General features: G+C 43.2%; 1 protein-coding gene, 1 long non-coding RNA gene, 1 other non-coding gene and 1 pseudogene across 6 annotated transcripts; all 4 read left to right on the forward strand.

Moving 5' to 3' along the window:
• The first annotated feature begins 22,131 nt into the window (after nucleotides 1-22,131).
• LOC136641229 (uncharacterized) lies at nucleotides 22,132-28,393 on the forward strand. Of its 3 annotated transcripts, XR_010793854.1 has the most exons (5): nucleotides 22,132-22,208; nucleotides 23,091-23,216; nucleotides 24,610-24,667; nucleotides 25,920-25,989; nucleotides 28,264-28,393. It is a non-coding gene; the product is annotated as an uncharacterized lncRNA (long non-coding RNA). The 3 variants fall into 3 exon arrangements; XR_010793852.1 differs by having other exon boundaries at nucleotides 24,610-25,989; XR_010793853.1 differs by lacking the exon at nucleotides 25,920-25,989.
• Nucleotides 23,291-23,471, forward strand: LOC136643415 (small Cajal body-specific RNA 16). The gene has a single exon (XR_010794017.1). It is a non-coding gene; the product is annotated as a small Cajal body-specific RNA 16 (non-coding RNA).
• Nucleotides 28,394-54,561: 26,168 nt separating the features above from the next.
• Nucleotides 54,562-112,095, forward strand: SEC14L1 (SEC14 like lipid binding 1). Of its 2 annotated transcripts, none has more exons than XM_066613563.1 (17): nucleotides 54,562-54,650; nucleotides 68,351-68,441; nucleotides 86,231-86,380; nucleotides 86,466-86,597; nucleotides 89,734-89,862; nucleotides 90,703-90,934; nucleotides 91,712-91,821; nucleotides 96,056-96,245; nucleotides 99,875-99,963; nucleotides 101,344-101,414; nucleotides 102,393-102,564; nucleotides 102,835-102,969; nucleotides 104,339-104,473; nucleotides 106,696-106,947; nucleotides 108,500-108,678; nucleotides 109,537-109,638; nucleotides 111,543-112,095. In XM_066613563.1, the coding sequence occupies exons 2-17, from the start codon at nucleotides 68,379-68,381 to the stop codon at nucleotides 111,556-111,558; spliced, it is 2,157 nt and encodes a 718-aa protein (XP_066469660.1). In that variant the 5' UTR covers nucleotides 54,562-54,650; nucleotides 68,351-68,378; the 3' UTR covers nucleotides 111,559-112,095. The 2 variants fall into 2 exon arrangements, with proteins under 2 accessions (XP_066469660.1, XP_066469659.1); XM_066613562.1 differs by lacking the exon at nucleotides 54,562-54,650 and adding an exon at nucleotides 64,274-64,478.
• LOC136642975 (5S ribosomal RNA) lies at nucleotides 107,162-107,278 on the forward strand (annotated as a pseudogene).
• Nucleotides 112,096-130,554: the final 18,459 nt, after the last annotated feature.

Consider the following 130,554-nt stretch of genomic DNA (forward strand, 5'->3'; position numbering starts at 1 on the left):
CCACAGAGAGTTTAGTTACTGGTTGTAAGCAATTTTTTCATAGTTTATCTAACAAATCATTAACCAGTATTAACTGGTAATAAAAAGTCATTGTCCTAGATCAGTAATGGCAGACCTATGACACACATCTCAAAGGTGACAGCCATGAGGTTTTGGGTGGCAAACCAGCATTCACCAACACCTGACAACTGAGTTTGTTTTACTTGTATTTCATTTTTGTAATTATTTGATGTTTCTTTATAGTACAACACATGATTGGACTGCATTTTTTTTAAATAAATGAATATGTAAAGAATTGTTTCTCTTTTGTTTAGATGGGTGACACAGCAGCAGTGTCATGGCATTTTCTGAATTTTTGACATGCCAAGCAGACCAGGAGCAGGTTTTGCCATCACCGTTCTAGATATTATTTATTTCTATCTGTAACTGATCTCTTAAATGATTTATAGGTGTCAACAGCTACTCAGCAGCTTCTGTTGGGCAGCCTAATCCTAAACTCTGCTGGTTTAGCCAGGCTTCATGGACTGCACAGTATCCAATGCAGCTTAGGAGCAGGCTGCAGGACTCCTTGAGGTAAAGGGATATATTTCCTTGGGGTAAAGAGGCATAAGCACCAGCCATCTCCATGGGGTTTCTTGGATCCACACTACCTATATAGCTGGCAGAAATCCAGAAGGCCAGTGTAATGTTGGGCGGGCCAAGAGGGAAGTTAGGATATGGTGTGTGCCGCCACCACTGATCCCATCCCTGTACTTGGCCTGATTCTCCCCTTGTTCTGCCCTCTCCCCACACCGAAACACCCCCTCCCCACTTCCAAAATGCCCTCCCACCACCCTGGCCTGACCAGCGCAGGATTTGGATGCAGCACCATGAATCGGCATGGGCCTTTGCCTAAGGCAAACACACCTTACAGCTGCACCAGCTCAAGTGCAGCTTAGGACTGTGCTGTGAATTAACTACTGCGAAACTGTTGGCTCAAAACCATCCAAAGTGTGGAAGAATGAGAACACCACTGTTCTTGGTGGAACACCACTGTTCCTGGTGGCAAGAGAAGGTCAGAGTTTTACACCAGATTAAGGATCACGTAGAATGCATTGCCCACTTCTTGTGTAGGTATGCAAGAGGTCAGTGGAGGGTATAGGCAGGAACAAATGGTCAGCAGAACTAAAATGTGCATCAAATGCAAATTTGACCCCCATGTCCCAACTCTTCATAGTACTGCACAGAAGGGTAAACGCCAGCCCTCCCCCCCCACCCCTGAGAAAACTGAGCTAGAGCAGAATGTATCAACATAACTGGAATCCTTTGAAAGGCAAGATGTCAAAGGAGCTTTTGAGCTGAGCTCATTCACACATTTTAAAGATAATAAGGCACCCTCCCACAGCCATGAGTGTTCAGATTCAATTCACTCCCCCCCCCCCCCGAGAGCTCACTAAAGTGGATTTTTCAGAATCATAGATTCTACAGAGTCCACCAGGAAGGCTTGCTAAATCTCATAGCAAAAACATCTGTCATAAAAGAGACAATCTTGACAAAAGCAGCTACTATTCCATTAGTCTGTGTTTTGACTTAAATAGAAAACCCTGAAGAAAATGCAAAATAAAACCAAAAGGAGCAGGAAGATTGTTTTGTGGTATCAGAAACCTTCTTAGGAAACAACCCAGAACACAATCCAACTCAACTACAGTTTTTGGAATTTGAGCCAGTTTGGTTCCTCTATGGATCATAACAACTTCAGTTGATGCTTTCATTCAGAGGCTCCTTGCAAATGTGTGATGCCTGAAGGTACATGGAATTACAGCATGCATTGAGGCTTCCTTTGTCTCTATAATGTCAAGGGCAGTTCCATGTCTAACTGCTGGAGCTCCCCTAATGTTGCAATGAGTAGGAAAGCCTATCTTCGAGCTCCATGCCATGCTAGATAATAAATGGGAAGTGCCCATAAGGAGTTCACTCCTTGCCTATATCTCTGGTTCTGGGTGCCACAGCCTGGGGCTGAGACTAGAACCGTCTGCTGCTATTCTATATTCTCCTGTTTCTTCCTCTTTGTTTCCCTCATCTTCACCCATTCTTCACTCTCCTCCCACTACCATTAAACATTCAGTTCTTCAGCCTCTGTTCCTCCTGGGAAACCCTCCTGATTTCCCTACATTCTGGTCCCCCTCCCTTCTCTTGTCCTTCACTTGCAGCACCACTGCAAGTCCAATTTCTCCCTATAAAGATTTCCTTCTTCTGTCTTCTTAGAAGCTATTTATGTTTAGGCCAGTTTAGTGGTGTAATTGCTGAGTCAACAAATTGCATTCCCATGTGCACATGTTACAAACGCCTTAAAGGCATGCCTGGTAACAGTGCTCTCCCCTGGCTTTGATGCAATGCTGTAATGGTACATCATACTAATTATACTTTTGAGGTGTGCTATTAAGGACAAAGATCAGAAGTAGTGGGTAAGAAATAAGGCAGAGAGACTATATGGTGGAGTGCACAAAATCTATTGCTTTTGGGAGCTCTTTACAAAAGCACAGCAAATAGTTGTAAACTCCACTCACTGTTCTTTGCAGTTCCTTACTATAGAATCCTGCACCAGCAAATATCAGGCTGTAGGTATACAAAATTCTTTATCATCTGTATGTGAGTGAGTATGAACTAATCCTGAAAGATCAGCTCAGGAAGTGAGAGGAAAAAAAGAAATCTTGACCCAGTCTTCTTTTCTAAACTACGTATTCATGACTTTACATTATTATTATTATTATTTTATTAATTTATACCCCGCCTTTTTGCCCAACGGGCACACAAGGCGGCTTACAACACTTTAAAAAAATACAACATTAAGTACAAAATACAACATTAAAAAACAATTAACAATTTACAATAATTAAAAAATCTAAAAACAAACAAACCCCGTGGATTTTCATATAAAAGCAAGAACACCAGCCAGCCTGTCAACAATTAAAAACGTTTTGAAATAAAAAGGTCTTCAGTCCATGCTGAAACGTTAGCAACGAGGGAGCAGTTCTCAGTTCTAAGGGGAGGGTATTCTACAGTTCGGGGGCCACCACTTGCCACTTACATGCCTTTCCCATTGCCATTTCCTCTCTGAGTGGAAGAGTTCTAAACCTTTAATGGCTCCCTGCTATGGAAAGGTATTCCATATTCCTGATCATTTTTTGTTTAAATTTTACTGTACTCTTCTAAGAGCACAATCCTAATTGCATGATCAACTGGCACAAGCCCCTTGATCACCTCCTGGAGAGTCAGCTGGGCTAGCATGAGGATATAAACTAACTCACAGAGACTAAATCCGTGCCAACAGAACAAGGTAAGTTTGCACTGGACCGAAGAGGCCAGTGTGGGGTTTGAGGAGGGCAAGGGAGGGTGTAACAGGGGCATTTTGAGCAGAAAAAGGGCAAGTGGCATACCCAGAAGGGGGGAGTGTGACTGGCCTCTGGCACTTAGACCAGATCCTAACCCCTCTCCTGAGTTATACCGGAATTATACACCAGCCCAGCGTTATACCGGGCTGCTCATAACTGCATCAGCGATTTAGCTGGCACAGATCCAAGTAGTCGCATTGAGGTAACTGGGGCATTGCTCAGGGTAAGGGGAAAAATATCCCCTTACCCCAGTTGTGCCACAGCCACCTCCTAACCTGCACTAGATGTTGGGCAGGCCAGTTGGCCTGCCAATTCCAACACAGGTTAGGACTAGGCTGCCAGGCTGTAATCCTCTACAGACGTACCTGACAGTATGTCCCATTTAACACAATGCACCTTACATCTGAGTAGACATGGATAGGATTTTGCTGCAAATTGGTATGGTCAGAATTACTTATACAGGCTTATGTAATGCCTGTATACACATATGTAATCTTATGTGAAAGGTTACATTCCAGAATCTGCCCATGAAGCTAAAATCATGTACAAGTATACTCAATATCACCTTGAAAATCCCTTACATCTGGAAAATATACACTGTCTCTATAAAAATTACAAGAGACAGGGATGAACTGAGGGAACAGCAGCTTCATTTCCAATTTCATGCTCACTCTCAGGCATGCATTTAGTAAGTGGAATGTCAGGCGGAATCTGGGCTATTTAAACCTTTGTTTTTCTCTGTTTCGTTCTTCGTTTGCTGAGTGTGTGTAGTTGAATTCTCATGAGTAAAGTGTGCCTAAGATGCAGGTCAACTTTAGTAATATACTGTTTGTAACAGGCATATATTGAACCTTGGTGATACATGTTATGTTTATCCCTTTCACAGTGCTAATAGCCACTAGCACTGGTTCTTCTTTGCTGGTTACAGCCATTTAGATTACAACAGCAATGATAAACTGCAGTGATTCAGATCTGACTTTATCTGGATTGGGTCCACCAATAAAGGAAATCATGATCAGCCTATTGACTTTTTCTTCCTTGCTGGATTCAACTCTTAGTTTATTTCATAATTGTGGTTTCCATCTTGCCTGTGTGTAATTAACCCCATTGGTTCAGCATCTTACCAGGACTAAATACTTCCCTCTGTACATTGGGTGATCCTAAAAGAGCAGGCACTGCCACTTACATAGATCATACCCTCTCATATATTTGTAACCTTTCACACAGGATTAGATTACAATAAACAAAACACCTTACAGACAGTACAAGTGAGAAAAAGCACCATAAGCTAACCAGTTTGGTCAACTTGCGCCTCTCTGCATTAGACAAAAATTTGCAAACATCAAATGCTTTCAAGGCACTTTATTTTCAAATAAATCCCATTATTGGTTATGTTGATTTAAAGAATCCTGATGTAGAAAGCAAATTTTCAAGCAAATTAAATAAAACTACAAGAGTGTAGCTAAGTGGCTCTGAAAAAAAAGATATTTAGGACTCACAAAAGAAGAAACATTTGGACAAGAATGCTGAAAATGGCAGTAATCGTGAACACATTCATATCCCTTATTGCAGTAGAATTGCAGCATTATAAACCATGCAAGTGTTTAAAGCTTGAAGTTAAATGCTTTTTAACGAGTTGGTCTATCCATGGTATGCATTTGAGCCTCTTATGTACCAGTCATATTCCCTTTTATTCCAACTCTCTCTTTTTCCAATTATTTGTGCTTGCTCACTTCATCAACATCTCCAGTTTTCAGAGGGATGTTTACAAGATTCACAGCCCAATCCTATCCACACTTTCCTGGGAGTAAGCCCCATTGACTTTAATGAGACTTACGTCTGAGTAGACATGCATAGGATTGGGCTGTAAGATGACATCCTAACCTCGTGCAGAAAATTTTAAGGTTATCTTCATGTTAAAAATGCATTCCTTTATCATTTGAAGGGAAACTATGTGAGGTTTTGCAAGTTTTCTGCATGTATCTCTCTTCTCTCGTGGGCACCATGTCTGAAGATATATTGTGGTTCCCATAAAAATGCAAATGACAAAGTGTTTTGGGGTGATAAACCCACTTCCAACTTGTGGTTCAAATGTATTGGCTCCTCTTCCTCACATACACAAACATCTCTCTGACAAATATTTGAACACACTGGTTCAAAATAAATGTTTTGACCACAAGCGTTTGCACAGTACTTTGGGCAAGCTCTTTGCATAAAGGCATCGGTTATTATTTGCCTGCGCTGAGGAGCTGTTCGTGGTGCTGAATTTCTAGCAGGCAAGCGTTGAGTAAATATCAAGAAAGGCTACAAGTTCTTGCTGTATTTTTGTTGTTTTTGTTGTTGTTACCATCATCATCATCATTCAGGGAAAAGATTCTCCATCTCCACAGATACAGAGATGCACTGTTGACTGTACATTTATTTTGATTTATCCATTACAGATAAGCTTGACTATCTTAATCTGCTTCCCCTTTTTTCCTTTGAACACTTTCATAAGAGAAATTTGTGGGAGCCCAAGGCAATCACTTTAACTTTCTTTGAACTGGCTTGTCCTTTTTCATCCAAAAAAGAAAATATTTTAACAATGTTTTACTTGGAGATTACCCCCTCTATTAAGATGGGAGTACGAGCAGCTTCTTTTTTTTTTTTTTTACTTTTTCCTTTCTCTTATCTAGAATGATTAGAGGTCTTCTCATCCTTAAAAATCCTTCTTTCTTAACTGTACTGAGAAATCAAAGAACAGTTGACAAGCAGATCTAATTGTGTCTTTACTTTGGGACTCAATAATTCCAAGTAATTACTCGTACAATGAAATTGTTGTGTGGCAAGCAAAGAAATGGGTACTTGGTAAGATGTAGTGTCCGCTGAAAAAAGACAGTTTCTGCTTATGATAGTACAATTGCGATATGTTTCTGGATATTGCTGTGGAGTTCCATCCCCCCAAAAGTTGCATTTGCACTTGGCAACACGCAACTGGTTCACTGGTAGAGCTCCACATACACATATCTGTGTAAAGGAATCAGTGGGTGTCTCAAACTGCAAGCAGGGTGTGACTGAGGAGGAAACATAATCAGAAAATGATGCTCCAGCAGTCACCTGCTGCCACAGTCATTCTTAAGGTGAACCAAAAGGGCACAGAGTCAAATCTGAGACATTCAGATTATTGAGAGACAGTCTGAATGTTTCTTTTCCCCAGGAACAGGATGATGATGTTGGATTTTGACAGGAACAGAGCTAGGCTGTGTCTAGGGGAATGTTCAAGTGTACTTTTAAAATTGTGGTGGAATACTACCACACACCCGCAAAATCTATCCAAGCTGGAGGTGTCAAGATCTAAATCAGAATGCAGACCAAGGGTCAAAAGCAGACTGAAAAGTGGTATGTTTCCACAAAAGAAACAAAGAAGCAAGGAAGTTGTTGACAAGCTGGGCAAGCCAATCCTCAAGGAGGTGCTGCCAACAAGTGCAGCGGTGCCAAAGTGGCTACCGCTGCACCCTGCAGCCCCCATGGCAGCCACAAGAGGTCTCCTTGGGGGACTCTTCCCCCAAGCCCCACGACAGGGCTTCTCAAGTCTGCACCGGCTATTTTGCCAGCCTTCTGGTCCTAACACAGAGTTCACCCCCTCCCACCCCAATTCTTCACCCCACCCTGCCCTCCCCCATCCCAGAATGCCTCCCCCTGTCTGTGAGGCCCAGGTCAGCACTGGGCCCTAACACAGCTATTTTCTACACAATGAGTCAGAACAAGAAGATGCACAAGAAGAAATGTAAGTCATGCCCTCTAACCAGCTAGAAATGCAGACTTGGCACTAAGCTAGTGTAGCACAAAATTGGTCTCTGTAACACTGAGTGCATTTCATTTCCTTAACCTCAGATTTCCTGATGAGAAATGGGAGTATCAGCCCCAGCCAGCATGCCAAGCACACAGGGTAGAGCCCAGTGACAAAGCCAGAAAGTGGCTGCCATAGCACTCAGCAGTGATGTCACTGGTGAGCATCAATCTCTGAGGTGAGGGGTGGCATCAGTGGAGTGGCTGGTGAGGTACCAGCTGCTGGCACTCTTCCTAATGAGGGATTGGGCTGGTGCTTGCCAGTAAATTGAGGCAGGAAGGCTGTGGGGGAGAGAGATGTGGAGACAGAGGAAGACCTGAAGGAGGGTGCAGAGAACAAAATGCAGGAGGGGTCAGAGAGAGTGATGGAGGCGAAGCCAGGAGGGAAACACAGAGAGGTGTGGTAGGAGTCATGGGGATTACTTTCTATTATTTTTCTCTCACATATTTGGGGCCTGACTGTGAATTAGGAAATGGTTGTGTGAACTTATTATGTGGGTCTTTCTCAAAGACCTGTGCAATCAGCAATCTTCTGCTGTTTTTACCTTCCCCATTGTTCCTTACAAGGTTACCCCTACCAATACCAGCTCTGTTGTTGGCCCAGAGTTTTTCTGGAGTTGGTGGTATGTCTGTTTTCAAAAGAGGGGTTAGGATATGGTGCACGTTAACTCCTCTTCATCCCTCCCTCATCCCTCCTACTTCATGGCCCAATCTGCTTTGGTCTCTCTGCTGGTAGATTGCACTGGCATCTGAAGAAGGTGTTTTTCTGATGTTGCACCACTGTCTATGGTGCATTTTAGGGCGGGCGGGCGGGCTTCTACACTCTCAGGGCTGTCATGGCAGGGCTGTCATTGCACCAGTGTAAGTGGAGATACACAGGTGTATCTCAAGGATAGGACTGGGCCTTAACTTATTGCCCATTTGCCATATCTGGGTACTTTCACTGCTGTACAGGTTGATACAGCAGGTGGAGCTGTTGAAAATCAGGGTCATCTGCTTTAAATTTATGGCAAAATAATAATAAAAGGCACTGGTAAATAATCAGCCAATTACCAATCAATTGACAATTATCAATTGTTAATAATCAATTAACAACGCCCCAATTAATCAAGCATTGGACTTCTTAATGCTTAATGGAAGACCCCCTCTGGGAGATGTACACAAAATGACAATTGTTCCCTCTAAGCTTTGACTTTCAACAGTGTTAGGCAGTCATGGGACTTGCCCATTAACTGTGCAGCTTTGCTTTGCTACTTTCTATGAGCCTTCCATATTTCCAGAAATCACATTCCATGTACTCCTTTATGTTTATATCATTGGGTTTGCAGTCACCTACACTATTGTTGTAATCACTATTGTTCAATTGTGGGTGTGGGCTGATCCACACATGATTGTTCCCAACACAATTTTCACTCCTGTTTAAGAAAACTGGCACCCATTATTGGTTGTGATGAGCCTGCATGTGCTTATTACACCACGTGTGCATGCAGTGGATGTGTTTTGGGAAGCTGCTATCAATCCCATATAATGCCCTAGTAGAGAAATCTGAGCCTGTGCCTTAGTGATAGCTGCCCATTTGGTTCAGATTGGAAAAAAAAAAGTGTTGGATTATCATTTACTGACATTGCTATTCAACTCTTTCCTCCCATGCAGCTTCGGGGAGGTGGAGGTGATGCATTCCCTCGGTACAAGTCTTGGCTACTTTGGAAATCTGAGGGAGTGTCAAGATGAGGCAATTAAAGTTTCAAGGGGAAATAAAATATAGATGCGGCTGCAACTGTCAATTGAAAAGGGTGTTAGCTATGTAAATTGGCTGTGACCTGAGGAGCAAAAGGAATACTCAAGGAGACTGGAAAGGGCACTGGTTGTGCAAGTCCTTTTAAAAAAAAAATGTACAGGAAATGTGTGTGATGGTGTGATATCTGTTGATAGATGGTCTTGGGAAGATGCAATTGATCAAGTTATGTTTCAATTTGAAATGCAATACCAGCAGACAATAAGCAGAAAGCAAAATTTCACAGGCTGTTGGGGGGGAGGGCGGTACATGTTGCAGCACTTTGTTTCTGCATGTCTCAGCATCTCTTCCCAGGCTAGTGGGTCTTCATTCAAGGACTGTACACATCCCAGAGAGGGCACTGAGCAGCCCAGTGTTGTCCAGATCAGTCCACTTCAGTTAATTTTTTTTTAACAAACCATCTTTCTAGTCTGCAAAATTGGAATTAAAAAAAAGAAAGAAACCATTCCTCTATCTAATGGGGAGGGTAAGAAGTGAAGTTGAGGAGCATCACTAGGGACCCAATGCCCAATGTCAAATATTTTCAGGTGACTATGTAATTAATCTGTGGAACTCTTTGTCACAGGATGTGGTAATGGCACCTGGCCCAGATGCCTTTAAAGGGGATTGGACAGATTTAGGGAGGGAAAGTCCATCACAGGTTACAAGCCACGATAGGAATAGGCAACGTCCTGGTTCTAGAAGTAGGCTATCTCTGAATGCCAGATGCAAGGAAGTACTACAGGTATATTGTCTTATGTGCTCTCCAAGACATCTGGTGGGCCACTGTTAGATACAGGAAGCTGAACTAGATGGCCCTTTGGCCTGATCCAGCGTGGCTCTTCTTATGTTCCTATGACTGACAGTGAGGATGCATAGTCTCTTCTCCACACACTCACAGACAACCAAGCCTCTGTATTTCCCACATAGGAGAGACCGGGCCTGATCTTCCCAAACCAAGCAAAGATGAACAGGCCCCAGGGGAATGGAAAGAGCTCTACACCCCAAAATATGAGAGTCAAACTCACAGGCAATGAAGCTAGTCTATTTCAAAGTGCAGTAGCAATAGGATTATATAACAGAAATCTAGCTTGCACATGACTCAACAACAATGTCATCCGGAGAGGATTCTGCCCCATTTTTTTTTATCACAGTGAATATCACTTGTAAATGTGCTTCCATATGGTGACATCAGGTTTCAGAGCAAACAATCCCCCTGATGCGATAAATATTTAAGCAATCAGCATGTGAAATTGACAAGGTGGGGTGATTACTACATGATAACTTGAAGCAGCAAACTGGCCTCACATGGAATGCTGCTACTGGGGCATTGAAAACCATTCTCTGCTTGATTGCAGCCACACACATCTATAGGATCAGTGTGCTAGGAAATTGTTCAAATCTATGGACATTCCAATTATTCTGAATCACTGGGGTACAAAATGGGTCCCTTTAGGGGATGGTTTGTATTGAAAATTGCCCATGGCAGAAAACCATTTAGCTAGATCTTGGCATCTAGATCTCACTGATGGGAGAATAGAAGGAAAAAACCCCCAACAAACTGCAGCAGTAAAAAATGTGAGGTTCCATTATCGGGGGAAGCAAGAATTGGCTTCCGAATCCATGTTGAAGACTGTGACAGCCACCGTATAATAGCCTTTAAATGTCAATGGGGATAAACATGGTCTAATAGCAACAAATAAGATGCCAAGCTGGGAAGCGTGCAACAAAACGGATGGAGGGATAGCTCTACCTATGATCTGCTCCCCGCAAAAGGAGAAGATAATGCAGGTTTATGCTCAATCTAGTGTGTAAATCTCAGGCAGCCGATGTTTTCTTTTATCCAAAAATAAAATGATGGGGGGGGAGGGGAAGAAGAGAGGAGATGATAAAATATAAGTTTGTTTTCAGAAACATTTCTTGCTTTCAGCCAGGCAGACTGAGGTGAGCTGTACAAATGAGATACATAACATTTTTAGGCATGCTTCAGGCAAGGAGAAATTGGGGCAGAAGCAAGGGAAGGAGGAAAATAACTGACTAGGGTCTTTTTTTTCATTTAAATCAATTCAGTTCTAACATTTGCAGCAGCAGACATCCTCTGTGCTGTCAGAAGAGCCAAGAGTAAGTTGCCTGTATGCACAGGCATGTCCATAAAGGAGATTCTATGAATAGCTGCCACCCCCCCCCCCACAAAGGTATCTGGCAATAAGAACATAAGAACAACCCCACTGGATCAGGCCATAGGCCCATCTAGTCCAACTTCCTGTATCGCACAGTGGCCCACCAAATGCCCCAGACCAAGGGTACCCAAACCCTGGCTCAGGGGCCACTTACAGCACTCGGGGACTCCCAATCCGGCCCGCAGGGAGCCCCCAGTCTCCAATTAGCCTCTGGCCCTCCAGAGACTTGCTGGAGCCTGCACTGGACCGATGCAAGTGTTCTCAGCATGAGGGTGACTGTTCGACCTCTTACATGAGCTGTGGGACAAGGGCTGCTTGCTGTTTGACATCTGTGATGCAGCAGTGGCAGCGAAGGAAACACCAGGCTTGCTTTGTGCAAGGCCTTTTATAGGCCTTGAGCTATTGCAAGACTTTCATTCATATAAGTTCCATCTCTAATATATTCATTTATGTAAATTTATTCAAATTTTATTTCCGGCCCCCGACACAGTGTCAGAGAGATGATGTGGCTCTCCTGCCAAAAAGTTTGGACACCCCTGCCCCAGAACAAATGCCCCGGACCAAATGTGGAGGTTTGTGTATCCTTCTTCCAGCCAACTTTTCGGGAGGACTCTTGATAAAATGTATGTTTAGCAGTATGGTTTTTTTTCCAGATGGTGAGCAACTTGGGGACACAAATAGTTGTTTGGGTGCCTAAAAAGGCACCATATACATGAGCAACCTCTCTGAGTTTAATGCATTCCAATAGCCATTCAGAAATTCAGTGCATTTCTGTTAAAATTTAGAAGGAAGGAATGCATTCTAATGGCTCTTTTAGCAGTTTTGATAGTTTTTCTTTTCTTTTCCAAATTGCCCTAGGAATGCAATGAGTGTCCAAACAGCTACTGAAATGCATTAGACCCAGAGGGATTGGCTGCTTACCCGGTAGGTTTAGGGACTGCCCTCTCTCTGACACCCACATTGGCCATAGGAATCTCCTCACCTGCTGCATGAACTACAGCAAGTTGTCTACTGTGGCTATGACTTTCCAGACTGGAATGATTGAAATAGCACTTCCGACATGCCATTCCCAATCCCTAAAGAGAGGTTCTTAATGCAAAGAAGAGGCCATCTATCTCCAGTAGCCTGTGCAGCCAGCTAGTATCCTGCAGGGAGTGTCTGTTTACACAGCAAAGGCAATAGATTGGACTGAATGCTCACTTAATGACCTAATCGCATAATAACGGGCATAGGAGAAAGTATCCCCATTGTTAAGTGGCGCACACCTGTACATGTTTAAACTAAGCAAGTTGGGGCACTCTGGATATTCCACACACACACACACACACACCCAATCCCAGGTAACTATACGGAATGGAACAGCAGGCCAGGGCAAGCAGGACCTGCACGCCATTGTTTTCAGAGCCAGCAGATCGCATCATCCGAACCAAGCCAGTCATACACTGGAGGTTGAAGTGCCAAGACTAAAACTGGGAAGATCCTGCCGCTGTCCTGCAGTCTCTGCACCCTGCTCTCATGCCAGTTGGACTGCAGAAGGGAAGATACTCTGGCATCTGCCTTTGGCCAGAGAAACACTGTGAGGTTGCACCCCTCCCTCTCAGGAAGACCACCATAACAGAGGAAAGGCCAATCTGACCCCACCCAACAACCAGAGAAGGAGCAGCTGCACTATCCTGTAGTCTCTACACCCTGCTCTTTCCTGTTGCCTGCAACTCAGACTGCCAGTTGCCCAGAAAGGCCACTAGCAAAGGGAAGGACACTCTAAGTAGGGGGTCTTTTTGTTTCATCCTGTTGCAAACCTCCTTGGAGGTCATTTGATCCAACTGCAGGGTATACCTCTTCAAAATAATCCCACGACTACCCATTCCTATTTCTCATCCCGCATTGTTCTTTCTCCTCCAAAGAAGGAAATGAGGCTGTGGCTGGCACAATTGGTAGATTCCTTTTTGATGGCTATAATCTGGTTATCCCTTCCTGCCAGCAGTTGAGATGGTCCTTCATAAGAAAAACTGCAAAATGGCTGCCTGTGTTTTATGTCCCAAATTGCCATTACTTTCTGAAACAGCCACCTAGAACACCAATGTCTCAAGGGAAGAAAAAAATCAAGGCTTTTTAGAATCTTCCCTGCAGCTGTTTTGTGGGCCCTGATCTATTGTCAAGGTTAAGGCAGTGGCAAAGCACATCTGCAAGCCTCAGATTTCTTTTCATATCTCTTTCCCACACTTTTAATAGAATGAGCACATTTTTCTCTGGGGCAAACGAGTGACAACATGTACAGAGTGAATCCCTATTGCACTGTGCGGAGATAGAATGTATTTGAGCACATCTTTCCAACTGTGCAGGGAATATTATTTGCATAAATCATGAGCAGAGCTATTACCGTACTTGTCTGAAACAACCTATATTATTTGTTCATTGTTTTAAAAAATCATTTCCCAGGATGCGCTCTCACTTCCCCTCTTGTGAAATCTGAGTGAAATTCTCAGTATGTAGTCTGCGCATATGAGATGTAATAGCACTTTGCTAAGCAACTGGGCTATTATCAAAGTAAATCAATTCCAAACTAGTATATCATGCTTAGGCACCATGGCAATTGCAGATTAATGGGCACACACAAAATAGCTAATTATGCATAATTTATATGTGGGATGCACTGATTTGTTTGTTTTTGATAAACCATTTATTGAAAAACCTCGGGTGGATTTATTTACTTGTTCTTAGACAGTAGCAAAATGCCAGAAATTCTGATGTCAGAGTGCCTAGGTTCAAAGAGAGAACTGTCTGTATTTCAGGGAAACTGGAGTGATGCACATTGCACCTTGCCACATTATACCTTTCCCAAAGTGTCAGTGAAAAGAGGGTCACCCAATATTACAGGAAAAATTAGATGAGTTTCAAGCTTCCAAAAAATTGGTGCTTGATCGTCCAACTTCCCTCAATCACATTTATTTTTTTAATGGGATTGTCCCACATACTCAGAAGCACTTCACAAATCCTTCAAACATTTTTGGGTTGTGTTTGGAGCATGAACCAAACAGTTGGTCAGCCACTGATTTTGCACATGTTCTAATGACGTAGTGGAGAGAGGACTGGTTTTCCCAGTTATGAACAGCCATTCACCTGACCTTCTAGGAGTACCATCAGGTCAGGTACCGCTTTGTAAGAAGGCCCATCTCACCCACTGAGTAATTGACGGTGACCTGGCCAGATGTCTGCAGGTCACATCATCTGTCCACACTCTTATGACTCATCAAAGTCCTCAAGGAAAGGACCCAAACTGGTTTTTCTGCTGGGCATTCACACGGTGCAGTGCTCAATTAAAGGAAGTGATCACTTCCTGGAAACAGGCATGCTTGCAAGGAAGCTGGGAAATGTAGAATAGTTGCACAAAAAGCTCAAAGGCTCATAGGCTACCATCTCCAACAGATATGCACAAGACGGAGGGAGACCTGCAAGGCACAGAGATGGAATGTGAAGGCAAAGATCCCAGATTCATTAAAGCTTTTGTGGGGTGTAGAAAAGCTCCTTGTATATTAGGTCTGCCTGGAGTGTCAGGTGGAACAAATTTCCACTATAGGGAATCAAATACTGCTCATGCCTGAAATATCAGTTATAGTACTTTCTAAGCAACTTCTCTTTGAGACCTTTTAGGAAACTCTGAAGGTCCATTTGGCACACATGTCCCTTTGTTTTCTAGAACTGGTACAATGTCTGGTGAGAAAATAACTAATCGGTTGTCCCCAGCGGCACTCTAAGCTGACTACCACACTACCACCGGAACCCACCCACCCACCCCATATTCCATCACCCGTTCCTTAAATTCTGCCACCCCCACTAGTGCACGTGCACGCACTCTCTCCATGTGTAGGATCAGTGCTTTTTTTGTGGAAAAAAAGGTGCAGGAACTCACAACTTGTTAATCTTTTATTTATTTATTTATTTATTTTTAAACCATTTTTTATTGGAGAAATAAAATATTTTTATGTGCTTCCCCCTAAAGATGAACTTACTTCTGAGTAGACATGCATAGGATTGGGCTGTCAATCTCCACATCCCCTTCCCTCTAGCTATTTTTTCTACACATGGGGAAAAACACTGTACAGGTGCACTTGTAGCGTGTAGTATGTAGTGTGGCACTACTTCGAGGAGAGGAAACAGTGAATGGATTCCAAAAAATGGCTTACATGAGTTCCATGTAGTAAAATTACTCTAAGTAACTGTGGGAGTAAGAACAAAAAAGAAATTCTTACACGAGAGGGGTCCTTAGGTGCACACAGAAACAGTTACGTTTGCAAACAAGCGATTAAATATGGTTTAATTCAGGTATCAGAATACTCTGTGTCTTTGGGAAGGCGCTTGGCATGCAATTGTATGTTCTCTGCTGCCCTGAGCAGCTGCTGTGCGTTGCTGGAGAGGAGCTGCAAACGCTGGCTGGCGGAGGGCATGCTTGTGGGGGAAGGACGAGGAAGATCTCTGGCAAGTCTGGACAGCATGTTGTATACACGTAGAATCCCTTTTCACCTGCCCTTAGCATGTGAAAACGGGTGCAGATATATATCTCTGCCAGGATTAAGAGCCCAATCCTAGGTATGTCTACTCTGAAGTAAGTCTCGTTCTAGTCAATGGAGCTTACTCTCAGGAAAGTGCCTAGGATTGCAGCCTAAGAGCCCAATCCTATGCATGTCTACTCAGAAGTCCACTTTAGTGAATGGGGCTTACTGTGGATAGGATGGCAGCCTTAGAGTCCAATCCTGTGCCTGTCTACTCTGCCTCTGTTTTCCTCCCCCACCTCCTGGAATGCCTCCAAAGGGGAGGGGCCCCTGCAAAAAGGTGCCGGAACTCCGTCTCCCCGCGTTCCATTAAAAAAAAAGCCCTGTGTAGGATTATGTTGTGAGGGGGAAGAAAACTTGTTTGCTGCTCCAGACACCGGTGACTCTGATGCTTTTGGAGGGAAGGCAGACATCATACATGAGTGGGGCAGATCCACCACATTCTAGGCTGAGCCCTGTTTGTCACATAGAACTCAATGAGAGAATTTAAAAACCAAGCCAGCCTTCAATTACATAGCCCCACCCCTCCATCTGCACAGAATGTACCTGGCTTAGGCATGCTAAAATGTGTTTAAGAGGAAAACCCAGGACTACTTTTGTTTTTCGATTTATCATTTCTATACGGTTTTTAATTATAGAGCAGAGCACTTAACCGCAGCTTATTCAAAATGTCTTCCATTCCCAGACAGAGACTTAATCATTACAGAGACTTAACAACCGAGGCTTCATGTCAGGAAAATGGGATAGTACTGCAACTACAACAGGCATTACTGAAAGGCTTGGTATGGTTCATTCTCATGAACTCTCAAAAAATGGATTATAATTATAGCAACCAATGTAAGTTCCCAGTGTCTCAACTATGGTTCGCATTTCCTGTAGCTGAGGTTCAAAGTCACCCCCCCCCCCCCAGGTAATACTTCTGTTATTCCAGTGGTTCTCAAACTTTTAGAGCCAGGACCCACTTTTTAGAATGACCATCTGTTAGGACCAACCAGAAGAGATGACATTAACCTGGAAGTGATGTCATGGCTGGAAATGATATCACCAAATACATAAATTTTTAACACTCCCATATAACAAAATTAAATTAAAGTAAATTAAAAGTTTACAAAGGTATAAGTTTTAAAATTTATTTAAAAAAAGAAACCTTCTAACCCTTTCAAGCAGTTGCTGATCTGCTTAAAAAACAATTACCCCAATATCCCAAAAGCTTCAATCTTATCCACACTTACCTGGGAGTAAGTCCCACTGACTATCAATCCTATCAAACTTTCCTGCACTGGTGTAGCCACAGTGCAGCCCTGAGGTCAGGGAAAAAATGTTTCCATACCTTGGGGAGGCCTCAGTGACTGCCTCCCCACTGCAGGATGCAGCGCATGCCCCATTGGCATGGCTGCACTGGCACTGGAAAATTGGTTAGGATTGGGCCCTATCATTGCTAAAAGGATATCCATAGTAGCCTATTAAAAGTACAAATCTGAAACATTTCCCTAAATGCAGTCACATACCATGGTAGCATCAAGTATATTAAAAATAAAATACACATTGAAATGAATGGGGACCCATCTGAAATTGGCTTGTGGCACACCTAGTGGGTCCCGACCCACAGTTTGGGAAACACTGTATTATCCCTTAAGGAACATCTGCAAGTGGTCAGTTGTGTTCTTGGACTGGGAAGATGAAAGTAAGAGGACTGCACTCATGAATATTCATAGAGGAAACACTGAACATCTGCAAAGAATATCACATCTGGAAACAATCAAGAGAATCAGGGAAACCCAATGCAGTTAGCACAGAGGTTAAAATATGTAGCCAAATGTGGATTTTTTGGAGAAAGCTGTGCTGTGAAATACTAATTAGTTGAAGCCTGTTGAAATCAAATGTAAGGTGATCTGAGCATGTCCATTGCCATTAATTTTTTAAATTGTTGAATAAAGGCATGTTTACAATCAACTGGCTCAGGAACAGGTTTTATTCTAGCACATAGACAATAGCACTACTTAAGCTGCTATCTACAGTTTTCCCGATGTGACCTACTTACATTTAAATTGGGTAACAGCCTATCCACAAATTACTTGTCAGCTTTTTCCAGAGCGCTGAGGGCAGCTAGTATGTCAGCTCTAGGGCTGGAATTGAATCCAAATCAATCAGACTAAACCCAGTTATGTCGAAGTTAATTAAATCCATTCGCTCATAGGTGGATTGTGGCCTTGCAGTCCAGTCTCAACATATTTATCCAATATCACATTATCACTAACTTCAGTGGCACTTACTTCCAAGTAATTGTGCTTAGGGTTGCAGTTCTCTTAAAATAAATAGCCACAGCATCACTGAGGACCACTTCCAAGGATACTGTTTTCTACTTACAGGAAGATATGTGGTTAGAAAATGACTGCAGATGCACCATCATAATAATGCAGGAACTAACAGATATTAATCCAAGGGCCAAATTGTACAACTGTGGAAGACTCATTTCTTTAAGCACTGATCTGCCCCATTCACAGGTAAATTGGAAGGGGGGGTTAAGATTTCTGAAAGTGCAAAAGGGTGAGAGGTTGGTAGGAGCTGAACCCTCCCTAGTCAGTCCCACCAGCTCATCTATCCTTCAGCTATGCTAATTTACCAGAACCAAACCTAGATGGAGAAAAGCAACTAAGGATGTGGACTTATCCAGAAAAACCCGAGATGGGTTTGTCAGCCCTTGCTTGTCCCTTCTCCACTTTAAATTGCACCCCACCCCCTATTTTACAGACCTATATTTAAAGACACAGCTGCTATCATGTATACCTAATTCATGTCCATCTTATATTTTAATCTTTTATTTTCTATTATAAACCATGCAGACATCTTAGAGTGGCATTAAAATGTAAAAACTAAACAAACAAACAAACCTAGTATTGACTATTTCTAAGTTACAGAGAAATGAACCTGTAACCATCTTCTGTCCCCTTCACCATATGAGTTTTCATAACATCAGAAAGAGGCCTTCACTTCTAACAGGCCATTTTTGCTTATGGCTTGCACTTTCCATGCTTAGTGAGCTACACCTCAAATATCCTTTGCAGATTCCTCTGAGCACCTCAAGTTCTTTATAGTCTTCCATGGTGAAGGACTACTGAACACCAACTGAGCCTGCTGGACTCCAATGGAATTATGAGCACGGGAGATCAGAACTCCTTCAGTGAACTACATAACATAGTAGGGGAGTAAGTAATTTGCTGGAAATTATAGAAGTGTTATCTACTTGAAGTACTATGCAGGGTTTCAGGCACCAACTCTCATTAGCTGTTAATGAACTGGCTAGAGTAGCACTTACCATTTTGAAAAGATAGTTCATAATTCCTGACTTCTAATGGGAACATTTCTTGGCAGGCAACTATATAATTGGGCCATATTAATGCATAATGAAGATCTTTAGGAATAGGTCACCCACCACATGGGGAATTACAGTTGTAGCGCTTTTTGAAACAATATAGTGGTTATATGTTGCAGAATGCCAAAACAATACAGTAGACTCTTTTTTAAAATATTTTTTTCCTTATTATGTTTGTTACTAACATCTTGAACAAATTGCTCTACTTGCACTAAACTTAGGCTTGTGCTTGGGAGGCTGCGTTCCTCTGTTGCTTAGTGAACAAATACCTTTTAGTTCATTGGTGCTTACTTTTGAGTAAATGTGCTTGTCAATGTGCTGCTACTTCTTTGGGCCTTTTGACCATCCTCCCCTCACCCCCATCTGCTGGAAGGTAAAACTGCTTCTCAGAGAAGCAGTTGTGGGGTGGGGGAGGGGGAATGTAGATAAGGGACGTAATGAAGCTTCTACCAAGAAGGGAAGACCTCCAAGATGCAATCTGACAAGCCTTTCTCTGAAAGGGGTAAGTGCTTAAGTTAGGGAGTTCAACTAAGATGCCTCTTCACGTATCCTTTGCTGCATGGGTGGCACCACCAAGAGTCCATTTTCACATTTCTATAAAAGTCTGAATGGGAAAGAGGGAAGGAGTCTGAAAGGCACACAAAGCTGTGCTACATATCTCATGGACATTACTAATGATTACTCCCATTCCTGCTACCATATAATCATAGGGGAACTGCAATCAGCCTCCACATACTTGAGCTGCTTCTCACGAAGCACTGGGCGGTGGTCAGCCAGCTTCCAACTGGTGCTGTCCCAGTGTGGATTCCGCTGGGCCAGCTCTGGGGCTGAGCTGGTGGTAATGGTCGCAGACATGCCTTATGGCACATTTGAGACAGTGTGTGCCAGTGGTGAGCCAGTGCGCATCATCAGGATTGGGCTCCAAACCAGAAATTTAACTTTCACTGAAGCGAAGACAAACCTCCCCAAATGCTACACTGCTTCAGCCTCATGAAAACATGTTCCCCCACAGCACCTTCTCATCTCAACCAAAATTAATGCTGACAGGTGGATGCTTTGAAGGAGTATTTTGCGGGAAAGCAGGGAAAGGGTGTGCATGTTTAGGGGAAACTGAGGAGACCCATTCAGGAAATCAAATCCCCAAAATCAATTCATCAACTATATCCACTCAGCAATTTATTATGAATGCAATAACTATTGTATTTGCTCCTATAAGGAGAGCAGATCAACCAGCAATTCATCAACCAGACACTCATCTAGCTAATTAAAGATGTGGGAAGGACCAAACAAAAAAGCACAGCAGAACCATTATTCAGCCAAGCAGTAAAGGAATAAATTCCAAAAGCAATAGGCACTGCAGTGCAGCCAGAACATGCTTTATGCTCTTCTGCTCCCGGCACTCAATCAAGGGAAGTCCTTCTAACCAAAATAGATGGGGGGTGTTGTCTAAGGCAGTGTTCTTCATCCTGAGGGTTGAGACCCCAACGAGGTCGAGAAGTCTCATTTGGAGGGGGGGGTGTCACGGGCCTGTGCAAGAGAGGGCTTGAATCCAATCTATTAATATCACTATCTTATCAAAACTGAGTTCTTGATTATCATCCTGCACAGCCTCTTGCTGTTTTGCCTTGCTGCTCCTAAAGCCAGGTCTACTCAGGCTGCTACCTCACAGGACTGTTGTGAAGAGGCAAGGCAGGGGCAAGGCAGTAATGGGGGCAGATCCAGACCTGGGAAGGGGGTGGGATTGGCAGTGGGTCCCAAATACTCTTTTTCTTTATTTGGGGGGGCTGTGGCATTAAAAAGGTCTCCATTCATTTCAATGTGCACTTTATTTTTAATACATTAGACCAGTGATTTTCAACCTTCTTCATCTCATGGCACACAGGCAAGGCACTAAAATGATCCTGGTATGCCATTGGTTTTTTTACAATTGACAAGGCACACTGTGTTGTCAGTGGGGGGGCTCACATCCCCCAATGATCCTCTTGATAAATGACCCTCTCACAAATTGGGGACCATTCGTTGCATACCAGTGTGCCATGGCACAGTGGTTGAAAATGGCTGCGTGAGATGATGCTACATGGCACATGGCTGTTTGGAGAAACGTCACAGATCTTAACAGGATACCATGTACAGTATATGCTTTTAACAAGGATAGTCAGTGGGGCTTACTCCCAGGTAAGTGTGGGCAGGATTGCAGCCTTTGGGATGTTTGGTGGGGAGGTGGTTCTTTAAATAACTTTTTAACGTAGACATATTGCATACTTTTAATTTACTTAATTGATTCACTTGATTCATTTTTGTAGTGCATGCAGGGGTGTTAAAAATGTTCCTGCTTTATGACGTCACATCCAGCCATGACATCACTTCCAGGTTAATGATGTCACTTCTGGTAGGTGAATGACAGATGGTCATTCTAAGAAGTGGGTCTGGGCCTGAGCTCTGAGCTCGCTGCCAGAAGCAGGAGAACTGCACAGTGTGAGGAAAGGCCCCTCCCCTCTTGTGGTCACTGACTGAGGCTGCCCTGAGCAGAGGCTCCGCCCCCTCAGTCTCCAAATTCGAAATGGCCGCCGCAGGAGTGACTGACAGGCAGTCGGGCCACGCCCACCCATTCGCAGCGACGTCTCAACTCTCGCGGGATTTGGGAGCGTGACTGAATTCCATCCCCTTGGAATTGGGAGAGCGGCTGTTCGTTCCACGGGCTCGTGCGCCTGCGCGCCGGAAGGGCGTGAGGCCGTGGGGGCGGGTTTTACGGGAGGCCGGACCCACAGTCAAGATGGCGGCTGCCTGCAGAGTGACGAGCTGGAAGATGAGTCGGGGGGTCACGCGGAGGCCTCGCGAGGGGAGGAGGGCGCTCTGTGGAGCCTCCCGTGCGGGGGCAGTCTACCTGCGGGAGGGTGGACCATCCGCGCCCTGCATTGGCAGAGGCAGGGTGACAGAGGAAGCCTCCCCCGGAATGCTCCCCCGGGTGGCTGCTGTACCCCCTGCCTGGAGAGAGGCTGCTGGGCCAAGCGCACCCCTGGCCTGATCCCGCCAGGAGACCGCTCCTGACGGCTGGGGGGGGGGAGCGAGAGGAAGCTGCTGTGAGGCTGCTCTGCTTGGCTGCTGCAGGGGCGAGACACTTCTAGGCTGAAGGTGAGATGTCTAGTGCCACCGTCGCGGAGGCCCAGTCCGTGGCAGTCACTTGGAGTGGCTCAACGTCAGTGGGGCCGGAGCTGCCCATGACACTGTCGAAGGCCTTCAGGGACTCCTACGCACCCTGCCCTGCCTTGAGCAGAGGCACCACCACAGATGGTCAGTGTCTGCAATCTGTAATGATGGCACAAGGCAAGGCTCAGTCCCCTCCCCCAGTCAAAGTGTCTGGATGATGCAGTGGCAGCAGTTGTGAGCTTTGGAGTGCTTCCTGCTTGCCAGGGTTTGCTCCTAGAGTTGCAGGAGAGACTTGAGTGTAGTTTGATTTTGGAATGGAGTTGCACTTTTGTGCAATGAGGTGTTTCTTCAGACAAAAGGTCCCTTCAGTTCCCCAGCTTGACCTCCACCATTGATTTACATGCACACGAAGCCACACAGCCACATTGGAGTCTGCTTTTCAGGAAGCTCTGTTCTGCTCGGTCCAAGGCTCCCTTCAAGACTCTCGGCTTGTTAGCGTGCCCTTGATTATGATATGTATTTGGATGGGGCTGAGACAAGACAGGCAAATTAATTGGTCCATACAAATTGAGTGGTAACTAGTGAAGACTCTCAATTAAGCATTCAGGAGTGAGGAGAACACATGCTGTCTCCCCATCAGGGCTGAGCTGTGTGTTTTATTATGAATATCAAAAATGACCTAAGTACTTTTCTCCCACAGGTATATTCTGAAGTGCAAGTAGGTCTAAGGTATACTTCGGAAAACAGATGGGTTCGTGGGGCCCTTCTATTGGCAGTGGATGGAGAGAGAATCTATTCTGTCAAAAGGAAGGATGGGTGTGTTGTGCTTTTATTTCTGGCATGTAAATGTTTCTGCTTCCTTGACAGCTGTTGCTTTGCTGGTCCTGGAGTTCTATTTTTCTCTCCTGCTGTGCTTTACCCTAGTGATGACTCCCACTTAAATGTGAAGAAGCCAACCTCCTGTCTGGAGACAGGACAGTTTTTTTCTTTGAGGTAATGCATTTGAATGGCTAGAGCGGTAGGTCAGATTTTAAGAAGTAACTGCTAGCAAAATAGATTATGTTCCTCTGGGCTGGGGAGTGGCTGCTGAGTAATTGGGCCTTTCTGGGTCCAGCTTTATACCAGTTAGCCTGTCCTTGCCCTAGATAAATGAACCGGCACTCTCCTTTCTGGGGTCTGTCCTATGCAGTAGCAGGTGTGAGCATTCTAACAGCAGCTTGATGGTCATGTATGATACTGCATACAGATTCACTGTGACTTCAATATGGTTTTAACTCTCTGTTGTCTAATCTGGGTATCCTGATAGCCCCCTAGTTTAAATAGCAAAGAATAAAGAGAGGTACTAGGCTAGGTGTTTAACACTTATTCTAGATCAGGGGTCTCCACACTTTTCGACCAGAGCGCCACATCTGGCCACATCAATCAGGTACCAGATTGATTGATTGAGGGCCAGAAAAAAATAATTTTTAATATAAAATTTAAATACATTTGGGATGGAACTTCGATGAATGAGTGAATGGGATCAAATTGCCAGGGTTTCTACAAGCACCAACACACACCACAGATATAAAGCGCAAGCTCAAATTGAGCCCCATTTTCCCACCTCCTAAGCAGCTTAAATGTACGATAGAAAATACCTTAGAACCAGCACAGCACAAGAACACCTGAAGTGTGTTCTGAAGGCTGGGGTGACTTTCCCAACCCTCAGAAAGCCATCTAAAACCTGCAGAGGGCACAAAAAGTTACTTCTGGTTTTTCAGGAAAACCAGTAAATGTTGTTTTTTTACCTTTAAAAGGTGTTCTGAGGGCCAGGCAGGCTGCACACAGCCTCTTTGGCCCTAACAACACCTTCCATATGCAACCAGAGCGCAGCTCCAGACATGTTCAATTGAGTGGACCAGAGATTCTCAGGGGACCAGGGGCTGGCTGTGGGCCAGATAGAGACTTGCCATGGGCTGTACCTGTCTCCGTGGCCAGGGTTTGGAGACCCCTGCTCTAGATGGTCACTGTAGAACCACAAATGTATCAACTCACTTCCTTTCTCTAACTTCTAAATGTTTACTCAGAAATGCTGTTGATTTCAATTGGACCTGATCTGTAGTAAGTGTGTATTGGAGTGCTGCCTTGACCATATGTACCTCAAACTTTGTCGCTGTTTCAAATTTGCCTTGAGGCGGACTATCTCCGTGGCATGCCTGAGAGGTGGAAACAGGGAGTCTCTGTTGATACCTAGTTAACAACCTGGTGAAGCAAAGTTCTTTTATCATGTGAATCCCATGATTTCAGAAAGCTTTCCATGGTGTGTGTAAAACATGTTCTAATGTGCAATGAACAATGATTGCTTTGAAATGAGATTTCATTGGTGATGACATAGTATTCCTTGTAGGCGCAGATTGTAGAAAAACAGGACAGAAAATAGCTACTTATTCTGCACCATCTCCTAGGTAAGTATCAGGTTTCATTTGAATATTTTCTAGATACATTTGTAGGAATTCAAAAGCATGTATTTATATGCTTAAACTATAAGTTGTGCAGCATCTTGCGGGGGGGGGTGTTTAGGTACACTGCAGTTCATCTGTGTGTTGCCATGTGACTTACAGATTCTTCTTTCTTTAACCAAATGATTTTTAAACTAAAAATGATTTGGAATGTCTTATTTTCATACATGCCAAGATGACCTTCTAAGTATGTCTTGGAGGAAATCAAATACTAGGGTTGAAGAGACCATGAATGTCCAAAGACTGAATTTGCTAGTACCACCTTCATTCAGGATTGCTGCTTTACTCCCCTAACAGACATGCTACTCCCTTAAACAGCTGCATGATGATCAGGTATTCACTAGACAGGGGTGGGCAAATCCAGCTTGGCTTGAGTTGAGTCACAAGTCTTCCCCCCCCCCCCAACGACTTGAAAATGAGTCATAACAGGGGCACTTTCCGAGTTGCCCTTTCGCAACTTGATAGGAGTTGAGTTGAGTTGCCCCCTTTAAAAACCCAGCCATGGGGAAAAAACTGGGCTGCTGCCGGGAGTTGTGTGTGTTGGAGTTCTTTAACTACTCCCCTGATGTTCCCATCCCATCCGTAAACAGGGTAGGAGGGACTGCATGACAGCTGAGACAGAAGCAGCAAGAGGGAGGAGGATCATGAGCAGCAGCTGTGAGGCTTACCAGGACAACCGAATCCTTGGCAGCTCTACTCAGAAGTAGTCCCACTGTAGCAAGTCATTCAATGAGGGTTCCTCCCCTCAAGTAACAATAAAGATCACAGCAGCCCTGTGGTGGAAAGCATGATCGCTGTGAACTACCTTCCCCCAGGATTCCGTGCCTTCTACCCCTCCCTGGGCTTCTCCAGCCAATCATAAGGCAAGAACCCCCTTGCACTCCTCCTCCTGCCCTACCTCAGCCAAAGAAAATATCAGAACACCCACCCTTCATTCAGTGATCATCAGCTCTTTCAGATATGGGCAAGAAAACCAGCTCCTGCCTCCCTCCCCCTCCTGGGCTTTTCCAGCCAATTGAAAGGCAAGAACCCCTTGGGCTCCTCCTTCTGTCCTACCTCAGCCAAAGAAAATATCAAACCTCCCATCCTTTGTCCAATGATCATCAGTTCTTTCCTTCCTATCAGAGATGGGCAAAAGAGCCTGCTGACCCTCTGGCTCAGATGCAAAAGCAAACATTAACTCTTCCTTGCCTCCCAGCTGGAACTTCCTGCTGCTCACCTGATCTGAATGATGGTCTTTCCATGAGGTCTTTCACATCATGTAAAACGTAAGCAAGCAAGCACGCACACCCAGACATAGAAAGACTTGAGTCTGCATGCGTGGGAATGAGTGCCGAGTCAAGGGACCCTTGATTTGAGTGTTTTTCCTAGTCTTCCTCGCATGCAAGTCAAGCATTCACGAGTCAGCAAAAGTGCATTTTCGCGACTCCGAGTTACCTGACTTGAGTTCCCATCCCTGTCACTAAGTACAGCATCTTGGGGCACAAGAACACTGACAGTGGAGAGATGAGACCATCCATCTTCCATTTCTTCAGGGTCTTGAAAAATTGGCAGTTGCAGTCACTGAACTAGGCATAAGAATCAAGTCTCAGCATGAGAAATGAAGCCAACAGTACATTCTAGGAGTCACTTCCTCTGATCAGTGTGGGGGGAAAGGTGAAGATCACTCATCCAGCTGGGCCTAACTTACTTTTATGGGCTTGAACCATTTTGAGCTGTGCACTCTAGAATTCCACAGGCAGCATATCAGTTTTGGTTGCCTTCCTTCCTAGAGTGCTAAACTAACTGGCCACCTTGGCACAGAGAGCCCTTGTGTGCAGTCTTGGAACTCTTCTGTAAAGGTCGCCAACATCTGTTCACAACTATGACGTTTTGTAGCACTCCCTAACTTTAGATGCCCAGGTGTCTCATGCAGAAGCTTTATAATATGTTGTTGGAACTGAGATCTAGGCTCACTTGACCGGTTTGGTCTTGGATCCTGGTGGAGTGGTCTCTTGTTTTGACACAATTGTGGTATGTCAAGTGGCAGTGATCTGCCTGATGCAGTAGATAATGAGTGGTTGCAGTAAATGATTTCCCAGCCACTTTCAGTGTTAAAATACATAGAGGTTTCTTTGAAGCTTCTGCTGCAACATCTGTGCTTAGCTTGTTTGGACTGCAAGGGTTTGGTTACTAGGCAAATACATTGCTGTCTGCTGAAGGCAGTAATTCTCAGACAGTCCTGGGGCTCACACGAGTGGGCTGCAAGAGATTCCAGGGAGGTATGGGCCCAAAGTATTTGCCTGCAGAGCATGCTGCTGCTGCTGCTGCACAGCTCTCTATATTCTCTGATGTTGCCTTCTTACAGCTTCACCTCCACTGGGCTGGGTAATTGTGCTGCATCCCTTCATTGCAAATAATGATTCAGGTCAAATCCAACTCGAAACATTGGCGTGGATTAGAGCGATTAAATATTGGCTTAAAATTTTCTACAATATCGTTCCCAACACTCTTCTGTATTATCTTCTTGATGACCCTTATTGTACAGACAAATTTTGGAGTACAAAAATAAAACAATTGGGAGTTGAGCCTGATTTACTTGGCCATTTGTCACAAGACGAGGCATTTAGGCTCATTAAAGAGAGTCTCTTGGACATTCATACTTCCAATATTTTATCTGCTGCTAACAAAATTTGTTCACCAATACACTTTCACTTACCGGTTAAAGTAGGGGTAATCCCCAATTATTTATATATTTTGGAATGTCCAAAAACCAGAAGGGCCTTTTCTATGGCCCGTTGTAACTCCATTCCATCTGCTGTTCTTTGGGGCAGATTCAATGGTACCCCTTTTCATGAAAGAATTTGACCCTGTTCACAGCTTGTTGTAGAAACGTTAGACCATCTTCTTTTGCATTGTCCGCTCTATAATGAGGCTAGGAGGAAATGTCCAGCTCTCCAACCTCATCTTAATTCTCTTTTTGAGGATTTTGTTATATTGCAATCCTTATTAGCGTCTACTGACCCTAACACCATTCTTCAGATAGCTACATTCATCTCACAAATTGTGGTGTCCAGTTTGAAGCGTGCCCCTATTCCTTGAAATCTCTGATTTATGGGAGTTAACTGTAGGTTGGTATGTTATTAGCAAATGAATCTTTAGATGTATGAAAGCATTTAATGACTTCTTAACTGTATACCAATAAAGGTACTGAACTGAAAATAATGATTCAGTTGCACCTGATGGAAAAATTTAGTGGAATGCTCCACTGTCAGATGAAACCGCTTCTTCTATCTCTTTAGGAGACACTGGTCTCTGTTCCCTTCCAATTGTTAGGCAAGCCCATGTCAGTGACTCATGCAAGACAATTCTTGTTAAAGCTGTTGTAAAAGTACATCTCTTGGTATATCAGGAAAGGCTGCCTCCATTATTCCTTCAGGAGAAGTAAGTCGTCTTACTACTTACAGACATTTAGGGAAAATTGGTGTAGGGTTTTAGGAGTGAAGTTTCTGACTTACCTCAGATTACTCCTCAGATTGACCATTCTTGCTTTTACTTTCCAGGTGAACATGGATGGAAGACTGTACATTACATCATGCATTACCACAAAAAGGGTCATTGCCTCAGGTTTGATTTTGTTTGATAGGAAAAAAAAAAACTGTTTAAAAATTAGATGGATAAATAAAAATGTGATGAAACCTGATGAAATTTGTGTACTTTTTGATAGACATTTGAACACATGAGAATTTTTTTTTTTTTAGTATGTATTTTGCTAAAGAGTCCACTTGTGGTGGGTGAATGACAGTCATTCTAGGAAGTGGGTCTTGGTGTGAGCTCCAAGCTCACTGCAGAAATTGTAGCTAAGAAGAATGCTTGGAAGGGTTAGGAGGGGGTTCTTTAGATTATCCAAAATACTTCTTGCAAACTTTTAATTTGCTTAATTGATTCATTTGATTTTGTTGTCTGTGTGGGGGAGACATTAATGTTCCTGCTTGAGGATATCACTTCTGGCCATGACATCACTTCCAGGTTAATGACATCACTTCCGGTGGGTGAATGACAGGTGGTCATTCTCAGAAGTGGGTCTGGCTTTGAGGTTGCAATCCTGTGGATACTTTCCTGGGAGTAAGTTCCATTGATGTAGTGGGACTTCCTTCTAAGTAGACAGGCATAGACTGAGCTCTGAGCTCACTTGCAGAAGGTACCCTCAGTCGGACATGCCAGCCAGTGGAGGGTTCAGGCCTCCAGCCAAGTGGGATCTCCCTTCCCCAACTTTGCCCAGCGGGGCCTTCAAGGGAGAGCCACTCACAGGGGAGCAGAGGTGAGCCACGCAGTGGTGTAGCTGGAGGGGGGGCGGAGCGCCCAGCTTGGAGGGGAGGCTTAGCAGGGTGGGCAAGTGGCCCCTCCCTTTGGAGCCATTCTCAGCGGGGGGGGGGGTGGGGGAGGACTGAATGGCTCATTTGTAGCACAGGCCAATTGCAAGGCGGAGGCGCGGTGGGTGGGCGGCTGTCGTGGGCCGCCGGAAGGGCATGCAGGCAAAGCGCAAGAAGTCTTGGGGGCAGGGCTTACTGGAGGCTGGACGCGCAGCTCTGATGGGGAGCACCTGCTGGCCTGGTGAGCGAAGAGCCGGGAGGTGGGCGTGGGGGGCCCTCTGTGGGCGGCAGTGGAGCCTCCCATGCGGGGCAGTCTACCTGCGGGAGCAGGGGAGCTGTGCCCTCCTGCCTGGAGCCAGGCTGCTGGGCCAGGCAGACCCCTGTCCTGATCCCGCAAGGCCGCTCCTGACGGCCTCGTGAGGCTGCTCTGCCGAAGGGCCTCGTCCTCCGCCCTCCTCGCGGCCCAGCAGCCCTGGGGCTCCCCTCGTTCAAAGGGAAGGGGCTGACTGGACCCTTCTCCTCCTCCTCCAGCACCACTTCTGCTGCTGCCGGCTTGCCTGGGGGTGTCCTGGGAATACTTCGCCTCCCTCGAGGGGCTTCCTGGGCTTTCCTCCAGGCTTCCCCGCCCTTTGCATCCAAGTGTCACTGCACTCTGGCTGGATTTATTGCATGCCATTCTGGCTGATAGAAAACAACTGATTTAAAATTAAAATGACATGGAGAAATAAAAATCTGATGCGGGACCCAGTGGTGGTTTGTGTGACTTCTGAGTTATTTTCTGTATGTAGCTTGCTAAAAAGCAAGTAAAATTTATTATTATTATTGCCCTGCCTTTCTCCCTTGAGGGACTCGAGGCTTACAACAAAGGATTAAAAACATAGAAAAAAAATAATTTAAAAACATATTTGGAACACATCTTAAAAACATTAGTCCGATAAAAGTGTAAAAGAGCATAGAGCATGCATTGGCATCCTTCAGTCTCGGAAGACTATGGTATCGAGCTATGAATGGTGGTTCTGGAGCAGAATGTCCTCTCCAGTGCGCGAAGCCTGAGTAAAGTAGATATGGAGGATAGACTGCTACCCATGCAGCAAATCCCCCCTCTCCACATTGCTGATATGGTCCAATGGAAAGGCAGAGGCCAATACGGTTGGTTCCAGCAGCGTTGCTGGAATTGCCAGAACGTGACTGTGTTCAGCCATGAACTGCCTCAGGGACTCCGGCTCCGGATTTTGCCTTGAGGTTGACTCCTGAAGCCTTTTCCATAACTGGATGCAGCCACAAGGCAGTGGAGGTTTGGGATCAGTTTTCCTTCTCTCAGATGAGCTGCCTTCCCAAGCAAACGAGTCCCATCTACCCGGTGGCTGTTTAGTCACATCTTGCGACAAGTACAGCCAAACCGAGGGCCTATTCTAATCCCCCAGCACCCAGGGGTGTGAGCCCCCAACCAATGAGCATAGAGCAGCAGTTTATAAAAGGATCTAGGCCTGTAAGCAGGTGTTAAAAAGGTATTAAAAGATGTTAAAAATGATTTTAAAATGTTAAAAATTCCTCCTCCCGTTGTCTTTCTAGTAGTAGAGATGCTTGAAAACAGTGGTGGTGTTTGACTCAGAAGCCAGGCCCTTGTTTTCATTGAGACTGCGGCTGCATTTTCTATCTTACTTACCTGAAACAAAGACCTCTCTACCTATTAGCCACTTTGGTGATGTGTACTAAACATGTTGTCTCTTCTTTCGTCCACTAGAGGGAGTAGAAGTACACAAAATGGAGGTCTGCTTTCATAAGAGGGGGGGTGCAACCCAGGGAGTAATGTGCTGTAACTGCATTCCAGAAATTATCTTATTAGATTACATAAGGGTATAAGCTATGTAGAAACAGACCATATGACCAGTAAAGATGTGCTTTTAGAAACCAGCTTTAGTGAGGTTGATGAGCATCTCTGTAGAAAGCAGCAGCAGCCTTCATACAAACTGTGCTTTCTGCACATTTAAGCAGCTCAAAAGATGCTCGGTTTGTACTCTGAATGTGCCGTCTTTAGTTGAAAGAGGGTTGCATGTGCGTCCCAAAGAGATACTAAAATGTGAGCTGTCAGTCCATATAAGATTCCCACTTACACACTTTACCATATAGTCCATTTATGGCTTATCAGCTGTGGGAACCCACCCTGCAATGCCTCGCCACACTTAACCAGGCCTGGGACATGAGATGTTGCATTACTGAAGCAAAATTTTATTGGCACATCATGCAGCATCACCCCACTGATTCTTTACACGCCACCCATAATGAATAAATATAAGTATCAAACTGCCAAATAAAGCAATTTATTTTACAAATCAGAGCACTGAGAAGTGTTCAGGAGACACCTCCCACCAGCTTGATGGCACCTGGACCATTGCAAGAACATGTGACACAGGATGACATATTTTGAAATTGCAGACCAGGTGTACACATCACTTTTACAGTGGAGTGGTGGTTGGCAACCTTCAGTCTCGAAAGACTATGGTATAAGCCTACAGCACCCGGTATTCCCAGGCGGTCTCCCATCCAAGTACTAACCAGGCCTGACCCTGCTTAGCTTCCAAGATCAGACAAGATCAGGCATGTACAGATAAATCAAAGTGCTTCACTTTTACAGTAGTAATAGAAGTAAACAGCTGGCATTGGCTTCACTGGGCTTATTTCTCTTTAGTGATTAGAACAATAAATACTGTTTTCACAGTATATTTCATTTATATTTGTTGATTAGCATGACGTACATATTTTATGATCAGTTTTATTTTTATGTCAGTGTCATTAATTTGTACTTGATAAAATACAAACAATGAAGAGGTGTGTGTGTTTTTTTAATTGAAGTAAGAAGTTCATATTTTAGTTATGATACATTAGGTTACTGTGTTGGTAATTTCTAAAGCTGTCCCATTGAATCAATTCAGAAGAGTTATTGGTTGCCTAAGTGGCCTTCTTTAATAATACTTTCAAGCATTTTGTTCTTTCTCCATTAAAGAACAAAAATTGTAAAAAAATACAAATATAATAAATGAGGCTCTGTTGTTCAAAATTGCCATGGGCATGCAAGGATTTTAAAAGAAAACTATTGCCAGTGCGGGCACACACTCTCATGGCGCAATCCTGTTTGTGATGAATGCCAGCACAGCAACCTGCTGTATCAGCCTACGGTGTCACGAACATGCTATAACATTGTGACACCTGGTTAGTAGGCAGCACAAACTGGAAGGCCTGCACCGTCCACTGGTGCTGCACCCACAAGTAGCATCTGATGAAACAGGTAAGCTCCCAGTGGGTAGTACGTAGGGAGGGTGGAGACCTGGCAGATTGGCATCAGAAGGGGGGTGGGATTGGCAGCACTGGCACACGCCAAATCCTATTTCCCCTGCCGGACTTGGAAGCCTGACATGGGGCTGCTCAGACTTGCACCAGTGATTTTGCTGCCACAGATCCAAATAGCTCAACTGTGGATGCTGGGGCTTTATTCAGGATGAAGGGGTGAATGTCTCCTGAACTTGAGATGACCTCCAGCCTGCTCCTACCCAGCAGTGTGGGCTGAAAGCCCTACTTTGCCAGCACTAGTTAGGATTGTGCTGTCAAAAACGATTTGCCAGATCTGCACTAGCGAATGTCACTGTGTTTGGCAAGTATTTTCAAGCTTTTTTCTGCATCATAGAGAGATAGAAACTTAAAGCATTTTCAGTATGCTAAAATCTGTTCATGTGTTTCAATGTATAGGAATTCTTTGAGCTCGCAACATGCCCGAATATGCTCAGATTTAACCAGTGAAACCTATGCTTTGTCAACAGGAGATAGTTTATGCTTCTAAGGGGAGAGAAGTCTTGGCTAATGATGGTATCAATAAATGTTTTTAATTAAGCAAAACAGCTGGGTTTGGGCTCTTTATCATCTCTGTTTTGTAATGGTCATTCTGGCATAACTGTTGGAAGTGGGTTGCCAGACTAATCACATTCTTTCCTGTTGATAAAACTTATTGTACAAAAGAAGCAGTTCCTTAAGACCATGTACCAATAATATTTCATCTCTGCTTGAGGGTCTTAAAAGTGAATTTCACTTGTATACATATTCTAAACTTGCTCTGCAGCTAAAGAAGTTGGTTCTTAATTCAAGGTTGATTTACAGTCAGTGCTGGTGTACTATTAACTCCAGCAAAATGTCCATGAAACAGTCTTATTGTGGCCAGCTATTGCTCCTTTCTACTCAAATGCTACTCAAATGACACCTTTATGAACTACAGGGTGCAATTCTAACCAACTTTCCAGCATCGAGGTAAAGGCAATGCAATTCCAAGATAGGGGAATAAACATTGTCTTACCTTGAGGAGGCCTCTGTGATTGCTCCCCAACTGCAGGTTGCAGCACATACCCTATTGGCACAGCTATGCCAGTGCTTGAAAGTTGGTTAGGATTGCACTCACAGTGTCATTAAAAACTGCTAGAAAGTGCAGATAACATGAACCTGCCTTTAATTGGCAAGACAAGCAGGTATATTCAATTAGTGAATAGAAGATACTCAAAGAGGAGAAAATTTGCTTTGATCTGTGTTGTCTCTGTTGAGCCTGTGAATCTTCACCTGACCTGCATCTATACTTCCTAGCTTTTCCATTCAAAGTCACGTTTTTAAATCGAAAGCAGATTGCCACAATCTATGTCGAGACTTGAACTCCAGATTTGCCTCCGTGTGATAGAACTGTATCTTCAAACCAATCCTGCCTATTTCAGAACCAGGATCCAAGAAACAAGTGCCACCTTCCCTAGTATGATATTTTGGGTGCAGTCCTAACCCCTTATGTCAGTGCTTTCCAGCGCTGGCATAGCGGTGCCAATGGGACATGTGCAGTTGGGTGTCACTCACGGAAACCTCCTCAAAGTAAGGAAATGTTTGTTCCCTTACCTCAGAGCTGCATTGCCCTTATGTCAGTGCTGGAAAGCACTGACATAAGGGGTTAGGATTGCACCCTTTGTGGAATAACTTGTGATTTGTTATTTGATAATAATTTGTGGAATAATTTGGGATTTGTAATTTGAAGATAATTTGTGGATTTTCAGTGGTTTGGTAATTGGAGGGATTCCTGCATTGTAAAAACTGACTCTTCCCAACATGCAGAAAGTAAAATGCAGTATTTTTCAGCCTGATCTAATTCCTGTAATAAAGTCATATCTTTAAACAGTGTTTCCCAAACTATTACAAGGGAGTTGGGAGCACTGTAAGTTGGACATTTTGTGCTTAGCATCACAGATCCAAGCAAAAACTGATAGACTCCTGTGTATTGGCTACATCATTCTCATGTAAAACTTCTGAAGACCCTCTTAAGTTATTAGCATGAAATGTAAGGCCAAAAAGTTTCAAGCTTGCAAACGGTAGAAATAGCAACACTTGTCAGATGTTTCATGCTTGAGCTCTCTTTTCTGGAGGAAGTGTCATTCAACACAGTGGTTTGTGCTGTATTCTCTCATCTGCCCTCCTTTTTGGAGACTAGCAATGATTTAATGCAGTGGTTCCTAAACCATGGTTCTGGAGCCCACCAGTAGATCACGACCCAGTGTTTGGTGGTTCACAAAACAGACAGGGCAGATTAGGCAATATGCATCAAGGGTTAAACAACCAGCTACTGGGGGGGGGGGGTTAAATAACCAGCTACTTCGTTTGCTGCCCCATCACCATTATAGCCATAGACGCTTGAGCAGCTGGTAAAGCGAAACTTTTTTTAAGTGGCTCCCAGTGTTAAAAAGTTAGGGAACTACTGATTACTGCACCACCACAAGTTCAAAAATGCAATACTTGCTCATACAACATGATAACAGTAATGAGAACTTTTATGAGGTTATCTGTGGCTTTGATCATGTGATGATGATAAGCCATCTGTTGATTAGAAAATGGGAGCAAAATAAGATGCACTTATTCAGAAAGGGTTTGGGGCACAGACTACAAAGAGTAATGTTTTCACTGTTTTGGGACAGTTTTAATAACTTATAGAGACCTCAGGTGTTTGTGGCTTCTTAAGATTTTGTTGTGACTCACTGAAGGTAGAAATGGGAGGACTCATTGGCTCATTTGTAGCATTGCTTTTATAAAGTAAAATACAGTAGTTTCAATGAAAAAGCCTGTTACATGGCCATCAGCTGAAAATTCATAGGACCTTTTAATCTGAGTACAGAATTCCAGGCCAAATCCATCCTGTTTCTTAAAGCTATATTAACTGTGTCACTCTACAAGAATTTGTAGCAAAAGACAATTATTGAAAGGTTGTCTAAGCACTGCCTTAACTATAATTTCCCCATGAGAGAATTACTGTTTTAAAACCTTGAGTACAAGCGTAAAAGCAATCTAACTGCCTGTGTCCAGGGATTCCCCCACTTCAGTATTTTGCATGAAGTGGTTTGATCCTGGTCTTTGAAGTGAGTGTAGTTATCAGGGTCTTAAAAGGACTCTGTTTTAGTCATTCATTCTGGCTGTGTTTGAATTAAATCTTGTAATTCGTAGTGAGACTTGTTCTGTGAAAGTGCTCTCTCCTTTCTCCATTTTTGCCAAAATGCCAATACAGAGATTTCTGCTAAAGAAATTAAAGAGGAATGGAATGTGGGCTGGAATTTGGGAATGGGGATAGTGGGGGGGGGGGGAGACAGTGATAGCTCCACTCTCTGTGAAATAGTGCAGCAGTCACCCCTAGACCAGGAAAGACCAGACAACTCCTTTGACTGCATGCCAGTTTTAACTGCCTTGGTTTTTGCTTATAAGACTGGTAAAAGAGAGAGCAGCTATTGGGAGACATTCAGGGCATTATCATAGCTATAATATGGTAGTTGTGTCTTTTTTCTTTCACCTCCCCCTTCAACTTATATTCATGCTCTTTTGCACTCTGGTGTGCAAGGAGAATATGAGACCCTTTTAAAAAAAGGTATCATAAGCTAAATATTGTGCAGCAAATGCAAATATGGTTTATTATTTTAAATATTTATATCCTTGCATTTTTCTGTAAAAGATTCAAAGTGACTTATGACCATGATTAAAGCAAATTACAAACAATAGTAAAATGGTGAAAAACAGCAGCACGGGGAACCTTTTGACTACTAAAAGAAGCCAGGAGGAACACAACAGAAACACCCATGCCCCTGCCATGCAGCAAAAGAACTGTCATAGGAGGCCAGAGAAGGTAATATTCCTGTAATGTAGTCCATTGTTATCTCCACCTTGCAGGCTAGAAGGAAAATTGCAACCAACCTGTGTTGTGAGCACCATGTTTCAGATAGGAAGGGAGGAATGCAGTTAATAGAAAGTGCCTACACCTCTCTAACAAAGGTTTGAAGCAACACTACCTGATCCTTATGGTGAAATGCTGTGTCACCATTACAGGTCTCCACCACCACATGAAACAATGTGCACATGTTATCAAGATGAAGAGACACCATGATGACCTAAAACATTCAGATTTTTTATATTAACTCATTTCACAGTATCTCTGTCTTGAAATGGTTGTACATGGTTATGTTACATTTGGACAGTGGAACAGAAAAGGTTCTTATCAAAGATCTTTGAGTTGCTTTAAAGGGAAATCTAATCAAAATTGCTGACTCTGTTGGCAGCCCCCCTCCACCAAAACTTTTTTTAATTGAAAGCAGACACCTTGTGTTTCATTCAGGCACCTGAACACATGTGGCACTTGTACCACTTTTGACAATGTAAATGAAGATCCCAATCAAGCAAAACAGGAAACTCAGTGGGTGTGTGCACTACACAAAACCTTTGATCTATATGCAGTTACCAACTTATTAACCACCAAGGATAAGGCTGTATGTTTCTCTTGGGAAACAACTATACATGCTCTGGATACCTTCTTGGTGTGCTTTCTAATGTCCTGTCGATATGTATCACAATCTCCCCGAACAGAAGCTTTGCGCTGCAGTAAGTAGGGGTAATAACTACTGCTGAGCCTTCAGCATGGCTACAGTCTACTTTTTTTAACATTGATTTTTACAGTTCTAGCCTGCTTCTTAGTAAAAATTCCAAAATAGCTTACAAAAATGTAAAACTCCATCCAAAACTAATGCTATAAAATAGCAGCCAAGTATCATACTTGGTGTATATCCAGAACAATCCAGTATCATCCCAGAGAAGACACCTCTTGCAAAGCTGTCTCTGATTGAAATGTAAACAGTTCCATGGACTATGTGCCTTGGCTCTAAAGCAGATTTATGACTGTGCCGCCAACTCACTCCACACTACTTCGGAGTAGCACTTACTGCTATTTGTAATATTTCCCTAAGCTCCTATGAGTGTATACATCTGTATTTTCCCAAAGCTGCATGTCTTAGGGCTGCATATCCATTTGTGCACACTGAACCCAGTCCTTTTTCACTGTAAACTGCTCCGTCTACCACTGGAAGGTGACTTAAAAGTCTGGGAAATAATGCAGCGGTCACCATGAATTCTGTTTGTCTTGATAAGGCAGAATATTTTGTTCCGGTTTCCAGTAGAAAGGCTTTTACAGAATGGGTAAGAATAGTTTCTGTTGCAAAGTGCGTGTCTGCAGCAATGATTGTATCTGTTGGGATTCATGCCATATGTTGACAGAACATCGAAAAGGAAATTCCTGTTCTGTTTGTGGACCACTCCTATTCTAAGAAGTTGTTTTTGTCTCATTCTGGCAGTTTCCCCTTATCCATGTTTGTTCCAACATTGTGGACTGTAACGCTTAGAGTTACTTCACAACAGATGTGCCCTAAGCCCAACTAACTGAAATAAGTTCACTTTAAATTAATAGGCCTTTGTTCTGAAGGAGAAAGCCCATTCTTTCTTGTACTGAGCTTTTTTTCACTGAAAATTCAACCTCCCCAGCTAATTTTAATCTTTCTGGGGAAAAATACATGAGCCTGACAAAGCATGAGGTTTGCACTGCTGGACCAGGATAAGGTTACACAAACCTGAGCATGCTGGGACATGTTGACAGCTCAAGCAAAGTGACCCATTTCAGGTGATTGCTACACATTCAGGGATACATGAGTAGAGTTTAACATATTGAGAACATATTGTTCAAATGAAGGTGAAAGCAACTGGGAAGGGGACAGCTTTCAGCAGGAAAACATCATGAGAAGAAAAAGTTAGGAAGATTAGTACAAAGTGGAACTTTGTGACCCTTTTCACTCATGCTGCTTTTCTTCTGAAAATTGCGGCCCCCCTGAACTTTTCCTCTTGTGAGGAAAAATACAGGTCCACACAGATTTTTCCCAGCAGGGAGAAAAGCAGTAGAAGGGACAAGCTTCAGCAGTGAAACAGAAGGGTGAGGAGGGGAAGGATTTAGAATCCACTCTCCCCTTGTGCTGTCTTCAAATTGCAGCTTCAGGGTTGCATTCTATAGGGAAGCAGGTTTTTAAAAAAATAAAACCCATAGAATGATATGTAATGTGTAGTTCTGCCCTTAGTTCTTTTTATATCCAAGAGATGATGTGAGCAGAAAGACAGCTGTGTTGTAGAAAAGGCAAAAAAGATCCTCTTCACACCCTAAAGATTAACAGGTTTCTGTGGCATACAATAACATGTGGCCCACTTGGTGTTGACAGCATGGCACGGTCTCTTTAGTCACAAAGTATACACATAGCTACAGCAAAGACTTTAGTCAGTGGAGCCACTGCAAGAGCAAGCAGCAGGTGTGTGTATTCTGCAAAGATTGTGGAAATGATTAAAAGATGCAAGCAGGGATCCTGTCCCAGCTAGAGATGACATGATAAGGCTTAAGGAGTCTGCTCCATATTTCATATGCCAAGGATGCAATCCTGATCATACTCAAAAGAAGTCCCATGGGACTGTAGAATGCCTGAATAACCATGTTCAGGATTTCACTGTAAAAAAGTTTTAAATGTGCGATCAAGTGTTATGAAATTGTTAGCTGAATTTTGTTAAATTATTTTAACAAATTAATGTCACTTCTAAGATTTCCCCAAAAGGCAATCTGTACCAGCAGCAGGAGATTTTGCCCTGGTGCCCATCTCAGCTGTAAAAACCCTTGCACCCTTGGTAGGATAATTTCTCATCCTGTGGAGAGATCCTGTGACTCATTTTGCCATTTTCCGACCAGCTCTTTTAAATGTCTTCTGGGAGGTATTGTTTGGACTTCCTCAGTGATGAGAGATGAGCCCTCTGCAAGTCACTGCCCGCTTCACTGGAACGTCTACGTTCCAGGAAAGGATACTGGCACTGAAAATAGGTGGTAGCTAATGTCATTGCCCACTGCTCTGAAGACACTGTTCCTTCCTCCTCTGAATTGAGGAATTGTAGATTGTGTCAGAGTATCTCTGTTGCATCTGGAAAGTCTGAGGTTATATCTCCATCAGATGAAGAGACCTACTGCCAGTCTGAGCAGACAGTGTTAACCTAAATGGACCAGTGTTCTTGACTCATGTAAGGCAGCTTTATATGTTCAACTATGTAGTTCAGCTTCAAACCAAAAATGGGAGCTTCCTTGCCCATACCTGAGGGGGCTTCTCAGAACTATTTTGTGCATCCTGCAGTGCGCTTCTGAGCACTTGTTAGGGATGGTCTGGAGCAGAATACCTTGCAACCCCTAACAGAAGGGCAGCCTGTTCTCCTGTCATCCTTGTATATTTAGCAAAGAGCATCAGAGCCAAAAAATAAAATAAAATTCCATTCTGCGCTGAACAAAATATTGTTTAGTTGATTGTGGCATGTCATTTCAGTTCTGTAAACTACCTTAAGTGTTTCCTTTTCTAATTGGAAAGGTGGAATTTCAAAAAAATCTGTTAAAAAAATCTCAAAAAATCTTGACTCAGTGCCCAGATGCAAACTAGGCCAATCAAGAGGCTTTTCCCCACCCCCCAAAAAAGTGTCCTCAGATACATGTCAAGATGACTTAAAATGATCACACATGCCTTTCAGTGTTATTTACAAGTCATGGTGCTATTTACTCCTCAAAACAGGAACCTGAGTTTCCATAGCAAATCCCCAAATGAACTTTGCAAGTGAGCTACTAGCTTTGCTGGTCGTCTGCAGCGGAAACAAAATGCTTTTAAAGGAACATCTATTTTACTTCCTTACGTTTTAGAATACTGGCAGCACATTCTGTTTTTGTGCGAATGAGTTTTGTACTTCCACTTTTAGGTTCTAGCTTGTGGTCACCGATGCTGTCTGGTGCATGTTTATCTTCGTCTTACACGCTTGACTGTTCAGATGCAGTTTGCTAATTAAATAACTCCATGGGTAGATTTGTCGTGTAGAATGGCAATAAGAGCTAGTGCAGTGGTTAATCTTGAGCTGTGAGCTGGAAAGTCCCTAGTTCAAACCTCACAGTTATGAACTCACTGGGTGATGTTAGGGAAATTGTTGTTTTTTCAGATTGAGCTGGAGGATGGAGGTAGGGCAGTATCTTTACCTTGTGGCATACATGCCATAAAGCTTAGCCACAGCTACCTTAACAATCTATTCCCCCCACCAGTTATGGACCTGGCCCCTGTGACGCCCCGGGGCGCAGGTCCACAATACCACCCCCCCACCCCCGCTCAGATAGTTACTTAGCTGCAAGGAGCCTGGCATCGCTTTTGGGACTGCTCCAAAAGCCTTCTGAGGTTTCCAGCATGATCTTAAACAGTACTTGCAATTTCCTGGAAGTACTACTTAAGACTGCGTTGGAAGCCTCAAAGGGCTGATGCATTCCGCCAATGGATTAGCCCAATCAGGCTGTTTTTGCCTTCACAGAACATCTTAGGCGGCAATCCTAACCACACTTTCCTGAGAGTAAGCCTCATTGAGCATAATAGGACTTATTTCTGAATAGACCTGGTTAAGATTGTGTCCATAGTCTGCTTCCCTATGGCCTAGGTGTAGAAAAATAAGCTCTAAATGGAACTAGATATTTATTATTGGAACAAAGATAGAGCTAAGAAGGCAGGAAAACAAAGTACAGTGTTTCCCAATTTCTCATCCCCCTGGGGAATGCATCCCCATTCCATACTTTGGAAACACAAAAGCAAACTTGCTAGAAAATTTTAAAAAAACCAAAAAAACTGAGATGCACACTTGGGAGCTATGACGCTGTATACTATTTTACTCTTGGGCATTGTATTTTCAGGATTTTTTTTTCCCCCCAAGACAAGACCATAAGTTCTTGTTTCATGGCCAGCTCTGGATGGCCAGAACACTTTGGCCTGAACACTTTGCGCATCTCCTTTCAAAGGGTCATTCCCCACTTGGAGAATGTGATTTTATATCACAGAGTGTTTATATCCCCCCTAATCAATAATGTCTTTGGAAATTTGGCTGGGAACAATGTTCCTTAATATTAACTACTACTAATTATTATGGTTATATAGAGAGCTGTGTTTTACACAACACACTCACCCAGAGAGAGAGAGAGAGAGAGTTCACTTTACACAGAGCAAGAGGACAGAATTACAGTCTAGACAGGCACAAGGAGAACAACAGAGAAGCAGGAGGGGAAAGTAGGCATTTCTGTAGGCAGGGGAGAAAGACTATGGAACTGTCTCAGTTGCAGGTACTTAAACTTAATTGGAGTACTGAAAGCAGATGTCCTTTTCCACAGAATTTCAGAATGCTCGATTTAGCTGACGATCGACTCTGCACAACTGCGAAAACCCAAAAACTCTTCCCTACCCCACAGTGCAAATACCAATAAGCCAGTAGCTCTATTGATGCCAAATGAGGGCAATCAGTTTTTTAAAAATATTGGTTTAAGTACCCCAAACTGTGTACTTAGAGCACAAATGAGATGGTGTGGGCTTCATTTTGTGCAGCTGAAGAGATGGCTCCTGCTTCATTTTCACTCTGTGTTCATTGAGTTAATCACCCTGGCTGGAGGCAACATTCTCAGAAATCATTAATGCACTTTGGAATACCTTCCTTTGGGATATGTAGACAAAGCACAGCAGCCTTTCCCTGCTTGCCACTTTATAGGAAAGAAGAGTCATTCACTTATTGCTTTTTTTCCGCTGTAGTGCATGCAGCCACCCATTAGCAGTTTTTCCACAGAGTTAATTTAATTCAAACAATCTCCTCTGGAATATTTCACTCTGACCCTGCCAGATCTCCCTTTGGGGTTTAGTTCAAAGGACAATGTAAAGAAAACACATGAAACTGCCTCAAATCAAAACGCTAGTTCAGCATGCCAAGGACTGAGGCAGAGGTCCTCCATATGCACCCCTTCTTGTACGAGGAATGTTTTTTAGTTAGAGGAAAATCCTTTCCTATGGACAGACGAGCAAGTACATTCCTTCCCACCTCTGTGATTTTGTAACAGATCTCACTCACAAAAATCATATAATCATCACATATAATCATCTATGGCTCCAGAAACCCTAACTCTCCCAATACATGACAATTTTTCTCCCACTCTTTCCTTCCTTCATCTCTCAGGGATCAATGAAGCCAGGTCCAGCAAAGCTTCTGAATGACAAAACTGCTGTCAGAGAGCAAGTTAGAGAAGGGCAGGAAGAACTGCCTCTATCACTGCTGGGGTTGCCAACTCTGACTGAAGCTATTCCTGGAGATGCTTTCCCCAACTTGCTATAATGTTGGAGATTCCTAGAGGCCCTCCATGATTACTTTCAGTAGTCCCCTGAAGACTAATGCCAATTTCTAGAGACTTCAGACCAGTCGTGGAGGACTGACAATCCTATTCATTGCTGCTGAGGTTGTTGCAAATGTAAGCTTGGGAGGGGGGCAATACCAGGGGAGTGGCGTACCCTGGCATAAGGGCTCCTAACAGTTCTTTGCCTGAGGAACTCCAATGCTCTGGTGCCTGACTCTGGTTACTGTGATTCTGTTATGCTACTATCAGAATGTTGCACGTGGGTACAGACTGCAGCTGCTCTTATGCAGACAATAGAAGCGTCTGTTCACGTACCCTGCTGTCTGTTTCATGTACCCAGCTGTCTGTGAATTGGTTTCAGTGATGGTAATGACCACAAGGAAAAGTTGCTGCTGCTTCTGGGGTCCCCTACACCATTTGGCTTTTCTTGCATGGAAAATGCTATTTAAAAAAAACCCCTTTGTGCTGACCAGATGCCTTAGAGCTGCACTTTATGCTAAAAAAAAAATTGTGTCATTTCAGATTATTGCCCAGGGTGCTTGTGCAGTGAAGCTGGAAGAAAGCTATTAGGTAACTCCCTGTTAAATCACTGTAAACGGATGCTTGAAGGAATAAGCAAAGTCCTTGGGCAGACTCTTATCTCTGAATATTTTTAAATAATTTTGCAAGTGACAGGAATGGTAGATTTGCAAATTCCGAGGAAGTTCCATGTAACCTGTTTCTGTAATTCTTGGATATAATTTTGTTTTTTTTTAAAACGGAGTGTTTTCATGCAATGTTACAAAACCAGAGAGACCAGTTTTGAACAGGAAAGCTATAAAATGCAGTACAGTACTGCTTCTTCTTATAACGTCAATTGCCAAAAGCATATTGGATTTAAAGCGCTCATAAAAGTTGTCACGTTACCTTACAGACTATGCAAGATAGATTAAAAACATCATGGGGGTGGGTATGGGGACTTCCGGTATGTCAAGTGGGGGGTGACCTGAGGGAGAGAGTAGGTTAGGTGGCATTGGAGGAGGAAGTCCTAAGGTGAGGCTAGAATTCTTTAGAAAATCTTGGTTAAAGAGGAATCTGGAAAATGTCTCTGGAGTAAACTGTGACTAAACACAGACATGGTCACCATGAAGTGCCTTTGTCCATTACTGCGTGGGGTATTGATCCACATCCCCATTTTGTTCATGCTTGTTGTTTAGGACCCAAGCTAGCACATGCTTCAGAAATCTTCAAGGGTAAAGATCGTGGAGCAAACTGCTTTTTAGTACAAGTTAAATCCAGACTCCCACAGCTGCCAGTATAGGCCTATATGGATATGAAGTTGTCGAAGAGGGTGCCTCTTCACAAAGAACGTGAAGTTCAGTCAAACGATATGGATTTCTACTGGTTGATTGAAATGAAACCCCTGTGGTTTTCTTTGTACTCGTAGTAGACATATGGGTGTCTAAGGCTAGGGTTTGTACTATTTTAAGGAAACATTAGTTCCTCTTCTTACGTAATCAGATTTCTATCTTGTGCTTCCTCCCAGGAGCTCAAGGCAGTGTAGATGATTTCCCCTTCATTTTATCCTCACAACAACCCAGTGAGACAGGTTAGGCTGAGGAATGGTGGCTGGCTCAGGGTCACCCAGTGAGCTTCATGACACAGTGAAGAATTGAAATGAGTCTTCCTGCACCTGTCTGATGCTCTAACCACTGCACTGCAGTGTCCCTCTTATACCTTATTACCTTTGCAGTGTAGGAACAGTGTTGCAGCACTTCCTTCCTGCACTGCTTGGGTATTATGAGAAGCCTTGGGCCATCTAGTAGGAGCCCATACAGCAGCTTTCCCTCACCAAAAAGCATGACCCAGTTTCTGGGAAAGGTTACACTGGTATGGGAGGGTGGTGCTGACACATGAGCTTCTTCCATGTGGCCTGGGGCTTCTTATCCTACTATAGCAGCATAGGGGATGTCACATTGTAGCAGTTTGAGTGCTGCAAAAGTAATATTACTGTGCCCTCCCTGTCACAGAGAGCCATCAACTGCTTCTGTGGGGAAGAGGAGATGAGGAAGGAAGGTCAGCTGTCTTCCCACGTTACAGAGAACCGCCATGCCTCTGTGGTGAGGAGGAGAAGTAGTAGATACTGTGTTTTTAAAACCAATTGTGAGTTGCCTTGAGGGATGCTGAGAGGGTGAAAAGGTGGCATACAAATGTCTAGATAAACAGAAGAGAAAATTCTGTGTTCAAAGCCACTTTGGTAGCAAAGCCCTGATTGTTTTCACACTGAATCATGTGTCTACACATGTTGCCATGATCATGTGCTGTGCAACAGAGAGGACGAAAGAGAACAAGACAGGGAACTCAAAGGAAATACCAGCAGGTATATGCTAAACTAGAAAGAACAATCAGTACTGCTGCATGGTATGACCATATCAGTCCCATCCTGGACCACAGGGCTCCTGTTTCATTCCACCGCTTAGTCCCCATGAAAGCCCTTTACATATGAAGTGTTCGCATGCAAAAGCAGCACAGGGATATATCAGATCAAGAAGGGACACACTGGAAAAGTTTGCCCTTCCTTGTCTTGGAAACAAATCAGCCAGTGTAAACACAGCCTAAACTTTGTTAACAAAAGGATCTTCCATGATGTCTCTGATTGCTCTGGGTGACAAAGTCTTGCCTGAGATGTGTGGAAACTCAAGGCAACACATTAGAAAGGCTGTGCAGACATACTGTGAGCTTTACTAGTCACTTGTTTACCGCTACAGTCACTTAACATTACAGGGCTGGAATGGGTGAGATGCCGATCAGAATTTCTTTGTCTTGTCACGATATTAGGAAACATGAAAGTGGTAAAATTGCATTCATGGAATTTTTATGAATGAATGAATGCACTGGATGGTGGGGGGGGGGGAGGATGACCAGACTTAAATTAGACTGCCATGTCTTAACTCTTCAAAGCAGTGATTTTTTTTAACCTTTTTCATCTCACAGCACACTGACAACACTCTAAAATTGTCATGGCACACCATCAGTTTTTTGACAATTGACAAAGCACGCTGCACTGACAGCAGGGGCTCCCATCCCCCAGTGGCCCTACTAACAAATGATCCTGTGGCACACCTGCAGACCATTTGCGGCACACCAGCATGCCACAGCACACTGTTTGAAAATGGCTGCTTTAAAGAGTTTTCTGGAATAAACTGCTCAGCAGACACCTAAATTCCACTTGCTGTAAATTTCATGAGAGGGTGGATTTGTTTGCCTGGTAAGAATTTGACCGAGGCTGTATGCTGTTTTTAAGAACGCCTCTGTCAGCAGAAATCAAAGAGCGTGCAACTAGCATAGAACATGGTTTCCTCTGGTCTGATTTACACAGAAGTGCATGCAGCACGCACACACACACACACAGCATGGTTTTTTTTAATGCCCAAATGTGCTAACCCATGCAGAATAAAGAGTAGCTGCAGAGTAGAACTATTTCACAGGCCGCTTACGTAGGGCACGTGGAATTGGACTTGCTTTGTTGAATATAAGCATTTGTCTTGCTATTGCCAGCAAGACAGCAAACGCTTAGCAGATTTTATCGAATATGTCTGCAATAAGAATGCGTGGCATACAGTAGATGGAATGCGCTGTTGGATACAGCAACAGATGAGATCGGATTCAAAGGCATTGGCTGTGGGCCATCATTTCCCAATCACTCGGAACATTTTTCTGCTCTCTGCTTGCAGTACCCTGAGCTAATATTTGTGCTAAAACTGCCCTCAGTGCCTCTTTGCTTTCCTTCATGAATGGGCAATGCTAATTTTAGAATTCCATTGCACCAATTTATTTTTCCAATCTGCCTTCTTTTCTGTGTGACAGTCATTCTTTGTTATATTTTGCCAAGCGTTCCTGAGCGACTAATGATCATACTTGTGGGACCAGTAAGGCTTTATTGCGTCTGGGAACAAGGGCTTATAACTCAGTCCTAAATCTCAGGGCTTATAACTAGGAGAGGTAAGGAGGGGGGGAATACAAAGCCATCATCTTTCTATGAACTCTCTGCCACTGAAAGAGAATGCGATTGCTATTCCAGCTCCACTTCTCAGCATAGAAGGAGCCCCGGGTGCTGCAAGTGTCGGCTTCCGCATTCCATTTCTCCATAGCCCTGTGAGAGCAGCTGCAAATCAAAGGCAAGAGACAAGAAGACAAGGACATCAAGCTTCCCCTTGGAGGCAGATTTGAGCTGAAGTGTATGCCCGCCCCCCCCCCCGCCACCACTTCCATACCAGCATACTGCCTTTAAATATAGGAACACAAGCTAGAAAGTCAAGTAAAATCAATGGTGGTTGTTTTTTTCCCTTCCATCAATATCATGCAAATATTCTTTGCGTGAGCCAAGGACCGTGTGGATTTTATTTATTTAGGACTGCAAACTTTTACTGGTTCTATAATCAGCCAACTAAAGCATAAACTGGGAGAGGCCAATTTTAGTCATGGCCCACAGCTTATTTGGTTCAGGGCGCAATCCTAACCTACTTTCCAGCACCGACATAAGGGCAATGCAGCTCCGAGGTAAGGGAACAAGCATTCCCTTACTTTGAGGAGGCCTCTGTGAGTGCCACCCAACTGCAGGATGCAGCACATATCCCATTGGCACTGCTATGCAAGTGCTAGAAAGTGGGTTAGTATTTGGGCCGTAAGCATATTTATCTATTCCGCCGTAGCCTCCAGGCACTGATTTAGGATTCAGATCACCAATCTGATGACAGAAAGCCAGGATAGGGTTTCATCAGCATATTGACAACTCACTCCAAACCTCTGGACAATCTTTCCCAATGGCTTTGTACTGCTGTGAAATAGTGTTGGTGGCGAGGTAGGATCTTGCAGTTTTCCACAAGACAACTACTCCTGTGGGCCAAGCAGTAGTCTCATAATACAGCACTACCATTTGGAAATCTGGGGTCAGATGACAGAAAGACTGAAAGCTGTAGGAGAGGAAGAACTGGAAGAGGGAAGACACAGACAGATAAATCAAAGCAAATGATTTCAGTTTAGGATTGAAAGAGGCAAAGTCTTGAGCAGAAAGCAAGAAGAGTAGGTAGTGGTGCAGACCTTAGGAGGGCACCAAAGAAGAGCTGCATGTCTGGAAATCTTTCAATCCAGTTTCAGGCTGGGCTACAGGATGGATATGGCTTTGGTCATCTTGACTGATGACCTGTGCCAAAGGGGAGTACAGATAAGGGGCTTGTAGGTGGTCACCTATCCAGGCACTGACCAGAGCAAGACCAGCTTAGTTTCTGCAAAGGCACTGAATGATGTGCCCACAGCCTAGATAGACATCTTGAGTTTATTCTGCTTGAATAGATGGGATATAAAATTATGTGAAAGTTAACTTGATTTATATAATAGTTATATAATAGTCATAAGTCACGGAATTCAGTTTTTACCTTGAGCAATTCTTGAGGAACTTTCCACACACCTACATAGCACAATCTCATTCTCAAGCAGAACTCAATGTACTCAAACACCTAATCATTCCTTACCAGTCATTAGACAAGACATTTATGGGTTTGTTTTTGTTTTTTGCTGCAATTTTCTCTCATTGCCACATCCTGGTCTATTTCAGACTGGCTAAAATAGTTAAGACTTGCCAGTAGTTCCTTTGAGCTCAGATGGTTCTCTGTGTGCTCATGTAAGCAGTGGAGGGGTTGGTTTTTTTTCCAGACTCCCCCCGTTTCTAAAAGCCTCAGGCATAGAAAACCTTGCATGAGTTGCTTTCAAGGTCATTGTATTCCCTTCACCAGAGCCATCACAAGAGGTGACTAGCAAAAAGTCAGATTTTATCCTCCTGCCATGGATGATTTATTAGAGGCATTCAGGTAGTGTAGGTTTATGTAACTCTGGAGAAATTGTGCATATTTAGCAGACACCGCAGAATGTTGGGCACAGCCAGTTTGTTTATTATTTATTTCTATCTAGCTTTTTAATCCAGAAGGATTTCCACAGGAGCTTCATGAAGTACTAATGCAGTTACACTAGGGTTTCTTCTACACCCTCTCCTTTTGACACATAGTATGAGGGTATTCCTTGGCTTAGCATAGGCTCTCCACATCCCAGTTCTCATTGGTCATTTTTGCTGTTCCCATCAATTTTCACCCTATCACAATCCCTCAGTTCCCCTTCTATCCCCATCTTTAGTTAGCAGCTGGGGTTGGCAGAGCAAGGACCCCTAAAAGCCTTCCCTACAACCCCCTTCCTTATGTTTTTCTCAGATGCACCAAATACTCTTCACACGCAACCACCATGAAAGCTAGGTACACTGTATTCAAGCATTAGGACCAAGAAATATATTTCTCCATGTGCATTATGTTTACCTTTGTTCTTTTGTAATAAACCATAATCTTTTATTGAAAGTTATCTTTCTCTCAGTATTCTCTTTAAGCAAAAGGGAATTTCTCTGCATTACGCCGTCTTGTTATCCAGTCTAGGATCCTAATGTCCCAATAAGGGCTGTGTAATAATTCCCCTAAACAAAACAGCCCTTTTGGTAACACACATGTCTGGAAAATGGCTTGGGTCACTTCCTACTCAGCTATAAGAAAGGATGAGGAAACAAAATAACTAAGCTATACTTGGTGTCAGTCACTAAGTTATACAATACAATACAATACAGGTATTTCTATACCGCCTTTCTATGTCCTCAAATTTCTCCTCGGACTTTATTCAAGGCGGTTTACATGGGCAGGCAATTTAAATCCCCGTAGGGATTTTTACAATTTGAAAGGTTCTATCTTTCAAGAAACCACAACAATCAGATGTTTCTGTCTTGATCTGGCCGCACATTCTGACCTCCATCCTCCCACGCTCAGAGCAGATGGAATAGCTCGGCTCAGCTTGTCAGCTGCTTCAAGGTCGCACGGTGCTGGTGGCCTCGAACTGGCAACCTTCGGATGTTATCTTCAGGCAAATGGAGGCTCAACCCTCTAGACCAGACCTCCTGCCCTGAAGTTTACATGAGAAGTGTTTGCTGACATTTTGAACTTTGTTTACTACAGTTTTTCTCCTCTTTTAATTAACATATACAGGTGCAGCCTATTTATACACAGATTTTTATCTGCAGATTTGTCTCAACGCGAATGGGGTGGGGTACTGAATGTCACACACACCTTTGCCTCCTTTGCCCACCATTTCCAGGCAGCCCAAAACACTGCAAAAAGACTCCACCTCGCCCAGACAGGGAATAGCCCTAGAGCCCTGGAAGAGGTTCCCCTTGCAAAGGAACAGTAACATTCCTGGAGCCCCTGAGCCAGCCGAGGCTGAAAAGGGGAAGCGGGGACAAGAACCTCTGTAGCCAGAATACGTGCAGCGAGGTGGGGTGGAGCGCTCTCTCTCTCTCTCTCTCTCTCTCTCGCACGCACACACACACACAGGGGCAGGTGCCATAGCAACAGAGGGGATTGCTTTAAAGAACCCAGGGAGTGTTTGCCAAATCCCCCCCCCCCAAGATGGTGCAGGCTATCACAAAGCATTCCCACCAAGCAAAGCATGCGATTTACAGCCCAATCCTCTCCACACTTTCCTGGGAGTAAGCCCCACTGACTGGAATGGGGTTTACTTCCAAGTAGAAATGCATAGGGCTGGACTCTTAAAAGATCAGCATCCCGCCTGTGAAAGAAGCTGGGCAGCTGGCAATGGGGAGGCAGGAGGGGGAGGAGAGGGAATTGCTTTAAAAAACCGAGGTAGTGTTTGCTGAATTCCCCCCCCCCCATGATGCAGGCTCTTGGGAAGCCTTGGAGAGACAGGAGACGGTGAGCAGAGAGCCGGACTACAAGTCCCAGAATGCTCCGGGGCATAGGAGTTTCCATGATAGTGGTTGGGAGGGTTGCAGGAGCAGCAGCAGGAGCAAAAAGGAGGAGGAGGAGAACCTGCAGCGCTGTTGGGAGGCCGCCTGGGACACAGAGGCTTCCCAAGCAAGCTCACCTTTCCAACTGTGAAAGAAGCAGGACAGCTGGCAACAGGAGGGCTGAGTACGGAGGGGAGGGAATTGAGAACACCTGCCTTAGTTTCCTTCCAACCGGAAGTGTCAGGCTGCAGCCTATTTGCTCTATGGACTCAGCACAACACGTTTTTTGTTAATTGTGCCAAGTCACGGAATGGAACAAACGTGGATAAATAGGCTCTACCTGTAAATACTATTAATAACATCCAAGTGAAAGAAAGAAAGAAAGAAAGAAAGAAAGAAAGAAAGAAAGAAAGAAAGAAAGAAAGAAAGAAAGAAAGAAAGAAAGAAAGATCACCAATCAATAACTACTTCCCCAAAATGTCAGCAGTCTGAAGCCACAAAGGCACTAGGGGTCTCATAGCCAGCTCTGGGATGCTATTTTGCCAAACATTAAATTGACACAAACTTGCCTTTTTGCTTTTATTTCAACAACTGGGATTTCATTAAATAATATTGAAACTCCTTCCCCTTTTCATGATGTTGGCAGATGCACTACTGGTTTATAAATCCTAAGGCTTGTGCTATACTGAGTTCTGCATCCATTCAGAAGCCCTGGCATGGAAAACTTGCTTGTTTTGTGGGATGATGATTATGGGATGGGGCTTGCCAAACTTGTTACAGATGCATCATTATCCTGATTCGTCATTTCCATGAGTCAGGACTGGCTCTCAGACATGTGCCAAAGCAGCTCTGCATAAAACCTTAGGCAATGGTGCATTGACACTGGAAGGTCAGAATGTTGTCAGCTGAACTTATTTGGCTGACATTCTGTTTTGATTCTTCCGCAATTTGTTGTGATTTTGCTGCAGCACCCTGGGGTGCTGTGGAGCACAGTTTGGGAACTGTGGACATATAGGATTGCTGTCTAAATGGATGAAGATCAAAGTGGTGCATGAAATGAAATAAAGGAAAAGGCTGAATTGTTAATTATGTATATTAGGATTGTACATTAAATATTATTTTGCCCTTCAAAGAGTTGGTTTGTACATTTTAATATAAGTAAATACAAGATACATTCAACGAAGTTATCAAGGAAACAGATTGTCAAGGAAACAGATTGAAAGCAAACAACCAGTATCATACAGCCATTATACAAGTACATGCGCAACTACATTTGGAATACTAGGTACAGTTCACGACTGATTGTCCCATCTCGAAAAAGGATGTCTTCAAAAAAGGATCTATCCTGAGACCGGTGCTTTTCAACCTCTTCATAAATGACCTGGAGACAGGGTTGAGCAGCAAAGGTGGCTATGTTTGCAGATGACACCAAACTTTTCCGAGTGGTGAAGACCAGAAGAGATTGTGAGGAGCTCTAGAAGGATCTCTCCAAACTGGCAGAATGGGCAGCAAAATGGCAGATGTGTTTCAGTGTAAGTAAGTGTAAAGTCATGCACATTGGGGCAAAAAAATCAAAACTTCATATATAGGCTAATGGGTTCTGAGCTGTCTGTGACAAATCAGGAGAGAGATCTTGGGGTGGTGGTGGACAGTTCGATGAAAGTGTCAACCCAATGTGCGGCGGCAGTGAAGAAGGCCAATTCTATGCTTGGGATAATTAAAAAAGGTATTGAGAATAAAATGGCTAATATAATGCCATTGTACAAATCAATGGTAAGGCCATACCTGGAATATTGCGTTCAGTTCTGGTCACCACATATCAAAAAGGATGTTCTTATGACATCATAGCACTGAAAATGGTATAGAGGAGGGCAACTACAGTTTCCAGAGAGGTAGACTAAGTACCCTACATGGAATGACTAAACAGGTCAGCAGCATTTTCATATGGGGTGCAGAAAAGACTCAGGGGCATGCATTATTAAAAAAATAGAAAAAAGCAGCTGTGGTGGAGGGGATATGGATTGGGTCTGTGGCACAAAGGGGTGGAATTAACTCTTTCCCTTTCCCTTCTACTTGCAGCAAATAGCTCTAGATCAGGGGTGCTCACACTTTTTTGGCTCGAGAGCTACTCTGAAACCCAGCAAGGCCCGGAGATCTACCAGAGTTTTTTTTACAATGTTTGCGCCATCGTAACATATAACATTTATGTGTACAATGTATGTTGGTGTACCTTGAGCCCCACTGAGTATAACAGGACTTACTCCTGAGTAGACATGCCTAGGATTAGGCTGTGAGGCTGCAATCCTAGCCACACTTACCTGGGAGTAAGCTCCATTGAGTACAATGGGCCTTACTCCCGGCATTTCCTCCCAGAGGCACCTGAAGGGGGGGTCGGCACTCCGCGATCTACTCATTTTGCCTCGCGATCTACCGGTAGATCACGATCCACCTATTGAGCACCCCTGCTCTAGATGGAAAGTATCTTGGTGTGCAGGGATGTCTTTTGGGGGACTGCTCACTGCTCAGGGAAGTGGGGACCACGTGACAGAGTGTTAAACCTATCTCTTAAGAGAATCACAGGCTTACTGTAGCATGTAGTTTGACCCTAGGAGAAAAATATGATAGAGGCATATAACATTATTAAATGTCTGTCATTGTGATGATGAGTGGACAAACACGCTCTGCTTGATTTGCTCTGGTTGGAAGACTGGATGAAAGGTGAAAAAAGAATGATGGACAGGAGAGAAAGGGCCCAACCCTATCCAACTTTCCAGCACTGGTGCAGCTGCAATACAGACTCAAGGTAATGGAAAAAATGTTCCCATACCTTGAGGAGGCCTCTTCAACTGCCTCCCCAGTGCAGGATGCAGTGCATGCCCCATTGGCATGGGGACACTGCATGGCTGCACGGACACTGGAAAATTGGATAGGACTTTGGGCCCAAAGTCAATAGGGTGTATTTCTTGCTCTGGACTTCTGACACAAAGAGATATACTGCCCTTGAACTTGGAAACTCAATTTAGCTATTGTGGTAATTGTGAAAATCAACATTAAGGTGGAGTGGCACATTTAAGATTCGCTACATAAAAAGTGTCATTTGCCATGTTGTGGGCTGGCTATCCCTGTTTTAGACGAATAAAACTCTTTTATGACAGCCTTGGACTAGACTTGCTTCTTCCTCAGAACCAAAAAGAATCTCTAGCCCCAGCGAAAGCCACAGGCTTTCACACACACACACACACACACACACACACACAATCTACTTCTAGGATAGCAGGGTGTCTCAGTAAGTGCTGCTGAAATGAAATGAGGTGAGGAAAGTTCTGGTTAGAGAAGCCCAACTTGTGACAAATCTCTGCTCTCTTCCTGCCTTCAGCCACATAAAGCTCCTAGGCAGACTGCTCTTTGCTGCCGAAGAAAAGGAAATGGCAGTGGCTTTCCAGAACAAGTAGCTCTGGAGCACCTGCTTCCACATCTGTGGATACGTGTTGAACACAATACTTCTACTGGCCTCATGAACATTCTAGAACAAGGAGAGAGAGATTTCTCTCTCATTTTAACATGAACTGTGGGTCACCCACAAAATGGATTTCCTTTTCCTGAACCTAGTGCCAAGCAAATGTTTCTTCATGCCACGCATCATTAGCTTATGGAATTAATCACCACACGACTAGCAATGGTGTGACGGAACTACTGTACTATTTTTGGGTCTAATGTTGATATACTGGCTTGTGCTAAAGCCTGGTGGACTTCCTGCTTCCCAGAACAGCAGGCTGACTGAACTTTGCTAAGTACTGCAGCCTGTCTTTTAGGAATGTTCCCTATTCAGTGACACTTTGGAGATGAGGCTTTGAAAGCAGTTATCTGCCAGTCATGTTGTCTGGGATATCATTTGTCTGAGGATAGGAGAAAGGAGTTTGTCAAATGTAAATGAAATGCTTGCCAAATAAGTACCCTCTGTTTATCTTAATGACCTCTTGAAGTGTATTCAGCTCTGCCAGATTGGCTTTTAATCTTATGAGGAAACAGGAGATAGGGCATGCTTTGTGTGCACTATTAAGGTATTAACAGCCCTATCCTATCAGGGCCTTAATGTAGTGGATCTCAATGTACCACTGCAAGTCTCTGAGGCTATGCACAAGTGCCACTGGCTTGCAGAACCTTCCCTGTCTTCTGTTGGAGCAGGTAAGCAGACAAGGGTGGCAGTGCAGGGAAGGATCAGGGGAAAACTGGCTGGGAAGTGGCCCAGGCTAGGGGCAAGCACGGGAGGACCTTGGCAAAAGCTGCACACTCTGAAATCCCCTCCCCTCTTCCCAACTAGACAGTTCCTTCAATGTTGCTTCAGAACTGTAGGAGTTGCCAGGTTTAACCCATTTCTGCCCAGCCTACAGGTGTACACATTTGATCCCTGTTGCGTATATGCAACATTGGGCAGAAATGGCTTAAGTGCATTTGTTAATGATGTATTTAAGGGGACATCTAATTTGACCCCATGTGTGGACTACGTCCAGCCTGTATATAGAATTTTGCTTTAGTTAGCCTTTTGATTTCTCTTCTATGTCTTTCATCCTTAGGAACCTTGAACTTTATCTCTTTTTATTTAAATGCTGGCCTTTAGAGGCTGATACTAGGGACAGAGCTTTCTTGGTGGCAGTGCTGCAGTATTGGAACACTCATATTTCTGATTTGAATGGGCCTGAAATATTCTTTTATTCAGGCAAACATTCAATGATTATTCTGGTGCTATAACTGCTCTTCTTTGGTTTACTTTCTTGCTGTTTTGTGCATGGTTTCTATTATTTACATTTGTCTTGTGCAGCACTTTGAGTGCACCTCAGTGTTGACAAGCAAAATAAACATGCCCCTTGAACATGTGCAATGTGCATTTTCCATCAACTGAGCAACTGCTAGAGCAGTGATTTTCAACCTTTTTCATCTCATGGCACACTGGCAAGGCACTAAACTGGTCAAGGCACACCATCATCTTTTGACAATTGATAAGGCACACTGAGCTGTCAATGGGGGCTCACATCCCCTAATGGTCCTATTGATAAATGGCCCTCTCCTGAATTTCTGTGGCACACCTGGGGGACCATTCACGGCACATGTGTGCGCCATGGCACAGTGGTTGAAAATGGCTGTGCTAGAGAGTCGCGGATCAGGAACAAAAGGGGGAGGGTTATACTGCCAAACAGTTTGACACATCTTTTTTCCAGACATTAAGCATCATTCAAGGGCAAGCTGACTTATCCATTTATCACAACTAAGGGACAACCCAGTGTTGCAGTGTTCATTTGTGGGTATTTTAAGAACCTGCAGTGTTTGAAAATTAGAGGCATCCATCCTTTTGTACGCAAGGATGATGACAAGAGGTGAAACAATATCATGCAATTGGGAAGCAGTAGAAAACAAACAATGGAGCTGATCCAGTACTGTGTGACACTAGTTCTAACCATAGAGGAAAATGGTGCTATCTAAAACTCATGTCTAAGGAAACCATGGGTGAATGTACACTTCAAATCAGTAGCATCTACCACCAGATGGTTTTTTAAGAAATCACTCAAACCAGTTTGTACATGGCTGTACCTTTCTTTTTCTAGAAAGTTCTTTAAAAAATGCAAGCATTTTAGTATACAAGACAATAGAAATGTTTCTGATATTCTTTTATACCTACATTCACAAATGAATTTCTACATAAAACCAAATTTAATTTCTGGAGCAATCCTGCACGTCTTGACTCAGAAGTTCCACTGTGTTCAATAAGGCTTACTCCCGGGAAAGGGTTTATAGAAGTGGTTCTCAAACTTTTTAGCACCAGGACCCCTTTTTAGAATGCCAATCCAATGCCAGTGAGTTGGGACTCACTGGAAGTGATATAATGTCCAGAAGTTACATCATTGATGTGCAGTGCAATCCTGAGCTGCACCTGGGCCAAAGCAAGTCCCTTGCACCAGCCTAGGAGGGTTGCAAATGTGCTCCTCCTCATGAGTTGGCGCAGAGGCGTGCTGGCCTGCAGAGGCTGGAATAAGCCTCTGTGCAGACAGAGGCTCCGAGTCTTGAATCGGCCAAGGATGGGAGGAGGTGGGAGGGAGGCGTTCCAGGGTGGGGGGAGGGCGGGTGGGGGTGGCCCCAGCGGCGAGACAGGGAGTGGAAGGTGGGGCTAGGACCTGGCAGTTATGCCGGATCCCAACCCCCGTTCTCAGGGAGTTCAGAGTGGCTTCAAGTCGCTCCGTTCTCCTCAGACTTGTGCCACCTCAGGAGGTGGTGCAAATTCGAGGAGACCCTTAGGTGCAAGGGTGGCTTACCTGTAGGTAAGGGGAAAAGTTTCCCCTTACCTCTGGCTGAGCTGCTTTGGGCACCTATCCTGCTCTGGATACACTGCAAGCCTCTTGGCTTGCCTGTTCCAGCGCAGGATAAGATTGCGCCCTTAGGCTTCAAACATAAGCCAAGATCAACCAAAGGTCCCATTACACAGCACACTTGTGCTGTTATTTTGCATAGCTTAGAATTCAAACATTCCACTTGGGAGTCAAAGCAGAATGCACACTTGGATCTTTCTCCAACCACACAGTGCTCCCCCCTTTCCAGCATCCCATCTTCCAACCTATTCAGGGCAAAGCACCAGGCCTCTCTCTCACTAGGAACCCACCCAGGCCTGCAGCCCTGCAACCTGTATTTTCAGCTCTGTATTTTCAGCTGAGCTAGGTGCTACGTGACCCACCTGAAATTGGCTTCCAACACATCGAGTGGCTCCCAACCCGCAATTTGAGAAACACTGGTGTACAGAATTACAGCCTTCATTTACTTTATAGTTGTTTTTGGACTAACTTATCACAAATAATATCTGTAAAGAGCAATTCATCAATGGAGACATGCAGAATTTGGAAAGGAACAAATTTTAACATAGTGTTCTACAAGTACTGCATTCATTATTGTTGTTTAGAAATCACAACAATCTTTAGGTTCCCCTCCACCTACACACACAGCAAGTGTAGAGAAACCACCACTGAATTTAACAAATGTTTTAAACTCTCTCAGCTCTTCAAACAATGCTGTTTTTGTATCTCGAGCAAAAATATTGCTTCCTTGTATTAAGCCAGGGGTGCCCAAACCCCGGCCCGGGGGCCACTTGCGGCCCTCGCGGCCTCTCAATGCGGCCCTCAGGGAGCCCCCAGTCTCCAATGAGCCTCTGGCCCTCCGGAGATTTGTTGAAGCCCGTACTGGCCCAATGCAACTTCTCTCAGCGTGAGGGCGACTGTTTGACCTCTCGTGTGAGCTGTGGGATGAGGGCTCCCTCCAATGCTTGATGTTTCACGTCTGTGATGCAGTAGCGGCAGCAAAGGAAAGGCCAGCCTTGCTTTGTGCAAGGCCTTTGATAGGCCTTGAGCTATTGCAAGACCTTCACTCATTCATATAAGTTTGTCTTTAATATATTCATTTATGAAAACTTATGTAAATTTATTCAAATTTTCAATGTAAATTAATTCTTTTTTTCCCCCGGCCCCCGACACAGTGTCAGAGAGCTGATGTGGCCCTCCTGCCTAAAACTTTGGACACCCCTGTATTAAGCAATGCTACTTTGCTTGCAACATTAGCTACAAAATGCATTAACTAGTAACTTCCTGCAAGTAAGTCACAGCTGCTGAAAATAGGTATTTTCCAAAATGAGCCGTTTTTAGACTACTGTCATACATAAGAACATAGAACATAAGAACAGCCCCACTGGATCAGGCCATAGGCCCATCTAGTCCAGCTTCCAATATCTCACAGCGGACCACCAAATGCCCCAGGGAGCACACCAGATAACAAGAGACCTCATCCTGGTGCCCTCCCTTGCATCTGGCATTCTGACATAACCCATTTCTAAAATCAGGAGGTTGCACATACACATCATGGCTTGTAACCCATAATTGATTTTTCCTCCAGAAACTTGTCCAATCCCCTTTTAAAGGCATCCAGGCCAGATGCCATCACCACATCCTGTGGCAAGGAGTTCCACAGACCAACCACACGCTGAGTAAAGAAATATTTTGTTTTGTCTGTTCTAACTCTCCCAATACTCAATTTTAGTGGATGTCCCCTGGTTCTGGTGTTATGTGAGAGTGTAAAGAGCATCTCTCTATCCACTCTGTCCATCCCCTGCATGATTCTGTATGTTTCAATTATGTCTCCCCTCAGGCGTCTCTTTTCTAGGCTGAAGAGGCCCAAACGCCGTAGCCTTTCCTCATAAGGAAGGTGCCCCGGTCTAGTAATCATCTTAGTCACTCTCTTTTGCACCTTTTCTATTTCCACTATATCCATTTTGAGATGCGGCGACCAGAACTGGACACAATACTCCAGGTGTGGCCTTACCATCGATTTGTACAACGGCATTATAATATTAGCCGTTTTGTTCTCAATACCTTTCCTAATGATCCCAAGCATAGAATTGGCCTTCTTTACTGCCGCTGCACTGTGTCATACTTCACTGAAGGGGTTGGTAACTTTCTTTGGCATAGGGGCTATGATCAGCAATGACTTCTGGATGTTCGGCGATTAAGTCATCATCACATCATTGCCATACTCTCAGGTTGCCAGGCTCCACAGAGTTTGGCTTGGGCAGTGATGTCTTCTGCTCAATTTGTCATGTGCTGGACAGCCTATGGCAGTCCTGATGCTGCTGCTTCCCAGGGGAAAGGGCCACCTGCTCCAGTGATAATCTGGATTACTTGGCATGGCAGGCCAGATCCAGCCAGTGGGCAGTAGGTTGCTGACCCCTGTGTAGCGTATAGATCTATTTAGCCAGCCAAATCAAGATTTTTGTGGGTTCTCATTGATAGATGTTTGATTAACCCATTTCTGCCCAGCCCACAGGTGTACCCATTTGATCCCTGTTGCATATATGCAACATTGGGCAGAAATGGCTTAATCGACAAGTATTCCTGCCTCCAACCTGTAAGATCATGGGAAAGCATGGCTCCAGTTTCTTTCTTGCAGCTGACATTCTCTCTAATGTAGATAATAGGAAGGGGAAATGGTTTGTTCTGGGGGGTGGGTTTAACTTGTGCCAAGACGTAGGACAACAGGCTGAGAAGTGTGTAACTATGTGCACTTCTGTAATGGTGTTTACGACACCGTAAAGCATGCTCCACCCCTGGAACACTAGTTCCATCAGCAGAGCCCAAGCGTAAGACTGGGCTGTAGAACAATAGCTAAAGGATAACACAGCACATAGCGGGAATGGAAGCTCCCATTCTTGAGGATGGAAGTAAAAAAGATTTACAAAGATTTACAAAGGCCTGATGAAATAGCCAGGTCTTCAGATGACAGCAACAATTTGCTAAGGAGGGCATTAACTGCAGGTCCAAGGGCATAGGGCAGAGGTTCTCAAATCAAGTACTGTCACACCTATTTGTTGAAAATTGGATGCTTTTGCTGTAGACTTTCTCTCTCTCCTGTTCAAGAACTGGGCTTGTGGAGCCCTTTGAGGTCCCTGATGCACACACTTCACTAAAGCAAATACTTGAAGACTCCCCTCACCCTGTCAGCATCCACCTGTGTGCTACCCACTACCTCATTCTCCTGAGTGAGAGGAAGAAATAGATTGGCACGGCCTCCAATGCCCAGTCAAATCACTTAAAGATTGTCCAGAAAAGTCCTGTTTGTCCCTCACAAAGATCAGCACGCTCCCCTAAAGCAGCAAGAAAACAGCTGCACTGATTCTTTATTCCCAACATATTTCAATATTTATCTGAAGCATTTTTTAGCCTCCATCATAAAATGATGCCCAAGACAGCTTATGATAAAAGCATTAAAAACAAGAATAAACAAGAGATAAACTTTTTTCAAGTGTGGGGGGGGGGGCACATACTTATCTGTAGCTACAAAATGACATCCCCCCAATCAAACTGAGAGAACATCCATTACAATAATCTGTATGCATTTTGCATTCAACTTTCTAAAAATATAATAGATTAAACCCACACGCACACATACACAAACAACCATCTAAACTGAAAGCTCTTAAACTATTTAGGCAATATGTCAAAATCTGTAGCAAAATAATTTTGAAAAAGAATGCTGGAGGACCCCCCCCCCCCACATGTTCTGTTTACTTATAAAAAGAACTGTACAGAAACAAATGTCATTATTTATATTTCGTTTCTGAAAAACTATCTCCAGCACAGGAAAAAACACATCATCATCTACTTATATAAAAAAAGCAGCTGAACTCCTCACCCTCTCTCTTCTCTAAACATTTTTGCCATGAAGAAAAACAAACAAGACACTAATAACTTCAGCCCTTAATATATATTCTTACTACATTCTGCTACTTGTATAAGAAAACACAAAAATTTACATTTATTCCTAAAACAGAATAAGACTGCTCACAAATCTTACATAGCTGAAGCAATCTCAGACTGACCAAAATGGAGCCATAACAAGTTGTATTTATCTGATCATCTTCTAAAACATGTGCTTATTTATTTGATTGCCTCCTTAAACACTATGTTCCCAATCTCCCCCCCCCTTTTTTTTAAAAATGATCCACTTTTAGTCCTTGATCAGCAATACAGTTAGGAGTTTGGAGGGTTCAAAACAAATGTACTTTGTTGTTTACTATGCAGTCAATTTTTTCTTTTTTGACTCCTACCAATTATACGAAGACTACAATTTACTAAATTACTTATCCAGGAGTAATCTTGGCAAAGAAACGTATACTATAGCTAGATATAACTGGATTACGTGGAGGAAAGGTCTGCTGATGTTTAAAAGGAAAAAAAGAAACCAAGATATTCTTCCCCAGGCTAGCCAAACCCACAATACTGGCAGCTTAAGGGCTGACCTTACATAACAGACTTAGCCCCCCCCCCCCCCCCCCGCTGCCACTAGTAAACTGCATACCTTTTGTCTGGAAAAAGTTCATTGTGTTATGATTTCAAACTGTGTTACCATCTAGACTTGAACTTTCCATTCCTATTCCTGGTATTTAAAAAAAGAAAACACTGGTTAGTGTTTGTTTAATCCAAAAGGCCCTAGTGAATCCACTGCTTAGTCATTTCCAGACTTCCGCTTCTGTGATGCTAACAAAAAATGACTCAATGACAGTATAAATACTTATTTTTTTCTTTCTTAAGGACATGGAAACTGCTTACATTTGTTTTCTTCAGTACGTAGTTATGCTGATATGAGCCACTGAAATAGACTTCCAAACTGTATCCCTTGGTCCCCTTGAATTCCATTGCTGCGCAGGAGGCGTTCCTTAATTAGGAGACTGGTAACAACAGACAACCAGCACGAAAGATAGCTTGTCCCATCTTTTCTTGCAACATGCACTCACAGCGAGTCACTGGAGGGGTTCTAAAGACATGCCGTCATAGCTAGCCTAAGCAGTCTGAAACCTTGTAGAAACAGTGCCCCGCATATCCCAGAATCCTACGCAACCTTCAGAGATGTTGTGGTAGACCAGGGGTGCCCAAACCCCGGCCCTGGGGCCACTTGCGGCCCTCAAGGCCTCTCAATGCAGCCCTCAGGGAGCCCCCAGTCTCCAATGAGCCTCTGGCCCTCCAGAGATTTGTTGGAGCCCACACTGGCCCGACGCAACTGCTCTCAGCGTGAGGGCAACTGTTTGACCTCTCGTGTGAGCTGTGGGTTGAGGGCTCCCTCCACTGCTTGTTTTCACATCTGTGATGCAGTAGCAGTAACAAAGGAAAGGCCAGCCTTGCTTTGCGCAAGGCCTTTTAGAGGCCTTGAGCTATTTCAAGACCTTCATTCAACCATATAAGTTCATCTTTAAAATATTCATTTATGTAAATTTATTCAAATTTTAAATGTAAATTAATTCTTTTTTTCCACGGCCCCCCAACACAGCATCAGAGAGATGATGTGGCCCTCCTGCCAAAAACTTTGGACACCCCTGTGGTAGACGCACAGGAGTACAGATCCTGATATATAATACTGTGCCACCTCAACTGTAGAGCGTGCTATTGCGGAGACGGAGTTATGCTGTGTTTGTTGTCCCAAAATGAATGAAAAGCAGCACAGCAACTCACTACATGCAGTACAATCATTGTATTTGATTTTGTGGCATATCACACTTAACTGGAAGGCACAATGTTCTATGCACTTCTTGCTTTTAGTAGCATGGCTAGAACTTGTCACATAAGGGTGGTCAGCCAGGTACATGCCCCGAAGTGATGCAGATAATGAGAATCCAGAACATTTAGGTTTCTATCCTATACCCAAATGGAACTTACTTCTAAGTAGATATGCATAGGACTGTGCTTTGGCTCCATATTGTTAATGCTGGTGGGCTGACAGCAGCTCTGTAAGATGTTGGATAGGTGCCAATTTTTCTACTGGGCTGTCCCAGGGATTGAACCCGGGATCATGGAACCCTTAGGGAGCACAGCCTAGGGCCTTTTACATGAAAAGCCTGTGCTCTACCACTGAGTGACAGCTCCTCCTCTGTTGATGGATGCACTGACAGCCTGCTAACATGTGGGCTTCTAGTTAAAACCCATTTTTGCCCAGCGCACAAGTGTACAAATTCAGTCCTGTTGTGTATATGCAATATTGGGCAGAAAGGACTTAACCCTAGCAATCAGAATTCCTAGAGATATTTGAGCATAAATAGCAGAAGGACTGAAAATTATTTCAACATGTAAACACATCTACTTTTAAGGGCGGTCACCTGATTACATAACAATGCAATTTTACACATATGTACCTGGGATTAAGCCCCACTGATTTGAAGGGTACTGACTCCTTACTATACATGTTCAGGGCTGCACTGTAAAGCAGCCATATGAGTTTTATTTATTTATTTATTTTAAAGTTGTATATTCTACCTTTCCTATGGTCAAGGTGATGTACAATAAAGATTAAAAATGATACAACAAATAAAGCATATAAAGTTTTAGCTAATTAATCCTTCATTCAATTGTTCAACTGCAATAACGTACATGTTTACCCACTATGTTGAAAGGGGCTTACTCCCAGATAAGTGCATACCTGATTAAAGGCTTACATTCAATGAAGTCAATGGGATTTCGGGCCAAATCCCTTGGATTTGGCCCATCTCAGTAGTGTCATATGCCAACATAACAGCAGGTGCCTTTGTACCTATTTTCTTTTTGACCTGTTGTGTGTTAGTTGCACTTTTGTTGTGGAGTTCTGTAAGCTACCTCGGGAATGTACATGGGCAGGGGCAAGGTGGGAGATAAGTGTCTCCAATCAATAACATAAATACACTTTCAAGACAGAACATGTGTTTTTGTTGCATATTGAAGATTCCCCCAAAAAGCACCATCTTACAGCCCAAGCCTGTGCATGTCTACTCAGAAGTAAACCCCATTAGAGTCATTTGGACTTACTCCCAGGAAAGTGTGGCCAGGACTGCAGCCCCAGAGCCCAAGCGAAGGCACGTCTCCTCAGAAGTCAGTCCTATGCTAGTCAATGGGTCTTACTCCCAGGAAAGTGGGGTCAGGACTGCAGCCTCAGAGCCCAAGCCAAGGCACGTCTCCTCAGAAGTCAGTTCCTTTACAGACAGTGGGGCTCACTCCCCGAAAAGCGTGGCCAGGACTGCAGCCCCACGCGCTTGCACAGACCCACCCGCGAACAGCTACACAAGCCCGCCCAAAACCTGCAATGCAGCCCCTTCCTTCGCGCGTGCAGCTCTTGTAGTATCTGCCGCCTGCGCGAGCCCAAAAGCGCCAACCTCCGGAGAGCACGCGCCAAGGGGCGTGTCCTACACGTCCGCTCCGTCCCCGCCCCCCGAGGAAGGGGGGAGGGGCGCGAGCCGAGCCTTCTGCTGCGCAGGCGCGCAAGTTGGCAGGCGGCCGGGCCCCTCCTCCGTCCTTTCACTGGTTAACAACGAGCCGGGCCGCCGCCTCGCTCAACCCCCCCCCCGTTCTCAGCACCAGCGGGGGGGCAGCAACATCCCCCCTCGGGTAGGGCGACGGTGGCAGAAAGAGCAGGACGGGGAGGGAGCCGACAATGAGGCGAGAGACCAGCTGGCCTTGGCGATAGAAGGTAAGAGCGGCGGTGGGGGCTCCCCCTGTCGTCTCGCCCTCCCTGGCCCCCCGCACTGAGAGTGGTCTCCTCCCTGGTCCCTCAACCCCCCCCCGGCCACCCTACTGCTCCCCTCGCCTGCTGCTCCTCCTCTCCCGCCCCCCCTTGAACATAAGAACATAAGAACAGCCCCACTGGATCAGGCCATAGGCCCATCTAGTCCAGCTTCCTGTATCTCACAGCGGCCCACCAAATGCCCCAAATTGACTGGCAGGCGCCTCCAGGGACCAGTCCTGCCCCCGCTTCCCCCCATTTTTCCTTTGGCCTCTCCAGGCTGGAGGTTGGCAGGCACCTCTCCTCGCATCTTGCAGCCTCCCCAGCCCAAAGCCAGGCCCCCTTCTCTTCCCTGCCCCCCTTTGGGAGAGGGGGGCTTATAGGACCCCCCACCTTTGGGAGAGGGGGGCTTCTACGGCCCCCGCCCACCTTTGGGAGAGGGGAGGGCTTCTAGGGACCCCAGCATGATGATTTGAGTAGCTTGCTGAAAAATTGACCACTGCTTCCTTTCCTCTCCCCCCCCCCCATATTATTTACCTGTGGTTTTCAACCTTTGTCATCTCAGGGCACACTGACAAGGTCCTAAAACTGTCAAGGCACATCACCAGTTTTTTGAGCTTTGACAAGACACACTGTGCTGCCAATGGGGGTCACGCATCTCCCAACAGCCCTGCTAATAAATGACCCTCCCCCAAACCCCCCCCCCCCCGCAGCACACCAGTGTGCCATGGCACGGTGTTTGAAATTGTCTGCTTTAGAGGCTTACAAAACTCTGGTGCGATTAAAGCATAGTTCTTGGAAGACACCATGACCTCCACTGGCATTCTGAGGAGACTCCTTGCAACCTGTCCTGGTTTCATTTACCCTCTGAGTGGGTGTTACAAGGCATTACCTTGTTGTGTGCAGAAGGTTAGCATAATAGAAGTTCTTTTGGTATTCGCTGCTCTACCAAGTCTCTTGTTCTGCACTTTGCAGACTTTCTGCCCCGCTTGCCTTTCCCCCAGGCAACGCATTACTTCTCCCTGTACCCTCATTGCTTTTGAGCATCCGCCTCCCACATCCCCTTGTATGCCCTCGCTCCCTGGCTCCTCTCCCTCTCCCTTTGGTCTCTTCCCTTCCTGTCCTGAAATGGCCTGACTTCTCTTTGTACTATGATCCCCTTCTCTTTGCTTTTTAGACATGTCTTGGTTAGCCTGAGAGAATTCCTCTATTCACTTGTGCGTTCTTTATTTTGCCTCACAATCTTCATTCTACTCTGCCTCCCTTTTTCTTGCCTTCCTCAAGCCCTGGGTGTTTTGTTTTCTACATAGGACAAGCACAAGCAGGCACAATCTCTGGGCAGTTTTTGTGTTTTGTAAATTGATCATTTTATGTAATCCACAAACCCTTTCCGCTATGCAAGTTTAGAGAAGGCTTTTATTCTCCTACCTATGCACCTTTAGGGCTTTGGGTACTGCAGGAGGCTAAAATATACAAATTAAATGGACTAAAAGCTCATTATCAAGAGGTAACTAGTCTGCAGTGTGTGGTTGCTCTGTGTGTCTGTGGTAGAAGTATATGGAAGTATATGGAACAGATAAACATACAACTTAGTTGCTATTAATAGATAATTTATGTTGGGCTATTTGCAAAATAACAAATTTCTCTTTGCAGTCTTCTGGTATGGTAGGAGAGAAAGAGTGCTGGTTTTTGAAATGTTTGTGTTTGTTTTGTTGTCTCAATCTGGACTTGCAAATGGACCACTGCTCCCCCCCCCTCCTGATATTCTTTATCTTTAGAGGCTTACAAAACTCTTGTGAAATTAAAACACAGTTCTTGGAAGAAACAGTTGTCTTTATTGACATTTTGAGAAGGAGACTTTGCTGATTGGGAGGGCCTTTTTCCTCAATTTCAGCAACGTCCTGGTTTCATTTACCCTTCGAGTGGATGTTAGAAATCATTACCCTGTTGTGTACAGAAGATTAGTGTAGGATACTAATAGAACCTCTTTTGGCATTTTGCATAGCAGGCAGTAATTCCACAGATTCCTTAAAGGAATCTAAATGTTCTGGAGGCAGTTAATTATCTCTATTCTCCAGTTCTATATATTTCACTCCCTTCTGTGATGTTCCAGGAAAGTTAAATTAACCAGACATACAAGGGAATGTATAGCTAGAAGCTGTTCCTTAGATTACTCATTGTGCTTACAATGAAGAGAATGAAATCATTCATCTTTTGTGCTTTTAACAATTTAAGTACTTGTATTATAAACAATAGAAAACAGACCTGAGCCTCTGGGAAAAGTGGTCTAGAAATTATGTTGCATTCAGATCACCAGTAATATACAGTGCTTTATCCAGTTGGAGAAGAGTGACTTAGAAAAAGTCACACTAGGTATCTGTGACAGGCTGAGTCAGAATTTGAATTGGCATAGCTTATCCTGGTTATAACAATGTTTTTAAACTCACTAGGACTTGTAACTGCTAAATACATGTATTGGTCGGTCATCATATATTAATCCTGTGTATCGATAGAGTACAGTAAATAGTAAGTAGAAGGGGGAAATTATAAGATTTTATTCAAAAAATACTCTATCTACTTTGTTTCAGTTCTGTGTTTTTAAAAAGCAAAGCCTTTGCCAGTTGTGTGTTTCAGTTAAAGCTTATGCCTGATTATTTTGGTGCTCTGAAGATTTGTTGACTTTGCTGGGATGCTGTACTAACTGTCTAGAGAAGGTATTCACTCCTTCACTTTGAACAAAAATCACAGGAACAGCTTACTTAACAGATAACTAGGGGAGGAAGATGTCTTGCTCAGAAAATCTCCCTAAGGGGCCTAGGTTTCTTTATGCCTGATACTACAGGGTTCTCCATGCTGAACAGTGAGGTGAGCAAGTCCCCCTTTCAGGGGTTAACTGAGGATCAGACTAATTGCTCTTTTCATCAGATTGTGATTCTAAGAAGCATGCTTATACCTGGAAGCATCTTTTTAAGTTTTAAAAAAAAAGCAACTGAGCAGAGCCTAACACCTTTCATGCTGTTTCCCTGCTGAAAATTGCCCCCAGAGTGACTAGTAGGAGCAAATAGCATCTTACTGGCAGGAATTTGGTGCAAGGTGGGAAAGGTATGAACCTTTGTCCTCTGTCCCAAGCAGGATTCTCCCCCGCCTCATGCACTGGCTTTCTTCTGGGTATAAGCTTCTGAAAACTTCTATTAGGATACTTGGTATTGATAGTCTCAAAAGTGTGTATGTCATAAGAAATTGAAGGATATGAGTAAAAGCATAGTAAATAGGAGCATAGTCTTTCAGAGTTTGTGAACTCAAAACTGCAACTAGAGACTCCATTTCATGATTGTAATGAAAGCAAATGTATAGTAGAAGTTATACCTTGGGAACATCATGCTCTGGTTGTATGTTATCCATTCCTAGTACAGAATTCTTGAAGCCTGTTATGCCTGCTCAATCACTTCCTGAATGTGCAGTTATAAATGGAGCCAGAAGTGTATTGCTTAAAATAGTAGATTTAGTATATGCTACTTGCAGTAGATGTTTCATATTTTAGCTCATAGAAATGTCTAATTCTAAATATAGTTCAAATCCTGTAATGAGCTTAGTTGACACATTTAAACACAGTGTGTTTGGAAAAACCTTAAATATTTTAAACACAAGTTATTGCAGAATAAATTCTTATAGTCAAACTGGTATGAATTATTGGTCCTGAAATAGAAGTCTAAGAAAGGCCTCATCTTGCATACTTCTCTGGAATATGCATTTCTGGTAAACTGAAATGGCATATAAAGTCTCCATGGTTAATGTTTTCATTTTGCATATTAATGATTTCCATCATTTTTCTTTTTCAGATCTGTATAGTGCTAATTATTCGCAACCATGGTGCAGAAATACCAATCTCCTGTGAGGGTGTATAAACACCCCTTTGAATTAATTATGGCTGTAAGTATCAATTTTCTAATATGCTCATGAATAGCATTAGAACTTTATTACTCAGTCTGGTTGGGCAACTTAACAAATCTTAACAGGATGGCGTATCCTTGCCCTAATGCATGTGCTATGCAAGGATTTTTCCAGTTATGTATTCATGCTAGCTTTGAGGTATGATGGTTATTTTAACAAGTGTCTGATCTTGTTGAAATATCTAAACAAATATCTTGAAACAGATTTAGATAATAGGGTCTGTACTCTTGCTGCCTACATGCAGGGCAGGTAGGAAATTCAATGGCTTAATTGAGACTGTGCGCATAATGATAGTTCAACTTCCTTTAATGTAGTTTGCTGTTTTGCCTGAATTGACAGATTGTAGTTAACAGCCATTGCTTCACTTGCAAAAGCCGCTATACCTACAGCATGCTGTACAAATGGAAAGCAGACAAGCAGCTCTAAAATCAGCTTTGTACAACATCAAAGTACAAATTGCTTTCTGAACTATGTTTAGAGTGTACTGCGGCTTGGTGTGTTGTCTGAATCGAGCCATGGTAGAGCATCTGGCTTTGAGACAGATTGCAGCATAGTGTACATCTCGTCTTGATGAAGTCAAAGTAGTGTGGGTGGGTGGGTGGAGGGGGGGAAGATGCATATTTCTTACATAAGAATCAATTTTGATCTTAAGCCTAGCAAAGCATAGATGACAGACATGTTGTAGGAGGTACAGTAAGTTTGGAGGCGTTGGCAATGGCCTTTTAGACAAATTGTCACAATGTGCTGTGCAAAAGAGCTGCTATTGACAATAGTGCCCAGATATATTTGAAATGCTGATAAAAAAAATCCTTGAGTTTAACATTATTACTTCTGGATTACAGAGCCATCAATGCATGTATATGGAGAAAGAAGGAGAATCACTGTAAAATAAGGAGGAAAATATTAAATAACATAATCATGCATAGATCGTATTGGAACTCTTTAAGGAATAGGTTGTTTGGTGGTGATTACATTCTAGTGCCTGTGTGCACCTCTTATTTTAGTATATTTGTTTTATTTATAATATTAAAAAAACAACATTAATACATAAAGAAAAACTACATGGATTATCTAATAGCGTTGCAAGAGCAAAGCCAAAAATTCTAATTACGCGTACTTACTGCGTTTATATTAATGATCTAAATTTCCAGCCATACAAAAGCTGTATCTCCAACAGTTTCTCTTAGGACTAATCTTCAAATCCAGAATTCATTAAATCATTACTTTCTCTTGCAAAAAGTGAATGATTGGTTTCCAGTTGTTCATAAAGGTTTCTGTTAATTTCTTTTTAAGTAAAATCGTGAGTTTATCTATTTCTGTAAAGTCCATGACTTTTGTCCACTATTCTTCTATCGATGGTATACCCATGGTTTTCCAATATTATATAAAGTATTCTAGCCACACATATATAAGAACAAAATTTCACTCTTTTCCACATATTCATCTATCATGCCCAACAAAAATACTTCGGGTTTCAATTGTACATTTGTTCTTAAAAATCAACCGTATCTGTGCATATATCTGTGATTAATATTTTTTTGCTTTAGAACATGTCCACCATACATGTTCAGTTCAGTTTTATCATGGTCACTGACCAGCATAAAAATGTCAGTACATCCATCATATAGAACTGAGCATACATACAACACATCAAAGCATCCTAACATAGGTTCTTGTCAACTGAAATACAAAGTATAGATAAGATTAAGTCTAGTGTAATTACAATAGATTAATCTAAATACAATGACTACTAATAAAAAAGAAAACTACTTCTGTTCTTCTAATGTATATAGAGATAAAAGCTCACCCCAATATCTTACCGTGTATGATATGAATGTTAACAATCCTCTATGAATAGCCTAGTGGGCCATGATCTACTCTCTTCCTCCCGATATTAACTGCAGCGGCTAAAAATTTAGCCACCCTCCACATGATATCTGGATTCATATCTGCTAAGAGTGTCTATAATCTTGAGTAGGATATTTGGCCAACCCTTCTAACAGTGGGGAGATAAGAGACAACTGTATATCCTTATAGTAATCACAGTTCAGCAAAGCGTGATCAGTGGTTTCTGGTTGGTTTGCCCCACAAGGATACAATCGCTCTAAGAATGGAACCTTCCGAAAGTGTCCTTCCACTACAGCTGAGGGCAAACTGTCACACTGTCCTAATGTAAACGCCCTTCTATGGCTTGGAATCTCCAACTGGAAAAGATAGGGTGCTGGGGCAGCTATATATCTGAACTCTTCCTTGAAACAGAACTGGCTGACATTGTTACATCTTTTAGCTTTTTACAGGCTTGATTCCTCTGTGACTTGCTCTTTTATTCTGTCTTTTAATCTGACTACTGTTTTTATGGCCTCGGTTAATGTGTTTTTAAATGTTTTTATCTGTTATGTGTTAATGTTTTTTTAAAATCTGTTTTTTTACATGTTGTTAGCCTCCCTGGGTCCCTTTAGGGAGAAGGGCGGGATATAAATAAAGTTTATTATTATTTATTATTAAGATCTTCCTGGCACTCTATGTCAGTGATCCACTGCTTGATCTTAGCTCCCACCTGATCCAGTCCCATATCAAACAAAAATGGCATAGAGAATCTCAAGGAGGGCAATTCTAGTTCAGCCCTTTAATCCACCTGGATTTGTACTCATCTCAGAGAATTAGGGGAGCAAGTCCTAATGGGCATAAATGCAGCCTTAACCAATAAGAACAACCATATCTGTGCATACATCTGTGATCAATATTTTTTTTGCTTTTGAACATGTCCACCATATATTATATGGTAAAATGTTTCCTCCTGTTTTTTTCATTTCCAGCACCTTTATGCACCTCTTGTTTTAGATAAAGCTGAGATCTTCCAAATTTGTCTTGCCAAATTGTTGCATGTATTATCTAAAGATCTTCATTGGGGGCTATGCTTCTTGAGAGCAGGGCTGAAAAAAGAGGCAAAGAAATGGGAATTTCCTTGTGAAAGAAGGAACACTTTGGAAAGGCATGCAGCAAAGAATAGCGTAGGTAGGCAGATCTTAATCATTTGTTTTGTGTTAGGAAGTTGCTAACACTGAGCACACTGAAAGTCAGCAAAGCTAACAACTAGAGAGAAAAGAGAGAAGCCTACATTACTCAGCATAATTATAGTTTTGTTAGCATTATTTCTCAAGAAATCTCAGCATGCATCCTCAGGATAGAAATCTGAATACGTGAGAGAAGTGTACTCAGTTAAGTTCTCTTGATCTAAATATGTCTGCTTACTACTTCCAACACTAGTTCAGTCAAAATCACAGCATTTTCACTTCTATTTAGTAGAAGGATGTTGGCAAAAAGTACATCAGCATATTCATTTTTCTGATGCTGAATGTTTTCAATTTGGTATAAGATCCTGTCAACATTTTAAAAAGTTTTAGTTCTTATGAGATGCATCTTGCTGGAGGTGTGTTTGACATTATTACATGCAAGTGTGACAGTCAAGATTTCAGCCACCCAGTGAGAAATTTTTTGATCTGCATTCTGCTGTTATATGTGTGAATACTTGCATAGGCCTTCACCCTCATCTGAAGGGTACTTTCAGGCAGTAGGATTTCAGCTGTCTTCTGCCAGAAGTGCTTAGTTTTTTTGGGCCTTAATGTATTGCTTGACAAATACAACCTCTGAAGTCTTTGGAAACATGTATTAGTTTTTATGTGACTATATGAAACATTGTTTGTCGAGGGAAAAATTGTGGTGGATAATGCTACATTGGGAACTAGGTTTCTGAAGTTGGGCTACCTGTAAATATAGTCCTTCTGTTTTTAACATCTAGCCACTGTATTATTAATCTAGTGATTTTGGGTAGGGAGGGATCTGTGCTGGCTTCTCCTTTCTTGGGGTATTTATGCTTTTATCTATACTTATGAGTGTCCAGAATTCAAATACAGGGGGCATCCTGTATCCACAGTTTCATTTGTTTGAGAACCCACCCCCATGTGCCTCCTCCACATGCAACTCATCTGGAGGTGAGGGGAGCTCTGCTCTGAGGGCTTCCCTGGGTCTCCTAGTATAAAGCATTAAAAAAAGTCATGTCTAGTATTTTGAAAAATCAGAAGTCACTTTTTTTTACTCTGAGTCATTCTGAGCCCAGCAAAGGCCGCAAACTGTTGTGTGTGGCTTCTGCCTGGCTCAGAAGAGCATCTGGAGGTGAGGGGAATAGATAGCTGAATCCGTGGATACAAGTGAACACCCCCCCACCCTCCAGAGGCGAGAGGAGCTCTGTTCCCCTCCTCTGTGAAGGGTGGGGGGCATTCCGTCATATCCATGGATTCAGCTATCTGGAACAGAACCCCCACAGATATGGGGGCATGCATGTATTACCTCTCCTCCCCTCTTTTGCTTGGGTCTAGCTGCTTGTACATACTCTCCTGTCTGTGGGAGGCAGAGGGGTAGTGCAACTGTGACTTAGATCAGGGTCATGCATAGAGGTATTTCTATTGAGTAAGATGAGATTACAGCCCACGTTTTACTGAGCACAATGGTCTTACTTCTGAGGAAGGTAACAATATTTTCAGACACCTCTAGCCATGCATGAAGAAATGCAAACTATTTCTCTGTAGCTTTTACACAGGCTGATAACTGATCATAAAAGTGCATGGTTGTGTATATGCATAAATTATCACTTGTCTTATTCCATCTTTTCCTTATGTGAACCCTCAGGAGACTATTTGGGGAAGCAGCTTCCTGGGATCCTGGGAAATATGACCAATACTCCCCCTTTAACTGAACTTCTGATCTCAACCTTGTAAGAATTGCAAATTCTTTCCTACTAGTGCATTTTGGGGAACAAAACTGAGGTTGGTGAACAGAAAGAAGTTGATCTCTGTCAGGGCACTATCCTGGTCAGATAAAAGCTGCATAGTTTGGGTCAGATTTTATTTTCGCCTTGTTTTGAGAGAGAAGGGCACGCATAGCTGAAACTTATCAGGTTGGGATTTAAGTAATTTCTGAACTTAAGTATGCAACATTTATTTGAACAGGTTAGTGCCCTGACACAGTGATCAAACTCTTTCTGTTCACCACTCTCCATTTTCCCCCCCAAAGTGGACTAGTTGGGAAGAATTTGCAACTCTTACAAGGTTGAGATTTGTTACTGATAGGGAGAATGTTTTAACAATTTCTACAGAAACTAGTGTTGCTAATCATTTCCAGCAAGATGCATTTTTTTAAAAAACAAAGCAAGTTTAGAAACTGCTTGATATGGAAGAAAATGGGAATTTTATATTTTTAAAGCTGAACAAGGTGTTTTCAAGCTTAGCTGTGAAGTCTAGAGAATGAAATTCGAAATAGTTGAGTTTTGAACATCACCTAGAACTTTAAAGAGATGAAGTGCAGACTACTGGCCATATGCTTATTTTAAAATATTTGCATCCTACCTTTTTTCTTGTTCCTGAGGTGGCTAATGATACTAATTAACGCAAAGCACAATGCTCAAAAAATGTAGTAATCAAAGTAACACCTGCTGCAATAAAACACAACAGATAATTGGTAAAAACAAGCAGCTAGACGGACTAAAGAGAGAAAACGTTTGCTTTGCTTTCTCAATCTGTGTTGGTCTTGCAGGGCTTAAGTTCTTAATCACAAAAGGAGGGAATTCAACATCTGTGATGCTGTCACAGAAAAGGTTATTGCTGCTAGCCTGGCCTTGGCCAATGGTGGCACACGTGAGAAGGCCCTTCTGGATGATCTTAGGAGATAGTCTGTGGCATAATGAAGGAAACAGCCCCTCATTGGTCTAGTACGAAGCTGTAAAGGTCATCACCAGCATGTGAATTGCTCCTGGAAACAGACCAGCAGCTGGTGTAGTCTCAGGAAAAGTAGCCTGTTAGAATCAAATAGCCATGTCCTCAGGACCACAAGTTTTGTACATACCTGGCTATTTAAAGCTTGTAAATATACTATACCTGAACGTTGCTCTTATCCAGGAAAAATGTTTTGTAAATTTCATGCATGTTGAAATAGAGGAAGACCAAGGTTGCAAATATCTTCAAAGACTAATAAGAATGTCTATGTACCAGACAAAGGGCAAGTATATGCCACATGTCAACATCCATAATGGCAGTATAAATTTTTAATGCTGCAAGGCTTAATTGCTTAGTGGAGGTAGTCAACCTTGAAATTTACAACCAACTGAACTCTATATAAAAGATATATTTAAATATGTTAAAATTAAGCTGACAGTGGAGTACTCTATAAATCTGTAATGGTATTGCCTATTAAAATAGTTTCCTTAATGAAAGTGGTTTCCATGAAAATACTCTGGTAAATATATAGAGTTGAATTCAGACGTGTTCTACTACATGCCAAAATGTTCCATCACTTGTAGAAGGGCTTGTTCAAGAAACTTGGGCAGGGGAGGGGGATCCAAATCCAATCTTCTTGTGTTGGCACGAGGATTAGTTTGCCATCACTAAAATTCTGATTAAAAAAATTAACACAGTCTTTGGGAGGCTCAATAGTATTGTTGGAGCTTTTTCCTTTCTTTGCAAAACCTTTTTGGACGGTGGCAACTTCAGCTGTGCTTGCTATTTTTTTTTTTCAGTGTGTCAGGAAATGACCTTGCATCACACATTCTGGGAAAGAAAAATGACAATTGGCAGGAGCCTGTTACTGAGGAAACTATCAGTATTTCAAGTGCTGCTGATTGCAAAAGAAGAGTTTAATTTTTTTTTAAACCCTGCTGCTGCCCTGTAGTGTTCTGCTGAATTCTGTAGAACTCTGCTGGCGGTAATACTTTTACGGCTAGCAGAACTTGTGTGGTGGAAATCCCGTGGGTGAGAGAAGAAAGCAAAGGGCACAGAAGGCTGCCTTAGTCATCAAGATCATCAGATCTCTTGAAAGTTTTGATGAATCCTGTGAGGTTACCCAAAACAGCGGTGCTGGTTTATTTTTAGTAAAGGAATAGTGTCTTCAGTGAAATTGGGCTGCAGGAAGGGAAAACAATGCATATGCATTCTGAAGCATTTCTTACTTCATTTCCTACAATACTAAGCATTCTTACCTTCATTACTGCGATGTGTGGCCTAAACAGAAACCAGTGGAGCAAGATTGATTTAGATTTTAATTGTTCTTATTGCTGCTGAAAACAGATACAAGAAGGTGCTGAAAGGATATGATATTGGTGGAAATTAACACTCATTTTTCTGGAGAAGCAAAAGTCTTTACAGCTGAGGTTCCATCTGGGGCACATTCTAATCCCATGTAAAGTAATTTTGTTTGTGGGCTGTGGCTATTGGGGAGGGGTGTGATCTGACAGTGGGAGTTTCATGAAGAGCTTCTGCACTTCAAAAATTCATCACTATACCTCATTGAAATTCCTTCCTATTGCTATGTTCCCTTCTAAAATGTTTCAAGTTCTGCTATTAACCTAATGAAGTTTCCTTGTCTGTCTTGGGGCCTTAAATACAATATATTATACAACATAAATGAAGTTAATATTTGTTCTCCAGAACTTTGTTTAATTGTAACATAGCTTCTTGCCTCCTCTCTAACAGCTTCTTTACATTGTAGTATCCCTGGTATAATAGCTGCTCCTTCCCCCCCCCCCCCTTGGTTACAAGGTACAAACTTTTTTGGAATTTTGGAAAAAGGTGGAAATCTTCACCTTTTTGTTAGATGAATTGAAGCTGTTGATACTTGGAGTTCTTTATTTTGCCCATCTTTTAAGTCAAACTAGAGAAGTATCTGTAAGAAGTGCTTTGTAACTGTTAAAATATTTTACATGTCTTAACATTGTTCCAGAACTTGGACTAATTGTTGTGCTTCCTGAAGACATAATGAGAATTTCTAAAGGAAGTAAATAACTGTTGGAAATCCACCAAGTACAAAAACTTGGCAGTGCTCCTATTTGCCCTCAACTCACAGGGTTGCTTATGATCTAGTGCAGCATAGGCGGAGATGTTTTTGTATTCTTTTTTTGTAATCCTACACACCCACACACATGGAGCCTGCATGAATCCAAAAGGTGCTTTTTTTGTCACTGTAGCCTCCTGTAACCCACAGGACTGTGAGAACAAATGTTATGGAATTTAGACTTCTTTGGGCCACAATAGAAGAGTAAGCAGTAAGATTCCTGATAAAGTTGCTTGCCTGTCCAAAATCTATTGTGTTCCTTCACTTGATGGGAAATGTGAATTATATCACTGATGGGTTCCATTCAAGTGTCTGAGTTATTCTGCCGGCATATCTTACTCTCCCACTCCATGAGGACACTTCCTGAATAAGAGTTTAAAGTACTTTGCTTTTAATTTCGAAAAGCATGTATTTTTGCTGTGGAACTTCCTGTTAGATGAAACCCCTTCTTGCTAAGTTCAGTTCTAGCTGTGGTATTTTTGTGCAGATGTTGCTACTGTAACAAATAGTATTTACTATGAATAGTTGCTTTTGAACTTGTTTCTGATTGGGCTCCAAAGATGGTGTGGGGGGGGGGAGAGGAAGCAGGTTAAAATGCTAGTGTTGGCCTTCTAAAGCAAGGCACAGGTGCATTGGGAGAGAAGATGCTGGGAAAAAATTTCAGCAGCTGTTCTTGTTGTTGTACTTTTATATAAGGATTCTCAGCTGTCTGTGACAGATCAGATCTTGGGGTGGTGGTGGACAGGTCGATGAAAGTGTCAACCCAATGTGCGGCGACAGTGAAGAAGGCCAATTCTATGCTTGGGATCATTAGGAAGGGTATTGAGAACAAAACAGCTAATATTATAATGCCATTGTACAAATCTATGGTAAGGCCACACCTGGAGTATTGTGTCCAGTTCTGGTCGCCGCATCTCAAAAAAGACATAGTGGAAATGGAAAAGGTGCAAAAGAGAGCGACTAAGATGATTACGGGGCTGGGGCACTTTCCTTATGAGGAAAGGCTACAGCGTTTGGGCCTCTTCAGCCTAGAAAAGAGACGCCTGAGGGGGGACATGATTGAGACATACAAAATTATGCAGGGGATGGACAGAGTGGATAGAGAGATGCTCTTTACACTCTCACATAACACCAGAACCAGGGGACATCCACTAAAATTGAGTGTTGGGAGAGTTAGAACAGACAAAAGAAAATATTTCTATACTCAGCGTGTGGTTGGTCTGTGGAACTCCTTGCCACAGGATGTGGTGATGGCATCTGGCCTGGATGCCTTTAAAAGGGGATTGGACAAGTTTCTGGAGGAAAAATCCTTTATGGGTTACAAGCCATGATGAGTATGTGCAACCTCCTGATTTTAGAAATGGGCTATGTCAGATGCAAGGGAGGGCACCAGGATGAGGTCTCTTGTTATCTGGTGCTCCCTGGGGCATTTGGTGGGCCGCTGTGAGATACAAGAAGCTGGACTAGATGGGCCTATGGCCTGATCCAGTGGGGCTGTTCTTATGTTATGTTCTTAAGGAGATATTGACTCTTAGCATTGCAAGCAAATTGTCACACATTACCCTAAGGCAGTGTTTCTCAAACTGTGGGTCGTGACCCACTAGGTGGGTCACAAACCAGTTTCGGTTGTTTCCCCATTCGTTTCAATATTTTATTTTTAATATTACACTTGATACTACCATGGTATGTGACTACGTTTGTGGAAATGTGATACATCTGTACTTTTAACAGGCTACTTACGTATATACTTTTAACAATGATAGTCAATGAGACCTACTGAGTAAGTGTGGGTAGGATTGTTAATTTTCCTGCTTGAGGTCTCTTCCAGTCATGACATCACTTCTGGTGGGTCCTTTCTGATTCTCATTCTAAAAACTGAATCCTGGTGCTAAAAGTTTGAGAATCACTGCCCTAAGGGATGCATGCAGAAGTAAAGTCCCCCATTCTCTCCTTGACTTGATGGCCCTTTGTATCCCTCCCCTGACAACCATTTTAAGAAGATTGGGCAGGTTTCATATATTCTCTGGAGAGGGACAGAGGGGGGAGGGGTGGGTTGGGTGATTATTCCCCCTGCCCAGACAGAAGCCACTTCCTTTTGTGAAAGATAAGATTAGGATACACATCTAATGCCTTAAGTGTCACTTTAGCAAGAATTACCTGAAAAAATGTCATAATAGTTTTCTCATAAGCTATATAGTCTTGAAGTAGGTTTAGCAGCACATTTTTAACGTTCTGTAGTACATAGGTGGGAATGAAGGTTGTATACAAAAGGAATTGCAAGTCAGCATTGGAATTTTTTTCATATGAACTTTGTTTGTTCTTCTGAGAGAGTCTTTACAACCACTGTCTTATCAGTGGCAACAGTGATTTTACTACTATGAGTGTTTGTCTTGTAGTACCTATACTGCTACTGAATGCAAGTAATTGATTAATATTCCCTTACTGGTGATTTTTGGCCATGTTTATATGGCACTTGGTTGACTTCCTGGCAGTTGTAGATTTAATTTACAGGGGTAATGATTGACTCTCCCATCCTGTAGCATTCCTGGGAAGCTACAGCATTAGCATAGGGACATGAATAGCTCTTTTCTCCTCATTCTCTTAAACTTGACCAATACTGCATCATTTTTTTTGAAACTAGAAAATCTTCTTCCATGCTAGACTCCTAGAATCTCTGTTTTTGGCAGACTGCTTGGGATGCTGTTGTCACATGCTAGATAAGCTTGCTGTTCCAGTTTAGTGAGTAGCCCCAAGTTAAGGCAACAAACACATAATCACAGAAGGTCACAGTTCCCTTGAAGTGGTGGGGAGGATGTTGTAAATGACCAGTGGTACATGGAAACAAATATAAACTGATGGGTTTGTGCGAGCTAAATTCTGTTGAAGGCATTTGGCTACAGGTTGTGAGTGAAATTCCATTGTTACAATGTGCTGTTGGGCTTTATCTGGTATAGACTATGCTACAGCATCTGTATTCTAGCATGCAAAATGGGGAGTATTCTAAGGTTAGGTCATGCTGTTGAGTTTGGGAAACTGACAGACATCCTCTATTTCAAATATTAACATGGCAGCAAACCGCATACAATGCAGTATGTCATAAAGCAGTGGTAGCAATATGCACAGGCATACATCTTTGGAACAAATTCAAATGCAAATTCTTCAAACTTAACAATTTCATTGAAATCTAGAGTGATCGTCAAAAGGCATTTACCAATCAGTGTAGTCTTGCTTGTGTGTGAAAGAATGTGGAAAGGGTACAGGTCCAACCTTGTTATACACTGATTTTTTATACACAGATTTGACTCAACACGAATGGCCACTGCAAATGAGAAGGAATGTGCTGATCCCTGGTGAAGGGGAAAAAATCCACCCCTTTAAAATCATGGTTTCAAAAACTGCTTCTTACTGTTGTAGAGAGATGGTCATGCAAGTGATTACAGCTATAACCTAATTATCCACTGATTTTTCACCCTTTAAATTAAAGGAAAAGCCTTGTTAATGCAAGAGAGGGCAGCTGGCTGACAGTCAATCATTCTCTCTCCAGCTTCACTCCTCCCTTCCCCCTGAGCATGTGGAAGAAGGCTAAATGGCAGTGATTATCACCTTCTCCATTCTTTCCCCCTCCGTGCATTACTGGTGAAAGGAGGGATTGCTGCTTCCTAGTGAAGCCTAAGTGCCTGGAGAGAGACTGACTGCCGCTGTGTGCATTACAAAAGGTCAGCAAGGCTGTTTTTTTTAAACTACCTGAGCAAAGGGACTTTGTTTTTTAAATTGTTTTGCTTTAGCGTGTTTTTTTGCCATCCACATGAGTTCTGGGAATGGAACCCTCGCAAATAATGAGACTCGACCTGCAGTTGCACAGAATGGCATAGCTATTGTCTCTCAAACCCTAAGCCAATATTCTGTGAAAATGCACTGAACCATGCATTTTCAGTTACAAAGTTTTGCTCTCTCCCCCTAATGCCAGCTTTAATTATTCTTTCCTATTTTAAGTCAAGAAACCAAATAGGATAATTAAAAAGGTCCAGGAAATAACCCAGCAAGGCTATAGACAAACTTTATATCAAGCTTCAGTGAAGTGTAATTACTAGACCCAGATTAGACCTAAAGCTGTTTAAGGTGAAATAGTATACTATACCTTATTTTCCAAGTTGGGGATTCTTAACCATGGTAAGCCAAATGATGGGGGTATGGGACTCTATCTCTGAACAATTTAAAAAAAAATTGTTGCTAGATTAGATTAATCATTATCAATGCTTTTGAGGTGTTCTGTTCCTAGCTAGCCTTATATAAAGTAAAACCAAGGTATTAACACCTTTTGAAACCTTATAGGTCTGGGGGTTATGATGATTTTGACTATCTGGCAAGGGGTTATGGGGCCATATTGGGCAATACATTGGGTGTCAGTATTTTTATGATTTTCAGTGTTGTGAAAAGCCAAAAGCCCTGATCTAAGCCAAAACTTATTTATAGTCTTATGGTTGCTAAGCGACTCTACATTTTCACGGGTTTTGTTAATAGTTTTTGGAGAAACGCGGTATTGAAATTCTGTCAGACACATTTAGTGAGAGATTCTGCCATGTCCCAGCATGCCAAGAATTGCTCTTGGAAAATAAATGCCTCTCTAGAACAAAGCTGGCTGGATGATACGACTTGTATGAGGAAAGACAGCTGAAGCTTTTAAAATTTCATGGAAAATATCTGTATCGGTGGCATAGCTTATGATTGTGTAACCCAGTGCCAAGCTCAGAATGATCCCCCGGACATGACATCACGGTCAGGCTTTAAACAAGTAAAAGTTGTGGGGAAACCCGCCTTCTCCCCCCAGCAGCTCACTGCCTGCTTGCTCTGCTGCCTCCTTCAGCCAGTGGCAGAGCTAAGGCATCTGCTACCTGGGGTAGAAGATGTTGTAGCTCCCCTTTAAATTTAATTAAGTAAATAAATGAAAAATGTGCCCCATATTGTTTAGAGACACTGTGCTGAGGTGAAGAGGGATGGTTATATCCCCCTGCTAAAAATAAGAGGAGCACAACTTGATAAAGTGCCTTTTACCCAGTTAGCAGGGGAAACTGTATTGATTCAAGGAAATGAGAGCTAACTCATACTAACACCTTATTGGTTCCCTGCTATATCATAACACCTAATTGGCTCTCAGAACAATCACTCTCAAAGGTCAGTTTTAAGAAAATCCAGTTTTTGTTCCATAATGCAGTTATTATTTTCTGGTTATTTGGTTATAACGTTTGATAGAATAGAGATATGTTGATGCGGTTTGTTTCATTGCATTCTGCATTAAATTCTGCATTGAATGGTATATAACATGATAAAATTATTCAAAAATACCAAGTTTTCGCAGTTTTGGCCATCATCACAAAGCTTGTTGCCTGGTGCAATTGCTACCCCCTGCACTTCCTTAGCTATGCCACTGATCTGTATATTGATCTTCAGCAGAGGATTTAAAGCTTGTTTATGTTGCATTCCAATGCTAAAATCTGGCATCTTTATGGTTTCAGAAGAAGTACCAGCTTCTTAAGTACAGCAAATGTCATGTCTTCTCCTTGGTTAAATGTTCTCCATTCCCAAGACTTGGAATTGGGGGCACAGATCTGAAGTTCTGAGCTAACAGTGTCCAAATCCTGAGGTTGGATTTGGCATCTGGCAAAACGATAGTATATTGTTGGCTGTATTGGTATTCTTTTGCTTAATTCATAACTCTTGAATTTCATGTTAGCTGAGAGGCAATGAACATAAAGACCAGAGAGCTGGGGCTTCTTTGGAGGAACAAAAGATTGTATGAATTTGTCATGGTAGTAACTCTATCCCTGTTTTCTGAACCTTGAACAAAAGTGCCCATATTTCAAGAAAGCTTTCTGAATTAGAAGCGCTAAGCGCATATTAGAATGTTGACCACCATCTTAGGCTCCTCTGTGTTCAGTCTTCCAGTCTAGGAGCAGTGGCATTGCTATGGTGATGCGGACCGCATGGGGTGATGCGCACGAGAGGGGTGTGACACACACTAGTGACCAAAATTGCAGTTTGTAGGAATAATACCATCATGGTGTTTACCATTCATGCATAATTACAGCATAATGCAGTGTGAAAAACTGGAGTGAAATATCTCCATTCTATCAAAAGTTAGGGCAAAAAAATGAAAACTGAAATGCAACTGTCTTATGTAATAAAGTACATTTCCTTAAATCAAAGCACATCAATGAGACTGATTGTTCTAAGGGCCAATGAGATGGCCCTTGTTAGGACACAGCATGGAACCAATAAGGTGTTAGCAAAGTGACACCTGGGGTGACACCACTAATGGCCAAAATAGCTAAAATTGCAGTTTGTAGGAATAATACCATCATGTTATATAACATTCAGTAAGTAATTTACAGCAGAATGCAATGAAAAAGGAATGAAATAACTGTGTTTTATCAAAAAGTATAGTCAAAAAACCAGCAGGGTGTGATGATGGTACATCACCATGCCCACCACTTGGGTCATTGCCCTGCCCACTGCATGGGAGGAGGTCCATCAGGGGCGTGATGCACAGGCCTCCCACACCGGGTGATGTGGTGTGATCACCCTTGTGATGCCACTGTCTAGGAGGTAGGTTTCTGCAGTTTGCAGCACAGTTGTGACCACACAGATTCTTAGAATGCATAGCTACTCTTCATGCGCAGTTTTTGATTGAAAGTAAGACAGCACATTGATCTGTATTCCTAGTTTACTGTGTGGTGTTTTTGCAGTCCTTGGTTCTCCACAACTGGTATTACACATCCATTTTGTTTTGGAGAACTCATTTTTAACTTTCTTAATTACAACTGATGCCTTTTTGATTGCATAATAAAAGTGGTGGGTTCATGTGTCTTATACCTTCAGGGGTTCAAAATCAGTCTAAAAAATTAGATTTCATTGGCTCTTTAAATAAAACTGTAATAGCATTCGGTTTTGCCTCCGTGCTATAGTTAGGGCACTTGGAACAAAACGTGATCATCGGTATAATCCCAGACACTAGGCTTTTAAGGCTAAATGATAATAGAACATAGCAGGAGCTAAATGAATTTAATAAACTTCCTTATAAGAAAATAATTCACAGCTGTGCTAATTGCAAGCAAAAGCAATTAGTTTTTGACCTGTATGCAGAAATAATAATGAAAAGCATGTTATATAAGTTGATTCCATAGCAAAGTAATTGCTCTTATAATCCTGTCTAAAAGCATCATTTGTGTATTGAAACATTGTTGTCTGAGCTCACCTGTTCTTGGTGTTTGTGCTCTTTGGCAGCTCATTGATCTCAGTTTTCTCAGGAAGAGGGACCAAAAGGAAAATGCCTTAAGAAAAAACTGTTTATCACATGTATATCACGTATAGTAATTCATTCATTCATAGACTATGGTTTGGTGTTGGAACCAACCCAATATGTGAAGTGGCCCTTAAATTCAATAAAATATTATGGGTTCAGTTTTGAATCAGCATCAGATGTTAATCACATTTTCCATCCTTAGTGTTTCTTTTAGCTTAAATGCAGCTTTTTCAAGTGTGTTAGAGCATTTTTTAAAAACTATTTCGGCAGGCAGTGTATAGACTTTGGAGACCTTTTAACTAGGACAGTACTGTGTTTGAGTGCTGATTGTGCTTTTAGTTTTAAGGCACATAGATCACAAAGAGCAACTGCTGACCAAACTTTCAGCTTTGCGCAAATATTTAATCTATAGAACGTACAGTATGCAAAATTGTTTTAACATATGCAGCTAAAAACATTTCATCGTTGGGGAGTGCAAAATCCCTTCCACTGAGGCACAGGAATAAGTTCTAACTTCCAAAGTTGCCTCATGAGGGCCTGCAATTCAGGAAGTATCAATGACTGCCTATGCTCACCTTGATGGAAGTACGAGACCATAAATCGTAAAATGACCATAAATCACCTTGAGATATGCAGCAACTAATGGTGAATTGATATTACTCATAAAATGCCATGGGATACAGAAATTAGTGTGTGCTGCTAAGTAGTGATGCATAGTCTACATAGGCTATTTTATACTTTGCAGTTTAAAATGTAGTCTGGTAGAAATGTAGTTTCTACCACAATATATTGGTGTGCTCATGTTCAAGTCAGAGACAGATCAAAATAACTCAGTGAATTCTTTGCATTGGAAAGGGACCTAAGGTAGCTTGACAAGCAAGTAAAGTGTACACATGCTTCATTTCCACTTTGATATTAGGGCACCTCCGAGAATCCAAAATCCTCTCATTTAGTTAAACCATAGGATGTATGTTTCATTCATCTCCCTAAAGTAAAAGAGCTATCTGGATAGCCTTACTGTAGATAATCTGCAATAGCCACGCCCATGCAATTTAATTATTATTATTGCCTCTAGCAACTTCTAGAAGTTAGCATTTGGTTGTTTTTTTTTAACAAACCTGGCCTGTACATTATATGGGTTACATAGAAAAGGTTCATTTCAGGACCTTTTGCCGTTTGCATAGCTTCAAGACAGAATCCCAAGAATATCAAACTTCCAGTAATCACAATTTTTGAAAAGTTAGTAGTCCAAACAAGGAGTATGATTGGATGGATGCTTTAAAATGTAGTGTGAATACAAATGTAAAGCATGCTCTGCTTAACAACATTGTTGAGCAAATTACCGTAATCCATTGCAAAATGGGAACAGATGACAGAGTAAATAATTGCATTTGTGCAAGATTTTGGGGAGTGAATGTGCTACAGAATAAGTAGTGTGTGTTTTATTTTTGCAGAATTTACACAAGTTTTTCTCATTTGTGCAACTTCAGAATTCAGGTTATTCTAATAATGGACTATCAGCCTAGATCACGGGTGTCCAAACTTTTTGGAAGGAGGGCCACATCATCTCTCTGACACTGCTGGAGGCTGGGAAATATAGTTAATTTACATTTAAAATTTGAATAATTTTATATAAATGAATATTAAAGATGGAACTTCTATGAATGAATGAAGGTTTCGTGATAGCTAAAAAGACTTTGCGCAAAGCAAGACTGGCCTTTCCTTGACTGCCACTGTTGCTTCACAGATATAAAACAGGAAGTAGCAGAGCGCCCTCAGCCCATGGTCTGAGCGAGAGGTTAAATAGTTGACGCTCATGCTGAGAGTAGTCTCATCGGGCCAGCGCGGGCTCCAGCAAGTCTCCGGAGAGCCAGAGGCTCACTGGAGACTGGGAGCTTCCTGCAGGCTAGATCTGGCCCCCAAGCCAGAGTTTGGGCACCCCTGGTCTAGATGTGTGTGTATTCAAAGCTTCTGTTGTTGCTTGTCTTGGGCAGGGGTGGGGAGAAATATGAAGTGTGTGTGCACTCCAAAACTGCCCCCTCTACTAAGATATGATTGTGAGGAACGAAGGAATGCAAAACACCTGGTGAGTCTGACATCAGGGATTGTCTTGTGAGTTATAGAGCTTTCTTTTTGGCAGTTCTATTTGTTAATCTTTGTGAAATACAGTGATTTGTGGTTTACATGCTATGATTTTTTTAGTTAGGAGTGTGAGCGGCTTAAATGCATTATGTTCTTGGACACAAACACAGACTGGTAAATGGTACACGGTAGTCATTAGTGCTGAGCTGCTGTACTTGGGGACAACCATTATTGTAAAAAACAGACTTTGGATGTCTTTATTAGTCTCTAGGGTGATAACTTGAGAAAAATCTCTAGCTCTCTAAAGGAGTGATAATTAGCCTCTTAAAATTCTCTAGTGCCACACACTTCTGTTGATTAACATTTCTGATGCACTTCTAATATTTGATAGGTTTTAACAACTTTTTGTTGAAGTGCATGCAGCAGTTAAGTTGTGATCAGTTTAATTTAAGCATGTAGAAGACTCTTGTAGCAAAGCATTGGTGTGTTTATCTTCTTGCCTTTGCAGGCTTATGAAAGAAGGTTTCCCACATGCCCCCTCATTCCTATGTTTGTAGCCAGTGATACTGTGAATGAATTCAAGAGCGATGATGGGGCGATCCATGTGATTGAAAGACGCTGTAAACTGGACGTAGATGCACCACGACTCCTCAAAAAGGTACCTGAATAAAATCAGTTGGGCTTGGGTGTGAATATTTACCTGCAAGAATGTTCTTCTTGACCCAGTCTCTGCTCTTTCTCAGATTGCAGGGGTAGATTATGTTTACTTTATTCAAAAGAACTCCTTGAACAGAAGAGAACGCACTTTACACATAGAGGCCTACAATGAAACTTTCTCAAACAGAGTTGTCATTAATGAACATTGCTGTTACACGGTGAGTAACTGGTAAATCTAATGATGCCACAGGTTGAGACAGGCTATCATTTAGCAGTCAGGTCCCTGAGTGTAGGTTTGTTTCTCTGCTCTTCCTGCCTACAAAAGTATTCTGCATGTATTGCTTCCTGCTATTTTTCAGTTGCCTAACTTGCTTTTAACAGAATGCAAGAATGTTCTTGTTTTGGACCTGATTCTGCATTACTAAATATAAAATCTGTCTAATAGTTTGTGCTTGGGCAGTACCAACATAAGGAGTGTTAGGACTGATGGGTGTCTTCACTCTACTTCAGCCAGCATGTGCATTAGCAGATTAACTTGATTGTATAGATTTCTACTTTATAGCATATTGTTGCCAGTGTGTAGGATATGACCTGGATGAGTTGAGAACATCTACCAATTTCTGTTAAGCTTGCTGGCATCCACATTTTCCTGATCTCCTCTTAGGTAAAACAAGAGGAAATCTCTCTTGATGTGAAGAGAAACATGCACAAAAACTTTCACACTCTCACCAGTTGAGTTTGATCCAGAAAAAAATCAATGCGTAAGCTTTGATGTACAGGCACTCTCTCCCCCCCTCCCAGTATTCCTAAGGGATAAGTTTCTGACCACCATGGATTCCAGAAACTGTGGATAAGGGGGAACCCTATCTTTGTGCCCCTCCATGCCCATCACCTTCATTTAGTTTCCTTACTAAATGGCTCTAAGCAAGTACTCTATCTGTCTTCCTTTTACCAAACACTATAAGCTAGCAAGCTTCTTGCTGCCTGTTAATGAGTCTTTTCTGACTCATTAAATTGAGTCTTTTCTAGCATTCAGGCTGCCTTCCTTCTTGTCTTCCTATAAGCTTGCTAGCTTATATTGTTTAGTAAAAGGAAGACACATACTTTGCTTGGCTCCAGGGCAAAGAAACTAAATGAAGGTAATGGGTGTGTCGGGGCTGCAGAGGATACATTGCAAAACTGCATTGCACCTGCATTGCAAAGCTCCTAGCTATCTCATTTGTATGTCAGATTGGGTACCTTTCAATTTATGTTTCTGCATGAAGAAATGTTTGCCAGTACCAGTGTTACCATCAGTTCAGTAAAAAATACTGCTGTTTAAAAGTAGCTCCTTCACTCGAAGCCGGTGGCGTAGCTAGTGGGGGCAGTGGGCAGTCCGCCCCGGGTACCACCCTTGGGGGGGTGTAACACCACAAATGCCCCAACATCGGTAACATTGCAACGGTTAGGAGTAACTCCATCATGCCATATACCATTGGATACAGAATGTCCAGTGGAATGCAGTGCAAAAAACCGGATTGAAATATCTCCTTTCCATCAAATATTATGGCCAAAAAACTGGAAACAAAAAAATGCATTGAACCCTATGGAAAATGAAACTGAGCCTTATCATGTGTTTACCCGTGAGTAGGCGAACTTGCCATATTTCTTTGGAAAGGGCAGGTTGAGAGGAATCCAAAGACACCAGAATGATTCCTGTCCAATGAAAGCAGCCCCCAAAAAACACCCAAGAAGGAAGTCCCTCCCTCCAAGCAGAGAATGTGTTGAGCCTTGTGGAAAGCGAAAGTAAACCACAGGGTTGCGTTTACTTGCGAGTAAGCAAACATGCCTTGGGTGCTGGTCAAGTCAGGCAAAGGGGAATGCAAGGCTATCTGCATGGTCCCAATCTGATGAAAGTGGAGCTCAACAAATGCTCTAGAAGGCAGCCCCTCCCCCAAAGAATAAACCAGAGGCTTGAGCACTGGGGAGGGCTGAAAATCTCACTGCTTTATCTGTGTGTGTGTGTGTGTGGGGGGGTGTTATTGCAGGCAGGCTACAGAGAAAATTCACTTGGTGAAACAGGGCTGGCTTCCCCTTATTTAATTATGTTTTTCTTTAATTTAATTATTTATAATTTTATTTTGCTTGATGATGTCACTTCCAGCCATGACACCCTGGACAGATTGTCTTTCTAAAAAGCGGGTCCCAGTGTTAAAAGTTTGAGAACCACTGCCTTAACTCAAAACAGGCCAATGAGACATCTGGGGGGGGGGGTGACACCCTAGTGACCAAAATTCTGGAAATCGTGGCTCTTAGGAATAATACCATCATGTTATATACCATTTGATGCAGAATTTCATCCATTGCTTATGGGGAAATATTCACTGCATTTATTTTTCTGGCCATTATTATTATTCATTCCATGTCATGACTATTACTATCTCTGTCTCACCTACCTCACAGGGTTGTTGTGAGGACAAAATAAGGGGAGGAACCATGTATACCACCCTGAGCTGCTTAGAGGAAGGATGGTATGAAAAGTGAATTAAGTAATAATATAATTAATAATAAATAAATAATTGAGTCATATTGGATGACAAAAATTTATGGGCCCAAGGTGTCAAATGACCTAGCTACGCCTCTGCTCAAAGCGTTCATTTTGAAGAAATAAAGAAGGCACAGTGGGTAGCAGGGCACCAACGGCTCTGTGTACTACCTGCTCTTTGTCCTAGCCAGTGCTATAACTTTCTTCTGTGAGTGAAAATGGCTCTAGTATTGCTCTTTTCTGGGCTGTTCACACCAATAGGCTGCCCTCTCATGTGCTTCTAGCATCCAACTAAGATTGACCAACCTGCAGGCAGTTGAAGAGGTGCCCTTATGGATGATCTGTGATCATTTGGCCTTCGCAACCTCCCAGCTGGCACCAAGCCAGTATGGGATGTTTCTTGGGAACACTTCTCAGTACTCCCAGTTTCTGAGAAAATCATCCTCTGTTTCATTTGGGCAATAACGATCATATATTTATCATGGCTAGGGCTTAAAGAATCAAAGGGTGGCACTGCATCCAGCCACAAACTTTTTCATGTGCCACCTTGGGCACATGTATCATAGGTTTGCCACCCCAGGGTGACACTGGTAACTTGCATGTTACCAGTTGCACATGCAACTGTTTCCTGCAGTGCATGGAATGCACTGTGATCTTTCTTCACGTTTCAAATCCTGAAATGGGACTAAAAATCAAGAGAACTTAAATCTAATAAATGTGAGCTGTGTCAACTTGTTTTCTAAGACTTTAGGATGTATTGCCATTTTTAAACCTGACTCCTTGAAGCACCTTACAGACATGTTGTCGTACCCACTTTGTAAACTTTCCAGGTGCACCCGGACAATGAAGACTGGACCTGTTTTGAGCAGTCTGCAAGCCTTGATATTAAATCGTTCTTTGGCTTTGAAAGCACAGTAGAAAAGATTGCCATGAAACAATACACCAGCAATATTAAAAAGGTGAGTTAACAAGTTGCAGGTACCTGGCTTGCTGGTTAAAATCTGAACAGCTAACTGGTGCTGCTTCTAGGCACTATCACAAGGCTGGGAGAACGTTCCGTACCAATTTGGAATTTGTCTTGCTATGCCTTACCTAGCCCTGTAGTCTGTGCTTGCTCTCATCCTCTACTAGTGGAACACTCTAACCAGGATGATGATGAGCTAATCTGTTCGTTTGGGAACATTGTACTGGCCAGTGGTTCCACAATACCTTATACATGTGGTTTTCACCAGTTCTTGGAATAGGTCACCCTGTCATACCAGAATACATCAAGAAATTGTTTTGTCTCCCCTAAAGTAACTGATGCCCAATGTTAGGCATGCCTTGACTGACAACAGATATAATATGCTGTGCTTCTGAGCAGACATACGAGATGTAACTAGTCCTAAAGAACCCTAAAACGTGTGAGAAACAGGAAGTTGGCTTATTAGGCCTAATTGAATCCTGCACATAGAGGAGATGCACAACTGTGTCATGGCTAGAGGAACGCCAACTGAGACACAACCAAACTTGCTACAGAAGGATTAGGAAGGCATTTGTCCTTCATCTGGTATCTGTGCGTTGAAGAACTGCCTCATGCCTTTTGAGAACCAAAGAAATAGTTTCTTTCTGTCATTGTTCATTTTTTAGGATGGGTGATACTAAAGGTGATAGGACAGGCTCTTGGATGGTGTTTGTAGTGGGTTTTTCTTGGGTAGTCTTCCCATGGTTTTCCAAAAACAAGAACTAATGGTATAATTTCTCCAGAAAACTTTTGCAAGTACAAATGCATTGACTAAAGAATTACCTTGCTTTCAAAGGGCAAAGAAATAATTGAATACTATCTGAAGCAGCTAAGAGAAGAAGGAATAGTATATATGCCCCGTTGGACTCCCCCTGTTCGGAATGCAGTTGAACACAGAACATCTCATGCAGGACGGACACTGTCTTCTCCAATCAAAATTCCTGAAACTGCCATTAAGGATGGACTAATCACTAAGGATAGCAACACTTGTAACAGTGCAGCAGATCCCACAGCAGGAACACCTGATGGTGTGTTGTTTGCCTGTTGAGATCTCTTGGTTTGCTGCTTTGTGTATCTCTGTTTATAATTTTGCCTGACTTCTAAATAGGCAAGGAGTCTGTATTTTGAACAGACAGCTTTATTATTTTATCTGTTTGCAAAAACAGTATTATTGTAGATTCTGGTATTCTGTTGACTGGGAACTTGATTGGAAAAAGGAAAGCACAGCTAATATTGACTGAAGCTTTGCAGAGCCACTGAAAATTGGAACTGACAGAAAATTATGCTGCTGAAAATTAGATAATACAAGCATCCCACCCCACCCCCTATCCACAAGGGATCTGTTTCAGGACCCCTTGCAGATACGGTGGGTACAAGGAAACCCTATCTCCTTGGCCTCCATCCGTCGTTAAGGTGCTTACTGCTTAAAAATCTTTCTTCCTTTTACTGGATGCTATAAGCATGCAAGCCTTTAGCATGATGCGCAGGAAGGCAGCTTAAAGAGACTAGACCAAACATTAACAGGAAGCTGTTAAACTGAAGTTAACATTTGATTAATCTCTTCAAGCATTCAGACTACCTGCAGCATGCCCACGTCACCCTATAAAACTGCAAGCTTACACTGCAGGTGTAGTGTAAGCACCTATACAAAGTTAATAGGTGTGGGGTGGGGTGTGGAGAACTGGACACAGGGGTTCATCTTTATTAGTTTTATCAACTGTTGCAAAGGCTTAAAAGTTTGCTTAGAAAATATTGGCTACCTGACTTAGAATCATTGTCTAACATTGTGTAAACTTCCATTTCAGACAAGCTAGATGCAGATTACATCAAGAGATATCTGGGTGACTTGACACCACTTCAGGAAAGCTGCCTTATAAGGCTTCGACAGTGGCTTCAAGAAACACACAAAGGCAAAGTAAGAATCTTTCTCCCTGCTTGACTTTCTATCCTTTAGAAAAGGTGTGCAGCATGCAGAATGGTCTGGCAGGACAGCGGTAATCCACCCAAAGAAATGGATGGATTTTTACTTCAATTGGTTTTTGAACCTGATGCCTTATTAAGGGTGCGTGGAGGCTGAAAATGTCTAATCTTTAAATCTGCTTCCCAGAAAGAGTCCAGTTGCTTTGATCCTTAACAAAGAAACCCTGGGCTTGATGGCCTGGAGATGCTATCCTATGCCAAATGTTTATGAAACCTCTACAAACTAACCGGTTTTACCATATCCCTTGAGAGAATTTACTGTGCTGCTGCAAGTCTTGTTAATGAGCTGATTCCTCTTTATTAACCAGAGCAATGGCTCTGTCATAGAAAAGATACCAGACCACATGCTTGGGCTTGTGATTCATAATTCATGGAATTTTACTCCAAATTCTGGCACAAATCCCAACTCTTTCTTGTGACGTTTCTATGGGCCTCTGCTCCAATAATAGTTCATGCGTGCCTGACTATACTTTTGTTTGTTGCCATTCTCATCTGTTCCTCTTCTATTTTAGGCTGTCTTGTTTGCACTCTTACTATTTCTGCTCTTCAAGTAAAATAACATATCTAGAACACATCATGGTTTATTGTATTAAAAAAAACTTTAGAAAAATAAATTGTTCTGAACTAGCTATCAGGGAAAGATACTTAAAAGTATCAAATTTTAATCATATTTGGTATATTTTGCTAAATACATTCAAATCCTGGGCATGACAATATTTTAATGCTAACATCCATAAATGTCTGATGCAGTTTAGCCACTGCAGCAGCAAAAATCGAATATTATAACTTTTGCACCATGAAGGAATTATACTATTTTCTGTTTGTAGAGACCAGGAGATGACGGTTCTCAAAATCTGGTCCAAGTATTTTGTTCTAACTGTTCTGCAAATACTGTATCTGGCACTCTCTTCTATACCTACTAATATTTACTCTGCCTACTTTACAACTTCAAAATTCCTTTCAGTGCAATCCTATACATGTTTAGAAGTAAGTTTCATTGTATCTAACAAAGTTTGTGCTCATGTATGTAGGACTGCAGCCTTAATTACTTTCTAGTATTGACTTAATTGTGGACTGATGTGCACTGGATATGCATAACACTTGAACTCTATCCACTGTACTTCAAACTTGTGAGTGCCTGCAACTTTTCCCTGTAATGCATTTTTCACTTGACTGATTAAATGTAACAATTTTTCTGTATCTTTATCTAAAGCAGCAGTTCTCAAAATTTTCATTCTCTGGAGCCCTTTACACTCTCCGGCATCTCTGGATGCCCTGCCAGTGCGTGCATGGGGAGTCTTGAGGAGCCCCAGACCACTGATGCATGCACAGAGTGACGTAGCACCAAGCCAAATACCAGCAAACACCAAATACTGGCAAGTAGCTAGAACATGAGGGGAATGAGGAAGGAGAGCCACAAACAGGGAAGGTGGGAGAAGTAGATGAGAACATTGGGCAGAAGAGAGATGACAGCCACTTATGGTCTGCTCCTAGAGCCCCCAGAGCAGTCTCGGGGAATCCCAGGGCTCCTAGAAGCACACTTTGAAAATGCTAATCTAGAGCAGGGGTGCTCAATAGGTGGATCATGATCTACCGGTAGATTGCGAGGCAAAATGAGTAGATCGCGGAGTGCCGACCCCCCCCCCCTTCAGGTGCCTCTGGGAGGAAACGCCAGGAGTAAGGCCCATTGTACTCAATGGGGCTTACTCCCAGGTAAGTGTGGCTAGGATTGCAGCCTCACAGCCTAATCCTAGGCATGTCTACTCAGGAGTAAGTCCTGTTATACTCAGTGGGGCTCAAGGTACACCAACATACATTGTACACATAAATGTTATATGTTATGATGGCGCAAACATTGTAAAAAAAACTCTGGTAGATCTCCGGGCCTTGCTGGGTTTCAAAGTAGCTCTCGAGCCAAAAAAGTGTGAGCACCCCTGATCTAGAGGATCAGTGGCTCATCTTCCAACGTAAGTACCGACAGTCTTCATCTTTAGCCTCTTGCTCTAACCCTGTCTAGTCACTTGTGTCTTTAAGTTTTTAGCTTGTGTTTTAAACATTGTGACACTAGTCATCTAAAATGAATACTGAAATACAAGCATATAGATGTATTTACTAAGGACACTTAACTTTTCAGCATATGTGGTACTTTTGCCAGTTCACTGCTTCCATGAGACTGTGGACAGCTGTGCTGAGGGTGTCCCCCAATGCTCTTGCCTCCCCCTGCTTCCCATCTACCAAAAGGAATTAACTGAACAAAGGCCACTAGAGAAGTTAGTTCTGTTTGGTGTGTATTTGAATAAAATACCTGGCTCTTCCTTAACATTCTAATAATTAAAGTGATAGCAGAATGGGCATAGGCATGGCAAGGAGTTATTCCTTCAGATCACTTTCTCCATCCATTTAGAAAAACACACAAACTGTAGAGGGTGAATAGCAGGTTTCCCTATCCCAGTTCCTATATGTTAGTAGTGCATCTGTCCAAAGCCTGTTTTTCTCAGCTTTCCTCTCTCTTTCCTCCTTCATTCAATCCAGGGATAGAGAATGGACTGTCTTGTGACATTTGATCTTGGTCCCTCCCTCACAAGTTTATTATTGTAATAGGTTTTATTCAAGTTCACTGCTGAACTGTAGAGAGCCCATAATTGCAAGGAAAATGTTTCCCTCTGCTGCATGTGCTGTCAAGCAGTATGACCCCTCTGGGACCTTTTTTGGCATGTGAACAAAAGTATGATCATTCCTACTGAAGGGCTGGCAGAGAGAATGGGCTGTGCTGCACCTCTGGCTTTCTCTGTGCAGGGATAACCACAAACATAGCAATTTTGTCTTTCATAGCAACAGAAAGCAGATTCCCTTCTAAGGTCTACCTCACTTTTTGCTCTTTCTACTTCATAATCTTCCACCTGTTAAATCTGTCCAGGAGAGTTTGTTTTTGACAGATAAAGTCAGTGTTTACCTTTGTTTTCCAAATAGTCACTTCCTGTACTGCTCTAAAGGTTATTTGTATTTTCATATTTGCCAGATTTCAGTAACACGTACTTCTGCAATGAAATTCTTATCAGTAGCAAGCAACAAAATGCTCATATCTGGATCAAATTATTTTTCTAATCCAAGGGGTGTGTGTGTTTGTGTCCAGCACATTCCAGAAATTACTCACTCTTCACTGTCATAGCCACTTTAGGATAACTTAACCATCAAGCAGAAGTAGCCTGAAGCCCTCTCAATTTGATATCTCACTTGAAGTAGCTGCCACCATTCACTTACCTTGTTTAGAAACAGATGCATTTGGGCACCTGAACCATCTACCAGAAAAATGACAAATGCATTTTATGCACACACTGTCCATCTTGATTGGGTTTTGCCCCAGCCATACTTTTACTTTAGGGCTGCCCTGTCATCAGTCCATTTCTCCACCCAAATACAGCTGAGCATTGCTAATATACTACAGTGAGCCATCCTTATCTGCATTTGAATATCCGCAGATGCAGAGGCCATGGCTGGAGGGCCTCAGAGGACCTCCCAGATGTGACTAGAAGTGCCTTCCAGAAGCATTCAGGGGGTTTCTGAGGAGTCTGGGAGGTTGAATGGCCTGAAGGGTAATTGGGCTGCTGCACTCTCCTCCCGCTTATTTCTTTATCCATGGAATTTGATATCCACAGGGGTCCTGGAATGAAACTCCAGCAGCTATCGAGGGGCCAATTGTACAGACTTTTAAAAAACTCTCTTCACTAATTTTTTTAGAAGAAGTGTAATGTTTAGTTGATCTGATTAACTACTTTAAAAGTCGCTTGATTTATAAAGGTGCTCCCAAATGAATTGACTGACACTTGAAAAAAAACACTATTTTTTAATACAGAACTTATAAACATTATGTGCCTGCCTAAAAGTTAAACGAGGCATTTTGTATGTTAAGAGGTGGAAGGTGAATGCATATTCTAAAATGCCGCCTGCTGTGGACCTAAAGAGAAACGCATATTTTATATTGACCCATATCCAAATTGATGCAAATTAATGGATTAATTTCATAATTGGGGTGATAGCCATGAAGATAGAAAAGGGATATTTCATTGCAGGTCAAAAGCAATGAACTTTCAAAAGCAACACTTCACAGCATAAGGAATTTGTTCACTTCAAAGTTTCTTAACTTTCTGCCACTGATAACTCTCTTACAGATTCCAAAGGATGAACACATCTTAAGATTCTTGCGTGCTAGAGACTTCAATATCGACAAATCCAGAGAAATCCTTTGCCAGTCATTAACATGGCGCAAACAGCACCAGGTGGATTATATTCTGGATACTTGGAACCCTCCTCAGGTTCTGCAGGATTACTATGCAGGAGGCTGGCATCACCATGACAAAGGTACTATAGCATATGTATGGTGGGTGTTTTTCTAGGGAGAAACACTTGACAGAGTGGAGATGGTTTTTGTCTATTAAAATGCTGTAGATCAGTGCAGATTACAAAATAGAGTTGAAAAATGTTGAAATTCCTGGCTGAACTGATCAAACAGAACGGGAAGCAAGAAAACAATTAAATCGACTTGTCAGGGATGCTGAGAAGCTCAATAAGGTGTCTGGATGAAATGGAAGGCAGCATTTTAAGAATGTGTGTTCATTGCATAGTATCCTGGAGAAATATAGGATGCTTATGAGAGCTTCCTTTGAGAGTTGGAGCAGACCATCATGCAGCTTTTATGTCTGCACATGGCTTGAGGCCTGGTGAACACAAAAGATACAGGAGTAGGATGGCCATATTTATTTATACATACCATGCCTTTCTCCCCAAAAGGGTTCAAGGTGGCTTACAACAATGATTAAAAACACAATTAAAAACATAATTTAAAAATAAGATTAAAACATACCAGTTATGTTGGGCACCAGCACTCTGCCCAATATTGTATGATGTGACATGTCCCCTTCTGCTGAAAAAGGATGTAAACTAGAAAAGATGAATAAGAAAATGGGGCATTGAGAGATCTGTGGAAGATGTGAAATGAGAAGGAAGGCAAGATTAGAGGGGCAACAATAGGCAGTTCTGATTGCACAGTTAAAAGTACAAGAACTGGGAAGTGGAATTTAAAAAAATCAATGTCTTCGATGCTCACTCACACAACTAGGCCCTAAACACCAACGGTTTCTAGGAGGAGAAATTCTTACAAAGAAAAGAACTTGCATAATGGCACAAATTGAGGAGGAGAAAAAGGGAGGATCAGGCTATAGGGCAGCACTTCATAAAGTGTGGGTCCAAGCACAGTTGGCTGTAATCCTCCTGCTTGCCCTTGCACTGGTTTGGCTCCAAGTAGGAACCATTCCCAGAAGCCTCACTACTTACTAGAGCCTCTGGAGGTCTCTCCCGGCCCAGAGATCCACTCTACAGGCTTCTATGGGCCTCAGAAGTCCTTCAGAAGCCTCTATAAGCCATTTCTGGTTTTTGGAAGCCACTTCTGATCTGCTTCTGAAGCACCTGGAAGTAGCTTACAACAGCTTCTGAGGGTCATTCTGAGGCCTGCAGAGGCCTATAAAGTGGGTGACCAGGCCAGGAGAAGTCTCCAGTGCCATCTGGAGCATTGCAACCCACCATGAGATGAGGTGGTTTGTGGTGCTGCTAAGTTTGGGAACCCTGGTGTTGGGAAATCGTGAGGTTTATCCAGGGGAAATGGGCTGAAGAACCAGGGGTTTTGTGGTAGTGGGTGAGGGGAGAAAAGGAGGACTGGAGCAAAGGCAAAGAGAAGAAACAAAGCACTAAGATTTCAGCCACAACCATGCTGAGTCTTGTAACCTGATCTGGAACTGCATGCAGGGTGTGAGATCTGGACAGCTGTGCAATCACTTTGCATGCATATCCATATCTACGGTGTGGTAGCTTTGTAGTGTTGAGAAAATCGTGGGTCTAGGGCAGGGGTGCCCCAACCCCAGCCCTGGGGCCACTTGCGGCCCTCGAGGACTCCTAATGCAGCCCCCAGGGAGCCCCCAGTCTCCAATGAGCCTCTGGCCCTCTGAAGATTTGTTGGAGCCTGTGCTGGCCCGACACAACTGATCTCAGCGTCAGGGCAACTATTTGACCTCTCACATGAGCTATGGAATGAGGGGTCCCTCCACTGCTTGCTGTTTCACATCTGTGATGCAGCAGTGGCAGTGAAGGAAAGGCTGGCCTTGCTTTTATAGGCCTTGAGCTATTGCAAGACCTTCATTCATTCATATAAGTTCATCTTTAATATATTCATTTATGTACATCTATGTAAATTTATTCAAATTTTAAATGTAAATTCTTATTTTCCCCGGCCCCCAACACAGTGTCAGAGGGATGATGTGGCCCTCCTGCCAAAAACTTTGGACACCTCTGGTCTAGGGTGCCAAGATAACAGCAGTCTTCTGGTTCAGAGGTGGGGAGGGAGTCAGAAAGGGACTTGAAAAGCAAACCCCAGTGGGCTCTGCAGTAGATTTAGCTAGCCCCAAGGAGGGAAGTGAGCCAAGATTCCTTTCCTGGGAAAAAGAGTTCTTGGAAGGTGGCTAGCAGGACCTGGAGCAATGACTTATGAAAGCAAATGTGGCTCATCAGATACTGGAGTGGCTGTTTTGTCAATGCATGGGGGAAGAAAATTGAGAAGAGAGGCAAAAGGTTGGAAATGGAAAGATTTTTTTTTCAGATACTTGGCCTAGTTGCTGGCTGGCATAGCAGTTCATGGGTATCAGAGAGAACTGGGGTGCTTGATGTGAGGCACCTGCAGGTCTGCACCTCAAGAGGGCTGCCTATATTGTTTTGCTGTCTGTCAAGTACGTGGCAGAAACTTCTTGACTTATGCCAAATTACAAATTCTTTTCTCTCCACTTACAGAATTAATGTAAACATAAGAGCTCACACTTGAAGTTTCTCTACATGTTGTGTCCTGCACAATTAAATATGGCATGTTACATGGGTTTCCTAATACTTGATTAATAAAATGGAATGGCTCAAAGTGTATATATCAGTTAGATATGAATGTATATGATTGTGACTGAAAGTTCATGGTGGCTAAAGTACTATTTAAATTTGAAGTGAACAGGTTTGGCTTGGATCCGGAGAACTGAGTGATGTTTCACTCATTAAATGGAACTTTCTTGCCCCTTCTCTGTGCTTGCAGTCACCTCTGCCGCCCCCTCCCAAAACCAATTCAGAGAGCTGGGGGCTCTTGAGAATAGTGTGATATGGCACAGATAGGATACCAATGGAGAGAAGTGACATAAATTGTGCCTCCCCCTTCATGACTGCAAGAGACTTTCTTCTCATGGGAGGATCACTTTGGATCCAAGCCTTGGGGCAGCTTGAAGTCTTTGTTTGGAAATGTGTGGAATTATACATTTCTTTTTAGTAAAGTGTCCTAAGGTGGGAAGGGAGAGTGAAAACAACCTATCTTTTGAGACCCCTAATGAATATCTTGAAACAGGGACCCATAAGTTAGGGTTGACTTTTGAAGCCAGTCAAAAACCTCTATTAATAGTTAGCCCTACCTCTTCCCAAACCCATGAGGATCAAGGTCTAGCCGTTTGTTCTGTATTTCATAAGGATGCATGCTGCTGTTGGAGTGCCTTTGAGCAACTCAGAGCCCTGCTGAGCTTGGAGAGGAAGGTGCTCCTCTGAAATTGTTCTGAACTCTGAAATTACTTAGAATTTTTTTTTTTTTTTTGCTGGTTGTCAGCCAAAATTTGTGGATTCTGGCTCAAGATATGCACTGCAGTTTCAAAATAGGAATAGTTTCCCCTCTCCCCCCCCCCAAGATACTTGATAGATAAGTTTCTGACAAGGTAAGGAAGGAATTCCAATCCCTTTATGCCTGAGTCAAAATTCAGGTTTCCTGCTGCCAGGAAAGTGTGAAGGTGTGGCTCTTGCAGAAACCAGGATTACCAAACAAGTATTGCTGATTCTCATTGCCCTTGTAACAGCTAAGGATTTAATGGAACACTTGCACATGTGCATAAGAACTTATTTCAATTGTCACGGTTTCTTTTCAGATGGGCGACCATTGTATCTGCTGAGACTTGGCCAGATGGATACCAAAGGTTTGGTGCGAGCTCTTGGGGAAGAAGCCTTGCTTCGCTATGTAAGTGCCTCTAGTGCAGCCTGCTTGTTTGATTGGGAATGTGGTATTTCCATTTAACTGGTCTGTATCACACTAGAACAGGAGTGTCCAAAGTTTTTGGTAGGAGGGCCACATTGTCTCTCTGACACTGTGTCGGGGCTGGGGGGAAAAATTTTTTTACATTTAAAATTTGGATAAATTTACATAAATGAATATATTAAAGGTCTTGCAATAGCTCAAGTCCTACAAAAGGCCTTGCACAAAGCAAGGCTGGCCTTTCCTTTGCTGCCACTGCTGCATCACAAACAACAAGCAGTGGAGGGAGCCCTCATCCCACAGCTCACATGAGAGGTCAAATAGTCACCCTCATGCTGAGAGCAGTTGCGTCAGGCCATTGTGGGCTCTAACAAATCACTGGAGGGCCAGAGGCTCATTGGAGACTGGGGTTTCCCTGAGGGCCGCATTGAGAGGCCTCGAGGGCCGCAAGTGGCCCCAGGGCCGGGGTTGGGGCACCCCTGCATTAGAATGATAAAAGCATCATGGCTGTGTTCTGCTATAATGAATAGAAGCCACAAATGTTTTCCACCACAAATGTTTGTGAGTTCTGGGGTTTTTACTGCCTTTGTTAGGGAAAGGAAAAAATACATTTAAACCAACAACAAAAAAGAAATAAACATGGTATTAAGATACATAAAAGTACAAAAGAATTTTGGCAATCAGTACCATAATCCATAAACAGTAAGGAGTTTTTTTTATGAAGTAGGTCTATTCATGCTGGAAAAGGGTAGCAGAGTGAAGGTAGAGATTGGTTTAAAAAACAATTATTCTCCCACAGGCTCCTTAGAAGTAAGCCCCAACCAAACAAAACATACCAGCACATAATGAAAAGAGATTCTAGGGCACCTCTCACTGCTTTGTGTGTGTGGGAGGGGGGGGGAGGATCAGGTAAGGGGCAATGAAACTAAATGTGTTGACTGAACAGCCAGAGGCTTTTGCAGAATCTTTGTTCTGCTAATGAGATACAGGGCATGCCACAATTGGAGGAGGGAAAAGAAGAACCTGCTGCAAGGAGCTGGGGAGAGAAAAGGAGATCACTATGTTTTGAAACTGACTGTAGCCTTTCTATGGAGAGGAGGGGCAAGGAAGTTGAGAGAAATAGACAGAGTGCCCTTTCTGTGACCTGGGAGAGGCAGATTCTAAATAGGACAGAGTATCTGGCACAGCCTAAAAGAGGTTACACCTGCTCTCATAAGAAGCTATGAACAAGAACTAGTTATCATTTCATGCATAACCAGAAGAGAAAAACATTCAGTTGAAAGAGTGAAGTGCAGTTTCTGGATGCAAATTTCAACCCCAGGCATACTGCAATGGCTCTTCAGAACGCTCCTGTCTCTTGTGCAGGTTCTCTCTATAAATGAAGAAGGACTAAGGCGCTGTGAAGAAAATACAAAAGTATTTGGAAGACCTATAAGGTAAATGAATGGCCACTAAATGAAATGGAATGAGTAATAGAATGTTAAGCATGGAGACATTCACGTTAATATGGATAGTGTTTAACATTTCTTCATTCATTAAAATATAAAATTGACAATGGGAACAAAAAAGTGGTCTAGTATTCTAAGATTGTGATTCCCGGAATAGCTAAGGGAGCCCACCAGTAAAATTTTGATGAACAAACCCACCTGTTAGTGAACCACAAATGCCTAAACAATTGTGCTGAAACCCACAATTGTGCTGAAAAATTCCTTTAATATTGAGTGGTGTGCCATAATGCACAGATTAAATGTTGGATCATGGTTTTAGCACGGTGTTTGACCACATCAGTGTGCATAATTCTCAACGCCCTATTGAGAATCTGGTACACACAGTGTGCATTCATAACATGCGAGTCATGGACCTGGGGGTGGATGGATGTACTTTGCCTACGGGTTTCAGTTAAGGACTTGACAAGCCTAAAGGATTAGTTTAGTAGGTGTAGGGGCCTTCCCCTGGAGGGGCCTGGAGCAGGCTTGTTCCTCCCCAGGGAGGCCTCAGATTGGCTGAAGGGGGAGGGGGTTCCAGCACCCTTGTCCTCCTCCCTAGCAGAGCTGCCAAACCTGGCCTGCCAAACCTGCCAAACCAAAGGGGCCCCGACAGTAGGCATCATGCAGTCCATAAGCATACTGTTGCCTGCTCTGTATTTACGGGGAAGATTGGCTATCCCTCACTAAAGAATGCTATGTGGGTTAAAGTGACTATTGCTAATACGGAATTAGGGGAGAGACCATGTTGTAACCAACAAGAATATTTATTGATTTGGGCTCTGCAATCCATTTGTCAGTTAAAGCTAGGAAAATTGACTAGCGCAAAGATAAAGAGAACTTCATATTTTGATTTCAATGGGTGATGGGAAGTGAGAACACTATTATAGTCATTTTAAAGTCTATTGCCTTATTTTGAAAACAAAACAGCTCTTGGACTTGTTTGGTGGATCTGGAGGGCTTGAATATGCGACACTTATGGAGACCTGGTGTCAAGGCTTTACTAAGAATCATTGAAGTTGTTGAAGCCAATTATCCAGAAACACTGGGACGCCTTCTCATCCTGCGAGCTCCCAGGGTGTTTCCAGTCCTCTGGACACTGGTAGGTTCCTAATTTTTGACACCCTAGCAGCCTGTGCGTTTGTAAAGGGCACGAATTGTGCTTAGAAACAGGCAAGTTATCCCTTACAAGCTAGACTTTATAGGATGTTTCATTCCTAGACTAAAAAATAAGTAACTAGAAGAATGACAATTGTGTGGGCTGATGGAACAGTGTACCTTGCACATGCCACATTTTTAAAGTATCAGCAAAAATAAAGTGCTTCCTTAAAGCTGCTTGGAGACCTGGGTACTAACTCATTCTTATTTATAGGTTAGCCCATTTATTGATGACAACACTAGAAAGAAATTCCTGATTTATGCAGGCAATGACTATCAAGGTCCTGGTGGGCTGTTGGATTACATCGACAAAGAAATTATTCCTGATTTTCTTGGTGGAGAATGCATGGTAGGTGACCATTGGGTGTAGCTCAGTGTTATTTTTTGTTGTAGTATGCATTAGAAGCCAATACGATCAAATCACTATGTTCATACCTGTGTTAATTCATTGTACAGAATCTAATTTAGTAATGGATTGCAACTTCTGAGGTTTTTACTTATGAAAAATCAGATTTCTTCAACTTGCATTATACAATCATTGAGGCACGTTTAAGTTTTAATTACAAATACATCTAAAGTGTATTTGTATCAATTGACATTGCTCTATAGAGTTGAAATACTAAGAAACCTGCATAGCGTAGTGGTTATAAGTCTACACTGGGAAGCCCCCAGTTGAAATCTTGTGTCAGCGACAAACTTGGATCCCCTAGGATAAGCTACTATCTCTCATCTGCAGTATAGGAGTACAACTGGCCTCTATAAGGCTCATGTCAATATTACCAAAATAATGTACGTGGAACTCTAAAGTGCTAAGTAAATAACATAGTATTAGATTCCAAACAGTCTTGATTTCAGACCTCCCCACTACAGATGTTGCCACACCTGCTCAGGAACATGTAGGAATGAACCCACGCCTGTATCCAAAGAAGTGCATTATGGGATCTTTGATCATTAGTTGTGACACAATTAGGGGAAATTGGGGAAAGATTGGTTGATACTTGGAGGGAGATAAGAATGTTATGAGCTTGGTTTCTATGAAGAAGGGAGGTGAGAAAGGTGAGATCATGCTAGATTTGGAGAGATACTAGCATGTAATGGTTATTGGGTAATGTATTCAGGAGGAAAAGTGAGATTTTCAGGGAAGGCAGGCTGTAGGGCAAGCAGTAGACAGATGGCTAGGCACAAGGCACAAAGGAATGGACTGAGGTGTGAAGATGCATAGGTGGCTTGATGTATGCAATAAGTTGGGAAGAGGAGACAAATAAGGAGAAGTATAGGTCAAAATTGCCTCTTGTTCATGCATTGCAAGAGAACTTTCTGTTCCCCTCCACACATGCTATCTACAACAAGGATTCTTATGGATAGCTCCATCTTTCGAAGAAGGAAGATTCAGAAGAAGAAATGTTTTTCACTCCTATGGGCTGGCAAACTTTGTATGCTACCAGGTCCTACTAGATAAGAGACTTCTGATCTAAAAATCCAAGAGACTGACTTCCAGACTCTCACGCATATGAGTGGAAAAATGGGCTCCTAGGAAAAAGGAGAGAAGCCAGAGTCAGTGGGTTGTGACCAGAAAGTATAAAGATAGTTTAAAGGGGCCAACTTTCATTTAATAAACTATGATGCTGTGTGAAGTGTCCTCCAAATCACATTCTGGCGTATTCTTTCCTGGAGTGTTTGTCAGAGCAGTGCTCAAGTACTGATATCTTTCTCTTAAGTGTGAAGTTCCAGAAGGTGGGCTGGTTCCCAAATCCCTGTACCGGACTGCAGAAGAATTGGAAAATGAAGACATAAAGCTGTGGACAGAAACCATCTATCAGTCAGCCAGTATCTTCAAAGGAGCACCCCATGAGGTATGTTTCCTTACTGCTGTTCTACTTACCAGCCTTCTGTTGGACAACTTCAGGTGAATTTTCACTTGGCTAATGCCTGAAAATAATTGCTCTTGAGAGGAATGTAGTTCTCCACAGTTAGGAAAAGTGGAACTTTGAATTTCATCTTTGTGAAGGAGAAACTAAGATCTTCTTCAGGTCCCCTTGGACATCTTAGTTATGCAGATTGAGCAGTCACATTATCCTAATTTGGAATTAATTGAAAAAAAATCAGATGATATTTCAGTCTTACTAAGGATTTAATTACTGGTGGGTGGTCTTGGCAGGGGCTGGATGGACAGGCACAAGCTGCTTTTCCTAGGCTTATTGGGAAGGTAACATTGAGTTCTTTATTATGCCTTCAGAAAACCAGTGGAATGGTTGCATATTTTCTGTTCAGTGCAATTCATTTACTTTGATTTTGTCACCAGAAAGTGATTTGCTTCAACTTCTACAAATATGTAGTTGGTGAATATTCATTCACCAACAGTGGTTGGTCTCAACTGTTTTCCCTAGCAGTATTTCCTGAAGGACCAAGCCTCTGATCACTTTCTCCCTGAAAGGCAGGACATTTAGATTGCAGAAACTAACTCTGTGACTGTTTTTAAGACTCTTCACCTACAGGCATGTCCTGTCCACAGATGTCACATGAAAATTTTGTATGGAGTGGCATCTTGGAGTTGGGGAGGGGTGGCAGCAGCGGCCTGTCACTTTCTTCCAGCCCAACACCAGTGGAGCCACTCTGGGAAACTCTTCAATCCACTTCCCCCTCACTGAGGGCAAGGAAGGAAAGGATTGGGACAGGAGCAACCTGCAAAAGTTGCTGCAGGTGCCTTCATTGCCACCTCCTCCTGATCTCTGCCTGCTCAGCTGCAGCCAAGCAGGGAGAGGTGGGGCAACATAACCCTGCCCCTTCCATCCCCTTCTGCACCATCTCCTTGTTTATCTTTTGCTCAGGGCTTCTTTAAAATGGACAAAAGGAATGGAGCATGTGTATTGCTAAATTCCCATTCCAAGCTTTGCTTATAGAACTTATGTTTGCTTTAATTAGTTTCCTTTCTTTACCCAACAGTGGCCCTAGTTCTGCACTACAGCAGTGCTGGACCCCACTACCAGGGTAGCTCGCCTGTTCAACCTGCAGAGGTCCTCCTTTCTCCCCTCTCCCGCCAGCAGCTTCTCCGGCCACCACAGCAACACCATGTTTCTCAACAGCTCTTGGGCATGGCAGGCACACATCAGTCTCTGTTCCAGCATTTTCCGTTTGGTCCATCAGTCAGCTAACCAGTCCATTAGTTGGTTAGCCTGTGTGTCCATCCTTTTTCCTCCAAGCTCCTTCCTTGTACTCTCTCAGTCTCTCCAATCTCCTTCCGTCTACACCCACACCCTTTCCTTCCAACAGGTGCTTCTTTTATCCCTGTAGGCCTTGCTGCCTATAAGTGGCTGCATCTGTGCAGCACACCCGCCTTCAATTTAAGGCCCTGGTGTTAACCCCATGCTTCCCAGACCTGTCAGAGCAAGGGCCCATTGTTGACACCACACCCTGTCACCTCCAGGGATCTTGCGTATTTCCATTACAGTGTGTTGGGCACTTCCTGTTCATTTTAAAGAATACCCACATGAAGGACAAGCAAGAAGATAATTACCACCAAGAAGGCAGGGAGAGGAGGGGCATGGCAATCCCAGCCCTTCTGAGAGGCAAACAAAGCAAGGAGGAGGTGATGAAGGCACCTATGCCACCTTCCCCCCTCCCCCACTAGAAGGAAAAGGGGATTGTTGCTGTCCTAAAGATAAGGAACCTTGCTTCCCCTCCCTTCTTTGAGGCAGGATTCAGCAGGAGGGCAGAGTGGCTTTCAGTAGTGGCCAGCAGCAGCATTTCTGTTCCCCTCAAAAGCATTTGGACTCTAGCTGCATCTGCCTCTATAGGACTGATATCCTCATATTTGTGGCGTCCATGGCATGGTCCACCATTCTGCAATTGTAGGGGCTTCAAAAAACAATTTTAAATGAGATAGTGTTCATCCATTCCATATTTTTTTAAAAATGCAATGCAATTTTTATATCTGGGTAGCAAATCATCACAGATGCAATAACAGATATAAAGACAGTGTATTAGTATTGAGAGGATTAATCTGATGGGGCAAGGTTAAGAGACTGGGAGGCTTCTCCTTTGACTGAACTTCTAAAACAATTATTTCCTTATTTAGATCTTCATTCAGATTGTGGAAGCTTCCTCTGTGATCACCTGGGATTTTGATGTTTGTAAAGGTGACATTGTCTTTAACATCTATCACTCCAAGAGAGCACCACAGCCTCCTAAAAAGGATTCCCTGGGGGGCCACAGCATTACCTCTCCAGGTGGAAACAATGTGCAGCTGATAGACAAAGCTTGGCAGCTGGGACGGGACTACAGCATGGTGGAATCTCCACTCATCTGTAAGGAAGGGGAGAGTGTGCAGGTGAGAACCCGTCTAAGTGTAGTCCAGGCCCTGGCTCTGGAAAAAAATGCTTTTAGGAGCTGCCACTGTATATGACATGCCAAACAGTGTGAGCCTTCCAGTTGTTGCTTAGTCTTGTGATGGGAATAAGAGATGACTTCATTCTCTGGTTGTCTTTCTGTGATCACAGGCAAGAACTGCCTAGGTCTAAAAATTCCTAAAGGTTAAGTGCTATGACAGCAACTGTTACCCTGCACATGCCCAATCTCATCTGATCTTGGAAGCTAAGCAGGATCAGGCCTGGTTAGTACTTGGATGGGAGACTGCCTGGGAATACTGGGTGCTGTAGGCTTATACCATAGTCTTTCGAGACTGAAGGTTGCCAACCAGCCAAAGTGCTATGGAATCTTTAGAGACTGATCTGTCTCAGAGCTTCTTAATACAATTTGCCCTCTTAGGGCTGCTGTTAATCCTTAAGGCAGTGTTTCGAACTCCTTGAATTTGCCCACCCCACCACTAGACTTATTCTTCCTTTGTCTGCCCAGCACCAGCCATGTGTTACACAGGCGTATGTGCAGAGATCCTGGTATGCATCCCAGTGGAAGGATCTGTTGACTGGTGCACTTACCCAGTGGTGGCTTTAAAGGAATGCAACAGGACATCACCAACCTTTCCCAAAATTGCAGACATGAAAGATAATTAAAGTAAAGAAACTGTTCTTTCTGAAGTAAGTGGGAAGTAGTCACTCCCAAAATCAAACATAGATAAGTAAAGTGTGATGCTCGGGGACCATCTTTGCCTCAATCCCTTTTGGATAGCAAAAATGATTTAGCATGCCACACTGTCTACACGCACGTCTAGGAGGATTGCCTCTCTTGTGCTGGTAGAAAAAGAGCAAGGTCAACCAGTGGGAAGAAAAGGGATTGTAAGTGTAGTCCAGTTTACTGGGAACATGAAGATTTACTTGCCCGTTTCACCTCTGCTAGTTTAGTTGATCTCCTATATGTGTGTTTCTGTTAGTACTTTCTCTGCAGGTTGTTTGAGGGTTGTAGATGAAAAAGTAGGCTATAAATGAAAGTTTACTGGCAAGCCAGAGACTGCAACTCAGTAGCACTCCCCCCCACCTTCCCCTTCAGTTCTCCCAGAGTTTTGTGGAGTGCCATTTCAAGACTCAAACCTAATATCAGGAAATGCAGCTCCTAGCTGTTTTTGTTTTTATCCAGATTAGTGTGTCACCAGCAGAGAGTGTGTTGAGTATATGATCACAGGGAGGATAGCTGTAAGTGCTGACCTGATGGCTCAGGAAAACCTACAGTGTTGAAGGAGAGTTCTGGGGGAAGTGTCTTTTCTACACCCTATACATATATTGATAAAGAAGAGCTGCACATGTCAGTGAGCATAACTCCTGGCCATAACTGCAAGCTGATTTTTCCACACATAATTACCCCATGGGACATTTTAAGGTGACTGTAAGTAACTGGTGGTGACTGTCTTCTCTCCTCCCCACCCCCACAAAACTACAGGGATGCTCTGGATAAGTCAATTGTGTTTATTTTTCTACTGTTGCTTCCAGGGATCTCATGTTACTAGGTGGCCTGGCTTCTATATTCTCCAATGGAAGTTTCATAACATGCCTGCCTGTGCCACAACCAACATGCCTCGTGTGGATGATGTCCTGGCATCTTTACAGGTCTCATCTCATAAGTGCAAAGTGATGTACTACACAGAAGTGATTGGGTCAGAAGATTTCAGGTATGCCTAGGCCAGATAGCAGGAGGTGCTCTTCCTCTTAGTTGCTAAAGATTGTTTTTGATTTGAAGGGGAAGAAAGTAACATTTTGGTCTAAGTACTACAAAGCTGCCATCTCTGGTTGCAAGTATTACACAAATACATTGATATGATAAGTCTCCTGTTTGACATACTCTTTGGAAGGAGGACTTCCAACCAACTTTGCTAGTGGCATTCTGTTCAAGATAACTGGGTTTCAAAGAAGTCATTTTCCTCAGTTTCAGTCTTTGACCATAAGTGGCAGTGGTGTAAACGTGTGCTGAGAGCTTCATATACACCAAGCAGAAAATTCTTTTTAGGTTGACTTAAATCAAGGGCTTATTCACATGTCTGCTCATTCCAAGAACTCTTTAACACTTTATTTAAAGAATCATTGAGAGCATAAAGTGAGGGGAAGAACCCCTCATTCACTCTTGTTACTAGGAATTGCTGACCATAGAAACCATGTCATATTCAGGATTTAAACACCAAGCATTGGAGAAAGTTGGAGGAAGCAGTGAGGAATTTTGTGTGGCTTCTGACTTTTTCTGAAGTGCGATGATTAACAAGAATCCTCTCCTCCCCAGTGTCCTCTGGAAGTGTTTGAGGAGTCTAAGCAGGGTTGCTTATTGTACCCAACCCAAAATAAGAGATTCTTCCCCTCAGATCTGAGTGAAGAACTAGGGAAAGAAGTTCTCTCATTGGTGCAGATTATCTGGGGAAGGGATGTCAGCAAACCACTGGTACCACGGTTGTGGACCTTGATAAGAATCCTAAATGTACAGCTATTTTGTGCCACTCTGCATGCGAAAGTATATCTCTGTGTTGTGTCTTTATCTACAGAGGGTCCATGAGCAGCCTTGAATCAAGCCACAGTGGATTTTCTCAGCTCAGTGCTGCTACAACCTCTTCTGGCCAGTCTCACTCCAGCTCTATGATTTCCAGGTAGTGCCACTGCCAGCAAAAAGCCAGTGGATGAGATGGCCGGACCCTCGTCTGAGGCAGCCAACTGCAATACAGCATAATCATCAATGACAATTGCAAAAAAAATGCACAAGTGGAAGGCCTTTTTATAGATAGTAAAATAGCTGTTTGCATTTAAATATACTGGTTTTGTTTTGAATTAGACCTGAAAGTGTGTGCGTCTAATCTTAACTTGGTAGCCATAGTTTTTTAAAAACATGCTTGCACAAACCCTAATGTGGAAATGCAAGGGCTCTTTTGGAAAGAAATCAGTAATCAGTGTGCTGCTGGTTGAGAATTTCTTTTTTTAGAACCCTCATACTGTAGTGCATTAAATGTAATCTGAAGCTCCTACCAGTGAGGTTCTCCCAAGGTTTGAAAACACTTTTTCCTTTTGTACAACCGTGAGCTCCCCTACTATATTGTCCGCTGTCAAGGCCTGTAGGAGAGCAGTAGCTGAATGTCTGACATTTCACGGAGTGCCAGCTGGAAGCTAGCTGAATTGCTGTCTTTTCTTGCTTTGTCATAGATGGGTGCTGCTGAGGAAGCAGAATTTCAGGCTCTCTCAGGCAGCCATTTTGACAGTGTTGCATTTCACAGAATCACAGAGACATGTTCCAGCTTTGGGCATTGAAAGGTTTTAAGCCTTGAATTTACATTTGAGCACTGAAAATGGGAAGGAAGAGGATAGGGCAGGCTCTCCTCACTGAACCCAGAGGCTGGTCTTCCTTTGGGTCCTCAGGTTCATTTCTTTGTCCTTTCCCCTCTTCCGGAGACATTTGACCATACCCCACTTGCATCTTTTCACTTTGAGCAATCATCAGTTGATAAGGATATCCTATGCAAAGAATTGATTAGAGGAAGGGGTGGCTGCAACAATTCTTTTTCCTTCTCTCTTCTCAAACTTCCATCTCTGTCCCATGTTATGCAGAGAGGTACCTCATATGCCCCTGTAGTATGGACAAGGCATCAGTATTTTTAGCACAAAAAAACCCCAAATCTCTGCTTTGGCTACAGTGATAGCAACTTTCCTGCCCTGCATGCTCCCCTGTAGTGGAAGAATTGTTAGGCTAAGTACTGTTTAAACCTAGCAATGAGGCCAGTAGTGTTTGAGACCTCGGGCTGTAACATGTCATGCATTTTGGACTGCTCAAGACTAAAATGTTCAACCTGTTGAACTATGTTTGCTGTGATGCAGCAGACCTTAATATAGGTCACTGGATAAAATATTGCAAGGGCTGCAAATTGATTCCCGAAGTAGACAGTTACTGCTATAGTATTTTTTCCCTCTCTGTCCTCCACAGAGATCTGTTTAAAAGGTGAGGTCCTCCTTTTTATAAACTGGGCCTAGCCTGGAAAAACAGCCTCTGTTGCGCAGCTTGTATAGACCACTGAGGTGGTCTGTTTCGTTTTGGGAAGAAATGCTGAAATGGAACTTGTAAGCTTCTTAAGCAGAAGATAGGAAAGGGATTTGTTCAGGATCACACTATTGAAAGCCTATTCTAGTTTAAGGATGGAGATAACCTGCTGAAATGTTACCTAAAGCCTCTGCAGCTAACAACTGTGTGTTTTTTAAACTGTCAGGTGAAGGTGAAGTACTGGTTTGCAGGAGAAACAAAGTTAGTTCCTGTAACCCCTACAACTTGCTGCGCTAAGTCTCTTGCTGCTTGACTAGTAAGATCCCAGCATGTATCCAGTCTGAGCAGCAGTTTTGCTTCTGGGTATGCAGAAACTAATATAGCTCTTGACTCAAAGAAACAGTGCCATGCACAGCCCTCTCGTAGTTAGTGTCACTGGTGCCCCCTTGCAAAAGAGCACTTCCTCTTTCCCACTTGTAAGACCTCTGTCTTGAAAGATGGTCCCCTCTTTCTTTCTTTTTCTCTCAGATGGCGATTTTGCTGACAGCTGTAAAGAACTCGCTTCACACTCAACAGTCCACGTCAGCCCAGAGATGTCTGGTTTTGTAGAACTTTTTTGAGTTGCAGCCACTTCTCCTGTCTGAAGATGTCTTTAAGTTTGCTCAGAAGTGTCCCTTGGATACTTTTCTCTAGAAGTCTAATGCATCTTTCAGAGCTCAAAGCACAAACACTGGGGAAGGGTGTCCATTCATCACTAAAAAGCAAGACTTTTCAGTTTTAGTGGAGTACCATGACAACAATGATCTGACTAACCTTTGACTCCATTTCTTAGTGTATGACCTTACTGCTGTTTGTTCTTCATTCCTCCTTTCTGCCACAACTGACCATTCTTCTGGCTCTTCCTGAAACTTAATTCAACAACTCTGCTTCTCCCACATCTTTCTGTATTCATGAACTTCATATCAATTTCTGTAAAAGTTTTGTAAACATATTACCTCAATCTTGGTAATAAGATAACAGTCTTTAAAAGATTTTTTTATTTGTATCAATAATAAATGTGAACTGTTTGGGGGAAAAAGAAGCCTGAATTCTTACTTCTCAGTTTGCTTCAAGACAAATATCTTCCTAAGATGCAACCAAAGGGTGGTATATTAGAACTGAGAGCCTGGCAGAATGAGGGCTATTGTGTTAGCAAGTGCTATATGACAGACATTTTAACCTGTCCTAGAGTCTTAGGACAGTCATTAATTGCAGTCAACAGTTGCTTTCAGATGGAATATGGAGGGTGGTGGTTTCCAGATGTACGGACTCTTCATACCACTTTGGGGCTGCATTTGTCCAAAGCAGGACAGATGGGTTCAGTGTAGATTGTATTACTCATGTGAGGGATTGCACAAGGCGTATTAAAGCAACCTCCACTGTCCCTTTTGCATCTTCCGAGTACTGCTTCCATTGCTTCTGAAGTTCTACACTACAAGAAGTCCCAAGCAGGCACAGCTTAAGTAATCTTGTACCCACAAGAAGTAGATCTATTTATTTTTAAATATAGTTGGCTCTTTACCCTTTGTATAGATACACACTCCCAGAGTTCCTGTCTCTTAATTCCTGTGTAAAAATCCCAAATCTTTGATACCAGAGAGGATTTCTAGATAGATTCAAAAAAAATGACTGCTAAAAGAGTGAAAGGGACACTTGTTACATCCATTTCAGCTTGCTGTTATAATGGCAATAATTACAGGATTGTAACAGGGATAAAGATTCATGTGGCTGCTTCTTGCATTCCTTTTTCCTACTCATTTCTTAAGATACATGGAGGGAAGCAGGTAGTGCTCCTTTTGCAACTTACAAATAAGTGGGTGTCTGAAGACTTTAGGAGATGGTGCTGCCCTATGCCCAAGTAGCAGTGGCATCACTATTATGTCAACAGTGCATCAAAGTATTGTGTCCTTTCCTAAACCTGTTCAGCACAGTGGGAAAGGGGAGGGGAAATAAGAACCCAAACACCATCAACAGCCATGAAAACATCAGCACTACCCACTGATGATGGAGTGGCAGCCAGAATGGCCCCATGTTGGTCAGTTATGAAAAGAGCCAATTGCCACAACTTATCCAGCCTCAATGCCAGTTGGCAAGGCAATACTGCCAGGGTGAACCAAACAGCATGTTAGCAGGTCCAGTGAGCAGTCACTGTCATGTTAACATCCTGCAGGCTGCCCCTGGACAGGAGAGCTAGCCGTGGCTGTCTTGGCATAACACAGCCAAGAGGATAACACAGCCATAGCAACCAATGATAAGGAACTGTCTGTTAAAAGCAGCATATGCAGCCAACCTGCCAAAAGGAAGCTGCAGCACATTCCATTGCAGCAAAGGCAGCAAGAAGCAACAGCAGAGAGCAATCAGGAATTCCAGCCCTGCAGGATTATTATTCATTATTAATAAACAATATTTATATACTGCTTTTCAACAAATGGCTTGTCTCCTTATGTCATTTAGACAAACACACATGGTCAACGTATACCTGTTCAACTCTAGCAAACCACAGGAAGGACCAATCAAGCCCCATGTAACGAGTCCTTACAGCAGCCCCTCCATCTAGCCCCATGCCCTTTGCATCATTGCTGGAACCTGCTGCTTGGTAGTTGCAGTGTAGCTGTCATTATGCTGTCTCTTTCTAACCCATCTCATACACCAGCAGTGAATTTATGGATTGCCACAAGAACTGTTTAAATATATGTATAACATTGATGCAGTTCAATCTTGTGCCTTCCTGCAATGTTATGCCTTTGAAGATATCATACATCCTCTCCCACCTGCCTTCTGGATCTTGCACAATTCAAGCATTACCAAATATAAACTCATTGGCTGTGTGAATTTAGTAGCCTAAGAATCTGAACTTTTGGGTTAGGGAGGGAAGCAACATTCTGGTCAGGCGGGCTACAACATGTGTGGTTAACAGTGCCCACTGAAGTCTCCAGTCACAGGAGTGATTCTTCTATAGGGGACAAGGCATACTTCCTTCTACCTAGCAAAAATGACTAGCAAAAGCAGAATAAACTGCAAGATAATATAGGAAAATATTTGCATAATTTCTAAAAATGCAGATTTTTGCAGGGTTTCTTGGGAGTATTCACAATCCTGCATATGTTTTCCCTGTCTAATTTCTGTATATAGGGATGTAGTGAAGAGAATAGTCTCTCATTTCATGATCTCCCTTTTCCCCAGCCAGACATCTTGAATTGAACTCCATTACATCAAATGAACAAATGCATTGGTTCTGCTGTCACTCATTCAGTATCTAAATTCACATGTAAACTGTGCAGTCAAAAACAGCCACTAGATGTTGCTAGCACTCTTTATAAACTCATTGGCATGTATATTCTCCAGGTGGAGCTTCTGTACATCATACTACAGATTTTCTTTTTCTCTGGACAGGGGTCTGTCGTCGTCGTCATCCCCCCCGGGGGCGGGTGATTTTTCAGGATTGATGACTGCAGACCTAAATTTCATTAAAACTTGTATCCCAATAGGGGGAAAAGACTATGATAAAAATTATCAACTTGAACCAAAAGAAATCTGGTTCAACAACCATCCTCTGTAGGCTTTCAGGTTGGACATCTGCAGTTGACTGAATTCCAGGTCAGAATTCTATATTAAATTTCAAACAGATCCATAGGAACATGGGTGCCATCACTGAAGAATGAGTGTAATATCTCTTATGGGGGTGCATATGAATATTGTGTCAGAAGGAGGAGCAGAGGGTTGGCATGTCAGTCAGGTGCAGGAGATAGAAAATGCTATAAGGCAGTGGTTCCCAAACTGAGCCATGGCTATTAGGGGAGCTGCAGAATCCTCACAAAAAACCCACTGCCCTATAGAATGTACAGGATTGTGGTCCTAATGGGGAACCATGGTCAAGGGAGCTGGCAGTTGAAAAGGTTTGGGAACCACTGCTATATGGGAAGGTTAAAAGGAGGAGAACCTGAGAGGAAGCACCTCTCTGACCATAGCTTGAGCCAAGCTATACAGATACCTCAATCAACTGACTTGAGGGCCTGTTATGCTGGAAAGTGGGGTATAAACTTTTTAAATAAACTGCAATCATCTCATGGTGGCTTAGAAAATGTGGCTAGCCAGCGGCATGTCCTCTGTCATAGCTTATCAATGGTACTCGCAAGTACTAGCAATGGTACTCGCAAGCGAGTCATGGACTCTCCGCTCACAACAGGAGAGGAAACAACGCTTTCCACATGCGCTGCCTCCGGCGCATTCTCGGCATCACCTGGCAGGACAAAGTTCCTAACAACACAGTCCTGGAATCCCTAGCATGTATGCACTGCTGAAACAGAGACGCCTGCGTTGGCTCGGTCATGTCGTGAGAATGGATGATGGCCAGATCCCAAAGGATCTCCTCTATGGAGAACTTGTGCAAGGAAAGCGCCCTACAGGTAGACCACAGCTGCGATACAAGGATATCTGCAAGAGGGATCTGAAGGCCTTAGGGATGGACCTCAACAAGTGGGAAACCCTGGCCTCTGAGCGGCCCGCTTGGAGGCAGGCTGTGCAGCATGGCATTTCCCAGTTTGAAGAGACACTTTGCCAACAGTCTGAGGCAAAGAGGCAAAGAAGGAAGGCCCATAGCCAGGGAGACAGACCAGGGACAGACTGCACTTGATCCTGGTGTGGAAGGGATTGTCACTCCCGGATTGGCCTTTTCAGCCACACCAGACGCTGTGCCAGAACCACCTTTCAGAGCGCGATACCATAGTCTTTCGAGACTGAAGGTTGCCAATACAATATAGTACTCGCAAGACTGAGTAATACCGTTACTGGGCAAGAATCACCACTTCCACAGATGGTATACATTGGCCTGTGTCACACGCATACGCAAAGCTCAGCTCCAGATCTGGGTTCTTAATGCTCAATAAAGGTCAGGGCTCTGTGAACACATGGAGCCATTTTTTGTAGCCAGCAACAACAAGGATGGTTTGCTTGCATGCGTGACGATTCTGTGGTGGCCCACACAGCCAAACCATGTACAATTGCAAAATTCACCTAGGGAGCAACCTACAAATAAAAATGCTTTTTGCTTCCAGCATCTCATCTTCTCTCTAAGACCCTGGTGGGTAGGTGGAGTGCCTACCACTATTGCAAAAAATAAAAAATAAAAAAAGTCTACTGGACATCACTCCTCAAAAATTACCATTCCCACTCACATATGTTTCGTTCTAATTTAAAAGTCTCAGCAAAGGTCTTTGCTTCCTCAACAGCTGGAGGCAAACCCTTCAAAATTCCACTCCTCTGGTCAAATACCATTGAAAAAATTCACTTCTGAATGTCTCAATATGACTGATTCTGTTCCAGTACAGGGAATTGGGCTAGCTGGTCCAGGAACATACGACTGAATTTCAGTCGAAATTAGGTATAATGCATTCATTTGAACCAATGAATGAAATATTGAAATACCCTAATTCAAATTCAGTTTAGTTGAATTTCAAATAGATGTGCAAGTTCTTTCTTTTATCATTATGTATTCTTTTTAATCTTCAAAATGTAATTACTTTTTTAAATTATTATTGGCCGGCCCATAGGTTTTTAGATAGGTTGCATGACACAAAATAACCAAATTTTGTATAAATTGTAGGGAACAAATAGAACAGGCAGGGGGGTCGGGGTGGGCAGGGGATTCTGTGCCTGCCTGTGGCTCCTGCATTGCCAGGAAGGGGGAACAGAGATGGAGCCCCTTCAGAGACAAGGAGAGCCTTTGGCTTCTGCTGTCATGTGCCAGGAAGGTAAACCCTAAATGTAAATGATCCCCCCCCCCACATGCTTTGGTTTGGAAAAGTGGAGCAATGCAAAGGGTAATACCAACTCTTAGCATCCTTTCAAGGATGTAATATCCTTGGAAATGTAATATCCTTTTAGAGATGAGGCAACCAGGACTGCACAGAGCCCACTCCAACATACACCTGTTTGTGACCATACCTGCTTATCCAGTGTACAGAGAGTCTTGCATTCTGAGGAGAGAGCTCACCAAAGCCATAGGATGGAAACACTTGGCAAAAAGCTGGAGGGAAAGACACCAACGTGCCTCTCTGTCCCAGCTCCAAGAGCATGTAACGAAGGCATACGCTGCAGCTCTAGAGACCTGGAGCAGCTCTAGGAGGCTCAGAGATGGCTCCTGTAGCAATGTATGCCCTTCTAGAAGGTGACCATTACGCCAAAGTCTGCTTCCTTCAACTAACACAAGCCCCCATCATTTATATAAAGCTGACCTTCGCCCCAGAAGTGATCACTGGGATGTTCTGTTGGGCTGAGAATGAGCTGAGCTGGTGCAACATATTTAGCACTCCTATTACCTTGCTCTGAAGGTTTTTGATTAGTCTAAAACCCTTCTTGTAAATATGTAAACTGGTTCTTTGGTCCCCAAGGTTTATCCTTGAAGTCAAAGACTTTTAGAAACCATCAGAATTGCCAAGTAGTGGGAGGAACTGGAGTTGACTTGCTGGGACAGAAGCCAATTATTAATAAAGCTTGCAACACTTTAACGAAGAGGATGATAGCTTGCCTGTCAATTCAACTCAGGCTGCTTTTTCCCTCTTGGTGTTAGCGCCAGCTTATAGTACAAGCTCTCCCTTGGTAAACACAGAACATATTTTCTAAAAAAAATCAAAGAGCAGGACAATGATGCTTTCTCCTTCTATATTGCTGGGCTGCTCTGCACCAGTTCCTGCAGTTTTCCATCTAGTCTGTTCGGACTGTTAGCTAAATGTCAAAATCAAAGCTGCTTCAACATGGTACTCTCAGCCCATTAGCCCATTCTAAGATTGATGTGATCTTGGGAGAAGGCTTTGTGCCCAGCCCCCTGGAGCCCTAGTTCCATGGTTGGAGGTCAAAGAAGAAAGTGAATGAGAGAACAGAATTTCATTAGCAGTGTGTCTGGAGGAGGAGCTCCTGAAAGGCAACAGCACAAAGATGGCTGGAGAAGCTCATCCAATGCCACAGATTCCAGGGCACCAGAAGTGTATGAAGATTCTATCTGGTCCCTGTAATTAATGATGCACAGATATTTTCCCTTAATTTTAAAAGAACAAAATGAGTCTTCTTATAAGAAAACTCAAGTCATACAGCAGCATGAGCTGCAAAGCCAGTGATGACAACAGTACAGTTTCTTATTCCAAGGAGAAACCTGCTGTTTCAGAGGGTGAAAAATCTGCTGGCTAAATTTCACAACATGTTAAACAGGATTATCCCTTATAAGGGCTACAGAGCCCACCTGCCATAAGGGGAAGATGAGATTTCAAAAGAAGAAAGGTGTATGTTCCATGTTCAGCTAATGACCTGTCCAGCTGCAGAAACCCTATGTCTAATGGGAGGTGTGTCCCTGCAGTGTAAGCATGCCCCTGGACCTAGCAGGAGAAGGGTGATATATTCACCTTGTTGAACAGATTGGATATGAGGTTAAATATGTGAGCAATATAGAATAGCTATGAGAAGCACAGGCATCAGGTGCCTTGGCCTATAGTTAGCCCAGGTCCTTATGGCCCTTCTCAAGCCAGTAGATCATGAGATCACTGACATACAGCTCGACTTGGGATAGATTCCCCTTTGTCAGGCACCGCCTTCCCGAGTCAGATGACACTGAATTCCTTTCATCATGTTTCACAGTGGAATGGTGGGAGACTGGGACTGAAGAGGCCACTCACCCTCTTAATCATCATAGAAAAAGCATACCTTCCAGCTCGTAAAACCTAACTAAAATGTGACTAGGTAGCAACTGGTCCAATTGACAGTGGCGCGAAGTACTCATCTGAAATGTAAACATCTAGTATAAATGTTTTCAAGGCTGAGACTAAGGCTGAAGCCAGACCTGGACTAGTTCCATGTGGATGGCATTCACTGCCAGCTTGCCTTCTTGGAAAGAGTTATGAGGCATTAAAGTACCTCGCAGGTGACAACATTCTGGTCAACCCAAAGCCAACAAGGATGAACATGTACAGTCCAATCCTATGCATGCCTACTCAGAAGTAAGTCACATTCTAGTCAAAGCGGTAATGTCACACTTAATCCCAGGTAAGTGTGGATAGGATTGCAGCCTTAGTAGCCATAATGAATTCTCACATTAATGTTAGTTCCTGTAATGTGACATCCATGCTGATTATTTTCACAAAGACGTGAAACCAAAATTGGCATTTCTGGGTTTCCAACTGCAGCTGGAGGGAAGCCGTTTGGAGCAAAGCACATTCATGAGAAATGATGGCTTAGCAAAGGCCATGTCGTATCTCTGGCAGGATCCTGAGTAGCGGGAAGGAGGCAATGAGGTATAAACAGATCGGCACGGCTGCCAGGCTGCTCAGCTCACCCCACACCCAGGTAAGTGCATTAGGTAGGATTAGGAGTGCTGGCAGCTCAAGCATGGCACTGCCTGCAATCACGTGAGGAGCCTTTGTAGTTTCCAGGAAAGGCAAGAGAAGGACAATATTTAAACAAGATAGCAGGTACAAAAGGAAAGGATTAGGAAAAGTAGATGGATTTTGTTTTCCCATTTCCTCTTGGTGTCAGCTGGATCACAAGGTAAAACGATGGCATCATGTGCTGGGGTAGCACTTCTAAAGGCCTGATAAATTATCTGCAATCTGGACATCAGTGATCAGCTTTTAGGGGGACCTAGGCCCCCTTACCCTCCCTGCAATTCCTGTAATATACAGAAACTAGGAACAACCATTTATTAAGACATTGTACAAACATGCATTGTCAACAACACACTGGTGCCATGAAACAAATTAGTGACTATTAGCAAGCCTCCAGAGAGCACAGCAGGAAAAGTTTCCTATAAAAGGGAAAATATTAAGATTATTATTTTTTATTAATCAATCCAATCCATAGGACTCAGCAGTACCTTAAACAGAATAGACTTCTGTAATTGAACAGTTTGATTTAATTTTTTCAGAAGACTTCTCAGGGTAAGCAACAACAATACAAAATGAGTGAGGAACAACCAATCGCCATACCCAAAGCAACAGTCTGGGCCAGCTTCTGACAGGGCAGGAGTTAAAGTTACCCAGCAGTGACATGACTGGTCTGACAGAAAATATCAGGGAGAAAATGAGAGGAAGATCTCTCTCTCTCTCTCTCTGCTGTATCCCACAGGGAAATTTCAGCCTCTGGAGGCCTCCTCAGAATTAAGGAAGATTTGTTCTCTTGCCTGGGGTAAGCCCTCACTGACCTTCTGGGTCTACTGAGACCTGTGCCAAGTATATTTCTGGCACAAGTCCATATGAACCTGGGTCAGGAGGGAAGACAAGATATTGACATGTGCCCCTGCTGCCAATACATGTTGGTGAGGCAGGGTGAGGCCAGGGTCTTGCGGCTCCCATAGTATTAAAAGTTGGACCACCCTGACCTAAGACAATGGATAAGATTATATGGAAGTAGGCAATCCCTCCGAAACCATGGTCTGAGGCCATATAGGTAAGTACCAGCATCTTGAATTGGGTCCAGAAACAAATGGGCAACCAGCGCAATCATCAGAGCAGCAGCTCAACTGAGTCAAACCATACAGCCCTCACAATCACATGGGCTGCTGCATTCTTCACTACCCATAATTTCCATACTGTCTTCAGGGTCAGCCCCATGAAGGGCACATTACAGTAGTCTAAAAATGGGATGGCACGGAGTCATGGACCACTGTAGCCAAATCTAAGTGACTCAGCCATCTCCATATTTATGTATTTAATAATATTTAACTTTTATATAACACATGTTGAATGTTCAAAGACTATGGCATGAAGGGAAGGAGCCTTACTTTTTCCTCATCATAGTTCCAATCCAGGTTGGAACCTTCATTGTTGCTATTTCCCCACTCCCAAGAGGGATGCACTTTGCCCTTTGGTGCCAATAGCAGCTTCCTTCATGAGCCAAATAACTGTTAAGGGGCTGCAACCTCCTTCCCCCATCCAGTGGTCCCAGATCTGGCCTCATCTTGGGCACCAGTTCATTTAGCAAAAGCACAAATGTGAGACCCAGAATAAGTGTTTAATGTGAAGTGTAGTTTAACCCATAGAAAAGTCACATGCTCAGGAGACAAACTAGATGTTGATGCAAATGCCTACTATAGAGCTGGGCTTCCAACTCAAGGTGTCTCTTTTTAGAAATTGTTAATATGGGGTGGAGGGAGACCCCAGACCAGGACACATGTGAAGGAGGAGTGTCCCTCTTCCCCCATACGCTGTTTTGAAGCCAAAAATGGTCCCTTCTAGTGGTGATTTGCCACTAGTTAAGAGGCAATTCATCACTGCTGAAGAGGCATTTCCTGAAATTGTTGCTTCAGAAGGCCAATGTTCTCATCTTCAAAAAGACATGTGGGGGGAGGGAAGACTGAATTTCCCCCTTTCCACATGTTCCATCTGAGCTCAGCCCACTCCATGTAGAAGTTTTCAGAGAAACTATGGTGCTATTCTAAAATCTTCCCCCTGGACAAACCTGGCCTGGCAGAACTTCTGGCACTGGCCCGGTGCTGGTGCTCCCTCCTCCTGTGATGCCATAAATGTGCTTTACAGCATGTATACAACACTTAGCACTGGCACTATAGCCCAATAGGATTGGGCCCTAAGTCTTGGTACATGATCTGGCAAATCTCTATCCTGCTTGGATACCAGTAACACCTCATTCTGGTAGGCTGGAAGAGGGCAGGGGAACTTACGAAAACAAACACCACCAAGTGGTCACCTTGGGGAACAGTACTCTCCCCCTCCAGATTTCCAGTCCCATTCCCATCGTGGTGTGTAACTCTACTCTTCAGTTGCTATGGTGATGCACTAAGAGCCTGTACTTAGCCAATAACTCCAGTATCCAAGATGAAGGCTTTTGGTGGAGAGCTCTCATTACAGCCAAGGAAGCAGGGAGCCACCATTTGTATCATCTGATAATAAGCTATAAAAACTTGAATTAGAGGAAAAAACAGTCCTGGATGTTAATTGCTCCATGGTAACAACAGAGCGATTTATCAATAGCTGCTTATGAGCACAGCTTTTGGTTTAACTCAGACGGCAGCTAATTGCCCCCTGTCTAATTGAGATTACAAAACAAGAACAGCTTGGGATGGGAGGGCAAAGCAGAAATCAACACTGTGGTTTGCATATATAATCAGAGGCTGTAAGCAAAACAAGAGGCGCCTTGCCCACTTCAAGGCACTGAACACACATAAAAACTTGGGGGAGGAAGCAATGCAAGGGAGGTCCCGCCTACCGCTTCCTCGTTGTGCAGGAGAGAGAATTTTGGGGAATGCACCTTGTCACAGCACAACAAGGAAGGAGAAAAGTTGCACTTGTTCAAAAGCCTCTGATGAGAAGAGTAGGCGGAGACTCATTTACTCATCAGCCACCCAAACAAACAGTGACTTTTCTCCATCCCACATCCTCTTCATCACACTCAAGGAAAGCAAGAATTGTGGGAGTAAAAGAAAATGTGCTACATATGACTGAAAAGAGTAGCTCAACCTGGGTTCTGATTTGCCATTGCTTGCGTGAATCAAGTCCTCTCCTTGGTTTCCCTGCCTCCTTAGCTCCCCAGCCTACACATTCCTTGTCTTAGTCCATTTGCTCTGCTCCCCCAACAGCACATAACAGCCCTCCCAATCTCTGTCTGTACTCCCCCACCCCTTTGCCTTACATCTGCTTCTGAAAAGAACAGGTTGCCCCAATCTCTGATCAGTGATTGCCAGAGTGCTTTGGTTCCATCAGTGGGTTAATCCACATGTTCATAGCAAGGCAAAGGCAAATACTATACTTGCATCTGTTTTGGTGCTCTAACCTTTCAACAAGTGCTCCTTCTGCTGCAAACACCCTCTGTTGCTCCTGCTTCCTCTTCACTCTGGTCTATAGCTCCGGACAAGCTTTTTGTCCCATCTGCTGCTCACCCCAATCCTGTGGCCCAGAGGCCATCTGAAGTCTACAGCAGTGCATGTAAGAAACATGCCTAGGGACATTGTGATTGTTAGTACACATGTACCCCAAGACCAAGAACCCCCAGATTGGTGCACCCACCTCCCAGGCTGGTATCACAAAACAGGGAGTAGAAAATAAGAGGCCTGGAGTTGGGAGAAATGAACCAAAATAACAAGTTTATTGAGGGGATTAACTACAATCAAGAAGGAAAAGGAAAATAGTAATAAAATACCCAGCCACCAATCATTATATGCTTTAGCTAATTGGGTTGCTCAAGACGTACATGGAAAGGGGAAGTCAGGGAAAAACAAGAGTAAGCTGAAAAAGAGACATTGCATGTATACAAAGGAGGGTTTCTCCCAAGAAAACATGGGGTTTCTAAGTGGTTTCAGGATCTAAAGCAAGCAAGAGGGATAGAGGAAAATCCTGACAGGAGGCGTGGAGAAATGGAGATGGTGGCCAAGACCTCAGGGAAAAATCACAGCAAATTAGCGATGACAGAGAAGGTAGTGAGGAGGAGTGGTATAGCTGGGGCTCCACTAGCCAAGTTTGCTCTCCTGGTTAAGGAGTTTCCTTCTTGAGTGAAACTCCAATGTTTTGGAATAGGATGTGGAGATCCCAGAAATGATACTTCAAGATCTTGGTGCTTCAGTCAAGAGAACTGCACTCAGGGGAGGAAAAAGCCCCAACAAAAAAGGGTCTTCTGATAACGATTAGTAAAAAGACAGAAGTGTTGGTGGGGAAAGCAAAGACAGAGAGGCAGAGAGAGGGTTGCATTACACTTGGGCTGTATGCAAGAAACAGAAAATAGGAAGAAGAAAGTATACCTGTTGAAGATCTACTGGGCAGACATTTGAGGGTGCAGACATGTTGAGAACTCCATGCTACTGCAGGTAAGTTATTGGAAAGGCTTAACTACCAAGCCAAGGACTGAGAGATAGATCCAAAAAGGCACCTGGATTCAGGAATAGAGTACATGGAAGAGGTTCATGCTAAGATTGGGGCTGAGTCCTAGTGTGAAATCTGCAGATGTTGGCTCTGGGTAAGTTCAGTGTGGCTCAGTATCAGAGTGAAAAGTATCCCCAGTTGATTTGCTACTCCCTGCAGCTTGCATTCAATGCAACCTGCAACAGTTGCCTCTTGCTTGGGTCACCCCTGAGAAGTGTGTTATGGTGGGTGCCCCCAGCGTTGTCTTGGCACGCACGAGCAAGCTATCGCCACTTACACAAAATGCAACCAGAACAATACAGCAATGCCTTGCACTTTTTTTCTGGTTAGGGACCAGAGCATGGACAAAAAAATGGATGAAAGTCAAAACAGAACCTTATTTAGCTTGCAAATTTATTTTGGTCAGCAAAAAACAGCCATCCTCACCACCTCTGCTCCACCCAGGCAGTCTCTTGCTGGAGTCGGAGCTGTCTGGCATCCAGGCAAGCCATCTTGTTTTGCCATGGCTGTGTGAACTGGGTAGCATTCCAGCTTTCCCTGCACCCCAATGTCAGGTGCCAAACCACCTCATACCTACTCTGGCATGGCAGTCTCTCTCATGGGTGGCAGGGCCAACCGCTTCCCTCTCCCGCAGCAAAGGCTGGATGGAATCAGATGAAAGAGGAAAGCAAGTGGCCAAATTTGGAAATGTAGCTATAATTTAAAATGTCCAAAGGAGCAAAGCGATGAAAGTCAAGTGGACAAAAGTCAAGGTATACAATATGTATACAATATGTATATATGGGGGTTACGGAATATATGGGGTTTTTGCACATAAAGGAAACAAACATATTTATGCAAATTGGTATTGGGTATCTTTTGCTTGTGTGTTTTTCAAAATCAAAATGCTTTGGCAAACATTAGTGACCCCCTGCCTGCCCTCACCTTCACCGCACCTTTCGCCAGTGGGCGATGGCCTGGCTGCCGGCCTGTGCATGTGGCCACCAATGAATATGCTGGTGGCCTTGCTGCACTAGCCAGCAGCGCCAGAGCGCTGTCATGCAACTTACGACAGGATCCAGGCACTCCTTTCTGGATCCTGCCGGCTCCTGTGGCAGAACATGCATTCCGCCACAGAGGATTTACGTAAGATTGGGCTGCTGGACAGGATTTATGGCCTGAAGAAGAGTAGTAGAGGAAAGTGCAGTCGTAGTACTTAACAAAGAAAGGACTGGGAGAAATTTCATAATGGGATGACTTGACTTTGCCTCCCTGTCTCAATTGTGCATTCAAACATCTTGCTACATCTCTCCACACAAAAGCTTTTATGACATGATAAAATGGGGCAGCCACTCTGGTTTGTGTGTGGCTCAGCAGTTCCGTCTTGACATCGCTGGAGCATTAAATGCATTTTGTTCTTTTTAACACAAGGGTAAACTCAGTGTGTGCTTTTGCCTCAAACAAACTGTTTCCATGGAGAGTCCCAAGTTCAATTAATCATGGCATGGATCAGTTCCAAGGCTCTGAGGGAGACTGGGCCCCTGGTAAGCACATAGCAACAAGCCCAGCACCACTGCACCCTCACAGGAGTACTGCTTTCGTTCCCCTTTTCACCCCATGGCCCATACATTGACCCTAGTGTGCTTCTTTTTTAAAAAATTTTTTTAATTTTTCCAAAAATAAAAATAACAAACACACATAACATAACACATAATACAATACATGCAATACATAAACACAGTATGCAAACCCTAGTTTGCTTCTGATGATATGCAACACACAAGTGCGCACGTGTGAGCATGTTTGTGTATGGGGGGAGAGGGTTTTCAGTTTTTTCCCAAAGCACAACAACTAAGCATCATCCCTCCCTTTCTATTTAATAGCACAGACTGTCACAGATTGCAAACTTGCTTGCTAAAAGTGACTTGATATTTAACTAAATACCAAATAAACAATACTGTAGTTTTCAAATCAGTACTCTGAGAGTCTCAAACATTCTTTGAAATTTAGAAGACTCAAACCAATCTCGAGTTTCAGACAAAAATTCCATAAATTCTCCATAAGATGAGGGCAGCCTAAGAACATGCACATCTGCATAATCATCACCATGTCAGTAGAAGCAGAGAGAAGAAGGCCCCAGATGACCTTTTCCAGGGCCAAGCTGCATACTGCATTAACCACATCAGAGTAGAAGCGCTGGACTTTTCTGTACTAAACAGACATTGCAGGGAGCTCAGTCCAGACTGTGACTATGACATGAGGGATAACTGTACAGCTGTGATTTATCCCAGGGAATATAGCAGCCAAGGGGCCTCTCTGGATCAGGTGAATGGGTACATAGAAGTCCCTACCCAAACCATGGTCCCAGTCCAGGATGGTCTCCTGCAACTCAGTAGAGAAAAGTATACCAGTTCAAGAGATAAGCTTACAGCCATATATAATTTCCTACTGTTCTTTGGTTCATAGCAAAAGGCAGCTGCTGATGGGAATCTGCCATCTTAGTTGCTGCTTACTTGCCACTCCTATCCTATGCACTCCTGACATAACCACGGCCATTTCTCTTTTAGTAGAGAGTACATGACCACCATGCTCCTCTACTTCCTTCTGAGTATATGCTCAGGAATTCCCTGTCTACTCTGGCTCTGAATGCTATTCTAGCCAATAATCGATAGACCTGTCCTCCTTGGGCAGACCTTAGCTGTCGCTCCTTGCTGGGCTGAGTGCCTTCTTCATATTGTGACGGCAGCAGTGGCTTAGAGGCAGCAGGTGCAGCTTCGCAATCTCACTCCCATTCCTTTGGAGGCTCAATGAAAGCATCCAAAGGAGGAGGAAAGGGGTGACAGCAAGACTGTGAGGCTGCCAGAAGGGAGACTATCTTCTCTGGGCCTCACATGGCAGCCCCTTCTGGCATGGCACCCACAGCAGCCCACCTCCTTTCCCTACTGGCTATGCCACTGATGGGGAGGACTATATGCTTGGAGCTGATGAGGAGCGAGCTAAGGAACAGCTGCAGAGGACTTAAGAGGGAAGCATCCTGAGCAGTGGGAGAGAGCAGAAGGACGTTAGTACTGTCAGCTGAACAACTCCATGGTCATGCCAATGCAGTTCTTTTTTTGTTCAAATATGTGCCAACTGCAAGGGGATTGGCTTTATCATTAGTATGTTTGCCAATATTTTTTTTCTAAAAAGGCAGAGAGAGAGAGAGAGAGAGAGAGAGAGAGAGAGAGAGAGAGAGAGAGAGAGAGAGAGAGCAAAAGCCCAATCCACCCTAGTTTTTGGATAATGACTCTCACAGGCTACCATAGCCTCATCATTTCCAGATTATTTCTCTATCAGAAGAAAGTTGCTGCTTCCCCCTCTCTGCTTCCTCCTTAGTCCCTCCTACACATCTTAGCGTATAGGCCCATATCGTCAGAGGCCAGAGGGCTCAGCTACAAACGCCTGGCAGGGCTGCCCAATCCATTCCACCCGCAAGAGTCCCTAAAGAAGGCGCAACTGGGAAAACTGACATTTCACTTTGGACAATTTGTCTCCCCATTGGCAAAGAAGATTAGACTCCTAGCAAAATGTATCCTTAAAAGCTGAAAAGTTGGTACCCTTGTTGCCAGGGAAACTGCAGAACCGATTAAGCTGCTAGCTTTCACCACAAGATGCAGCCCCACTCCCCACTGCTATTAATACAAAAACACATAATTCTATATTACATGTTCCTCATAGCATCTAATCTGACCCTAAGTTGCATACCAACTCCTGAGAACCTGGACAGCAAGCGAAGCCAAAAGCACATTAATGCACAGGCCACATGCTCACCTTGCAGCCCAACTAGAGCTCCCATCTAGACCTTCCTCTAGACAGAATCCCAAGGCCATGACTACCAGAGGCTGCGATCCTATGTGCACTTTCTTGAGCATAAGCCCTTTTAAAGACAAGTGGTAGACAAGCATAGGATTGTGCTGAGTCCATTTGCCAGTGCCTTTGTTTACTTTGGCTGCCTGTTTGAAAGGGGGGAGAGAGGAAAAGGCTGGACAGGGAAATTCATCAGAGATTCAGTCCTAATCCATTTAAGGAGCTGCCGACATTCCTACCCCCATCTGGAAAATCAAATAGGACACGCTGACATGACCCCATGGTTGCCTCAAGCCTGCTGCAGGCAGCAATGGCATCACGCATCTCTTTGCCCTTCAAAAACAGATATTTGCCACAGACTGTCCCTGTAGAGCTCTGAGGGGGAGACAGCTGAGGAGGAAAAGTGTTGGACGGGGAGAGAGATGAGGCAACCAAGCAGACACACACTCCGATCCATTCAAACATCTTGGGAAGGACAAGGGATGTTTGCACCCGATGTGGCTGAAAAGGAAGGATACAGTTTGAGACTGTACTTGAGGTCAAGGACATGAGCATTTATAGACTCACAGAACTGTTGGGCTGGATTCTTCCACTTCTGAATGTAGGTCACTATAACTGATACCCTTTGCAGACCAAAAGAATTGTTATGCTTCCATTAAGTCCCTGCAAATTCAGTCTGTCTCTGTCTGTCTCACCCAAAATTTGCTTGTCTGTCCCAAGCTGCTTCTTTTGTTCTTTCTTCACTTTCAATCGCCAGTCAAGTAGTTGTAAAATGTGTCATCTGGCAAACTCTGGTAGCTTCTCCATCCAGAATATTCTGGAGTGATCTGGGTGCCATAAGCATGCTGGGTGCCATAAACATGTCATAAAGCATGTTTAAGGCATCAGGAGATCAAGGAACACCAGCATTGGGCCCAGCACCAAGAGGCTGATGCTGGGGGAGCACCCGTGGTAAGGTGCACAGCCAGGTGGTATTGCAGGGTTCTGGGTAGGGAGGTGTTCCAGGGTGGGGGGAGGGTGGGGGTCAGCAGCTGCAGGGCGGCTGGCCCCTGTGCCACAGGACTACAACATGCTGCCCCCCCCGCAAGACTCTCCCCCAGGGTATACTTACCCAGCTCTGTACGGAGCCTCGTATGACATTCCTGAGTGCTCTGAAAGCCTTCTGAGGCCTCTGGAGTGCCATTAAATAGTACTTCTGGTTTTCCGACGCAGCATGGGGCTTCTGGCAGTCCTGTGGGACCACTGGATACAGCATTTGCCATTTTGGAGCTGATGCATCCGGCAGCACCAACACCATTTGGATTGGATTGTTAATCTGCCTCATGGCTGGGCCAGTTCTGCTTTGTTCTCTTCAAGAAAGGAGGGTTAAAAAAAACATTCAGAAATGATACAACTTGATTTAACAGAGCCTTTCTAATTTCAAATCGGAGTCAAAAAGGCATTATTTTCCATGGTATACATATTCATTTCTTTTGTCTCGCTGCCATTTCTGATCCAACCAGTTTTTATTATAGCTTAAAATTCACCATGTAATTAATACACCCCTAGTACAATCTCTCCAACACAGAATTATTTGCCACCCTGGCATGCCATAGTGAAGGCCAACACATCTTGGTGAGTTTACAGAAAAAGCTGGCACAAACCTTTTCCTACCATCTTCCCAGCAGACAGAGTCACATCCTTCACCTGATCACAATTCTAACCTTCATCTACTGCACTGGATTTTGTGATGTCTAAAAAAGCAGTCCTTGTTCTGTATCTCCTGCACGATGTCAAAGGCTTTCATTTGGGGTGGGAGAAGACTATGCAATAAACAAAGAACAGCTGGGAGAAAATGGAACAGTAAGGCTCTGAATAGAAAAAGTTGTGCTCCAGTTTCACACATTTGGTACAAGTGTAGGATGAAAATAATACATCTAATCAAGGTAATGACAATAAATATTATTCTATAGCACTCCTCAGATAGTTCTGGCCGTTTTCATGCTTCAGAGATCAGTACAAAAAAGAGCACCAAAACATTCCTTGAAATGCTTTGACTTCAACTGCAATCATAATTTAAATATCAACAAGTATAATTGTTTCAATGTTTGATAATACACTTCCTTTTCAATCCTGTAATGTGTTATTTTGACATATTCTAAAGTGTTCCGCATTTTTTTTCCTTCCGAGGCTGAGCATATTCTGTGATATACTGACGTATTCATTTGTTGAGATACCGTACAGCTGAAAAAGATTAAACCCAACAGTTGTATTCAAATGCCCATAAGACTGCAATGACTTGGTTAAAAAAATGCAGTCTTCTGAATAGTGTGTCTGACTCTTTTGAAATTGCTACCATTTTGCTGGAAATGCACCTAACTTGTTGAAAAGGCAATTGTCTCCAGTCTATAAAATGTAATGAGCTGCTCTATATACGACTGTAAATAAGCTAGAATGTAAATGAGCTGTCTTTGAGGACTGCCATCTCACTTTGTTATTATTATTATTATTTGTTTGTAATTCAAGAAGAAGACAAGTGAAGTACAAGCTCATCTAATCACCAGCCTTTATGCTGGTGGACTAAAAAAAATCCACTCTGTATATCTGGGTGTATAAAAAAAGCCAGGGATCTGGATGCATAAGAAGGCTGAGTTAGTTTTGGAAGGAAGAAATGCCTGGAAGGACAATAATCTAGGGATATAGAGTGCAAAATGCTATTGGTGTCTGCTTGAGAGAAGACAGAGAAAACTCCCAGGAAGAGAACGTTTGCGCTGGGCCCAGAACAATAGAATTTCACATCACTGAATCTTCTAGAACAGTGTTTCCCAAACTGGGTCGGGACCCAA

The sequence above is a fragment of the Tiliqua scincoides genome, chromosome 2, assembly GCF_035046505.1.
Source record: "Tiliqua scincoides isolate rTilSci1 chromosome 2, rTilSci1.hap2, whole genome shotgun sequence".
Lineage (NCBI taxonomy): Eukaryota > Metazoa > Chordata > Lepidosauria > Squamata > Scincidae > Tiliqua > Tiliqua scincoides.

Excerpts from the sequence above, each read along its gene's own strand:
- SEC14L1 (XM_066613563.1), top strand. The coding sequence starts at position 68,379 with ATGGTGCAGAAATACCAATCTCCTGTGAGGGTGTATAAACACCCCTTT. Across the intron at positions 86,381-86,465 it reads CACCACGACTCCTCAAAAAG|ATTGCAGGGGTAGATTATGT; the intron begins GTACCTGAATAA and ends GCTCTTTCTCAG. Across the intron at positions 106,948-108,499 it reads AGGAAGGGGAGAGTGTGCAG|GGATCTCATGTTACTAGGTG; the intron begins GTGAGAACCCGT and ends TGTTGCTTCCAG.